Source organism: Peromyscus eremicus, chromosome 1, assembly GCF_949786415.1.
Source record: "Peromyscus eremicus chromosome 1, PerEre_H2_v1, whole genome shotgun sequence".
NCBI lineage: Eukaryota > Metazoa > Chordata > Mammalia > Rodentia > Cricetidae > Peromyscus > Peromyscus eremicus.
Genome location: NC_081416.1, coordinates 60,182,983 through 60,322,192, shown reverse-complemented (window position 1 = coordinate 60,322,192; position 139,210 = coordinate 60,182,983). Strand labels below are relative to the sequence as shown.

General features: G+C 51.9%; 6 protein-coding genes across 10 annotated transcripts; 5 read left to right on the top strand and 1 right to left on the bottom strand.

Annotated features, from left to right (window-relative positions):
- The first annotated feature begins 13,337 nt into the window (after positions 1 to 13,337).
- Positions 13,338 to 17,339, top strand: Syt8 (synaptotagmin 8). Its single transcript, XM_059249760.1, has 8 exons — positions 13,338 to 13,555; positions 13,670 to 13,845; positions 14,218 to 14,316; positions 14,457 to 14,615; positions 14,689 to 14,856; positions 14,999 to 15,104; positions 15,205 to 15,338; positions 15,421 to 17,339. The coding sequence occupies exons 1-8, from the start codon at positions 13,462 to 13,464 to the stop codon at positions 15,652 to 15,654; spliced, it is 1,170 nt and encodes a 389-aa protein (XP_059105743.1). The 5' UTR covers positions 13,338 to 13,461; the 3' UTR covers positions 15,655 to 17,339.
- Positions 17,340 to 17,546: 207 nt separating this feature from the next.
- Tnni2 (troponin I2, fast skeletal type) lies at positions 17,547 to 19,682 on the top strand. Its single transcript, XM_059249749.1, has 5 exons — positions 17,547 to 18,518; positions 18,608 to 18,736; positions 18,877 to 18,966; positions 19,200 to 19,376; positions 19,493 to 19,682. The coding sequence occupies exons 2-5, from the start codon at positions 18,614 to 18,616 to the stop codon at positions 19,586 to 19,588; spliced, it is 486 nt and encodes a 161-aa protein (XP_059105732.1). The 5' UTR covers positions 17,547 to 18,518; positions 18,608 to 18,613; the 3' UTR covers positions 19,589 to 19,682.
- A 23,557-nt stretch (positions 19,683 to 43,239) lies between these two features.
- Positions 43,240 to 78,865, top strand: Lsp1 (lymphocyte specific protein 1). Of its 2 annotated transcripts, none has more exons than XM_059264279.1 (11): positions 43,240 to 43,368; positions 67,943 to 68,086; positions 70,290 to 70,448; positions 72,364 to 72,460; positions 72,797 to 72,889; positions 73,079 to 73,122; positions 73,263 to 73,344; positions 74,130 to 74,264; positions 74,565 to 74,642; positions 74,784 to 74,890; positions 78,494 to 78,865. In XM_059264279.1, exons 1-10 carry the CDS (start codon positions 43,301 to 43,303, stop codon positions 74,871 to 74,873), a joined length of 990 nt encoding a protein of 329 aa, XP_059120262.1. In that variant the 5' UTR covers positions 43,240 to 43,300; the 3' UTR covers positions 74,874 to 74,890; positions 78,494 to 78,865. The 2 variants fall into 2 exon arrangements, with proteins under 2 accessions (XP_059120262.1, XP_059120266.1); XM_059264283.1 differs by lacking the exon at positions 43,240 to 43,368 and adding an exon at positions 55,155 to 55,670.
- Positions 75,781 to 77,359, bottom strand: Prr33 (proline rich 33). Its single transcript, XM_059264268.1, has one exon. It carries the CDS (start codon positions 77,352 to 77,354, stop codon positions 76,035 to 76,037), a length of 1,320 nt encoding a protein of 439 aa, XP_059120251.1. The 5' UTR covers positions 77,355 to 77,359; the 3' UTR covers positions 75,781 to 76,034.
- Positions 78,866 to 85,831: 6,966 nt separating the features above from the next.
- Positions 85,832 to 99,899, top strand: Tnnt3 (troponin T3, fast skeletal type). 4 transcript variants are annotated; one of them, XM_059264257.1, is made up of 15 exons: positions 85,839 to 85,870; positions 86,016 to 86,029; positions 86,901 to 86,918; positions 88,219 to 88,236; positions 89,672 to 89,686; positions 91,964 to 92,002; positions 92,564 to 92,582; positions 94,964 to 95,009; positions 95,575 to 95,691; positions 95,784 to 95,861; positions 96,116 to 96,229; positions 96,334 to 96,443; positions 96,591 to 96,681; positions 98,362 to 98,402; positions 99,660 to 99,843. In XM_059264257.1, the coding sequence occupies exons 1-15, from the start codon at positions 85,854 to 85,856 to the stop codon at positions 99,712 to 99,714; spliced, it is 792 nt and encodes a 263-aa protein (XP_059120240.1). In that variant the 5' UTR covers positions 85,839 to 85,853; the 3' UTR covers positions 99,715 to 99,843. The 4 variants fall into 4 exon arrangements, with proteins under 4 accessions (XP_059120217.1, XP_059120240.1, XP_059120226.1 ...); XM_059264234.1 differs by lacking the exons at positions 89,672 to 89,686; positions 91,964 to 92,002 and having other exon boundaries at positions 85,832 to 85,870; positions 99,660 to 99,899; XM_059264243.1 differs by lacking the exons at positions 86,901 to 86,918; positions 89,672 to 89,686; positions 91,964 to 92,002 and having other exon boundaries at positions 99,660 to 99,899.
- A 17,864-nt stretch (positions 99,900 to 117,763) lies between these two features.
- Positions 117,764 to 125,341, top strand: Mrpl23 (mitochondrial ribosomal protein L23). Its single transcript, XM_059249740.1, has 5 exons — positions 117,764 to 117,842; positions 120,272 to 120,394; positions 121,322 to 121,404; positions 121,949 to 122,022; positions 125,120 to 125,341. The coding sequence occupies exons 1-5, from the start codon at positions 117,826 to 117,828 to the stop codon at positions 125,255 to 125,257; spliced, it is 435 nt and encodes a 144-aa protein (XP_059105723.1). The 5' UTR covers positions 117,764 to 117,825; the 3' UTR covers positions 125,258 to 125,341.
- Positions 125,342 to 139,210: the final 13,869 nt, after the last annotated feature.

Here is a 139,210-nt window from a genome sequence, read left to right as displayed (position 1 = left end):
TGCACACACCAGCCCACATACACACATGTAGACAAACACACATGTACCCACATACACATAAGTACTGGAACACACATACACCACAAATACATCTCCTCCCCCTTGGATCTAGACACACACAGGTACACACATGTGCCCATATACACATGAAACCCAAGTGTGTACAAACACACATATATATATACCTGCATTTGCAAATGCATCTGCACAAATGCACCCCTCACACTAACACACATATGCACCCACATTTGCACACACTCTAATATACACCCATATCTACCCTGTCTCAAAAATAAAAGGGCAGATGGTACCTGAAGAAATGTCATCTGTGATCGTCTGGCCTTCACACATGCATGTCCTCGTGTGGGCACATCCTTCAGACACGCCAAATAAATAAATAAATAAATAAATAAATAAATAAATAAATAAATAAATAAATAATAAGTAAAAAGAAATGACTGCCTAACAGGCAGGAGAAGAGCAGGGGGCAGGGACTTTCCTGGGCTTTTGTCATTTAGACTTCAAAGTTCTAGAAATAGTTTACGTGAGTGTGGCGCAGTGAGACCACACTGAAGAACAGCCATGGCAGGCTTAACCACCCAGGGAATCTATTTCAAATAACTTACAGCACAGCCATCTGAAGATACTCTTGGCTGCATGGAGGAGAGGGGTCCCAAGACTCCTGGTGCAGTCCTCCACCTTCTGAGGGGATCACAGGAGAGCTTCTGGCCTCTGGGGTAACTCCTTGGTGGGGGCTTGGAGGGCTCACATCATTCCCCCTAACCAGAACCCAAATGGCATGTGAGGTCAGATTATGTTCAGACCTCCCATGGAGACTTTCACACCATCTTGAGGCAGGGAGCTCATTGTGGACAGCCATTTCAATAGCAGGTTCAGGGTCTGTAACCCCACAGCTTGCTCTGCCCCATGCGGCTGATCTCCAAGGCTAATTCCATAGGTGATGACTCCTCAGACCAGCAGGCCCTGTGCAGAAGATTCCATGCTCCTAACAAACTGGCCTCAACCAAACCCCCCTGGTTGGTCTTTGGGGCCTAATGACTCCAGCAACTTCTCTGATCAGGGATATGGGCCAGTGAACCAGGCTGACATGGAGTCAAATACAGGAAGGAGAAAAGGAAGGAGGAAAGAAAATGGGAAGGAAAAAGGGGAAAAAGGTGGTGGATGGGTAGTGAGATGAATGAAGGAATGGGTAAATGGAGAGATGGATGGACAGGTGGATGGATGTACAATGTGCATCTGTATACATAGATGTGTGAGTGAGTATGTAGGTAGATGGATGCTTGAATGGATGAATGAGTGAATGCATAGGTGGATGGATGGATGGTGGGTAAATAGGTGGGTGAGTGGATATGTGGATGGATAGATAGACAATGGGTGGGTGTATGGATGGGAGGGGAGGGAATGAGGGAGTGAGTTTCAGCAGGTAAAGCCTGGGGAAGAAATGGCAGGCCATGCAGACACTACAGCAGCCTGCAGAGAGAAGTGTTCTCATGGGCAGTGGGAGCAATGCTAATGTTCCGCTGCCATTCCCACTATGTGCCGCTCATTGAGCGGTCACAGCAGCCCTCAGAGACAGGGCCTGATACTGCTCCTGTCTACAGAGGAGAAAAGTCAGTAGTCCCTAGCCTTGTTCAGAGCTACATGGCTGGCTCTTAGGTGGGGACCATACCAAGTGGTTCCTGACACTGTGCTGAGGCTCACAAGGATGCAGGATCACATGGGTGCACAAACATACTCTGGGTCTGGGATGACCCAGAAACCCAGATTCAACCACAGGTACAAGGAGGTTGACCAGGTGTCTACAGACACTCAGAGGCTAGCAAGCAAAGCCAAGGAGAGGAGGCCCCTAGTAATAAATCCCCAGGACCAGACACCGGCCTAAATACTTCTATGACCCAGATACCAGCTCACTGGAGATAAAAAGGACCCTGAGGCCCTGCCTAGTTAGGAGTCTCAGGCCCAAGGCTGACCTCACTGATTGCCATACACATCCCTGAGTACTCTCCTGAGGATGGACTGGAGCATCAGGTAGACCTGTTCAACCCTTGAGGCTATTTCCAAAGCTTGAGGACCTCAGCAGGGCTTCCAGGGAAGGCACATGAGGAGAGGGAAGCTGACAGAGGCCCAGCTCAGGCAGACAGGATAAATAGGAGAGGCAGCATACTTCAGGCTCTCTATTCCTCCATCCATGCAGACCCTGCACCTGCAGAGGCATCAGGGGTAGAGACATAGGGCACTTTGGTCCCAGAAGAGGTGGGCACGGAAAGCTCTTACCCTCCACACATGGTTTGGACACATTATGATGGGCAGGGGCAAGAAAGGGAGAAGAGGGCATCTAGAGTGTGCTAGAGGAGAGTGGGCCTCTTCCCCATCCTACCCAAGGCTGTGTCTGGTTCTGGACCAGGTTCTGGCCACTGTCAGACCCATGTATCTTGTATGAAGTAGGGGCTATGGCTATGGTTAGGAGTGAAGCAGGATTGGGGAAAGCATGGACTCCGGTCAAGCACGACTTGAGGAGGCTGGCAGTCTAGCCTGTGCAAGGGCACAATCTTCATCTGCCAGGGTCTGCTCGCCCTGCCCAGGGCCAGGGCCTCGAGGATGCATATGCCAGTTAAGAATCCCGCCAGGTGAGGCTAGTTACATGGAAGCTGGTGTGCTGTGAAAAAAAGATATGGTTCTTGCTGTGGCGGGCCAATGGCCTTGACAAACCACTGCCGAGGTTAGAGTCAAATATCCTCACTACTGCTTGGTCACCTGGAGGTCAAGACAGCCTCTTACCTTTCAGACAGAGAGTGTGTTTTCGTGCATGTGTGCCCTTGTGCATTTGCATATCCTTGCAACGTTTGCATGCGCACGCATCCTCGAATGTGACTGTGTGAATACTCCACGCAGGGTGTGGGAGCAGGCTGCACTTCCTGGAGGTGCCAGAGAGTAGGTGCCCCGTCATGTGATCAAGGCTGCCCCCTTGCCTGGATCCCTGGGAGCCTAGTGCCTGTGCTCTTTACCTTCCTTGATCTGGGTCAGTGAAGTCTCTTCGCCTCAGCCAGTACCTGCCTGGCCACCTCTCCTCATGAGCCCTGAGCCACACGTTTCCAGTTGTTTCTGACAACTTCCTCTACTGCTCTGTGAGCCTCCGGCCCTCCAACAGCAGGCAGGACCGTACTACTTTCCTTGATGGCAGGGTTGCCACTGCAGAGGGTCTCATCTCCCTACACCTGAGGGGTTGACGCCCTCTTCATTCATGATACTAGGTGGTCCTCCCTTCTGATCCAACACACCTGCTTTTCTGCTCTGGAATATGTAATGGCATCTTGCTCTGGGATGTTTCTCATTCCTTCTCAGCAGTGGTCTCTGATACCTAAACACTGAGGTCTTGGCCTTGGCCTGACCCTGGGTTGAAGACTGGGGAAGATTCAACTGGGATGCTAAATTCTCTTGAAAAAGAGCGGAAGTCCTGGGGTCCTAGCAATTTCCCTGCTTACTTGGAGTTTGTTTGGGAGGGTCTGGGGGAAAGCATAGCTTAAACTCCCCCCTCCCACAGATTTTTGCTCAGAAAGCTGGAGATCTGAACTGCCAGGGGCTTAGGACAGCCCCTCTGTGAGGAGGAGGGTCAGATTTCCGCCCTTGCTGGGACCCTGCAAGAGGCATGTGTACGGAAGGGGGCGCCCAAACGCCTGCCAGCCTTCTGGTCTGGGCAGCGCAGCCAAAGAGGAGCTAGGCTGAGAGGCCCAGGAGAGAGCAGGGGTCGGGTAGGAGCAGGAGGTCAGGCTGAGCTGTCTGCAGACAGCAGGGGGAGCTGGGAGCCCAGCTGGTACAGGCTTGCCTGGCGCCTGTGTCTGCCTGGCGCCTGCCATACCTGACCTCTGGGTGCAGATTGGATCATTGTTCCTTCTAGGACCAGTAATTGACCTTGGGTTGATTCCAGAGGGCTGAGATGAGCCCTGAAGGTCAGATTCTGAACCATCCTCACACCAGCTCAAGGACCAGCACTCACTCATCTGTAGACTCTACACCAACAGTGAGGATTTCCAACTAACCTCCAGGCTCCAACATCAGTGAGCCAGGCACCCCTGGGTTTAGGGAGATCTTCTATGTTCACAATGAAAGGCTGTGGGCTATGATTACTTGGGTCCTTTTCTTTTTCTGAACTTGGAGTTCACTGCCTTGGGTCCTAGGAAATCACTGTAACTCTCTCCAGGAGTCTCTATACTGTAGTACCCTGCAAAGCAGGATCTGCACACACAAGGGTCCCCTTAGAGAAGAGTCCCTGCACAGAAGGATTCCCTAGAGCAGGATACCCACACAACAGGGTCCCCACACAGCAGGCATCCTACACACCGGGTCTCCTTAAAGCAGGGGGCCTATATAACATGGTTTTACCAGAATAAGGACCTACACAGGACCCCCCGCAGAGCAGGGTCTCTGCACTCCAGGATCCCCCAGACAGGGTACCCACACACAGCAGGGTCCTCCTGAAGCAAGGTCCCTATACAAAGCCTGCCCCCGCCAGAACAGAATCCCTGAACAGCAGAGTACCCACACAGCAGAGTCTCTGCACAGCAGGGCCCCCACACAGCAGAGTCCCCCAGAACAGGGTCTCTGTACAACAGGGACCCCACAGAGTAGGGATCCCACATAGCCGAAGCAGTTCTCACGATACTTCATCTGTCAAAACCCTGTCAGACAAGTTTAGGAAAACCTTAGCCACCATTAAAAGAATGTGGCTTGTTTGAAGGCACTTCATGTCTATCTTGACAAAAACCAGGTAGGCTCAGGGGCCAGATCTCTGTGATGAGTGAGTGCCTTGGGACAATGGAACAGCAGTGGACAGGGGGGAGCCAAGATCCTGAATAACTGGCAGAATAGGAAAGAGGGTACCCTATACCAGGGCCGGAACACAGGCTGTCCAGAGCTGCAGAGAGCCAGCCAGGCCAGTGAGGCAGAGCAGGAAGGCAAGATGCTCTGGACTGAGGGCCTGAAAGAAGGAGCCCAAAGCTCTAACCCTAACAGCCTCCCTAACTCAGAGACACCAACCAGTTAGTTATCCAGATAGCCAGACACATGCTTTCACCTTCAGAGAACATGAATGGTCATTTATACCCAGCAAACACAGGCGGCCCACAGTACTCGGAGAACGTGGATGACTTACACATACTTGGGGGGCTGTGACCAGTTTGTCTATCAGGGACCCTAGAAAGTAGGCCAGGTCTTCACTCACACAGGCTTCTAGACCACCAGGTAACTTGCATGCGACCCCAAGAAATCACTTCTTCTCTGACTTCCACTGGCCTGGAGACAAGATGAGCCAGTGGCCATCTTGTAGAGAGCCTGAGTGGGCTCAGAAGCCAGATATCCACTTTCCAGTGGCCCTCTCAGCACAGAGGGTCCCCATTAGTGTTGGTGAGGGGCTAGGGTCCACAGCAACGGAGATGAGACCCCATGTTCACCTCTGCACATCTCCCCAACCCCCCAGCCTGGGACCTCGCCCAGGCTGATGCTGATGAGTCTGCCAGTGGGATGTCTGTGGGTGGGCAGCTGAGGGGGCCTGGTCAGGAAATAGCGGCTGCGGTGGAGGGCTCTTCCTCCCACACTGTGCATACAGCTGCTCCTGCTGGCAGCCAGTTCAGGACAGGCCTCTGTCCTAGGCTGGCTTTGGCTTCCCAATGTTCCCTTGGGTGGAGGACAGTGTGTGTCTAGGGAAGCCTTTGATCACATGCCCCCAAACTGAGGGTCTCAATTCTCCCTCCATGCCTGCCCTCCTCTCCTTGGTTAGCCCGCGCCCCACTTGCTGCTAGCGCCAGCAAAGCTAGGGTTTGCATTGGCTTCAGGCCAAACCCCGGAATGTGCCTGCTGGCTGCCCGGCAGCTGTTCCTGGAAGAGGGGCGACAATGCACAGACTGTCTGTGAGATGGGGGTGGACGGGGTGCAGGCTGCCCAGAGCTGTGCATGAATAGAGCACAGAGGCCCTGAGACAGGGATGAATGGGTTCACTGGGCCCAGACACCCCTGAATGGGTTAGGACATCCAAAGATGCACTGGAGCTTGGAACTGGCCACCCGGGAGCCCCAACCTGGGATATGGGCCTATGTGAGGTCTAGGAAGAGGTAGTTGTGAACACATGCCACCCAGAGACCCTAGTGGAATAGGGAACAGTGGACCTCAGCACTGAGCTCCACAGGTATACTCGATCCAGGCACTAAGATCAGGGTTACAAGGGACAGTGCCCCAATTCCAGACACAACGACATTTCACCTACACACTGGTATGTGTCAGGCACAGCCCTGTGGACACCCAGATTCTTACATCAGTGGGGTTCATATCTCCCACATGCTGCTAGATTGTGGGGGGTCTTCAGATATCCACAGCAGGAACTCTGATGCTCAGAAAGTGAAGCCGTCAGCCTGGCGCCATGCATGAATAGAGACTGGGACCAGAAGGGATATGGGCTCACATGGGCCGTGACGCCTGCTAGTGATGAATGGGCAGTGGACATCCAAAGACGCAGTGGATCTTGGAACGGCTGCTGGGGGCCCTTGCCTTGGGATGTGGGCCTACGTGAGAGACAGGCAGTGGGGTGTTAGGCTGCCAAAGACCCTGGTGAAGGAGGACAAGCTGTCCAAACCTCAGGCGATGATGAAGAGGAAGACTGGGGCCTCAGAGTGGGGTGCGTGTCAGCATCAGCCAGCACTCTTGGGTTGGCGGAGACTCTGGAAACTGGGGCGGGGGAGCTGTGGTGTGATTCCTGAAGTTTTTTCTACCTAGCAGTTTAGAGGAATGAGAGGCAGACTGCCAGACACCCAGAAAAGCCAGGGTTCCCAGGAAGAGGTTGCAGGGTGCAGCTAGTTGGGAACATGAGCATAAGCTCTCTGTTCAGCCCAAGAGACACTACCCATCACCATGTCTCTAGCTATGTAGGTAAAGGGACAGGGCTGTGCCCAGCCTTAGATGACCAGGTATACTTGTGGAGAGGTATGAAAGGTCCTCAGATCTCTGAGAACCTGTACACAGCACACAGTCCCCTGGAGGTGGGTGCCAGCTGTACCTTACCTCTGCAGAGAAGACCAGGGTGGGACATGAAGGCCCTCAGACAGAAGGATACAGGACAGTGAACCTCTTAAAGTGGGGCTTTTGGAACCTAGTCACTGTGATGCTCAAAGTAAAAGGTACCCAGACACCCAGACAAGTGAGCTATTAGTTCTCCAGGGTCTGATCACCCTAGTACTCAGGTGAGCAGAGTACCCACATAAGAATTCCAACAAAGGGTGACCTCGAATCTACCAGGGAAGGCTGGGAAGGAAGCTAACAGGCAGAGCGCCTGCCTGTACACAGGTACAGTTGACCCACAGCACTGTAAGCTGGGCTTGGTAGCCTGCAATCCCAGCACTCAGGAGGTGGAGGCAGGGGGATCAGAACTTCAAGGTCATCTTGAAGGTCAGCTACATAGGGAGTTCCAGGCTAGCCTGGGCTACATGAGATCCTGTCTCAAAAACGTGAAGAAGCTGCTTCTATACCTTTCAAGGCAAGGAATCGGGTAAAGGCCGTAAAGGCCAACTGTTCACAAAAGTTCACTCTGATGACATGCAGTGGCCAGGATGGAAATGCTAAAGAGACTGTGAATGGGGAAACTCAGGTCCACGGTACAGCAGATTGTGTGGACTCTACGTTTAGCTAATGGGGTATAGGTACAGACCCATAGGGTACAGAGATCATGGGGTACACTCAGACCCCTGGGCTACAGAGATCAGAACTCAGCAGTCAGCTCTTGAGCAGGCTCAGCTCATGGGGCACAGGTACAGGGTGCAGACACCTGGGCGGCTGGGGGTGGGCAGGCAGCCCAGAGCTCAATGAATGGCACACAGAGAGCTGAGACAAGGGTGAATGGGACGCACACAGCAGTGTGATGCCCAGGAACGGCGTGTCCAAAACCACAGGAACGCGGCGCCGGCCCTAGGCCTCCAGCTTGACATACAGGCCTATGTACCTTGTGTCAATAGGCAATTCAGTAGGCCCAACAAATGGGGTACAGGCTGTCCAAGACCCTCATGACCACAGAATGGAGCTCCTGTTCCCAAATGAACAGGGAACAGGTCACCCAGCTGCACAGACACTTGGGTATTTGGAGCATGTAACCCAGGTATTCACAAATGTAGATTAAAGACACCATTCTACAGTTTCCTTGGACAAACAGAGACCTCAAATCAATTTGTATGAGGCCTTCATGAAGCTGTATGATGGATGGGGCCCTGGACTCCAGCTCTCTGAAGGCTTTGGGAGATACATCCAGCCATTCAATGAGTTCCACCATGATAGGGCCTGTGTCCCCATACGTATAGGGGATGGAAGGCTCACCCGGGCACTGGGGAGATCAGGGTTCACATCCCATCCCTGGAGTCTCTGATAGAATCTCAAAACTCAGTGTGTCATGTTCAAGGAAATTGCAGCATAACATCATGCTCAAGTAGGTCCTGATGTAGCAGTAATGTGCACAACCTATGCCAAAGCACAGGCAGGAGGCCCTTCCCTAGAGACCCCAATAATGGTGCCATTTCTCTAGATTCAGGGATGATGAGGTGTAGCCTCCCTGGATGGGTAAGAGATGGGGACTGTGCTCCTTGGCTGCCTAGGTGGTGGTGAATCAGTGTGTGTTCTCCAGTGCTCAAGAGATAGGATGCAGCCTTACCGGATGTTCAAGAAATGAGGTACAGGCTCCCCAGATGTTTAAAAGTTGGGGTTCAGCTCCCCAAAGTGTGTAGATAATGAGGCTCAGACTTGTTCTGATGCTGGAATGTTAGGGACGCTCTGCCTAACATGTGTCCCTCCGTGCAAAAGACATAGATAACCCGAGTGGACATACAAGCTACTTAGAGAGGTCTGAGACAAGTTGAGCACCCATCTTTGGCTGTCCCAGACCCCAGGTAAAAGGGGTGCCCAGAAGGATAGGGCCTTTAGCGGGGTCAGTACAGGCAGGGAGCACGTGTCCCATCCCAGCACGTCTCCTGCTTCTTTGCCAGAGGCTCCGGGCTCTCCCGCCAGCGGCTGCCGTGTGTTCTGACCTCAAACATTCCCCAGGCATCCTCAAAGGAAGCATACGAGTCCAGGAGCCCCGCCAGGGTCTCCACGGGGCTTCTGGCTGCCAAGCCGCTGTCTGGGGGCCGCGGGCCTGGCCGTGGGCTGCCAGCTCTGTTTGGTTTTCTCCTTCCTGCCTCAGAACCTCAGACGCCGTCTCGCCACGGAGGCGCCCTCATTCTGGAAAGGCACAAAGCCCCTACACAGCCGGGTTGTGGGAGCTACTTGTGGGGCCTGAAGCTCTGCTCTACAGGGGCCTGGTAGGTCCCAAAATGCAGGTGCTCGCTACCAGGGTGCCTTGGTATCCCTGCAGGCACACCTCTGGCCCCTGTGATCTTATTTACAAGCCTCTGTCACATCACCTGAGTCACAGCAGAGGACGAACCCATCACCTCATGCCGGTGCCCATGTACCCAGAGACACTTGTGAGCAGCATGCGTGTGCCCCACATGCGGTGGTCCCAGAGCATTCTCCAGCTGGAGTTTCCTCAAAGAGGCCTGTCTGGTCAGCCCAGAGACTTGGAGACTTTGGGGCTAGTGAGATAGATAGGTTGTGTTAACCATTAACCATTCCGATGTCTGACTGGCATCCACAGATAAGTGGCTGTGGAGTGACTGGACCAGACTAACTGGTCAGAGCACAGTGAGGAGGAACTCAGATGCCAGCTCTGGCGGGACTCAAACTGATGGAACAGACCCTGAGGTTAGATTACTGCAAGCACCTCAGACACCAGGATGAGGGCTTGCTCACTGGGAAGCTAAAAACTCAAAGGAGTGGGTCAGAATGTCCTCTGAGGGTAGCAACAAAGCCAACCAGTCCCCCATGGTCCCAGGACAGCACCATAGCACCAGGCAGCTCCCCTGCAGGGCTCCACCGTCTTTGTTCTTGGTTCCCCAGACCTGCACTGCCAGAAGGCACATTCTTCAACCAAGCTGTTGTGACTCAGGCCTTCTGGGTGTGTGAGCCTGCACAGAGGTCAGCCCAGTGGGCCTATCACCCCCGTTTGCTAAGTCTGAAGTGGGTGGGGTAACCCCCAGCCTTGAGGAACCCCTAGAGATAGCCCAGAGTCCAGACACCAACTCTAGGACTGCAGAGAAGGGGAGGCCTTCTCTCTCAAGGGAGTTTCCTGGCTTCGGAGGGCCAGCAGTTCCGGCCATGAGGTGGGGCTCCCCAAAGCCCTGCCTCCACACCCCTTCCTCCCCCCCAAGATTCTTTGGATCACTAGCAACAGGTGCTGATTCTGCTGTGGGCTCCAGGTGCTGCCTAAGAGTGAACCAACCAGCCTCCCGGTGGCTAGGGTCTGAGCAAGAAGGCCAGAACCCGCCAGCCACAGGCAGCAGTAGGCATCAGGTGAGGAGGAGATCACCGCTGTATGCACTTGGGGGCAGGAGTCTTGCTTTTCTGGGGAAAGGGAACACAGAACCTGCTCCCCGTGAAATATTACAAGGTCTGGTTAGACTGAGGGTGGATAGCAGGTCTAACCCAGAAGTAATGAATACTCAATCCTGGGCTGCCAGGGAATTTGGAGGAGAGGCCCAGCGCAACTGTGCGTGGCTCCTGTCTTAAAGGGGGCACTGGGTGGCATCTAGCCCAAGACTGAGTAATTTTGAGGGACCTGGAAGGGATACCTGGAGAAAGTGGGGCCCAAGCAAGCCTTGGAGGGTGAATAGAGTGAGAGAGGCTGGGCAGTGGAAGCAGGCCTCAGACCCAGCTGTGAGGCAGATGCCCTGCCTGGAAGGGATTACAGAACTGGATGCACAGAGCCACTGGGAGGGAGCCTGGAGATGTAGCAGTGGCTCCCAGCTCCCTATCCTGGGTCAAACAGGGCTGGGTCCTTGAGAGAGTCTTCCCCAGCCGTCATAGACAGACTACTGAAGTCAGCAGGAAAGCATGCCTGCTGCTCACGGGTGGGTGCTGCCCCAGGCCATACAAACAGGGATAGACCAATCCCTGGGTTGGGGCTGGAGAACCATAGAGCCTCTTTTCTGTTGTCCTGCTCAGGCTCCCCTTCCCTGAAGTCCATTATCTGCAGGCTGGAAGCTCCTGGTATACCGGTGGGGAGAGTGGGGAGAGCGGCTCCACCTGGTGGCTGTATTTTTACTTGCACCTTTACCACCATGGAGACCTGGGGATCCTAAGGGACCTTCTTCTCTCCAGGCCTTGAAAATCTTTCTAGTACCAGGAGCTGGTGTTCCTGAGGCCCCAACACCCTCCAAAGCTAGCTTCCAGACAGCCTGAAGTCCCCTGTGGACATCCAGGATGCCTTCCTGATCTACATGCAGTGAGAAATCACAGCTTATGGGCCTCTGTGCTCCCTGCTACTTGTTCTCACCATAAGGGAGGGAGGACTTCTGCCGAGAAGGGCACAGAAAGGAGCTCACATGTGCAGAGAGAGAGACAGAGAGAGACAGAGAGAGACAGAGAGAGACAGAGAGACAGAGACAGAGACAGAGACAGAGACAGAGAGAGACAGATAGACAGAGGTCTCCACCATCACCAAATGGCCAATGTGGCTTTGCTCACTCAGGGAGCCAGACTTGTTTGAGTCTAGCTTCAGCCCTCTTATGTTAGGGACTCTTGAGGAACAACACCCCAGCTCCAGCTCCCACCAGCCTATCTCACCAAGTGTCGCTGGAAGCACTCCAGACATCCCCTGAGGACTTGTGCCCAGCAGAAGCCTTCAAAAGGCTAGACAAGAGTGAAGTTAGTGGACAGGGAGGCCATTGAGGCCCCAGATCACCTCCTCCCTCTTCAGGGGACTCACCAAGCTTCCACTTCCACCAAATTACAGACTGGGGTCTGAAACCAAGTTAGGGACTAGCTGTATGATTCATGGGGCCTGGGGATGAATTAAAATATGGTACCTGTGCTAAATACTGAGGGATTTCAAGAGATGAGGAGGGCATTCAGCCTAACACTGTGGCCCTCTCAGGTCCCCACCAGCCCACTCTCCATTGTCATTTATGGCTTCTTGTAATAACCCTCTGCAGCTCTGCTCCAGGGCCATGCCAACTTTGGGCTCCAACCTCAGGCCATCCTTGGAAAGCTCATGGGTCCACGGTTGCAGGATCCCTAAAGAGAGACCTGGGAGGCAGAACCTGGTCTCCTCCTGATCTGCAGCCACCCACGATCACTGAGGGGTGGATGCTTCTGGGCTCTCGGAGCTGTGGCTGTCTCTCTCCAGCCTACCAGGCAGTGAGGCATTGATGTTGCAGGAGGGGGTGTCCCTTAGAATCATGTTGGGGATTCCAGGCTGAGGGTACAGGACAGAGAGGATCTGACCCCACAATTAGTTACTTCTGGAGGGGTAGGCTGATCTAGTAACCTGTATGCAGTCTGGGCTTAGATACGGTAGGAGGGTGGCAGGCTCTTGAAGCACAGTGGGGTAGACTCAAGTTTTAGAAACCAAGTCCTGGCCAGCAGCTGCCATCTAGGGAAGCTGGTTGGGGGGATCTGAGTTCAGGGAGTCACAGTGGCTCTCAGCCCCTAGCTGGGGATCCCACCCTTCTTGCTCATGGTGGAAGAAGCCAGCCTGTCAGATGTGTACCCTCCTCAGGCCCCAGGAAGTTGGGGTACAGAGGCCAAGGCAGCTTCATGGCCTCCTCCTTCCCACTCCCATGCCAAGGGTGGCCAAGCCGGCAGGTAGGCAAGTTTAGGCCGGCATTGATTCAGCATGGAGGAATGTTCAGGCTCTCTCAGCTATGCCTTGCCCCTGCCTGCCCCCGCCTCGCCCTCATCCCCAGGCACTACTGGCCTGGTGCCTATGCCAGCAAAGCTCCTTCAGCCTAGGCTTGCTGGAGCGCATGCCCACTTGCTGGTGGCCCTATGCCCTGTACCCCCAGCTCCCTCCCACATGACCTCATGGCCCAAGCTGCTCTTGGCCCGGAGGCTACAGTGAACTGGACTACCTTGTAGAACATGGTAGGTCTTCGGAATGCAGGGGGCTATGATGGGTCCTCCTTCCTCATGAAATGAGACACCCCTGAAATCAGAAAAGGCCTCCGAGTCCATGAAAAAAGGGCAAAGTTCTTTATGCAATGTGTGTTGGAGGGTTCCAGTGGGCAAAGGCCAGCAAAAGCAGGTACCAGGCTGCCCAGGCCTGGCCTACTTGGCTAGGGTTGGGGCCTGGGGAAGGTGGCAAGAGGCTGGGCTTGTGGCAGCTAAGTCAATGCTTTGGCCAAGGCCCAGAGCTTCTCTCTGCCTAGCTTCCTGACTTAACAACCTTGCCCCTGGCCACCTAGGCTGCCTTCTAATCTAGGGTGGACTCAGTACTTGCTGCTGCCAGTTGAAGAGGCAGTACACAAAGGTCAGAGGGCTACCCCTCAAAGTGACCTGGATTCCAGTTATCTCCTCCAAGCCAACAGGGGCAGGAAGATGGGGCGTGTCCCAGACCCCTGCAGTGCCTCAGCTCCAGTCCACATCACTGCTGAGCCCAGTCTCATTCCAGACGTCATTACCAGGATCCCCTGTGAGTGGTTGGAACCCCAAGAGTGGTGTGAGCCTGGTCCAGTCTAGTAGACTGGTCCAGTCTAGGTCCCGATGGTCTAGGAAGGCATTTCAGCAGCCTGTGCCCCTGGCCCAGGGCCCCGTTGGGCACTCTTTATCATCATTCTTGCTGCTGGAGTCCTCCTGGTCTCTTGTCTGCTCTGCATCATCTACTGCTGTTGCCGCCGCTGCCAACGCCGGAAGAGGAAGCAGCCCAAAGACAAAGAAGCTGTGGGCCTGGGCAGTGCTCACAGCAGCACCACTACTCACCTGGTGAGGAGCAGAAACCTGCACCTACCTGTGCCCCGTCCTGTCCTGGCTCACTCCAGGGAGGGGAATGCAAGGTCCAGACCAGGAAGCTCAGGGCAGCCCTGGCAGGCCTTCCTGGCAGAGGAAGATGATCAGAGGGGATGGGGAGGAGGAATTCAAGAAGCAGGCAGATGCTGGTCCATGGGCCACTGGAAGCTACAGTAGTAGTACCATATGAGTCATGTTGAAGGCAGATATGGCTGGTCTCAGAGAGCTGTGAGCCATTTTGTGAGCTGGCCGGCTGGTGGTGGTTTGACCTCTATTATGAGAGCCCAGGCCTCTGGTTGGAGATTGGTCTCAACCATACTTACCTGAACACCCTCCCATCCGTCCCAGGTTCAACCAGATGTGGACTGCCTGGAGCCCTGCTCTGGGGGTCCCCAACAGTGGGGGCAACTGCTGCTCTCACTGGAGTATGACTTTGGAAGCCAGGAGGTAAGTCCCGCTCCCCACTCGGTCGGTCCAGAGGCTCCGTAGTTGATGGACGGTGTGATGGGTGAAGTGCCAGGTGGAGGGGAACATGGGAAGAGGATCCCCCCAACACACACAGGTTGAGCCAGCCCACTGGCCCCCAGATTAGGGTGGGCCTGAGGCAGGCTGAAAACCTGAAAGCTGAGGGCACAGCAGACCCCTACGCCCGCATCAGTGTTTCCAGCCAGCCTGGGAGAAGACACGAGACAAAGGTGCACCGTGGGACTCTCTGTCCCATGTTTGAAGAGACGTGCTGCTTCCTAGTAAGACTAACCTGGGTAAGGAGAGTGGGCTGGGGCCAGAGCAGCAGGACTCAGCTCACAGCCCTGCCTGCAGGTCCCACTAGCAGAGCTGTCCAGGGCTACCCTAAAGGTGCAACTGTTGGACTTCAAGCGGTTCTCAGAACACGAGCCACTGGGGGAGCTCCAGCTATCACTGGGTACCGTAGACCCTCAGCATGTCCTGGAGAGCTGGTACCAGCTGGACGCTCCAGGTACCACTGAGGTGAGCCTGGCTGACAGGGACCCAGACCCTGCCTGTGCCATGGGGAGTGGGTAACCAAGGTCTGGGTGCTCCACCTGCTACGCCCCAAACCCCAAGGGCAAAAATGACCCTCCCAGCTGCAGCCCTGTCTTGTTGCCCATAGCTGGAGCCGATGGGGGAGCTGTGCTTCTCGCTGCGCTATGTGCCCAGCTCAGGCCGCCTGACTGTGGTTGTGCTGGAGGCTCGGGGCTTGAATCCAGGGCTTGCCGGTAAGAGCTATACTGGGGTGGACAGAGGGCTGGGCCTTTGTGCTCCACCTTCCCATGTGCATGTATGGGACACCCTTCTTGAGCTCTCTTGCCCATGCAGGGCCCTATGTGAAGGTCCAGCTCATGTTAAACCAGAGAAAATGGAAGAAGAGAAAAACTTCCTGTAAGAAAGGCACAACTACCCCCTACTTCAACGAGGCTTTCACCTTCCTGGTTCCCTTTGGCCAGCTCCAGGTGGGGATCAGAAAGGAAGGGCAGAGTGGCCTGAACATCGTGCTAGGCCAAACTGAAAACCTTTTCCCTTCCACGTCTGCAGAGTGTGGACCTGGTGCTGGCTGTCTGGGCTCATGGACTGCAGCTCCGGGCTGAGCCTGTGGGCAAAGTGTTGCTGGGTCCCCGGGCTTCAGGTCAACCCCTACAGCACTGGGCAGATATGCTGGCCCATGCCAGGCGGCCCATTGCCCAGTGGCACCACCTGCAGTCCCCCAGGGAAGTGGACCAAGCTCTAGCCCTGAAGCCTCGCCTGCCCCTGCCCAGGCCTCGCTCCTAAAAGAACCCTAGGCTTCAGTTTCCCCAAATGGAGCTGTGGCATTTGTCCAGGCTCTTGAGAGCTTTCTGTAATAAAAGCCTTCTCTTTCCCACTCATGTGCCCTGATGGAACCCTGTGAGGAGGACCAGAGACACAAGGTGGGCTACATCTTGGCAACACCGTCCTCTCAAGGATGGGGTAGCATGCTCTGAACAGATCTGCCAGTCCTGAGCCTCTGCTCAAGGCCTGATTACGAGGTCTTCCCTAGGAAGATGGCACCATCCTCTCTGCCATCCAGGGTTGGCAGAGGATCGGGGGACTAGAGCTGGCCCTGTGGGGACAAAAGTGGGCAACTGGGGTGAATTGTGGGGAGGGACAGTGTGGGGAAGAGACCCCAACACCATGAGGGATGGTGGGATAGAGTGTCCTCTGTACTATCAGCAGGGGGCAGTGTGTGCCTTTTGAAGCTGCTCTGAGGCCTTTGGGGGCTCGCAGTCCTGGCCTGTGATATACCTCTTAATCCCAGCACATCTGGCGGGCTTTAGCAGCTCCAACCCTCCTCTGATCCTCTGGGGCCCCAGAGCAGCAGGGATGGGGCCAAGCCATGATCTCGGTGTCTCTGGGTGGGGTTCAGGAGTGGGAAAGGGGTGAGGGCCTGGCCCCAGCGAGCCAGGCAATGCAGGGCCTGCCTAGGCAGCTAAGGGCCCTGAGCCCCCACGGGTCAGAGAGAGGTTCCTGGGGCGGTGGCACCACTCTCTGGGATTGAAGGACATGTTCCAAGTTGCCTGTGCAGAGAGACACCCATGGGCAGGGCGTGTGGAAGGCTGGGAGAGGCCCGGCTGCTGGTCCAGGGGCCCGTTTGCTCTTCTCCCTAGGCAGAAGGGCAAGTTCACTACAAGAGGTGGGCATCACTCTCCTGAGCCCTGACTACCACACAGGGCCAGGGAGACTTGTTTTGTTGTTTTGCTTTTGTTTGTTTTTGGGGGGGTGGGTGTCCAGTTTTTCAAGAGAACTGATGTGGTGAACAGTCAGCCCAGGGGCCCAAGTAGGGAGAGAGCACCCAGCAGGCAGTGAGTGGCTGAGTGTAGCTCAGTCTGATGGGTGTTGAGCCACAAGGCCATTTGACAGTGACTCCAGTTCAGCCCACTTGCGAGGTCAGGTTTCCCTTGGATGAAGACTTTAGTGGATGCTTGAGCTGGGTACCTTGGAGACCCACATGCAACTCAACTCTTGCCGTCCTGAGGGCTCTTGCAGGAACAAGGGTGGCATCTTGAACTCGTCACTGAGACATAAATAGAGTAAACCAACCCCTCCACCCCAAGACTTCTTGGACAGGCCAGCACTTGGGCTGACTGGCCAGGAGGCTGGGCAGGTGGGGAGGCTCTCCTCCTCTCTGTGCCCCCATTGGTCTGAGGAGACTCCATGCCCTTTCTGAGCAGGGGCCCGGCCCAGGGAAAGCCATTTATACCCCTCCCCCTGGCCCACCAGCCCAGCTCACTGCTGCCTGCCTGACCTCGCTCCCAGTCCTGCTGCACAGACGCTAGGTGAGGCCTGGTCCATCTTCTTGAGGCTGGAGAATAGGGCACTACTCAGGCTAGCTCACAGGAGGACTTCCCTGGGCAGGGACTCGGGGGTCTGGGGTCTGCTGCCAACAGCTCTCTCTGGGGGCTCCCGCAGATCTGGGATCGAAAAGCAACAGGTGCTGGCAGGATGGGGCAGGGGTCTTCAGCAGGCCTCTGACTCTGGGGACACACAAGCAAGAGAATGTTCAGGTCAAGCAAGCGGGGACCTGAGCCCCCAGGCCACACAGAAGAGCCCTTTCTTCCATGTATTGACTTCTCCAGCCAAAGCAGCAAGAGTTAAAAATAACAGGCTGGCTCTGGCAGCCACCTGTGCTGGCCAGCCCCACCCCTCCCTCGGGGACAGCTGCAGCTCCTCAGGCCCCGCCTGGGACATTTTGGGAACACTTTCTCCTCTTACTTCTCACCCTCAGGGTGGGGGTAGGGGGGGTGTCCTCTAAATCCTTGCCCTCTGAGAAGGTCTGAGTTGGGGTAGGGCAGAAGTGGACTAGTGAGCACAGGTCTCCATGCCTGGCCTCATGCAAGACGAACACTGACATTTCTACCTCTCTCTCCCCACAGGCTCAGAGCTCGAGACCTCAGGATGGGGGAGTAAGTGGCACCCAGTGTGATCCCCCCCCCCACTGCAGTCCCCTCACCAGGGCTCGGGTCCCATAACTCCCTGCCCTCTGTGGCTACCACCCACCCCTTCAACCCCATCTACCAAAAGATTCCATGGCTACCCCCATGAGCCACAGCCTAACGTCTCTTTTCTCTCCCCCTCCCACCTCCCTCTTCCTCCTGGGACAGTGAGGAGGTGAGTATCATTCAAGGCTATAATGGTTTCCTGAGACTAAGTCAGAAGACACACCTGTCCAAGTCCCCAAGTGCCCCGCCCCCTGAGCTACCCCAGAGAGAGAGGAAGTGCCTGCCTGGTGCCTAGTGAGAGGGAAGTGAGATTTGGGCCTAATCACAAGGGAATCACTTCTCCTTTCTGATTTCTGTTCACCACTCACCTCCCAGGCCTCCCCTTGCCCACAGCCTCTGAGCCCTGGCCACACACCTTCCCCATTCTCAAATCCCATCACCCCCTTCAACCCTATGTGCCACCTAAGCAAAGTGTCAGGACCACAAGCATGTGTTCCCGAAGCAGGCTCTGGACTGGAAAAAAACAGGGCCCTGGGCAGTGGCCCTGTGGCCTCCTTGGGAGCCTGGGTAGATGGCTCCAAGGAGGCCAGAGCTCTAGCCAAGGCCTGACTCTGCCCTCTCTGTCCGATTCTGCAGAAGCGCAACAGGGCCATCACGGCCCGGAGACAGCACCTGAAGGTAGGGATGGGCTGCTGCCGAGGGCTGGGGGTACAGAGGTGGGGGTGGGACTTACTGCAGACCCTCACTCCCACCCTTCTGCTTCTCAGAGTGTGATGCTCCAGATTGCGGCCACGGAGCTGGAGAAAGAGGAAAGCCGCCGTGAATCTGAGAAGCAAAACTACCTGTCAGAGCACTGCCCACCTCTGCATATCCCAGGCTCCATGTCTGAAGTGCAGGTAGTCCCTTCCTGCCACATACCACCCAAGGCCCTGCTACCCCTATTCCTCAGCAGGTCAGGCCTGGTGGGACAGGCCTGGGAGGGGACTGTGGTCCTCAAGTATCAGGGTGGCCACCCACCCGCTGCTTGCCCACCCAGGAACTCTGCAAACAACTGCATGCTAAGATCGATGTGGCTGAGGAGGAGAAATATGACATGGAGGTGAAGGTGCAGAAGAGCAGCAAGGAGGTAAGAGGAAGGAGCCAGTGGCATGGGGGTGGGACAGATGGCATGGGGTGGAGTCAGTGACTTCAGGGGTCATGAGAGGGGCAGGAGGGACAGCTCGGTGACAAGGGGTGAAGCCAAACGGTATGGCGGTGAGGCCAACTGATATGGGATGAAACCAGTTGATGTGAAAGTAAGGCCAAGGTCAGGGACATGGGGGCTGCCAGGTCCCTAAACCTCCTGCTCCTTCCTCTCAGCTGGAAGACATGAACCAGAAGCTGTTTGACCTGAGGGGCAAGTTCAAGAGGCCCCCACTTCGGAGGGTGCGTATGTCGGCCGATGCCATGCTGAAGGCGTTGCTGGGCTCTAAGCACAAGGTGTGCATGGACCTGAGGGCCAACCTAAAGCAGGTCAAGAAGGAGGACACCGAGAAGGTAGGCCACTTCCCGGGGAGTTCGCTCACTGTCCCATTCATGGAGAGTGAACTGAGGCCCAGGGTAGTCTGGAGAAGACTGGGGTGGATCTGAAGGCTCTCTGGTCCGACCCTCAGGAGCGGGACCTGCGTGATGTGGGTGACTGGAGGAAGAATATTGAGGAGAAGTCTGGCATGGAGGGCCGGAAGAAGATGTTTGAGTCCGAGTCCTAACTGCCCTGCCCCACCCCACCCCACCACCAGGGGAGCACCCAACAGCCAAGCTGGGAGTACCTGGCCTCACTCCAATAAAGGATTCACATCCCTACCATTGGTCTGGTCTAGTTCTGTCTCTGCCCATTCTGGAGTCCATCAGCAGTGTGGCAGTGTGAAGGCCACACAGCTCGGGTACAGTTCCAGGACCCTGGGCTGCATGCACCCTGTAACTGGTGGGTATGGTCCATGTCTGGACTTGTCTGCCATGACAGGGCCTGGAGAAAGATGACCATGGGACTCCAACAATATCTGAGCAGGAGTTTCTAGGATTATCTCCTTTGTCCCTTGGTACGGTCACCCACTCGGAATGGCTTTGGCAGGCACACCCCAGGACAGGCTCAGTCTCCATTCCTCCAGCACTGCCCCTTCTCAGGGCCTCATCTTTGGCCAGAAGCCAGAAGTCACCCTGAAAGGCTGACCCTCTGTGCTCATCCTCAGACTCAGCCTACATCAATCCTGCCTCTTCCTACACACTCTATCTAGTGCCTGGCCCTCTTTGGACACTGAGGGATGAGGGTAAGGCTGAGCCTGCACAATTTGCCTGGATACCTCAATCCCTGAATCCTATTGGCCTAACAAGGTCAATAATACACTCACTCTGAGGAACATGGGGCCTGGGATGGTTCAGCCCTTGACTTCATAGCTGGGCCACAGGCCTTCCCAGAGGTGCACAGGGCTATTCTGAGTCATAAGCTTCCCACTTCCTCAGAGGCTTGTATGAGCTGGTAAGGTCCTTTTCCTGGGTAGAACTGTGGCAGGCCCAACCTTGGCCCAGAAGGGAACTTGTTTTTGTTAAGTCCCAGGCCCTGGCCTAGCTAGGACAATATTCCCAACAGGTCAGAGAAGAGCCATCTTGGTATGACTGTGGCCCCACTCTTGCTTTGTGTGAGATGCTCTCAGGGTACTAGGGCTTCAGTGGAGATCCCCAAAGAGGTTGCCTTCACTTGCTGGAGCTGTGAGGGACTCTGGAGGGTGTTCATCGATGCTCAGAATGCGCTTCATTCTCCCTGGCCCTCCCTCCAGCATCAGAAGTCCTGGACCCACCATGCTCCTCTCACCAGCTCCCAAAGCCCATTCGAGGAAGAGCCTCAGCCCTGAACCTTCTCCCCAACATCTAGATTGACTGCTACAACAGTAGGCCAGACCTCTGGGGACAGTTCTGCCTCACTATGGGGCTGGGCAGGGCAAGTCAGAGCAGGTGGGCTCAGATACAGAGGAGCAGCGTGACTTGGCATGTGCCCAGGGGCCAGGGATTATAAGACAATTCAGTGGGAAGCTGTGCATAGTGATGTCAGAGGCAAATGGGTGCTGCAGGAACCTGTGTTTAAGGGACACAGGAGTTCCAAGCTCAAGTTTGTACCTGGCAGAGCTGAGCAGATACATAGACAGTGACTTCAGAGGAAAGACTGGCTTGAGCATGATGCTCTGGAGATAAATAGTGAACCTGAGTCTCTCCTGGCTTTGTGCTTACCAGGAACAATGTGGCTGCATCCAACACACCAGGCATCTGAGGTCTGGGAGAGGGGAGGCAGGGCTACTGTGGGCCCTGCTCTGGGCAAGTATGGCTCAATGCCATGGGGACACTTTGGGAGTGTGTGTTAGCTACTTCTCTCATTGTTGTGACAAAATACTGATGAAGCAACTTCAGGAAGGAAGGAAGGAAGAGTTGGTTTGAACTCACGGTTTGAGAGTCCAGTTCATCATGCTGGGGAGCGACGGTGGCAGAAGTGTGCCTGGTCATGTGGCATCTGCAGCCAGAAGCAGAGTGATACAAGCTGGTTCTCAGCTCATTGTCTCCTTTTCTTCTCTCTGGTTTAGCCTGTAGGACAGTCTTCCCACCTCAGTGACTCCACCAGAAACCCCCCTCAGACATGCCAAGGTGTTACTGCTCTTCTGGTGCTGTGATAAAGTGCCATGACCAGAGACAGCCTAGGGAAGAAAGGTGGGTGAGAGCCCATCATGGTGGGGGAAGCACAGCCCAAGCAGTAGATAGGGTGGCCAGAGCAGGAAAAGAGCTCCCATCTCAACTGCAAGCATGAAGCTGCGGGAACACACTGGAAGGGATGCTAGGCTTTTCATCTCAAAGCTCATCCCCAGTGACTCACTTCCTCTAGCAAGGTTGTACCACCTAAACCTCCCCAAACAGGGCTGCCAGGGTAACAAAGTGTTCAAGAGAAGGGAAGAGTTCTCATCTAAACCACCCATAGGTTTGTCTCCTAGTGGAGTCTAGATCCTGTCAAGTTGACAATCAATATTATTATTATTATTATTATTATTATTTAAAAAAGAAGATACTTTTTTTTTCTTGAAACAAGGAAATATCAAATACAAAATGCTAGATGATGTTTATCTGGGGGCAGTGGGCACAGAGCAGGGGGCATATGGGAGCAGAGCTCTTCACAAATACAAGCTTGGGAGATATAATTCTTGGGTGGGGTGGCAGATTTATGGGCACTTACTACATTTTCCAGTGAACGATTGAAATACGAGAGACCTCTACAAATCAAACCAGACCGACTGACCCAAGGGCGATGTGCAGAGCCCTGCCTCTGTGCTTAATGCTGTCTGTGGCCCCATGGAGCGACCCTGGCTGCCTCAGCTGGCAGGTCATACATCCACAAAGCAGCAAAGCTGAGTGGGGCAGTGTATGGCTATCCTCGACAGCTTTGTATCTAAAAAAATCTCAATAGGTGAAGAGTCCCTGTAAGGAGGTAAGGGGTGTGTGTGTAGGGTATGGGAGCCAACACTATCTCCTGGGAGGAAGAAGTTAACAGAGACACTGAACAAGTAGGGAACCAGGACTTAGTAGCCAAGGGAGCAAGGGATCTGGGTCATGCTCCAGAGTTCGAGGGCAGCTAAGAAGCTGTCTGTGGACCATGGGGTCTGGAAGGCTGTGGGAATTCCCTGGGTAATGACAAGAAATGGGATCTGGGCTGAGATGCAAATCACAGTCTCTTTAGATATGAAAAGGGCTGAAGACAGGAGAAGAGGAAGAGATGGGGGTGTGAAATGTCTACAGGGGACTCAGCAAGGTCAAAAGTCGAGGAGCCCCTGACATCCCAAGCAATGTGTGCTGAACAGTGGCCAAAAAGGGAATAGAAGGCTTTACTTTTATTTATTTATTTATTTTTTGGAGACAGGGTTTCTCTGTGTAGCTTTGCGCCTTTTCTGGAACTCACTTGGTAGTCCAGGCTGGCCTCGAACTCACAGAGATCCGCCTGGTTCTGCCTCCTGAGTGCTGGGATTAAAGGTGTGCGCCACCACCGCCCAGCAAGGCTTTACTTTTAAAACTGACTGCTGAGCGGGGCGTCGGTGTCGGCGGCGTCGGCGGCGTCGCATGCCTTTAATCCCAGCACTCGGGAGGCAGAGGCAGGCGGATCTCTGTGAGTTCAAGGCCAGCCTGGTCTACAGAGCGAGTTCCAGGACAGGCTCCAAAACAACACAGAGAAACCCTATCTCGGAAAACCAAAAAATAAAAATGAAAAGAAAACTGGCTGCTGAAGACCAAGGAAGTAGGGCTTAGTTGGCTAGGTGTGAGTATGGACAGGTATTGGAGGGGGGCGGTGTTACATGCATGGCCAGGTACAAAGGTGGGCAGGTGGAAGGGTAGCCAGGTTTGAGGGAGGGCAAGTGCCAGGCTGTGAATCTGGTGTGCAGGCTCCTTCTTGGGACATCCCAGGAATGAGGTCTGAAGACTGGATTCTAATAAGATTCTCTTCTGCAAGCAGGAGGTGGTTGTGGGTGTTGAATATCTTATCAGCCAGAAAATCTACAAATAGCCAAAACAAAATTAAAAACTAAAAGGAAGGAAGAGTAGAAGCCAGTCACAGGACAAAAACTGGCAGATCACAGACTGGTTACTTTGGTAACTGCCCTGTGGCTAGCAGAAGACTGCTGTCTTGTTAGAAACGTGGTTATAAAGTTGTGAAATTTCTAGGAATAAGGGAGGGAGGGAAAAAGAAGGCTGACAGAGAAAGTTGTAAGCATGTTACAGGAGCTCTTAGTCCTGAGTCCATGCAGCCCTAACAGCCGTGTCAACCACAGTCCTCAAATAGGTAACAGGGAAAGGCAGACAGGAGCATCATTCAGTGCAATCACATTGGGAAGAGGGACAAAGAGGTCCACAGACTCCCAAGTCTGTCCTCAGGGTCCAGACATGAGGTTCAGGCTTAAACAGAGGGCAGGAGGTGTGCATTCCTTAAGCAGTCCTGGTCAAGGTGTGGTCCTGCCCGTCACTGACCCATCACTGTCAGCTCCAGTCTCTCCTGCAAGGTGGTCTGACGAGCTCTCAGAACTCTGTGAGATCTCTCTGGGAGACAAGCCTCCCCCTCTGGCTGGCACCTGGCTTCAGCCTTTCTCTTCTCCAGCACGAGACTCCTGGGAAAATTCCAGTGCCTTGGGTATCTATTGTTTTAATAATCTGATGGCCTAAGAGAGAAGCACGCCTATCTCTTTAGAGTTTCTTTACCTGGGTGGTTACAAGGAGACAGTGAAGGTGAAGGGCACTTGATGGGTCCCCAAGCCACTCTGATTCTAGACACTTCTGAAAGCGTGAGATACTTTTCTAAAGAGTTAAACTTTTCTCAAATGCATCAACAATAAAATTCTTTGTGTGTGCTGGCAGTGCGTGTATGGAGGCCCAAAGCTGACAACAATGTCTTCCTTCATCACTCACCACCTTATTTGGGGGAGACAGGGTCTCTTATTGAACCTGTAGCTCCCAAGATTCGGCTAGACTGGCCATCCAGTGAGCCCAGGAATCCTCCTGTCTCTGTCTTCCTAGTGTTGCCATGATTTTTTTTTTTAAACATGAGTACTAGGGAACTAACTCAGGTCCTCACACTTGCACAGAAGGCACTTTACCAGCTGAGCCATCCTCCAGACCCAACGATAAAATTCTTAAACAGAAACGCATGAAGCAAAAGGCTGGAATAAGCAATGGCAAGTAGGACTTCAAGATTGAGCTGCTGCGGGCAGTAGGGAGCTGAGGGGGCGCAAGTGGAGGGAGGGGTACCACACCCACTCCAAGGGAGCTCTACAGGGTGGGGCAGAGGCCATTCTTCAGAGTGGACCAGGGGTGCTGACAAAGCACTTTCCACCTCCAGGGACAGCAGGAGCAGAGGCCAGATGCTGGACAGTGAGGCACAGCAGTGTCCTTTAAAGACTTGGTGGGACTGTGAGGGAGTGTGGCCATGGTCTTCCCTCTGAGGGGGCAGACTGGACTCCACACCTGGCCTAGAGGTACCCAGATTCCCTCTGAGATACCTTCTAGCACCTGAACTGCCCTGAGCTTCCAATGGACACTCCGCAGTGCTGCACACTATGGGATGCTAGGACCTGAGTGGCTTCATCCAGGACCTGTCCGGCTCTGCGTAAGTTTGTTCCTCATCCAAGTCTGTCTAGGACACGCCCACTAGCTCTAGCTCTCTCCCTGTGGTCCTGGAGCCTGGAATCTGGGGGGTTAGAGTTGACCTCGGTGGCCCAGCCTCATTTCAACTCAACATTAGTCTTCAATTTACCGAGCCACAAACTAGGCATTGATAAGGGAACACCTCCTTCACTAAATGGACACTAAATGCTTCCCATCTGCCTTTCTCCTCAGTACAAGCCCTCTGGCCACCAGTCTGTGGGAAGTCAGCCCCAGAACAGCCAGCTTGCCTCTTCTCAGGCCTAGAGAATTCCCCTGTGGCCTTCTTATAAATCTTAGAAGTCACCTCCTCCAAGCAGCCTCCCTGGAGCACGCTTCAGGCCCTTTTTATCCTTAGCCCTACAGTGTACCATTTCTCCTAGTTACTTTCCAAAATGACCAAAATGTTTTATATTTGTTTAATTCTGTAAGCACATGAGCTTAGGGACCTAAGCTGTCCCAGGGGAAGGCACAGTCCCTTCCCCAGAACAACCCTCATCCAGGATTGGATTTTCATAACTTGTCTTCATAAACTGATGGGATCTTCACAAGCATCAACAGACCAATGTGTGAGGTCCTCAGGGTACAGAGGACAGAGTGCATGTCCACTGTGCCTGTGGTCTGCCAGGGTCCTACACCGTGCTCACTCAGCACACTGTGGCTCCTATTAGCAGAGCTGGACACAACCACACACAACCACACATCTCAAGCTCCTGCCTCTGTGGTTTTGCCATCATGATGGACTGTAACCTGGGACCATACACGCTAAAATACCCTTTCTCTGTTACAGTTACTTTTGCCCGAGTGTTTTATCACAGCAACAGGGGTGAAACTGGAATGCCTGTCCTCCAGTAAGTGTCCTCCAGCCTCTACACAGCCCTGTCTGGTACATGGCTCCTTCCTGGCCTTGTTCCTGTCATAGCTACCTCCCAATCACCCACTCTTATTGCAGTCTCTGTCCTGGCTCATGACCTTCTTGAAATGGGTATTTAACCCTGCCACTGTCTTGAGAGGGAGCCTAGCCCAAGAGAGACAGCTTCTCCCACTGGGCCTCCACATCCTGGGACTCACAGTCAAGGTCAGCCTAAGGGCCCTCCTGCCACCCCCGCCCCCTGCCTTGCACTTCTGTCCTCTCCTTACTTCTTTGGGTGTGTCCTTCACACTGCCAGCAACCAACTCTGAAGACTGTGGGGTTGACAGAAGCCGGGGAGGGACCAGCCGGAGCCCAGCTTGGGCCCCACTGTAGCATCCTCTACTTCCCCCTAGCTCCCCAAGTCTCTCTTCTCACACCAGATCGTTTGGCTGCCCAACTTTAATTAGAGGCCTGTAAAGACCTCTCCTCACAAAGGTGGCCCACATCTTGGGAGAATAACTGTCCTGTAGGCACAATGCAAATGCCATGTGCAGCTCTGGCTCTCCTCTGCCCCCAGAACCCCAGGAACTTCTCCTTGCCTGGTCACTCTGCTGCTCCAAGTAAGAAAAACACATGCCAGACTCCCCTGTCCCCAGGCTGCTGAGTGCCTCAGTCCATCTCCATCTTGGCACCTGTTGTCAACTACCTGGAGACACATTGTTGTCTCTGCTTAGCTGCCGACCTTCTCCCTCCCATATCTGCCCCCAGAGTAGCTGGCACTGACCCCTACATCCGCACTTCCCCTCCGTTCTCATCTTACTGACCTTTGGGCCTGGGCACTCTGAGACTTCTTTCCAATGTCTGTCTTCTAACGCCCTTCATTTCGGCCATGCTGCCCCTGCCCTTTGCAGACTTTCCCGGAGTACTTGGTGGTTTTGTGTGTCAACTTGACGCAAGCTGGAGTCATCAGAGTAAGAAGCCTCAGCTGAGGAAATACCTCCTTGAGATCCAGCTGTAAGGCATTTTCTCATTTAGTGGTCAATGGGGGAGGACCCAGTCCAGGGTGGGTGGTACCATCCCTAGGCTGCTGGTCCTGGGTTCTATAAGAAGGTGGGCTGAGCAAACCAGGGGAAGCAAGCCAGTAAGCAGCATCCCTCCATGGTCTTTGCATCCGCTCCTGCCTCCAGGATCCTGCCCTGTTTGAGTTCCTGTTCTGACTTCCTTTGGTGATGAACAGCAATGCTGAAGTGTAAGCCTAATAAACCCTTTCCTCCCCAACTTGCTTTTGGTCACGGTGTTTCATCAAAGCAATAGAAACCCTAAGACACCCAGGATGCCCTCTCTTCTCCCATCCCTGGTCCTCTCTTTACTAATGGGAACAGAGTCCAAATGCTTTCTTAGCTCACCCCTGGCTGGCTTGGGGTGAGGGTTCCACCCCAGCTTCTGTGTAGAGAATGGGCATCACTGCTCAGCCTTGCTCCCCATGACAAGACCCAGCAACACCCATGCTGGTTGTTGATTGGAGTGCTTCTACAGGTAGGAGCTGTGGTAGAGCTACCACCATGTTCTGCTCATAAGCGACTCAGCCCACAGCACATATGTCCCAAGTACATTGTCAATATCCTGTCTTCCTTCCTCAGCCCCCATGTCTAATGGCCAAGGTTCCGGAAGCTATGTCTGCCTATGGACTCCCTTTGTTCTTAGCATACCTGGTGCAAACAAGGGCCTTCTCAATGACACATATCCTGGCCTGGCCCCTTTCTCAGTGTTCCCTGCCAGAGGACCAGCCCTCGGTGAAGGTCCTCAAGGAGGAACCTAGGGTTCCAGAATAGCTGTGGTAGATCTGGCTTGAGAATGGGATGCAGTGGGAAGCCCAGCCTCTAAAACGGAAGAGTGTTCGTTATAGCAACTGGCCTTTCCTACCTGACTGAGACCACCCTGGTACAGCTTTGCCAAGGCCACCACAGAAAAGTCCATAGGCCACGGGCTTCGACAGCAGCTTTTCATCATCTCATATTCTGAGACCTGAGGTCAGAGATGGTGGCTGGAGGTCAGAGATGGCAGTGTCACCACGCTGGCTCCCCCAGAGGCCTCTCCCTGGTTTCATTCTTCTTATAAGAACCCCAGTCAGATTGGATCAGAACCACCCTGGTGACCTCATTTACCATTATCATTTTTTTAAAGGTCTGTGCTTCAAATATAGCCATGTTCTGAGAAGCATATGAGGGGCCAGGGCTCCAGCGTGTGTGTTTTCAGGGGATACAGCTGTCCAGTACAGTCTCCAGAGCCATCACTTTTCCATACCCCTGAACCTTAGGTGCCACTCAGCTTCTTGCCTGGCCTCCAGCCCCTTGCCTTTGTCTTTCTGCTTCTCTGTCTAACTCCCATCTTCAAAGACATCCATCAGCAACTGAATCACCCCCAGACCATCTCCAGGGCTTTGCTCTGCCATGTGCATGGCCCATGGTGTGGTTCCCCCACCTCCAGGTGGGGTCCTCCCACCTCTTGTCATAGCCTGTCATGCTCCTGGAGAGTCAAGATGTACTTTTGATACCCGATGACTTGGCCCGGGGGTGGGGGGACCTTGCCTCCTTGCTGCTGTCTGGGGCTCTGTATAGACCCAGATGGCAATCTCCATGTCCCCTGGTTCTGCCTGTGCTTTCTACCAAAGCTGCCAAGGAAGCCATCATCAAAGCCGACTTGCTTCTTGCTTTCCTGTCTTGGCCTGTCCATATCCTTGACCTCATACTTCAGATTGTTCCTAGTTCATCTTATGCCCCATCTCCCATCTGTCACCAAGCCTGTGCTCCTGACCTAGTCTTCTCCCAGAAACTCCTTTTATGGACCCAACTGTCCATGTCCCCCAGGTAATGTGTTCTGAGGCCTCCAGAGAAGGCCTGAATCCCATCTTTCTTACGTTTTCAATACTTGAGATTCAACCTAGGGTCTCACATATGCTAGACAAGTACTTCTACCATTGAGCTCTTTGTGATTATTTGAGACAGTTTCACTAAATTGCCTAGGCTGGCCTTGAACTTATACTCTCACCCAGGCTGGCCTTGGATTTTTGATCCTCCTGCCTCAAACCTCCCAAGTAGCTAGAATTGCAGGCTTGAAGCCCCAGGTTCAGCCTGACTCCCCATCTTAGCCTTATAAGAAAATATCTCTTTCTGGGCACTGGATTTTTCCCTTCTTTCCCTCTCTACCCAGTTCCCTCCGAGAACCTGGGAAACTTTACAGCAGGTCTGGCGCAAGGACCAAAAGCAATTTCCTGGTGTGCTTAAGTCTGACCGCTTTAGATGATGCCATCCGGCAGCTGATTTTTCTAACTGGGTAAAAGAGCCACACAAGGCTACTAAGGTTTTAAATTAGGATTAACTATTTTAACTAGTTGGTTTCCTGAGGTTTTAAATTCCAGCCAACATGGAGAGTAACAGATCCATCTGATCTCAGCCCACACCATGCTTGAGTGGGATAAAATGGCGCCAAGCAAAATCTTGTGCCTAGGGGCTGAGGGGATGTTTAAACAAGATCCAGATGGCAGTACTTGGCGTCCACAGTTACAATTTGCGTGGTAAGATATATAGACTCAACTTTCTTGGTTAAGACCACAGAATTCCTTCCTCTGTTTCTTTGCTATTTGGCAGCCATAAGAACCATCTCCTATAGCATGCTAACCTAAGGGTTTTTTTGTTTTGAGAAATGGGTAAAATTGTTCACATTTAATCTGTGTTATGTGTAGATCCCATGGGGACTTGTGCCCTGATGGAGAAGGGCTCACTTTATCATGGGGCTGAGCCCACGAGCAGAAAGTAACCATGTGTTTTGCCACCATCTTGGCTAATGACATCATAAAGAAGGTGAATGCCATGTGACGACCAATAAATCACGATGGTGGCACTTCAGGGGATTACCCCTTTCACATTATACTGAGGAAGTAACACCCGATCTCCATGGTGTTTGTTTGTTCTAGGTTTTTATTTTGTTTTGTTTTAATTTTGAGTCACTGCTTTAGAGGGAACTTAAGAGTTTTCTCAGCGCAGGGGCAGCGGTGGTGCACACTTACTCCTAGAACTTGGGAGGCAGAGGAAGGCAGATCTCTGTGAGTTTGAGGCCAGTCTGGTCTACAGAGTGAGTTGCAGGACAGCCAGGCCTACACAGAGAAGTCCTATGTCTCGAAAAGAGCTGTCTCAGCCATGTGCCTCCAGCACTAGCCAGGTATCAAAAGAAGCTGACACTTTGAAGTGGTTTAGATTTGCAAGGCTCATGTGAATTCACATCTTCCCACAGTGAAGTCTTGAAAGCACGGATCCCAGGGTGTGCTGGCTGGTTTTGTGTCAACTTGACATAAGCTATTGTCATCTGGGAGGAGGGAGCCTTGATTGAGAAAATGCTTCCATAAGATCTGGCTTCGAGGCATTTTCTTAATTAGTGGTTGATAGGTGAGGACCCAGCCCATTGTGGGAAGGGCCATCCCTGATCTGGTGGTCCTGGGCTCTAGAAGAAAGCAGGCTGAGAAAGCCAGGAGGAGCAAACCAGCATCACTTCATGACCTCTGCATCAGCTCCTGCCCCCGGGTTTCTGCCACTTGAGTTCCTGTCCCGTCTTCCTTCAGTGATGGACTACGGTATGGAAGCACAAGCCAAGTAAACCCTTTCCTCATAAACTTGCTTTGATCATGATATTTTATCATAGCAATAGTAACCAACCCTAACTAAGACACAGGGGGAACCAAAAGAATACATTTGCCATGTGCTAGACAAGCTGCTGCCAGTGGGCAGCTAGGAGAGCTGGAAGCAAAGAAGAATCCATCTGCTCAGGCAGGAGGCTGGGAATAAAAGCTATGATGGATCTTAATGGCTGCTTTTGGTGCTTCGAATCTCCAAGATTATTTGTCTCTAAGCTGTTCAATACTCCTTTGCCCCATGCTTGCTTGCTGTGGGATGTTCTGTATGTCAAATGTGCTGCTCTGATTGGTTAATAAATAAAACACTGATTGGCCAGTAGCCAGGCAGGAAGTATAGGTGGGACAAGCAGAGAAGAGAATTCTGGGAAGTGAAAGGCTGAGGCAGAGAGACACTGCCAGCTGCCGCCGCCATAAAAAGATGTTAAGATACTGGTAAGCCACGAACCACGTGGCAACTTATAGATTAATAGAAATGGGTTAATTTAAGATATAAGAACTAGATAACAAGAAGCCTGCCACGGCCATACAGTTTATAAATAATATAAGCGTCTGTATGTTTATTTTATAAGTGGGCTGTCAGACTGCCGGGGCTTGGTGGGACCTGGAGAGAAAACTCTCTGGCTCACTTGCTGTCCATTTACTTTGCCCCATCGTGCCCTGGCACCCTATACATTTGTTTTCACTTTCAAGTTGTTTTGACATAAGCAGGCTAAGTAAAAAGAATATTCTGATGCTGTCTCTTTCTAAGTTATTGTAGATGTTTTCTGTGTACTGTATTCTCTGAATTGTGGATACTTATTTCAAGATTGTGTGTGGTAAGTTGTACCAGGCCTTTTTTAACCCAGGCAGCCTGACTGATAGAAAGTCATCTTTTAAAGGAGGAAATCACCCTGAGTGCTGTATGCTTGCTGCCTATGTAGGTTGAGAAATGTAATAAGGATTGATAGTTTATAAATGTGAAGGGTCAAAGATAGTGTTTGAAGGAAACGTTGGAAGTTTAATCCACAAGGGAGCCAAAATCCTCCCTAATTTGTACAATCATTAGAAGCTGACTGATTTCTTTTTTAGAGCCACATCTGTAGGTGTGGGTAATCTGGAGATACTGTCTTCTTCATGGTGGCTAATGAGGAAAGGGGAGGCTATAGGTATCCAGGCCCATATCGACGAAGTGACTAGTGTGATAGGTATCTCCTTTCTTCATGGTCACTCATGAGGAGAGGAATAAGAGCTAGGAACTCTCCAGCAGGAGAGAAAGAAGATCTGGAAGACATTCCAATGTATCTTCATTTGCCTCACAGATGGGTAATTGTCAGTAAAGACATCCCTCACTGTATTCCTACCCATTGAGATCTCTTCTATCCATGGGCCTTAAGAAAAAAAATATCTAATATTTTTCTGTACATAGACCTGTACCGAATATAAACTAGAGGAGAAAAAGTGGCGTTTATAGAAAAAAAAAGTGTATTATATTGTCTTACAACTTGATCTCTTTATAGGAAGGCGAGCACTTACTAACTTTTTCAGGTTGTCTGCCTCCAGCCATTTCAGATGCATCTAAACTGTCAGTATTGGTCACTCTAAGTCTATCCAAGGATGGTCCCAGGTACTTCTGTCTGCTTGATCCTCCTCAGTCATGGATGCTGACTGCCACTCAATCATGAGAAAGACGGTAAACCTTCAAATTTAAGTGTTCTGTCTAGTATAGTACTCTAACTCATATATATTCTGTATCTTGTTAATCCCTCTTCCCAACATATGACCCAACAGATGATGACACTCATCTAGACAAATCTATTCAGGTTATAAGGAAATAAGGAAGACAGGTACTTTTGGTCCAACTAGTTGCCACTGGCTTCAACAGCAAGTCTCTTTTCCAGTGTAAACCAATGGGTTCAGTTTATGAAGGAACAATATCTTTTGTGTACACTGATGTTTATCTCACAAGATAAAGATGTCTGTGGTAAAAACAGCTAATGGGATGCTCATCTGTGGAGAGGATAAAGGGACCCTGTCTTAGTGAGTGTTTTTATTGTTGGGAAGAGACACCATAACCATGACAACTCTTAGAAAGGAAACATTTAATTGAGGTGGCGGCTTACAGTTTCAAAGGTTCAGTCTATTATCATCATGGCAAGGAGCATGGTATCAGGCAGACAGATGTAGTACTGGAGAATTAGCTGAGAGTTCTACATCTTGCAAGCAACAGGAAGTTGACTGATGCACTGGGTGATATCCTGAGCATAGGAAACCTCAAAACCCCCTACAGTGACACACTTCCTCCAACAAGGCCATATCCACACCAACAAAGCCATACCTCCTAATTGTGCCACTCCCTATGAGATTATGGGGGCCAATTATATTCAAACCACCACAGACCCTCTGTCTAAAGATCTCTCAATAGTAACTCCAGCATCACAGTTTTAACAGAGATTTTTTTGGTTGAGTTTTGCTGGATGCTGTAAACATAATGTGATGATGTTCTGCTGTGTATCGCTGCTTCTCTGAACCTGCTACACACACTCATTCAAAACCAAAAGTGTGGCTATGGCAGTGACACTAGGCAGCATATAAAGACTGTCTATGAGGTTTACCTGGGAACTCTGAAAGCCTAACAATTAATTGCTGATATACAAAGACAGTCTTTATATGCTGACCACACCCTAGCTTTATGCTGCACAGCAGCCTCGAATGCTTGGGACAGAATTGAAGAAGTAGGAAAGAAAATTGAGTTATTTACTAAAGTTATACAGGGCCCAAAAGAAACCACTGATTTCTTACAAAGACTGACTTCAGCAGTAAATGGAATAATACCAAATTCAGAAGCTAGACAAATAATAATTGAATCTCTGGCTTTTGAAAATGCTAATGCACAATGCAAATGGGTAATTAGCCCGTTAAAGGCAAGATCAGCAGCACCCTTGGAGGAATGGATCTGAGATACAATCAATATTGAATCTCATGACCATGATGATGCTTGGATAGGAGAAGTGATTTCCAGAGATTTGAAGAAAAATAGTAATGTAAAATGTTTCAGTTGCAGTAAACAAGGTCACCTAAAAGGGGACTGTAAGTAGGGCATTCCTACAAACAATGTTTTTTTCAAGGAATAATTCCAACAGAACACCCTTCCCTTCTGGATTATGCAGAAGATGTGGCAAAAGCAGACATTGGACTAATGAATGTAGATCAATAAGGGACAGACAAGGTAATCCCTTGTCTTTGCTATGGGAAACGTCCTGAGGGGCCTTTCAAAGGCCCCCATATCAAACTCCATTCAGTCCTTTCCTGTTATTGTGGAAGAAACTCCTTCCCAGAGCAATTAAAGAACCCAATACCTATTGTAAGAAACCATACTGCTCTGAATGATAGAACAGTTATAAACAATAAAACAAAAAAATTTCAGGAGAAACCATAAATCAAAATGGATAAAGATTAGATTTGGAAACTCCCCAAAGTTAGGGTTAGGGGAGGGTTTTGTTTTTGTCATTTCAGGAAAATAAAAACAACCATATTGAGGAATTTAAAGACCTTTGGACAAATAAGCATCCAAAGAAGAAGAAAGAACTACCCAGAAAAAATTACCAAGAAAAGGAATGATCTGATCTAATTCGATCTCTGAAGTCTCCAAAAGGATGATGGGATCCCACAACAACAATTCCACATGAACTGTGATAATGCTACTAAGCTGAAAAACACCACAGAGCATTCAGTCTGAGGATTTGTGGAGACAGGATCGGCTGAGGGGTTGGCGAGGTGAGAAGTGGCTGTAGCTTGTTTCCTCTGATCTTCAGGCAAGCTTTATTTCCTAGATTACAAATATGACCACAATTAATAGTATGACAATTAATAAATGATTATCATATATATTTCACTGCTCTCCAGCCTTTTTTTATTCAGGTGGTGTTGCACAGCTCTATGCTAAGCCAAACCATTGCTGCCCTCATAAGATCGTCTGTGCCTGCTCACAAGAGGGCTAATGCTGGGTCTGTTGCCTGTTGATGTTCTTTCATAGAAGGGGGTAAGTAATGAGAGTCACTGGACCATTATTCTGAGTATCTAGTCTCTCTCCTGGACAGTTGTGTGCAGTTCTGCCCTGATCACATTGCTCTCATGATTTGGGAGAGGATTTAGAATATGTATGCTGGGTTTTTTGTTGTTGTTGTTTGTTTTGGTTTTGTTTGTTTGTTTGTTTTTTGAGACAGGGTTTATCTGTGTAGCTTTGCACCTTTCCTGGAACTCACTTGGTAGCCCAGCCTGGCCTCAAACTCACAGAGATCCACCTGGCTCTGCCTCCCGAGTGCTGGGATTAAAGGCGTGAGCCACCACCGCCTGGCCAAGAATATGTATGCTGAAAAAGATGGCGGGAGGGGGGCAGGGGAGGGCTCCTTTTGTGCAGCTAGGGGAAAGCCATTATACATACTGGGTGAAGACTTTCCAGTGTGGCTGCTTTGGGAAACCCACATTCCTGTCAGTAACCCCTCACCCATGGTCAATAAGTAAGCCCAATAAACTCATTGATTTCCCCAGAGTGAACTGTGATGAAATTTAGTTTGTTATTGGAACTTTATGAAGAGGGGATAGCTCTTGCTTAATAACCGCCCCCTCCCAAGGGAGAAATTTGTCACAACAGATAGTAAATTTATTTATTAGTGCTATTATGTCTCATGGTATTTAGAAAGAAAAGCAATAAGTAAAAGAAAATTTTAGAAGGATGCAAACATGGAAGTTGTTTTAGTAAAGAGGGATTATATATATATATATTATATATAATATATAATATATATATGAATGGCTATATGTTTCCAGAATGGAAAAGACTAGAAAGCTTACAGAAATTATAAAGATTTGAGCAAATTATTTAAGATATATAATAGATGAGACTTTGAGATGATGTATATGATATTAAAGTTTCTAAGGTCAAAGATCATCAATTATAAGGACTAGCTATAATGTACTTCTTGTCAAAGTTTATTTAGAAATGTCTGGCTTTTTAAGTATTATACAGTAGTTAAAAGTACCAGTTTGGTGTAACTGATCTTGTGGATGTTCAATAACCAGGCTGGGAGACTACACTAATGTGGGTAGAAGGATTAACAGGGAGAATATTTTCCCCTTGTCCTGCAAGATCAAATCCTCCCAGTGGACTGTGGGCCATCTCAAAATGTTCTGTAAGTGTGGACAGTCACCTGTTCTCTTTTCAGGGAGGCCATGGAGATCCCATTCAGTGAATTCTAACCAGCATCCAGACTATGAAGGAGAAGGTCAACACTGCGGAAGGATTTCCTCAGGACTTGCAGGGGAAGCCACAGTCAGGTCAAGCAAGGCCTTTGACTTATCCTACACAGATGGATAACTGGTAAAGGAAAGCTTGAGGAGTCAGATTCCTTTGAAGCCCAAGTGACCCCCAAAAACCATATCCTCATCTGGCCTTGACGGTACAGAAACAGGAATTAATACTGGCCATCTCCATGTAGTGGCCAAAATTTCCAACATTCAGTAGAAAAATATAACCAAAGACCAAGAGGATTGGTAACAGTCCAATGGATCACACTCCCCAGATGTTAGACACCCCCCCCCTGCCCCCTACCTTAAACTTCTCCAGCTCGTGGGCTTCCCTTCCCTCAGCTTCTCTTTCCTGTATAACCCTGCCATTTCAACCATGAACTCTTTTTGCTCCCTCTCCTCAGCCCCCTCCCTCTTGGCCGTCTCCCCTCTTTGTTCTCTTTCTCTTCTCTTTCTCTCCTGCTCTCCCCCTTTCTATTTCCTCTCACGGCCCACTTCAGTCTGCTGTTTAGTTTAGTTTAGTCATGTTTAGTCTACTACTGTCCTCCCTGCTATGGATTCTTCCAGATGTCTCTGGCTGTACTCCCTTTCATATCTACAATAAAAACCTTCTCTTCAATCATACCTTGGAGCGGTCATGTCCTCACTTTATACATGTGGTGACAAAACCTTGTACCCCAGTTTCTTTTGGACCTGACAAGCTGGAAGATGCCAGACTGGTCATCAACCCAATTTCATAATGGCAGTTAGGGTTACTGCTTCAGAGAGAGGAGGGATAAGATCAGGAGGTAGAAATTGACTAGGCAGTATAGGGTAAAAAGACCCCAAAGAAAAGTAACCAGTTTCTTTCTTGACTAGAAGCTATAAATGTCCTTAGAACCCTTGGCAGCTTCCTCTTTGCCAGAGACCAAAGATACCAAAAGTGTTTTGGGATCTCTGATCTTGTTTCTAAGTACTTCTAGTGTCTTTAGAGGGTAGAATAATAAAGTAGCAATGAAGCCCTGTTAAGAGAAAACCCTGCCTCCTCAAAAGAATAGGATCTCTGACCTAGACACAGACTTAACATTCCAACAGGGCCTGGTCAGTCTCCTGGTCAAAGAAGCACCCTAGGAAGATGGGTTTACCTTAAGCTGTGCTAGTGAAATAGATGTAACAGTTAATGCTTTTGAGGGCCTAACTATGGCTTGAGTCATCTATTACTAGACAGGTACACCGGCCCCATTTCAGTATCTTTTTATAAGATAGGACAGAAAAAGAGGGGCAACATTATAATGAGTTTGAAGAACAGAATGGTTAAAAATAAGGAAGGATTTGTAAGCAATATCAAATTAGTCTTTTCTATCAAACACTATAAAACTTGTGTTTAGGACAAGGAATGCAAAACTTTTTATCTCCCCCACCTTGTATAACTTATGCAAATTGCTTAATTCCCTGACTCAGTAAAACTTTTGTTTACACAAAGGCTCCCCTGCTGCATTCCAAGAATTTGATGGCCTGGAGCAGTGACCCTTTTTCCCTGCCTCCTCCATTCCCTGTGTGCCAATTCTTTTCAGACCAGCCAACTAAATTAAGACATGGGCCCAGCCAATGGGGGGAAGACCCATCGTCACCTGAGTCAGAACAAAAGCTAAACTCACTTCCTGTTCTCTGTGTTCAACTTGGAGCACACCCTCTTGATCAGTAGTGAAGTTCACCCTGCCCCGGCATTACAGTGGGAGTGATAGTCTCTTTCTTTGTGACCCTGACCATATTTTTAACAGTACCCAGCCGTCCTTTCCTTTAAACCCCACAAAAAGAAGTCCCAGACTATAACATGGGGCCCTCATGTTATATAAACCTCCACCCTCCAAGCCTGCCTTTCACAAGCCCGCTGGTGAACGCTGCACATGGGCTCACCATCCAGGACCTGGGTGTCATACTGTCTCTGTGGCCCCTTATTCAAGCGGGACCATTCAGTCTCCAAAATATCACTCTCCTTATCCCCCTCATTCTGGCCACATCTCTGCCCTCCTGGGGCCACCTCCACCGCCTGCCTGCAGTTGTATCTTCCACTGGGAACAAACCAGAAGTGGACTTTGCCCAGCTCTTCTTCCTGCGGTAGCCTTTGGGAGGTATTTCCAGCTCTAAAAGCTCTAGGTGATCTGCCTGGCCTGCTTCACAGACACTCTCCTCAGCTATGCCTGCTCTCCCTGTCTTTTCAGGCAGAGCACATGCATCCTAGCATGAGTTCGAGCTTCCCTTATTTTATTAGTCTTTTGACCCCGGACACTGTATCAGGTAGAGACACAGGAGCATGTCCTGGTCCTGTGCTGCCCTTGGAGCTTGAGAAGTCAATGACTCCAAGTGAATGAATGATGTGTGTAATCTGGGGTGATGCTCAGGGGGAAGGGCTGTGTCTGTGAGCTTTTGCCAACAGGGAGCTCATACAGCATACACACACACACACACACACACACACACACACACACACACACATACACACAAACCATAGATAGCCAAATGGCCAGCACTTCCTACTAGGGGACTCTGTCTCAGCACTCTTGCTGGTCCTGATGGAATAGAGGTGATAGTAGAGAATAGTAGAAAATGGAGCCCTGGAAGGGATGGGGAGGACTGTGGAAGACTGTGCAATAGGGTGGTCCTGGAACATGGGAGGGTTAGAATCCAGGGCTCAGGAGTGCTGAAGTCAATGAGAGCCTATCTGTTCTAGCAGTTGGAAGGGACCCACATGAGGACACCTGGAGTCCTGGTTCTGAGAAGCAAAAGGAGGAACAAATGCTCTATTGAGAATGGGGAAGGGAGTGGGGGCAAGAGGGAAGAGTGGGTGTGCATGACTCTAAGGCACCCTGTAGGGCCCTCTAGGCCCCAGAGCATCATCATGTAGCCTGTGGATATAACCCTTTCAGGTCCTGGAAGATAGGGAGGCTTCCTGCCCTGTAGATCTGGGAGGGGCTGGACCTGTTTGACTGACACACAGAGGTCAGCATTAGGTGTTCTGTAGATGGGGACGAAACTATCATACATATAAATGTGATCAAATACCTGACAGAAACAATGAAATGAATAAACCATTTATTTTGGTGCTTGGTTTTAGGAACATTTCAGCTCATCACGGCAGGGAGGGCAGGGTAGAGGGTCTCCTTTCTGGACAGTAAGAACTTGGGCTAGAGATCTCTCACATGGAGGTTGTCATGAGCACACTATATAAGAAACAAAATTGGTGCCTTAAACTGGCTGGAACAAATACAGGTTCTTATTTTCCGATCTCAATTGCTAATACTAACTCTCAGATAACCCCACAGAGCACATGAGAAATGCATCCATATCTATGATTGCATATGCAGTTTATAGATTGAATGCAAGTCCCAGGCTCCAGCAGAGTTCAAGAGGCTTCAGAAGTAGGCTGCGAGAGGGTTTGTATTGATAAGATAACAAACCAAACCAATGCTGGAGAGAGCAGCTGCTGCAGCCCAGGTATAAGAGTAAAGCTGTAGAGTCCAGGTGTGAGGTGAAAGACCCAAAGGGGTCTGGAGCAGGGAACTGGTGGTTCGGGTCCAAATGTCAAGGACATGTCAAGAGCAGGGGACCAAGCTGACTGAAGCTCCTGGGACAGTCCGGGATTCCTCTGCCTGTCAGTCCTTGACATACACACTAGGTATCAGATGATAGGTTGGTGGGGGCCATACCATCACAGTGTTAAGTGTCCATCAGTTTGTGGGGTCCAGGTGAGGAAGTCACACCCTTTCCTTGGTGTGGCGTGTCTGATAAGTTCTTGGGCCTGGTTTTCCTGACACCATTTTAATGCACTCATGTGCCACTATGGCTTCAAAGCACCCTCAATATACTTATAGTGTGGCTGGCTCCCTTTCTGTTCCCAGGGATAAGTCATTTGTCCGTCTGTACTGGGTAGGTTGTACCTGACAGATGGTGCAGATTCTGAGTCCACCCAGGGGCTACAGTTTTTGTTCTCCATCAAAATGGAGTCAAAAGCAAAGTTACTTGTGAAATGGTGTCTCCCAGAGCAATGCACAGCCACCACTGTTTTATACAATATGGAGTCACTTAGAGTAAGGGCACAACCTGACCTCAACAGAGGCTGATTAGAAAGTAGAGAAAACCCAGAGACAAAAGCAGAGGGGACCTGGAAAGTTCCGCCCTTACTGACCTACTTCTGTCAGAGACTGGCCCCACCTCCCAAAGGCTTCATAGTATGTGTACAGCAGCCTGCACAAACCCCCTTTAAAATTAGCACCACAAAGGGCTGGGGATATAGCTCAGAGGTACATCATTTGCCTAGTTTGTGTAAGGCCCTGAGTTTTATCCCAACAACAACACCACACACACACACACACACACACACACACACACACACACAATGTCACAAGTTAGGGACCTAGCATTCAAAACATGAGCTTGTGAGAGACACTTCGATCTAAACCCTAAGAGTGATGGACACATTTCTCTCATTCTGGAGGCAGCAGGCTAGACAAGAAGAACAGGCACTGCTGGGCTAAGTGGGGGGAGTGTTCCCGCGGGCATCTAGGCTTCTGGGGGGGTGGTGACCCCTGTCTTGTAGAAACATCACCAACTTCTGTCTTTTTGACTGTTTCTCTCTCTCTCTCTCTCTCTCTCTCTCTCTCTCTCTCTCTCTCTCTCTCTCTCTCTCTCCCTCCCTCCCTCCCCCCTCTCCCTTTGTGTGTGTGTGTGTGTGTGTGTGTGTGTGCCCAAATTTCCTCTTTTTGTAAGGACACCAATCATACTGGAGCAGGCCCTTCCCCTCAATGACCTCATCCTAACTGGTTACATCTGCAACCAGCCGATTTCCAAATAAGGTCACATTCTGAAGTCCTGGGGTTTAAGACTTCAACATATGCATCTTGGAGTATGCAATTCAATCCTTAATGGGAGGGCTCAGCCTCTGCATCCGCCTGGGAAGATGGAGACAAGCCAAACAGGCAGGGGCACCCTCTTTGATGGCTGGGGTCTGGATGAAACTCAGAGAAGGCAAAATCTCCCGATTCAGATGAAACTAAAATAATGGATGAGGCAGCTCACATAGCACCCATATGTCCCAGGCATGCTACACAGTACCCCTGAGGCAGGGTGACTTACAAAGAACAAAGATCTGCTTAGCTCACAGCTCTGAAGGCTAGACATACAGGAGCATTGGGCTGGCTCATGGTGAGGACTTCCTGATGCCCACCAAGTGACAAGACAATAGCCCTCTTAGGGAGGACTCATATAAAACTGTGTGCATGTGCGCGTGTGCATGCCTGTGCGCGTGTGTTTATATGAGGGTTTGTGCTGGTAGGGCCTGAATTTCCCTTTGGAAGATGTTAGCTGATGGATCAGAAGTCTGAAAATTAGGAAGCCAGCCCAACCTACAGGCAGCCCTAAGGCGCAGCAGGCCAGAGGAAGGTTATACAGAGTAGTGGCTGGAATCCACAGAAAAGGTGTGCGTATGTGCCAGGGCATGTATGTGGAGATCAGAGAACAATCTGTAGGAATTGGTTCTCTCCTTTTACTATGTGGGTCTCAGGGACTGAACTCAGGTCATCAGGTTTGGTCTCAAGAGTACCTTTGCCCATTAAGCCATCTTGCCAGCCCATGATTAACTTTTACAGCAAAGAGATCTGACTTGGGTATAGGACCCATCCCCTTGCAGGAGTCCTGCCCTCCACACTGCTACTCTTGGTGCAGACTTAACAACACTTCAGCTTTGGGAAAGCCAGACTGGGACTTCCCCTCAGGCAGGAGCTGGCTCTGCAGGCCTGAAGGGTCTGTGCTAGTAGGGTCTGAAGTTCCCTCTGGAAGATGTTAGCTGCTAGATCAGAGGCCCTGAAAATTAGGAAGTCAGCCCAGCCTATAGACAACCAATGGCCTCCACCTGCCCATCCCCCAGCCTTAAGGCCCAGCAAGCCAGAGAAAGGTCATACAGAGTAGTGGCTGGAATCCACAGGAAAGGTGCCTGGATGGAGGAGTCCTGTGGCAGACATAAGAGCCTGTGGGAACCTCTTAAGAGGTGTCATGTCTGAAGTGTCATAGCTCTGCCACATGCCACATGCACTCCCAGCCACTCACCAACAGGGCCCTTGGGAGGGTCCCAAGGAAGCAAAGTGCAGAAAGGGACAGGAGGCTAAAGAGGAAGCAGTCAGGGCTCTGGCCCAGCCTGCTGGACACTGCTCTTCTGGGTCTCCTTTGTGTCTCTTCCTCGGGATTGGGATAGAGTGAGTCAGGCTTTGCCTGCCTTTGAGCCACGTGGGGCCACGTGGGTGAGAAAGGGCTCATTGCCTTCAGGCAGGCTTGTAAGCACTGCTCTGCTTCTGGATGTCACTCTAGGGGTTCCACTGAGTTTCCCAACACCCCCAGGATCTCTCCTGCCCTTCTGCCCCTCTTCCCCTAAAAGACCTCGTAGTTGGATTCCTGAGGCCACTCACTGGCTAACGCTGACCCAGATGGCACTGGCTCCTTTCTTTCTGTCTCTTGGGCCAGCAGACCTCAAGGAGGGAGTCTCTACCATACTGTGACTGTCCCAACTCGGCCCAATGACACCTCAGCTCAAGTCCTGGAGCTTTGGAATCTGGTCCTCAAACTCTGCAACATTTCTTGATGACCCAGAATCCTTTTGGTTTCCTCTCAAAAGCCTTGGTCCCTCCCCTGGTCTTGCTACTATCTTGCCTCTCAAGAGAATCCATGACCCACTCTGTCTTATCTGGGAACATCAACCAACTCTGATATTGGTTCCAAATGCTCAGAGCACAGAGACAGGATTAAAGAGAACTGAGCTGACAGAGCAAGAAGGAGACACAGGTGTCTCTTAGCTGGGAATGGGGACAGATTGAGACAAGCTCTAGACCTACAGACTGGGAGCACCATGTGCAGGACCCTGGACATGGGTGGAAAGCAAAGACTACTCAAGAGTGCCCAAGGCTTGAAGTATCAAGAACTGGCTCCACCATGTTCTGTGAGTGCACATGGAGGCACAGAGGACTTCCATGTAAAACAGTTGAAAGCAGTCCACAGGGGAGCACAGTCTGCTGAAGGGATCATGAATTCTGGACACTGGGAGAACTAGCTACTCACAGGACTCTGGTAGGCACCCTAGAGATACACAGGGTGTCCCAGCCACATGGGCTAGACCTGTGAGGAGCATCCTCACCCACCTCTGCCCTCGGTCCTTTTCTGTCACCCCCGGCGGCTGCAGCTTGCTCAACACTTCCTGATGAGTGGTTTGGGTTTAGCTTTTTTCTTCTTCTCTTGCAGCAACATAGTCAAAAACAACACCCCAACCCAAGTCCCAATAGGTTCCAAACCTCAACCTGCTGCCTGCCGGAAGGAGGAAGTGAAACCTGCCCCGGGTGGGGGCTCTAGGCCACGGCCCATCTACAGAGAAGGACTAGGAGCCACAAAGAGCTCACCCACACCAAAGACATCAGGCCCATGGCGGAGGCTGCCAGCGATCCCAGCTGTGAGGAGCAGGAAGAGCTGCATGCAGAAGACAGCAAAGAGTGAGTGAGCACCACAGCAGGCAGCTTGCTTTGTGCTAAGTCCTGCGGGTCAGAGTCTTGGATAGTGCTTACTCACTGGGGACTTAGAGGTCCTTCAGAAACCCCCTCTTAACCATAGAGGTGCGTGTCTCTTCTATTTGCCTCTGCAGCTTGGCCTAACTGGGCAACGATAGATCTCCCTGGCTAGGGTCCACAGCCAGGACAAAGACAGTAGATGCTTGGTGTGGAAGGAACTGGGCATGCTTGAATGTGGCCTGATCAGTGGGAGAAAGCAACAGCTGTGTTGGGAGAAACTGGGGCTGTGAATCCTGGCCAGGCTGCTGACCTGTAGACTCATCTGAGGGGTCTGGCCTGCCTTGAGATACTCAGAGGTGGCCAGGTCTCAGGGGTTCCCAAAGTTGCTATGTGGGGATACAGAAGGCCAATGGCATCTCACGGACCAGGCACTGCTGTTGGGTACAGAGGGTATGGGAGGGGAATGTTGGAGGAGGTAAAGGCGCCACTCCTCTGCCACAGACAGAGCTGAGCAGAGGCCTGTAGGCTGCCAGCTGCTTAAGGGCATCTGTGATTTGAGGAACTGCTGAGGTTCCTCCCTGTGTTGGGTCAAACTGGGGGTCATGGAAAGGGATGCTGTCTGTGGGCAGACATGGAGACTAAGCCAGGCCATGGGTGCCTGCTCTGACCGGTCCCAGGAACAGGTTTCAGAAGAGAGTGTCAGGTCTTAGGGACAGGCTGGGTCTTCAAGGGGCAGAGGGGGACATTCTGTAGCCAGGGACTAGAGGCCTCATGGGAGCCGGATGTGGGCATTGTGGTCCAGGTGTATAAGAGGAAGGGGAAGAAGGAGGTAAGGCCTCAGGGGCCTGAAAACTGCTGCCAGAACTGTCAGGGAAGGCGTGGCCCTCAGGGCACAGCCACAGGCTCAAGGAGGGAAGGGCCACCTCAGCAGGTGTTGCAGTCTCTGTAGTCCCCAAGGCTGCCTTGTAAAAATGGAGCCAGGCTCCAGATCTTGGGCAGGGACAATAATGCCTCAGTCCTCCCAGATAATGGGAAAGAGGCCTCACCGTGAGGGGAGCATGTTGGGGGCAGGGGGCCAACCTCAGGCTCCCCACTGCTGCTTTCCATTTGGACCCTGGTTCGAGAACTGTTCAGGGAACCCTTCAGTCAAGAAGAGAGTCTGCGGCTCAACAGAGACTGGCCTGGCCTGGGTCAGCATCCATGTGCCAACCCGGGGGTTCCAGGGCCACATTGTCCCCAGCAAGGCTCTATGAGAGCTGTCTCCTGGGAGGGGGGACGTGTGTCATGAGGGCCGAAGAAGGACTCTAAGGACACTTGCCCAGGCTGAATGAGGACACAAGCTGTGGGGTGTGTGGAACAGGGTGATCGGGCAACAGCTGTGACCCTGTCCAGAAATGCCCTCATGCTAGGCCCCTGCCACCTTGTGCCCATAGAAGGGCAGGTGCAAACAGCCAAGCTTGCCCCACCCTCCTCCTAGGCCCTTCCTCGGCCCCCTCTCTCAGCTGTCTCAAATGCCATGCCGAGGTCTAAGCAACACAGTCAAGGGTGCCCACAGCTCTGGCAGGCACAGCAGATCCCTGGGCATCTTGCTGTGGGACTGGAACTGGGCTGCACCTGTGCCCGTCTGTCAGGAACTCCTGTTCCACAGTCCTAAGACCTCAGTGGGCCTGGGAGTCCCCTAAAGATGTCCTCCCCAAAATGGTGGAAGAAAGAGAACCAAGTATACCGCTGACCTTTCAGAGTGAAACCGAGACCCAGGGCGAGGTGGAGCTGTCCTTTCACAGAGTGACTCAGGGACCAGGGGATTCTCCTGTTTAATGTGGTAAGAAGTCCCTGATGCCCAGACGGGAATATTTGACCAAAGAGTACCCACTCAGGAAACCCTAGAAGGCCAGAGCTGAGCAGGAGCTCAGGGGAGTCCCCACCCCATGCTGCCCATAGAGGACTGGGTACACCAGACAGAGGCCAGGTGCTTCCCTCATACCTGCCCTGAAATACCAGGGTGAGCATACCAGGCCCAAGGCAGGCCAAGCCTCTCTCACAGAGCCCTCAGATGGCTGGAATGCTACTGTGTACCACTCCAGTGTCCCCACACCACTGATACAGGACTTCCACTCTTCCTCTGGTAGGGTGCTGTCTCCTTGCCTGCCTCCCCAACACAGGGTTGTTGGCTTGTTCCTGTCCTTTGGGAACAGGGTGTGGCATCTCCACAAGCTGCACATGTCTCTGTTGGGACTGCTGGGTGACACTGAGGGAATGTTTTGCCCCAAGACCAAGCCTCAACTCCGCTACATCTCCACTGTGCAGAGCCTCGGGAGCTACAGGGCAGTCGCGTAGCTCACGGAGAGTGCCTCAGCATGCCTTTAAGGGCCTCAGAGTCAACCACTATCCATGTCCTGGAACCCCAACTCTGCATGAAGCCATGCCTCCCCTCACTGGGGGCAGGCTCAGGTGGGCAGGTCTCTCTGCACAGGCCTGGCCCTCTCTACCTGGCTACCTGTCCCCTCAGTTGTACCTCATCTGGCCCCTGAGGTGTCTGCACCCTGATTTCCTCAGCATATGATGATGATGCTTTGCTCAGGGCCCTGCTCTGGGTCCCCATCTACCCTGGAAGCCTTGCTGACCTAATCCCACACCTGCTGACCAGGACAATCTGAGGGTCACCTAGGCAAGGTTCCTTCCTGAACCACCTGTCCCTCTGACCCTCAGAGGTCCTCAGGCAGTATTGAGAGCCTTGATCTCAGAGGCAGGAGCCCAGTGGAGGGACTCCTCCAACCTTGCCCTCCTGGGGTGTGCACTAAAGGTGGGATGATTAGGGGCTGGAGCTCTCTCCACAGATGGCTGAGCTGAGCCAGGCCAGGCCAGACTAAGTCAGGGGTTCCTCAAGACAGAGTGGAGGCTGAGCTTCACCCAGATGATGGGCTTCCTCCTGGTAGAGCCTAGGTTTTCTCCCACCTTCCATCTGGCTCCTTCAGATCCCCATCTTGGGTTGAGGAGGGGAAACCAGATGCCTGGCACATTTGAGGCATCACAGGCCTACCTTTGCTGATTTCAGAAGCTCCCATATTGCCCGGTCTGCTTGAGGTAGGCAGTGCTGAGAGAGGCCTGGGACAGATGGTCCAGGGAAGGATGGCCCTGGAAGGGTGACATTACTATTGTACTAGTGGTTGCCTCTGCCTCAGTTTCCCTGAGAGGATTATCACAGTGCTTAGTGAGTCATGAGGAAGTAGGGGCTTGCTAGGGGATGAGACCCAGGGGAGGTGGACCAGACCTTTCCCTCTGAGAACTTGAGCTATTGGGATAGGAGGAGAAAAGGGTCACCATCTAGTGCCTCAGTTTCTTTATCTGCACAATCAGAATGCAGCTGCTCAGGCCTAGCATTCATGGCCTGAGTGTCCTTGCCAAGTCTTTAAAGCTCCAGCATGCCAAGATCTCGTGCACCATCCCCCCAAGAGTGGCCCTTTTAGAGATGGTTTACTGTGACTAGACAAGCCCTCTGTGGGCTTAGGGTGAGGGGCTAGGGCCTGGGTTAGGTTGTGCCAAGCTGCTTCTTAGGGTGCTGTGATGAGAATCTGCAAAGGAGGTTGGCAGGGAACTAGCGGTCTTTGTGAGAGTAGCCCAGGGTGGGCTGCAGGTGCTCTGTTGGGAGATCCCAGGCTGGGGTACGAGTGTTCTCTCAGGCACTGTCTAGGCCAGTGTAGCCATGGGTCTCGGCATCTGCTCTGGTAGCACTGGACCACAGGGCTGTGGTGAGTTCTTCTGGCTCTTGGAAGGCCCAGTCCTGCTGTATCAGGTCACAAGGTAACTCTCGGGTGGGTTCCCACTGGCCTTGAGGCATCAGGGCCTCTCTTTGGATGGCAGTCCTTTGATATCTACAGAGGACAGGTTTGGATGAAGGGGCTGCCTGGTGACAGGCCAGCCCATTTCCCAGGATTAGGATTAGGTTTTCACTAGCCAGTCTCTCTCTCTTAGTTTCCCAAGACAGAGTTTCTCTCTGTAACTGCCATGGCTATCCTGGAATTCACTTATGTAGACCAGGCTGGCCTCGAACTCATGAAGACCCACCTGTCTCTGCCTCCCAAGACCTGGGATTAAAGGTGTGTGCCACCATTGCCCAGTTAGCCAGCCACTCTTACCTAGCACCAAGGAGCTAGCAGAGAGGGGAGGGGCTGTGGGTTTAGAGTATAGGAATTTGAGAGTGAACAGTTGGTGGGTCAGGAAAGGCCCTGGTCCTTTCTTGTGGCCAGGTCAGTCTTGCCAAGTTTCATTTGCTGACCACTTCCAAGTTAGTTGCCAGGGAATGAAGACAGTCCACCTCCATCGGTTGGCAGATAATCGATGGGTAAAATTATCTGCAAAATCAAGATTCTTCGGTCCCCTGTGAGCTTCCTCCTCACATCAGGGCTCCTCAGGGGTGGAACAAGGTAGGCTGTTGGCAGTGTATATGCGGTCAACACAAACCCCAGCCCAATGTGACCAGGTGCTATTGGAAAGCTGTCTAGAATATCCAGGAGACCTGTTTGTCATGGGTGAGATGGGTCCTACATCCAACTCTCCTTCCAGAGCCTTGATTTTACCAGCTGCCGCCTGGATGAGTACATAAGGATGGGGTCCCCTCAATAGCAGATTCACACCCTTCTCCCTACAAGGAGCAGACCCACCTCCCACCCCAAGGTGGCTGCACACTCTTTCCTCAAGGCAGCCTACTGTATGTGGTTAGCTTCTGAGGAAAGTCAACACTGTCTCCCCTTGCCTCTCTCCTCTCCTCTCCTTTCTTTCCCCCATTTCTTTTTCTCCTCTTCCCCCTCTCTTCTCTTCCACTTCTCTCATTCTTTCCTCTCCATGTCCCTTCTCCCCACTCTCCCCTTCCTCTTTCCCCTCCTCCTTTCTCTCCTATTTTCTCTCCTCCTTTCTCCATTCTCATCCCCCCCCTCTTCTATCTCTCCCTCCTCTCCCAGGAACCTCTCCTCAAAAGAGCAATAGAATTCAAGCCAGATGGATCTAGCTAGTTTATTCCAAAGAAATCTGGAAAGACTCCATTGCCCTTTCTCCTAGTCCCAGCTCCAACCATGCTTGGCTTCCTCGCCACGCCCAGCTCCCTGGTTCCGCCCTTAGCTCTGGCCCACCAGACCTTGCTTGGAAAGGGGAACACATGGAGCTGATGAGTGCAGGAAGCATTTGGAGGCTTCCCACTATGTAAATCAGAGCCACATTACTATTAAACGCCACCATCCTGGGCCCCTCCACCAGTAGGCTCCCACTGCTTACTGTGTCTTTCCCCATGTAGTACACTGGTCTGTGAGCATGTTTGCTAGGAGTTCTAAAGATGTATGGACAAGAGAATATATCTGAACCAAGGTGGTGATGCACACCTTTAATCCCAGCACTTGGGAGGCAGAGGCAGGCAGATCTTTATGAGTTCAAGACCAGCCTGATCTACAGAGTGAGTTCCAGGACAGCCAGAGCTATATAGAAAAACCCTGTCTGGAAAAATCCAAGCGAGAGAGAGAGAGAGAGAGAGAGAGAGAGAGAGAGAGAGAGAGAGAGAATGAATATCTGTGCTTCCCAAGCTCTGTTTATGGTCTATTATAGGAGGGACCTGACCTCCTGGGACCTTATTCTTGAGCCATGAGCTTTGGCTACGTCTTAGTCATAGAAGAAAGGAAATAAGAAAAAAAAGAAGTAATAAGTGGTGGAGAAATAAATAAATAAAGGGAAAGGTGAATGGAGAAGGAAATATGGAAAGAGCTAGGTGGGTAAATGAATGAATGTATGAATGGGTGGGTGGATAGATGGGTATGGTGATATTGTGTCCCCCAATATATTGTGCACCCTAATAAACTTATCTGGGGTCAGAGAACAGAACAGCCACTAGACAGACATAGAGACCAGAAAATGGTGGCACACACACCTTTAATCCTATCACTTGGGAGGCAGAGATCCATTCGGATCTCTGTGAGTTCAAGGCCACAGGGGCAACTGCCAGGCATGGTGACACACACCTTTAATCTCAGGAAGTGATGGCAGGAAGCAGAAAGGTATATAAGGTATGAGGCCTAGGAACTAAGTTTGTTAAGCTTTTTGGCTTTTAGCAGCAGTTCAGCTGAGATCCATTTGGATGAGGACACAGAGGCTTCCAGTCTGAGGAAACAAGATCAGTTGAGAAATTGGTGAAGTGAGGTTAGCTGTCACTTGTTCTGCTTCTCTGATCTTTCAGCATTCACCCCAATACCTGGCTCCAGGTTTGTTTTTATTAATAAGACCTTCTAAGATTCGTGTTACAGATGGGTGTGTGGATAGATATGTGGGCAGATCAATAAATGTGCAGGTGAATTGATATATAAATGGGTAGATGGATGGATGGGATAGATGGACTGATTGATGAGTGGGTGGGTAAGTGGATATATGGATTGGTAAGTAGGTGGATAAATGAATGAATGGGTAGGTGGATGAATAAGAAGTGAATGAATAGATGAATGGATGGACATATAGGTAGGTGGATGAATGGATGGATGGATGGGTGGGTGGGTGGAAGAATGGGGGTGAATGGATGACTGAATGGGTGGATATATAGATGGGCAGATGAATTGGGGGTGGGTGGGTTGGTGGATAAATGAATGAGTGGGTGAGCAGGTAGATGAATGAATGTGTGTATGGGTGGATGGGTGAGTGGAGTTGGATCAATGAGTGGATGGGTTGATAAATAAATGGGTGAGTGGATGAATGGGGGATGATTGGATGACTGAATGTTGGTAGCTATATGGGTAGGTGGATGGGCGAATGAATGACTGGGTAGCTAGATGAATGAGTAGGTGGATAAATAGTGGGTGATGGCTGTAAGTATAGATGGATTGATAAAGGGGTGGATAAATGGATAGATATGTGGATGAGTAGATTAATGGATGGGTGGATGGATGGATGAATGGAGTATGTGGATGGATGAATAGGTGAATGTATGGGTGGGTGTATGAATAGAAGGTGGATAGATGGATGTGAGGTGAATGAATGTATTGATGAGTGAGTGGGTGGGTTGGTGGGTGGGTAGATATATGGGTGGATGGATGGGTGAGTGGGTGGTTGGATGGATGGATGGATGGATAGATGGTTGAATGAGTGGATGGATGGATGGAGGAATGAGTGAGTGGATCACTGAATATTGGTGAATATATGGGTGGGAAGATGGGTGGCTGGATGGGTAGATGGGTGAGTGGGTGGATGAATAAGTATGTGATATGAATAAACAGAAGGTAATGGGTGGATGGATGGATAGATGGGTAGATATGTGAGTGGGTAGTTGGATGGAAGGGTGAATATGTGGATAGGTGGATGAATGGATGAGGGGTAGATGGATGGATGACCAGGTATATGGATGAATGGAGGGTGAGTGGATGACTGAATGGGTGGATATTGGTGAGTGGATGACTAGGGAGTATATAAATTGATGTATGGGTGGGTGAATGAGTGGATGGGTAGATGGATAAATGAGTGGATATATGAGTGAATGTATGGATGGATAGATGGATGGATGAGTAGCTAGGTAGATGAATAAATGGACTTACAGGTAGATGAATGGGGGATGAATAGATGACTGAATGTTGATGGATATATGGATGGGTAGATGGGGTTGTATTGATGAATTGAAGAGTGGGTGGATATATGGGTAGGTAAATGGGTGAGTGGATGAGGGGTAGATGGATGACTTGATGGGTGGATATATGGGTGGGTAGATGAATAGGAGTGGATGGATGGAAGGGTGGATGGGTGGATATATGAGTGAGTGGATGAATGAATAGTTGGATGGGTGGGTGGGTGGGTAGGTGGGTAGATATGTGGATGGATAATATATGGGTGAGTGGGTTGATGGATGGATGAGTAGGTGGGTGGGTGGGTAGGTGAGTGGATAGATGGGTAGGTGGGTGGATATATGGGTGACTGGATAGATGTGGGGTGGATGGGTGTGATGAGTGGTTGGTAGATGGGTAGATTTATGAGTGGGTGGAGGGGTGAGTGATTGGATGAATGAATGAATGAATGAATGAATGAATGGGTGTGAGTAGATAGATGAGTGAGTGGGTGGGTAAGTAGATGGATGGATGGATACATGGATGGATGGGGACTGGATAGATAGGTGCACGAGTGAATGGCGGATGGATGAATGGGTGGGTGGATGGATGGATGCATGGGATGGATAAATGGATGTATTGGAGGATGGCACATAGGATGAAAGAATAGGTCGATGAAAGAGGAGGTAGATAGGACATAGATAAATGACTGGACAGATATAATATGAAGAGAGGCAGACATATGACTATAAATAAATAATGGATAAATAGATACAACAATAGATGTATGGTGGCAAGATAAACATATGACAAATCAATAAAATGGGTAAATTAGTATGGGATGAACTATTGGAGACACTGATTGGTGAAAAGACACCTCTCCATCATAAATTTTGTACTACCTTTCTGGAATACTTTCTCCAAGTGCTTATTCCTTCCCACCAAGCTTTTCTTCTTCATTAACTATCATACAAAACATCTCTGGTGCTCCCTGTTTCCTTTCAGCAGCATTAACCATCATCTGCAATGTGTTGGTACATACTTATTTGTTCCCACTAAAATGTTAGCTTCATGAGCATTGGAGAGTGGTGCTGAATTCCCAGCACATTAAAAATTATTGGAATTCGCCGGGCGGTGGTGGCGCACGCCTTTAATCCCAGCATTTGGGAGGCAGAGCCAGGTGGATCTCTGTGAGTTCGAGGCCAGCCTGGACTACAGAGTGAGTTCCAGGAAAGGCGCAAAGCTACACAGAGAAATCCTGTCTTGAAAAAAAAAAAAAAAAAACAAAACAAAAAACAAAAAACAAAAAAAAAACATTGGAATTCAATTTGTGTTTCTTGAATAAACATGTGGATTGATGGACAAATGTGTGGCTAATTAAGTGTATATGTGAGTGGAAGGATGACAGGGAGGAAGAGTAGGTGATGATGATTGGGCTGGAGGATGATTTCTCATACAAAATGTACTGACTTGCTTGGATGACAGTGCATACAGTATCACACAAACAGATGTATGCAGCTGGATGTTCAGCTTCCTAGGTAAGAAGATGTCTAGAAAGATGGATTTATGAATGAATATGGAAAAGGTATAAAGAAAATGTAGAAATCTGTACAAATGAGTGAAAACAAGAGCAGAAGAATATTTGGAGATGAAAGCATGGATTGAAGACACTTTCCTGGTGGAACAAATGAACACAAAAATTGAAGGGTGAACATGTAGATAGTATTCATTATTATGTAATAGGAGGTTAGTAGGCACCAGATGGATGGATGGCTCACTGAACACTTCTTCTAGGTGTGCTGATGAAATAACTCAGTGTGGTAAAATGGTTATTGCCAAGCAAGCTTGGTAAGCTGAGTTTGATCCCCAGAAACAATGTAAAGAAGGATGGAGGGAACCAGCTTCACAAAGCTGTCTTCTGACCTCCGCATGCTCACTGTGGTACATGCAGCCTCCCTTAATAATGATAAGCTTCAAAAAATTTTCAAGATAGTTAAGTAAGTAGGTAAGTGGATAGATAGATGGATGGATGGATGGATGGACACATGAATGGATGGGTCAATTGATAGATTCTTTTTTATTGGAGAAATTATGTAATGAAAGATGAATAGACATAGGCATAGTTGTGTGAATAGTTGCTTGAAATGACTGAATAGTAGGATGTGTTGTATTCACATAGGAAAATGGGTAAGCATGATGAAGAGTTGATGGGTTGATAAGTGATACATCAAAATACAAGCACCATAAAGACTGGATGGATGGATGGATGGATGGATGGATGGATGGGTAGGTAGGTGAGTGAGAATGAGTATATGAGTGAGTAGATGTAAGAGTAGTGTACACATCCCTGTAAGTATGAGTGGGTAGGTAGACAAATAATAGACAGTAATGTCAGTATCAAATGTTCTGTTCACTTGTCCATACATGTCATGGCTTCAAAGCCTTAAATCATTCTACATTTCTTCATAAGAACTCCCCCCGCCAATTAAGGCAGCCCTCCCCTGTCTGGAAACATTCTTCCTTCTTTTGAACCCAAATTGCCCTGACCACGTGTCTTTCCTGGCTGTCTAGTGGGAAATAGGAATAGGGGCAAGGAGGTAGTGGGGTGAATTGTGGTGCAGACGCAGCACAAGCTGGTTCCACTGGGTGATCTTCTCAGCATGGGCTCACCAGAGGGAGGTTCACCCCAGCCCCATCCTTATTACTTCAGAATGTGCTGTGTATTATGTCTCTACACTGTGGGAGTGGGCAGTGGACTCTGCTGTCTCGGCTATGCACCCTGGCTCCATCTCCTCCTGGGAGATGCCGGGGGAGGGAGATGCTGTAACCGCTATGTTCAGAACAGCTGGATCTCATCCTGTAGCAAGTGTTGCAGAAAAGGTGGGTAGTCATCTTTTTGCTGCAGATTAGAGCTGTGGATCCATGTGACACTGTATCTGTGTCATCACCTTAAGGCATACCTCCTTCCCACCAGTGATCCATTCCCACGGGAGACTCCAACTCCCTCCTCTGTCCTCAGTAGTCCTGAGGTTTCCTGTAATCTGACTTCCTGACCTACCTAGAGGTCATAGCAACTCATGTGTGTCCATCCTCCCAGTATGAAGGTGGAGGACAACTGGGGGCCAGCTGCGTACAGGGAGACACAGTAGGCAGTGGTTGGCAGCCAACAGCCCCAACTATGGTCTTGGGCCTGCCAGACTCTGTCTCTGTGACCTGGCACAGTGCTGCTGGCCAGCCTTGGTTTTCCCATCTGGCTCATGGGTCTAGCAGTACCGCTTGTCGGCAGCTATGAGTGTGAGTGATCTGAGAAGCCACCAGATGTAAGCCTATTTGCCCAGAACTGGCCCATGGCAACTTCCTCCCAGCCCAGCCACTAGCCTCCAGTGTTCTCCAGTGAGTCACAGTGACTAAGCCCAACCAGAAAAACAATGGGCTGGGCTGCTTGTCCCTGGGTCTGAGCCAGAGGATAGGGTAGGGGGCTGGCTGGTGAGGGCACCGACCACCCGGGTACCCTCCACCACTCTGGGGACTTTGGCTCCCTACACCAAGGAAGATGCTCTCTGTGGTGTCTATACATCCCTGCTCTGAATACAGCCTGAGGTTCTGGGGAGGGCAGTAGCCTCCCAACGAGGCGACCTGGGAAGATTCCTGGGGTGCCCAGCCTCCCCTGGAGGTTATACAAGAGCAGAGAGCTGGGAATAAACAGAGGGAAAAAGAAGACCCAGAGGGGGGAGAAGAGGGAGGGGGAGGAGGGAGAAAAAGAAGGGAGGGAAAGGAATGGGGGAGGGAAGGTAGGAGGGAGACTGAGATAGGGATGAAAACGCCAGAAGAGAAGAAAAGGGCAAGGAGGGGCAGTGAGCCAGGTCAGGGGCAGCCGAGGCCCAGACCTGGGAGGAGCGAGCCAGGGGTCAGGGAGAGCAGGACTCAGAGCAGGCACCAGCAGGCAGGCAGAGATGGGCAAGAGGCTCTGCAGATGGGGAGATGACCTGTAGGCCAGGCACCCAGAGTGGAGTAGTGGGCAGAGAGGTGGGAAGTGGCAGAAGCTGCCAAGATGGTCTGAGGGGGGCATACCACCATGCTGCCCACAAGCGGGCGTGGAGGTCCAGCCAGGCCCCCACACTGCGGGGCTGGGAGGGTTTCTCTCTGACATTTTTACTAGTCTTGGAAGGAGGAGGAGGTGGTGGAGGTGGAGGAGACCGAGGGGGCGGAGAAGGGGGCTGGGGGACAAAAGGAAAGCAGCTGCTGTACGTCCTGAGAAAGGAGAGGGGAGAGAGACCCACAGAGACAGGGTCCAGGGACAGTGGAAGGGCCTGGAGCTGCCATCTGGGAGCCAGCCCCAGACCCCTGCCCCCAGGGGCTGGAGGGGCTGAGACAGACAGACATCCTTCAGACAGACAGGCAGAGCAGACAAGGAAGGGGTGTCAGAGCCAGAGAGACCAGACAAACTGACAGGGAAGGGGGCAGGGACAAGAGAGGGACAAGGACACAAAGAGAGGGACGAGGAGAAGAGAGAAGGCAGAGCAGGAGAGAGAAAAGGACAAGAAGGGAGAGGAGAGCAGAGTTTGGGGGCCACAGCACCAGGAGCCTTTGAAGCTGCAGGCGGTGTCCCCAGGGCCAGGGGTCAGGACAGGTCACCAGCATCGTCCGCGGGCAGGCCCGCAGCATGAATGGCCCCGCACTCCTGAGGAGAAATGCTAGCAAACGGGGCCTGGAGAAGCTGCTGAGGTAGGTCCCTCCCAGCCCAGGCATGGTGCCCGCGGCGCCCTTGCCGACAGTGGTACCCCCCTGCACCCAGACTGGCAGATATGTGGTCCACAGGCTGCGCCGGGCTGCCTATGCACGTGTTACGGGAGGATACTGAAGCCCAGCACGAAGCCATCATCTTGGCCAGCCAGGCAGCTTCACCTCTTCCTCCCATAGCTCCCTGTGCGTCCTCAGGACCTACAGAGAAGGTATCCTCAGAGTAGCTGCCCAGGCCCCCTCCCCATGTCTTCTTGCTGCCCCTGGGAACTAACGAGTGACACCCCCCCTCCCACTTTACAAATGAGATTGGACTCACAGCCATAGGCCCCAGAAACCACTGGCCTGACAGTCCTGGGAGCGGGAGGCACTGGAACCATCGGGAATCCTGACTCTGTGGCCATGGGACCTCAGGCCTCAGTCCTCACTCAGCCTGTTTTCTCCTACGTAAAGTGTGTGTGAGAGAACAGACAACGGTAGGCCCAGGCCCTGCAAACCTCAGGCGCTTCCAATTAACTGCTCATTGCTGCCCTCTGAGCCGCCTGCTGTGCCCTCCCTCTTCTTCCCTCTTCCAGCTTTAAAGCTCTGCGGCAGTGCCACCTCCTCCAGGAAGCCTGTCATGGTCTCCCTAGCCAGGAAGGCTCGGCTCCTCTGCTCATGTGGTGGCCTGTTCCCTGGCCCGCTTCCATGGCTGCTTAAACCCTATGTTCCTAGAGGGTGGGTCTGGCATTGTTTCATGTGTCTATGTGTTTTGGTCCTGGCTCTCAGGGGTGAGACAGGGCACAGATGTGGTGGGCAGATGCCAGGAGATGGCTACTTCCAAGTCCTGGCCCTATCACGGTCCCAGCTGGCAACCAAGGTCAACAGACTAGCAGCAGGGTCTAAGTTAGCCTCCTGGCCTCTCTCTGCCCCAGCTCCCAGCCAATACCATATCCACGCCCCATGCCAGTCTTTCAGGATCAGCCCAGCCTGCTCAGGGTCCTTATGCATGGCCACCTCGCTCAGGCTAGACATCCCTCCTGTCCTGTCCAGGCTGGGATGTACTCTCCATTGTCACCATCCCTCCTGGTGCCCCGTGTCCTGAGAATTTAGGCGCACCTTTGATCGATCTTATCAACTCACCAGTATTATGTACCAAGGAGGAAACTGATCCCAGCACCATGGTGGCTGTGGGGTGACAGGAAGAGCTGCAAGACCCGGCACCAGGCTGACCTTCTGCTAATCCAGAGGCAGGGCAACGGGGCCACGAAAGCTATAGACCAGGCAAGACCTTGGGCAGGGGTTAGCTTTGGCACCGTTCAAAGTCTTGAGCTGAAGAAAGGTGGGAGGAGACCCAGAGACCAAGGCCTACAAGGTTAACCAGTGGGCAAGACAGGAGGGCAGGTCCCTAGGAGGTCTTAGGGAACCCTGATGAAGTGGGAGAGTGGGCCCAGGGTATTGTCCCTGGTGGGTGATGATGGAGAACTGCTTGTCCATGTGCAGAGTGGGTCCACAATGGATGACATGGAGTGATGCCCAGGGTAGATATATGCTAAATTGTACGTCTTTGGGAACCTGGCCCTGTGATGGAACACACCTCTCATGTGCACTGAGTACATACACATGTGCAGACATGTACATGCTACCACCTAGTACTATGACACCTTCCACCCCTGCTCCCATCATGCCCTCCGTCCACATGTCTATAGCATCCAACACTGTCCACTTTGCCCAGCCCTGAAGAATAGGTCTCTACCTTGTCTCTGTTGGACAGATGAGGAAAGTAGGCTCAGAGAGGTCAAGTGACTTGCTCAAGGTCACCCAGCAGGTGACCTACCTCCTATCATTCACTGCCTTTGCTCAGATCCTTTCCCAAGACCCCAAAGCTTTCTCATCACACCTAGTAGCAGAGCCCTGCCAGTCTCCATCTGTGACGAGCTCTGGAGAGGTTTCTGTGTGCCAGCAGAGGCCATGATGCAAACTGAATCCAGTTTAAATTCATAAAAAGCAACTTTATGGACTAGTTGGAAAATTAACGGCATGTCCCCCAACTCTCTTAGTCTGAGTCTGAGTGTGAATTGGGGGCTTAACCTATCACTGGCCAGCCCCCAGGCTTACTTCTACTCCCTTGTGCTAGGGATTTAGGTACCCACTTCCTGCCTCAGAGGAGTCAGGGTCCTTCCAGGTCTACCATAAGTCAGGCCACGGTTAAGGATGGTCACCGGGACTCTCAGCTGGCTACCTGGTTCTGCAGCCCTTAGGGGCCTAGATTTAAGAGCAACTGGGCTAGTCAGGAGTACCTTGAGTTGATGCTGGCCTAAGAGACTGAGCTAGGAGTCACCTTAGCAGGCATCATGAACCAAGCCTCCCTTGGGTGGTGTGAGCCTCTGTCTCATTAGTCCCAGCACCCATCAGACTGCAGATAGCATGGCATCAATCTATAGCTCCCCTGAGGTATAGGACTCTTCAGGCAGGTTCTCACCCCACATGTGGCCCACTGGACCTCTGGGGATCCCAGTGTGGCAGAGGGTAGCAGATGGGACTGGCAGTCTGCTGGGTGGCCCAGTGGGGGGAGGGGAAGCCAGGCCTCCAACCACAGTGTCCAGGGAGGCGTGGCTCCACGGACCCATTGGAGGCCGAGATCCCGAGGGTGGGGTGGCCCCACCCTGGCAGGCCGGGTGGCCGGTGGGCGGCACCCCCGCGGGCCGGGTGGTCTGTCTGCCAGAGCCTGTCCTGCCTGGAGCCTAGCCGAGCCAGCAGCAGGGGGTACAGGGACCAAGTGGCCCAGCCCCCTGGGCAGGGTGTCAGGGCCAGAGCCCAGAGGACTGAGGTTCCGGTTCCAGTCCCAGCCGGTGCGTCAGAGCTGGGTAGATCGGGCGGCAAGCAGCAGCCAGGGCGCCAAGGCACCCAGAGACTCACCCACCCCATGCTTCTGCTGGAGTCAGGAGGGGACACCCTGGGGTTCTTGGGACCCTTGGGACAGCTGCAGGGGTACAGCCCCGAAATACACTGCTACAGGCCCAGAGCATCTCTCCAGAGAACAATGCCAGAATGGACCACCAAGGTCTCCAGAGCACAGGTGGGCACATGGGCTGAAGAAGGGCAAAGGGCTTAAGGTGGGCACAGGGGCTGAAGTGGGCACGTGGCTGCAGGTAGGATAGGCGCTTCAGGTAGTAGCCGGGGTTAGAACCTGCTAGGTGGTTCTAAGGGCAGAGAAAGGTTCTTAGGCTCTGGTACCCAGTGAGACCAGACCTGGCCCTCAGCCCGTAGATCTGGCTGTGCAGGTTGTTGTCCCAAGGAGCGGGAATGTGGCTATGAGGGTCCGCTACTATCTATCCAGGGCAGGGGACAAGCTAAGGCCAGCTAGTAATGGCACTTCAGGGAGATGGAGGGCCTGACCTGGAGATGCCGGTGCCAGGGGAGTAACACATTGGATGCTCCTGGGGGCTTTGAAAGTCCCCTGAGAGAATGTGTCCTACCAGGTAGGACAGGAGAAAAGGAAGAAAAAAGAGCAAAGAGGTAAGAAGAGAACAGATACACGGGGAGGGGGGAGGGGGGAGGGGGAGGGGTCCTAGCCAGCATTGGAGGGAGGGTACCTTCTCTGCTTGTCCCCACTTAGCTGACCTGGGCATCGGGTGGTTGGTATGGAAAGGGAAGGATAAAGGTGTTGGGAAGAGGCTTGTAAACCAGTGAGAGAAGGGTAAAGAACAGATGGGAAGAGCTGTGGGAAGGGGGGGACTGGTGTCCCCCTGACCTGGGTCCTGCCCCTCAACTCCTGTTGCTGTCTCTTCTCCTTACATTTAGTTCACAGAGGGTGAGGGGGTCACCCTGTCATGCAGTGACCATACAGGTTCCCCCAGGTCTAGGATGCTGTTCTTCTCTTAGCATATGTGGTGGGAATACTGTGAGAACCAAATATGGCTGCTGAGTTTAGCTCTAGGTGTTGGCCAAGAAATGGGCTCAGGGACCAGTGCAGGTCCCACTGGCCTCAGCTGATGGGACACCCATAGGGATGTGTGAGTCTCTCTCAGGCCGTGGAGACTTGCCCTTTCCTGCTTAATGCAGCTTAGAGCACTGAGTCTGGCTTCTGCTTCAACAACCTGAGGGCTATCTCAGGCTGAAGGTTGAAACAGGCCAACCTGGGATAGACCCCTTCCTCCCCCAGAACCCCAGGAATGATCAGTCCCTGGGGGCTGGGTAGCACTGAGAGCTCAGATGTGGCTGCAGGGCCAGGCAGGGTGTTCCTGGATCAAGGAGCAGATAAAATATTGAAATTAATCAATAGGTACCCATCTCCTTGCCTGACTGCTCAGGGAGCAGGAAAACTGAGGCACATCAGGGACTCAGAGCCAGGCATAGGACCATGGGTTTGGGGAGTGACTTGGTTACACACTGTCACCTGCCATGTATCTGTCCAGGTGGGCAGACAAGTTAGACAATGTGCAAACCTGTGACCGGATGAAGGATGAGGCATTTGAGCAGCGTTCATTAAGAGAGCTGTAGCCAGGCCTTCGGGGTGAGGTGGATCTGGGTACAGTCAGCCAGGGAGGAACAAGGAGGGGATGGCAGAGTCTCAAGCCAGTGCCAGCCACCATCGCGTGTCAGGGACTGTGCCAGAGCCTTGCCTCGTGAGTCCTGTGAGCATTCTGCCAGGGCTCTCCGCTGCTGCAAGCCATGGTCTCTCTGAGCCCAGTCCCCACTGGGAGCTTGATGATGAGTGGGCCAGCAAGAAGACGTCTCTGAGCAGCAGAGTTCAGGCACCAGGGAGGTCTCATGGCTGCTGTGCGGTTGGCCCTAGCCCCTGTGGCAATTCTGGTCAGTGACACGGAGGACACAGTGTGCAGAGCCCGTGAAGGGAGAAAGCGAACTCAGGTCAGCACAAGCTGCCAGTCATGACAAGATGTAACAGACGCGAGGTCTAGGCCCTGGTGTCCACCCCTAGGCCATGAGGGTCAGGTGGGCCAGAGATGTTTGAGTTAGGAGTCCCAAATGAGGAAGCTGCCAGCAATGGGCTGACCAGGAAGCATATCATGGGAGGTAGGGTTCCCAGACCCAGGAGGGACTTATCAGCGGGACAACCAGGTTGCTTCTAGACCCCACTTGGACGGCAGAACCCTAACCCAGTCTCTGAGGGAGGTGTGGGATAGAGAGGCCTGTAGCATTCCCATTTTCCAGTCCCAAGGTCTTAAAGAAAGGCTCTGTAGAACGCAGCTGTAGGCTCTTCTGAGAAAGCCATGCCTTCAGGTTGAGGCTCTGTCTGACACCTTTTCCAAATGCAGACTTGGGGTCTGCTTGGGAAGCTTGGGTGGTGTGATGGACAGGTGTGGACCACATCTGACTTGCTAGGCTCTTCCGAGGGGTTTTGTGGTCCCTAGATGGATTGCCATACCATTTCCCTGATGTATGGCTCCAAGACTCATCCCTTCTTTACCCCAGAGGAGAGATGGTGCCTGCCTCTCTGGAAGGAGTGTGAAAGTGGCAAGATACTAAGTGCGTAGCCCCAGCTTGTGGGGTAAGGATGGATGGAATACAGATACAGGAACCCCCTTCCCATGTAAAGCTCTCAGAGGCCACAACAAGATGATTTAGGATGTGCCTAGATCCAGGGACATGGGGACAGGCGTACATGCTGATGTACTAAGGAAAGGAAGATAGGAGCCCCCTGGAGAGGAACAAGCTTTGCCACTGGACACCTTCCCCTAGATCCCCCAAACCATGGCACTATCTAGAGATGTCTCCCAGATGTCTATGCATTTGTTTGATCCCCTGACCGCTCTGCAGCAGCCCTTCCCACCACCATGCCACCAGGGCAGCATGGGCAGTGATGACACCTTGCCTTAAGTACACTATGTCAATTACATGTCCCCACTCACTGCCCTTCCTGTGTGCTTGAGAGAGCCTGTGATTGCTTTGTGGCCCTTGATCTACACCAAAGGGTCAGAGCTGGCCTCTCAGCCCCACTAAGATGCACTGGGGCAGTTGAGAGCTTACCATAGTTGGCACTGGTGGGCAGGGGGATGCTTTAGAAAGAGGGGAGAAGTGGTCTGTGGGAGGAAAAGGGGATACCACGGTCTTAGGAACATAAATGCAGTTAATGTGTGGGCAGTAGAGTGGATAATAGATATTGGGGTGTTATTGGCTGGAACAGATTACTAGGCCTTTGGAACCAGGGATGGTGACAGAGGAAGCCTGGGTCTCTCTGACTCGACTTGCCAGTGGTAAGCTCCAGATGCAACCTCAGCTTTCCCAACTCCTCATCTGCAAATAAAAAAATAAATAAATAAATAGAGGTGCAGCCCTGTTGTGTTCCACAGAACCGAAGAGATGCTGGCTGGGTGGGGTTTGGATCCAGCCATCAAGAGAGATCAGGTAGGACAAAAGGCAGAGGAGGAAGCCAGGAAGACTCCCGGGGAGCACAGCCTGACGCTGTGTTCTGACAGGCCTGACAAGCGGGGATGGCCTTCTCTAAGAGGCCTTGGCACGGAACTCCAGGCAGAGGCCATCTGGGAAAACTGCAGGTTTGGGAGTCCTGGGTAGAGGCAACTAGATGTCTTCCAATGCAATGTGCTGCCCCATGAGAAAAGGTAGAATCAGGGGTGGAGTATGGCCTATGGGGGACAGCACAGGTTATGACGGAGGCACATGGCTTTAGCTGTCACAGGGGGAAGTGGGAAGTTCTAGGTCAGTTCATGAAGATGGTCCCCCATGAGTCCTGCCCACCCCAGAGCCTTTTACATTCAAAGGGTACCAAGAGTGATAACCACCTAGCCCACCTTGGACGGACAGCGCCTCCATCTGGTGGGAAGGAGAGAGCTGGAGTCCATAGCCGCCTTTGAAGCCCTCTGTAGGATGTCTTAAATCCTAGAACCCCAGGCTGGCCCTGGAGTCCTAGGAGGCCGTGTGTATGTGTGTGTGTGTGGGGGGGGAATCCCTTCATTCCTCCCTCTCTTCCAGAACTGGGGCCCCACCTAACCCTTATCCTTGCTCCCCTGAGACGAACACCGTAGGCTTCCCCCAACTTGCCTCCCCAATGCCTTCCCACTTGCTAGCTTGCTCCCTTCTTTTCCTGAGGGCAGGAGACAGGTTTGCCCATCCTGATTCTGTAGCTTCCTCCATGTGACATCCCCACCCCAGGGTCCTTATGATGGGCTGCCCCAGTGACAGCAACTAACTCCCCACTTATTGTTGTCTCCCCCTCATTTGCCTTTTACTCTTGAGGCAGCCAGAGCTTCCTGGCTCTGAACATCTTCACTCCCGGCCCAGAACCTTCGGTGATTCCCATAGCCCCAGCCAACCAATCTGCACTTTTTAATCTTCCCAAGGCCCGCCCCTAGGCTTGGCTACCATGACCCTTCAGAACTATCCCTTGCACGGATAACACTAACCAAGTCCCCAGAACATGGGCTGCTTGTGTGTTCTGAGAGTAGGGCAGACCAAGTACTCAGCACAGAATAGAGGGTTCGATTCTTAAACATGGAAGCACAGATCCCAGAGGCATGCTTGGCTGTTCAAGTTACCTGTGCCCAAGGGCAGCAGCCTGGGAAGTTGAGCCACTGAGGCTGAGCCTCCCGTATTAACTTGGGTATTTTCTCCTCATCTTCTGAATGCATATGCAGCCCACAGTGGACAGAGCATTGACCTGGGCGGTGCCCTGGGGACCAGGCAGCCAGGGGTATGGCAACCCAGCCTTCCCTGTGCCATCCATCCCCCCCCCCAAACCTTCCCGACCTACTTAGGCTGCTTCTGTGAGACCCCTTAAAGATCTCCACCCTGGAATGGAGTTTCCTATAGCCATGACCTAGTACTGTCTATCTCCAGGGACCCTCTCACCCCATGCTGCATATCTAGGTCCCATTCAATGTCTCTCCCAACTGAGGGAGGCCTGGGTCTTGCTGTACATGTCATGGACACTGGGCTGTTCTGAAGGTCACTTCCTGTCCCCCATTCCCAGCTAGGCCCAGGCTTGGCTTCTCCCTCTCACTTCCTTCTATCCTGCATCCCACTCTGCCCATCCTTCTCCATTAGCTCCCCGAACAGAACCAGGGCTTCCTTGGTGTGGGATCAACTCACACCTCAAGAGGCCGCCCTGTGGGCCATTGAGTCCCTCTGGTCTACAGGCTTCTTTGCCATTTGACTTTGTGGCATTCTCCTTCTCTCTGGCCTAAAGGTCCCAATCATCCTTCACAGCAGTGGCCAAAATCATGCTCCTCCCTTCAACCAACCAATTGCAGTGCTTTTCTGGGCAGTGGAAACATGGTCTTGCCCAGTGAACTATCCCCTTCCTACATTGGCCCTGACAATAAGAAAGAGTAACCCCACCATGCCCGTGCTCTGCTAGGAAGATGAAGGGAGGGTTGGACCAGACCCAGCTGTCCAGGGATAGGGAACAGCTTCCTTTATCCTCACCTTAGCCTCAGGGAGCGAACTTGGACTCTCCTGCCTGTCCCACCTAGAACTCACCTACCACTGACCAGGGAGGGGCTCTCCACTCTGAGCTCACTCCACACACCCACCTCCATGCTTCTTTCCAGGGTGGGTGGCAATTGAGCATTTGTCCCCCCCACACCGTTCCGTAGATTGTCCGCAGGGAATGGGACCCCTGCATCCAACAATCCATGGGTCCAGCTAATAGCAGCTACAGGGACTGGCTCTCAGAAGTATGGGCCGTGGGTGGTGGCCTACAGCGATCCCTGAAGACTGATCCTGAGTTCCACGCTCAGAGATCTCCACCTATCTTTAAGAGCCTGCTCCAGGAGGGCTTTCCTTGCTCTGTCCCTTTTCCCAAGGGCTATGCAGCTACTTCCAGGTGAAGTGAACCCCTGGTGGGCAGTGTTGTGACCCTGGGGAAGCTACTCCCCTGGAGGCAAGAGACCCTGGTGGTCTCAGAGAGTCAAATCAACCCCCCTGGTGGCTGCCCCCAGACTCCTCACTACTTCCATTCCTCTGGTACCCAGGAGACAATGGTGGGAGGGGCCCTGTAATCTGAAGGAGAAGGTCACCTGGGATATCCTTGCATAATCCCACTCACACACACACCCTCGTCCTCTCTAGTGTCCCCCTGAAGAGTGTAGAAACAGTATAGGTACTGGCCTTCGGGCTCAAGCTGGCTGGAAGGGGCAGTCACATGGGCAGCCTGCAGGGGGCAGAATTGCAACAGGGACTGAAGCCTGTCGACCTTTTAGAACTATCCTTGGGAGAACAAAGAGAGTGGGGGTAGCTGGGAGGACTGGACCCAGGGTGGGCACTGCTGGGCTCTCAGCAGGGTCTAGGCAGCAGGAGAGGGGGCACGGGTGCAGAGGATGAAGAGGGACAAGACACTGAGTAGGGGGGCAGACGACAGGAGCAACTGCCTTGAGTTTAAAAGAGCCCCATTCAGAGTGGGAACTGTGGGGGTCTGTACACCCTTGTGCACCTGGGTGGGGCCTCAGCACCAGGCCCAGCTCCCACCCCAGCCCCAGCCTGTGGTAAGCCCTGTAACAGTGTGGGCAGGATGTGGGGGGACAGGGCCCCATTCCCCAGCCCCTAGGCTGAGCTCTGGGCCCCTCGAGCCAGAACAGACTCAGGAAATGGCCTGATTGCGTTTGTACGGGAACGCCAAATCCCTTGCAGCTGCGCGGGGCCAGGGCCACGGGCGGGGCGGCCATCGCCAGAGTCTTGACAGCTCCGAAGAACGTGCCAAGGGGTCTGGGCCGCTGGCCGGGGGGCGCCTTTCCCAGGCCAGAGGCCCCCACCCCACCCCACCCCAGGAGAGCCACCCCCTTCCAGTTCCCAGAACGGAGCCCAGCTGTGGAATAGTGACGGGGTGAGGTCATGGGGAGGGGGCGCATTACTCATTGCTTGAGGCAGGCGGGAGGGAAGAAGCAGGGGAAAGGGGCCCCAGGCCTGCTCAGCCTCAGAGCAGGGTCAGGAGCTAGGACAAGCTTTTTTCCAGCAAGGGGCTGGGAGGGGGGTGATGCTAGTAGACCCCTACCCTGCACCCCACTGTCCCCAAGACTTTGTACAGGGAGGGCTAAGTTAGGGTAACTTTGGAGGGGTGGGTCTCATAAAGGATGTTCCCAGAAAATACACATTGGCCTCCTGCCAGTCCCAGGCTCAGGCCGGCACCACGTTGTCGGGGTGATGGTTAGGAAAACAGTAAATAGTGAGGCAGGGGCGGCCCCCTGAGAGAGCTTGGGAGGGGATGGGACCTGCTGTTTGTGATCCCTGTTCCCTACCCTTGCCTGCACATGTTTGAGGGTGACCCTGTGTACTCATGTGTGAGCACGTGCGTGGGAGGGCCTGTGTGTGAGTGCCTATGTGGCCACATGAGATGTGTACGTGTCCTGCTCAGAAGAAAGCTGTGATGGAATCCCTGTACTTGTTCCTATACTTGTTGCAAGCCGAACCCCGATACCCCTTTCCTTGGGCTTTGTGTGTTGGTGGCATGCTGTGGTAGCTTGGATTCTCTGCTCTGAAAGTGAAGTACCCCAAGGGGTCCTGCGCACAAATGTGCTTGCAGGGAGGTTGCCCTCGGTAGAACAGGCGAAGCTCTGGTCCCGCTCTGGTCCCATTCAGAGTGAAACCCCCTATTCAAGATATCCATACTCACAAAGCTGAGCTAAGTGAGTCCTGTGCCCCAGTCTCAGGCTTACACAACCACACAAGTGTTTGAGTGCTTGTACACACACAAGAACTTTGCACATATGCTCAAACACATGTGCACCCTACCCTGCACGTACATAGATTCAGAAAGTAAGTACAAACCCACCCCAGGGGGTATCTCTTTATGGTCTGCCTCAGAAACAGACAGAGTAGGGAGCCCTCTTCTCTCCATACACTCCGCCCTGACTTTTTTTTTTGGGGGGGGGGCTGGTAAACGTGTGTGTGAGGAGCAACCCACAGCCCCCAGAGCACAGAACTGTACTTCACCAGGTGGAGAAGGGCCAAAAGCGGCCCCCACATTGGCTGAGGCCACGGAGAGAACCAGGAGACCCTCGGCATCTGCCTGTGATGGGAGCCAGGTGTAGGGAATTAAGGGGCTTTCTCAGGCTGGAAAATGAAGGCCCTTCTGAGGCTGAGGCAGGCAGCTCGGCTTGGGGGTGCAAGGTAGGAGCGGGCAGGCAGCTTGCTTGCGTGGCTGGAATCCCATGTGGCTGGCGGGCGGGAGGTGGGGGGAAGGAGGGAGGAGTGAACTTCATCCTGGAGCCTGTGGAGAGGCCTGGCTTTCGTCTGAGAGGCTTAGGGGAGACCTGGAGAGATTAGATCATGTGCTGGCAGGGCTTCCTGGCCAGGGGACTGAGGCCTGGAGGGGAGCGGGCTGTGGGGTCATTCGGCGGACACTGCTAGGAAGCACAGAGACCCCAGAAGGGAGCCGCAACTCTGAGAAGCTCAGGAACCGTGGGCCCGGGGCAGTGAAAACTGTAGAACAGAGACCCCCAGCCCCTCTCAACTCCAGGCAAACTGGAGGGGCTGTTGGGGGGAACAGTGGCCAAGGCCTGAGGTATCTACTAGACACCAGCAACACAGATTTGCTGTGTAGGGTCTCCAGACCTCCTGGGCCCAGGCTAGCCTGATTCCTCTGACTGTGCCTTGGCTTAGGGAAAAGGATTCTAAGGAGCCTGAGTGTCAGCATATTCTGAGGGCTGCAGATATTGCTTGCCTCAGTTTCCCCAACTTTGAAACAACCCAGAGAGACCTCTGTGGAGAGGATCCTGGGGTGAGGATAGGGTGCTCTAAGGTCCCCAAGTGCAAGGTAGAGTGAGGAAGGGGCTGGTGGGATGATAAAGAAGGCCTGACCTGGTAACTACTAGCTGCAGTCTCACACTTGGACCTGTGTGGTGGCTACTGTCTCCCAACATGCCATTATTAGGAGGCAGGCAGGAAGGTTCCAGATGGAGACTGTGCTAGTGGCCATATCTGAGACTCTCTCTGGACTCCCTATCACCTTTCCCAAAGTCCTTCTTGGTCCCCACATGGAACAAGGTGACTATGTTCTAACGTAAGAGGCGGCCAGCGGGACGGGACAGTTGATCACCAACTCCAACACTGGTTGCCTGAAGCCTATGTGAACACAGATGTCTCTTCCCTTCCTGGAGGGTCACCTCTGTGTTCAGAGCCCTGGGATTACCCCCTTGGCCAGAGGCACTTCCACAGCTGCTTTGCATAGCCTTCCTCTTAGAGTAAACTGAGGCCCATAGACTGGTCTGGGGACTTGTGGTTGCCTGCCAGCAGCAGGGGCTTGTCCATTACCCTCACCACCTCACGGCATGACGACTGTCTCTCTGCATCTGCCTCTCCAGGCTCACAACTCAGTGGAGAGAAGAAGACAAAGAAGAGGCTGCCCGTGAGCAACGCCAGCGGGAGCGAGAGAGGCAGCTGCAGGACCAGGACAAAGATGAAGAAGGCGGCGGCCATTCCCTGGAACAGCCAGCAGAGCAGGCACTGTAGGCTGCTGGGTCCTGGACCCCTATTTACTGCCACATAGGACCTAGGCAGAAGCACATGCTGGGGGTCAGGCCTTGGACTTAGAGCCACAGTGGAGGAATTAGAGGAAGGGCCCAGCTCTTAGGACAGAGGTCATTGCAGTTTCCAGTAAACACCATCTGCGGGATGAAGACTAGCCAGAGGGTCTACAGAGTTATGTGAGGCCCTCCCCTCCCAACAGCCTCCAGGGGCCCTGACTCAGGTTCTGGACACCCTGAATGTCTCCAGCCCTGGCTTGGACTGGTGCTGACCCCAGCCATGAGGCCCTGGCCCCCGAGCCCCCCGCCCAAACTCCTGGCTGCCAGTGACTCACAGAGACCACGTCCAAGTTGGCGGCCACGGGCCGGCTCGTTTCCTCCTCGGGCCCAGGAGGCCTCCGCGGCTGGGCTGGGCTGTTTTTCCAATAACTCTCCCCTTCCTCCTGGCCCTGTTTTGTTCCATTTTCTCGGAGTCAGCAGCTTCGGGCGGGGTGGGGTGCTGCAGGGGTCATGGCCTCTCACTCAGGTCTTCAGTTACTGGGTCCTTGCTAGCCCCCCAACCCCTTCTTGCCCAGTAGCTCACCCTGATGCGTAAGAAAGGCTGTGAGGATCAGCTTGAGGACCACAGCAGCCTCAAGGATGGATGGGGGGAGGCACAGCCCTCTCTGCAGTCCTAGACTAAAGAAGGAAGCAGAGCTCTACTTTGGGGGAGCCCTGGATTGATGAAGGAAGCACAGTCCTGCCCTCAGGGAGCCCTAGACTGTTGAAGAAGGCATAGCCTTGTCCTCGAGGAGCTCTAGCTTGAAAGGAGGGGTAACACTGTGCTCTTGGAGAGACCTAGACCGATCGGGGAGGAATATCTCTGCTTTCAGGGAGCCCTAAAATCTGCTTTCAGTGAGCAGAACAGCCTGGCTGTCAAGGAGCCCTAGACTGAGGGAGAGGCACAGCCCTACTCCCAGAGAACCTTCTATTGAAGGAGGAGGCATAGCTCTGCTCTTGAGGAGTCGTAGACTAATGAGGAAGGCATAGCCTGGCTCTCAAGGAGTCCTAGACTGATGGTGCAGCCATAGCTCTGCCCCAGGGAGGGCCTAGACTGATGGTGGAGGGATAGTCCTACTCTCTGGGAGGCCATAGACTAAAGGAAAAGGCACATCTCTGCTCTCAGGGAGCTTCAACTAATGAGGGAGGTATAGTCTGGCCCTTAAGGAACACTAGACTGATAGTGGAACCATAACTCTGTCCTCAGGGAGCCCTAGACTGATGGTGGAACCATAACTCTGTCCTCAGGGAGCCCTAGACTGATGGTGGAACCATAACTCTGTCCTCAGGGAGCCCTAGACTGATGGTGGAGCCATAGCTCTGTCCTCAGGAAGTCCTAGACTGATGGTGGAGCCACAGCTCTGTCCTCAGGGAGCCCTAGACTGATGGTGGAGCCATAGCTCTGTCCTCAGGAAGTCCTAGACTGATGGTGGAGCCACAGCTCTGTCCTCAGGAAGTACTAGACTGATGGTGGAGACATAGCTTTGTACTCAGGGAGTCCTAGACTGATGGTGGAGCCACAGCTCTGTCCTCAGGAAGTCCTAGATTGATGGTAGAGACATAGTTCTGTCCTCAGGAAGTACTAGACTGATGGTGGAGACATAGCTTTGCACTCAGGGAGTCCTAGATTGGTGGTAGAGCCATAGTTTTGTACTCAGCAAGTCCTAGAATGTTGGTAGAGCCATAGCTTTGTACTCAGGAAGTCCTAGATTGATGGTAGAGACATAGCTTTACACTCAGGGAGTCCTAGACTGATGGTGGAGACATAGCTTTGCACTCAGGGAGTCCTAGATTGGTGGTAGAGCCATAGCTTTGCATTCAGGGAGTCCTAGACTGATGGTGGAGACATAGCTTTGTACTCAGGGAGTTCTAGATTGGTGGTAGAGCCATAGCTTTGTACTCAGGGAGTCCTAGACTGACAGGGAAAGCACAACTCTGTTCTCAGGAAGCTGTAGGCTGCTGGAGAAGGCACAGCTCTACCCTGTGTGAATCTCTGACCACAAGGAGACAGAACCTAGCCATGGAGAGCCACCTCAGAAGCAGATGATAGCTCACTCTGGAAGTCAGGGTCTAAGGGAAGAGACAAGGAAAGGAACATAGGTTGTAGCATGTCTTTTCCTAATCCCCTTTTCCTCTGTTCTTTCAGCCTCAGCCTAAAGTCCTCTGAACTGGATGAAGATGAGGGTTTTGGTGACTGGTCCCAAAAGACGGAGCAGCGGCAGCAAATCTGGGAGAACGAGGGGACTGCAGAGGGTAGTGAGCCCTCGCAAAGTGAGAGTCCAGAGGAGAAGCAAGCAGAGGACAGGCAAGTCAAGTGTGGACCAGGCTGGGCAGAGTGCTGGCTCTCTCTGACCCCAGCCTGGGCCTGGACAATTCCTTTCTGTCTGCACTTCCCCAAAAGCCCCCCGAAATGTGAAGCGGGTAGGGAGGCAGAAGGAAAGGGAGATAAACGGCAGGATGGCCAGGGAGGGGGCTACAGGGATAGAGCAATGAAGACATTGCATTCCTGGGTTCCCCAGGGCTGGGGGCCTCATCCTGACCAGCTGTGGCCTACTGGGGTGGGGGGCTGCCACATCAGCACACAGCTGCGGCCCACTTACGTAATGTAGGCGCTGCAGCCCACGCCCGCCCGCTCTCCCCGGGCTGGCTGAGCTCCATTCCCACGAAGGGGAGCAGGTACTTCCAGATGTGTGCCTGTGAGACGGCCCAGGGGACACGCTTTCCAGATGTGTGGACGTGTCTGCCTGTCTAAATCAGGATGAATGGGGGCCCACAGCCCCCTTGGGTCTGGAGATGAAGGATTGCTGATGAAGTCTCACCTTGCCTTCCCCCCAGTTCAGGGCCAGGTGTGGGGATAAGTCTGCCTCTCCCATCAGGCCTGGGTAGTGAGGGTCTCTGGCCCTGCTAAGGAGCTCCAAAATTGGAGGCCAGGGCCCCATTGCCTTGAGTGGGCCAGAGCCAAGGCTAAGCTGTCTTCTCAAGTGATCCGGCCCCCTTCCTGGCCCCTCCAAGGCCCCAGGCCAGCAAGAGCAACTGCTCAGCTCAGCTCTTTCTTATTTAATGTACTCCAGTTTCAACCATCCTCTGCATTCCAAAAACCCTGTTTTTCTGGGGCCCTGGTTCTGAGCCTGTCCACTGACAGCTATCCTGGGTCTGCCCATCACCAGCCTCGATTTCCCCCAATGTGCCTGGGTGCTTTGTGCACATTCTGGGTTTCTAGGCAGGCAGCTACAGCCCTGCTTGAGAGGGCTGCTCTCAGCTCACTCCCTTCTCCTCCTCAACAGCAGGGGGCACTTTTGATCTTCCAGCATTGCTCCGTGCTGCAGCCTCCACCCTACCCTCAAACCCGCCTGGCTGCCTAGCCCTCGCGCCGCCGCCAGCTCTTGAATGGCCCCTCTGTGTGGCTGCTGCTGGCTCCAGCCCCAGCCCACCTTGGGCGGTGGGTTTGGGTTTTGGCTGGCGCATACACCAAGGGGCCTGACATAATGGAAAATACAAGAATTTACTATCTTCTCCTCCAGGTTCAGAACCACTCACTCAAATGCAGAGTCACGCCCGGCTGCCCACTGGCTAGCTGCCCCTCCCAAGGCCCCTCGCCTCAGAAATGCAGTCCCTTCCCTAGTTTCTTCCACCCGCTGACCCAGCACCCCCAAACACTCTGGGCCTGGGCCCCCAATATCCTCTCCTCAATGTTATGTTCTGCTGACCCATTTGCCCATACATGGGCAGGGCAAAAGCTCCCAGAAGCTGGGCTTGTCCAGATAGAGGAACTACGGGAGGCATCGAGCTTCAGTACTTGGGTGGCCCTATACAATGAGGAGTGGGCAATAGCTAATGTCTTCAAAGGGACCTTCTAGAGCCTCTCGGCACAGAGGCCCTAGGACAGGGCTTTTCAACAAAGCCCTACATATCCTTCTAGAAAAGTGCTCTGGCTGGACCTGAGCCTAAAACCCTGAGTTAGCAGCCCAGGACCCACATGGAGGAGGGAGAACTCTGACCCCCTCAAGTTGTCCTCTGAACCAACCCTGTCTCTTTAAATAAATAAATGTAAAAAAAAAAAATGTTTTTTAGTCGCTGGGTTCTTAAGAGCCCTGTGCACCAACTCATTGGACTTCCCCCATTTTACAGATGACACACCTGAGGCTCGGAACTGGAAGTAGTCTAGAACCAAGCAACAAATGGTCCTCTACAATTGACTTTGTCTCCCTCTTCTCCCACAGGGCTTACGAAACCAAAGTCCACCTGGAGGAGTTAAACCTGAGCCAGGGGGAGCCCAATCCAGAGGATGCTGTTGGAAGTTCTGGGGAGGCAGAAGAGGTAAGAGGTGAGGGCTTCCCCAGGGGCTGGGGCTGTGATATTCCATGAGTGTTGTGGTCTCAAAGACTGGCCTAGAAGACATCACTCCCAACACTGTACTTGAGTCCTTCCAGGACACATTCTTGGAGGGAGGTGAAGCTGGTGACCCTCTGGGCAAGTTCCTCTTCCATGACCAAGAGACTCTTCCCTGCAGTCGGGGATTCTAGAGTTGGAGCATGTCAGGGCCAGACCAGGCCTGAGGCCCCAGAGGGGAAGACCGCTGCTCCGACAGGCCCTGGGTGGGGCAGGAAGGTGCAGGGAGGGGTCATCTAAGCTGCCTGTGTTTCTTATCCCTAGCACCTAACAAGTCATCAGGCCAGGACCCCCAGCCCTTTGGCCTTGGAAGGGACTGTTGAACTGAGTTCACCTCCTCTAAGCCCCACAACCAAAGTAGGTGAAGCCTGAGCATCCCCTTTCTCCCTGCTTGTGTCTACTGCTCATGTTCTCCTCATCCCCTGCTACCCTGGCAACCCCCTGTGATACAGAAGTGTGGTTGGGTCAGTGGGTAGACCCACTAGGGGATAGAACATGGGTTTTGGGTGGCTTTCCATGACCCACACCTCTGTGCACCCTCCACAGCTGGCTGATAGGACGGAGTCCCTGAATCGCTCCATAAAGAAGAGGTATGTCTGCTTGCTTTCTAGCATTCTCAGAGACACGGTGGGATAGCGGCTGTGGGTCAAGATCAGGGGAGGTGGTGCTCTGGATGGGCTTGGAGGACACTGGAAAGGAACATAAGGCTTATCCTTTCTTCTACTCCCAGCAACAGTGTGAAGAAGTCCCAACCAGCCTTGCCCATTTCCACAATTGATGAGCGCCTGCAACAGTATACCCAGGCCACTGAGGTGAAGTATGCTCAGTTCTGAGGCCAAGCCTCCTCTTGAATAAGCCACCATCCATTCCTCTGATGCCCATCCACCTAAGCTACTCTCTCCATCCCATCATACCCCTCTCTACTCAAGCAGTGTCCTTTTATTAACTCCCATTGTATCTTCCATCAACCCTAGGTCTCTCACATTACAGTAAACAGGCATGCCTCTGTCCTGTCACACACCCCATTCAACCAGTACCCCTCCCACCATACAACAGCACTCCCTCAGTCTAACAAAGCCCACTTACTTAACCAACATCCCTCCATCTAACCTATACCCCCTCCATCAGCACTGTTCTTCATTTTATACCCCTCTACCTAACCAACACCCCCTCCATCCAATCAGTATCTCTCTAACTAGTACCCCTCCAACCAATCAGTGTCTCTCTATTCAGGCAACATTCCTCTATATACTCTTCCTCTATTCCATTGTGAGTCCTCCTCCATCAAACCCACATCCTTCTAATCAACCAACACCCTTTCTTCAGGTATTCCTCCATCACACCAAAAATCTTCTCCATCTAACCCATATTCTCCATCAAATTAATGCTCTTCCAGCCCCAAGATGTGTAGCATGAGGCAGAACCCGCATGACACTGTGCCTCCCGTGTTCTTCAGAACTGGGGGTGGTAGCTCATGGGGCACCAAATGAAGGATAGTGCATCTGTTTAGAATCGCTACCTCCAGCAAACGCAAAGGTGAACAAGGGCTGCCCATGCCCACCATGATGACTCTCTGGGGGCTCTGTCTCCTCTGCAGTCTGCTGGCCGAACTCCCAAGCTATCCCGACAGCCTTCCATAGAGCTGCCCAGTATGGCTGTAGCCAGTACCAAGACTCGTTGGGAGACAGGAGAGGTACAGACTCAGTCTGCTTCCAAGACACCCTCCTGCCAGGTAGGATTCCTCCCCAAGCAGGCCAAACTGGGAAGGCTGAGCATGGGAAATTAGCCATCATTGGGGGTGCGTCCCTTGGAAAAGCAAATCTGGGATAGCCAAGGTGAAGTGTGGATGGGATAAGATTTGGGACTCAAGAAAAAAATCCATGTTGTCCTGATAAATGGGCAGTATGACTCTCCTTTCCTCCCTGCCAAAAGTGATGTGGGTAGGTCCTCCACCTTCCAGCACCAGGCAGAAGAGAAGGCTCCTTGGCCAGTATCTGTCCTATGACAGACCCTGCCCTGTGTCTGCCCCTAGGATATTGTAGCTGGAGACATGAGCAAGAAAAGCCTGTGGGAGCAGAAAGGAGGCTCCAAGATCTCATCCACCATCAAGGTAGGAAGGTCTCTATGTGCTGGGCGCAGGCTAGTAGTGAACAAAGATGGCTGCTACTGCATCCCATCCTCAAAGACTTCCTGGAGGCAGCAGCATCCCCTTCCTATAGCTATCTCCTTGACACTTAGTCTCACCTAACAGAGCACCCCATCTGGAAAGAGATACAAGTTCGTGGCCACTGGACATGGGAAATATGAGAAAGTGCTTGTGGATGAAGGCTCGGCACCATAGATCGTGTGTGTATCTTGGTGAGTCAAAGGACCAGAGCATGACAAAATGGGTCCTCCTGGGAATATACTGGCATGGATGGGCCATATCTCAGGGCTTGAGGCCTGAAGACCTGGCCTTAGAGTTGCCATGTCTTCTGTCTGGCTACCAGCTGTCTTCCTGGCTCTCTGAAACCTGGAATTCTATCCCCTTAAGCAGGATCAGTATTGTCCATAGGAGACTCAAAACTCCATTTAGGAACTCCTACCATATCCAGTGGGGCTCATCATAGTGTGGCCTGGCCCTGGGGAATGAATGTGGCATAGCTTCCACATACATCCATTAAAGGAGGTAGGAGCTTGGCTTGCGCTCAGCTGAAGGCCCCTGGGGACTCTGCTGCTCTCCCCATCCCATGGAGAACACAGAGGTGATACCTGTGTGAGTATACATACATTTATTGGTGGCTCTATCCACAGCCATAGTACCCATCCTATCCGAGGTAGGACTGCTAGCCCAGCCCCTGCTGAATCCTGTTATGGTAGCTGTGGCGGGAAGCCTCTTCTGATTCCTTTGGGTCCCTCTTCTCACAGCTGATGTAGGCAGATCTTGGGTGGGGTCCTTCTAGTGCCTGGCCCCTGCCTCTTCATAGCCCTCTGGCTTGACCTGTCCTTCCCCAACTGCTGAAACTTGGTTGTGATTTGCACTAAGCCCTGCCCTCAGTGCAATTCTACCCAGTAAGCCCTTACTGGCAGGAAATCAGAAGAGACCCACGTGAGATCACAGAACATCCTTTCTCCACTGCCCAGTCCTATGTACCTCTGAATACCCCTCATCCAAACCAGCTTGCACTGGACCTAGAGCCCTCCATGAACTCTGGTCCTGAGGTCAGGCTCCCACCATCCATGAACATTCTCCAACTTGCATTCTCCTCCACACTTTCAAATGGCCTCCACCCACATGCTCCTGGCTTCATCCACCTCTCTCACTTGTCATTTCTGCTCCCACCAACTCATCTGTGTCTATCCAATAGGCTCCTTTTAGCGGCCAGTAGCCAGCTGCCATGGCCACGTACCATCCGGACCCATTGTGTTCCCTTGTGAGGACTGAGGCCCTCTCTCTGCATCCTCAGCCTCAGTCAGTCTCTGTCCACCCCAGTCCAGAGTCCCAGAGACCACTCTGGCTATATCACTGGAGCCTCCAACCTGCTGCTGTCCGGTTGAAGTTCTTGGGCTGGGAATGCAGCTCCAGGATGGGATGCAGGGTCGGAGGGGGCCGGACAGCCTCCTGTAGCTTCCGGGCATTGAAGCGAGGTCGGCACAGAAAAGGCAGGCGGCTGAGGCAGGCCAGGGGGTGTCCCCCATCTCCAGGCCCCACAGGGTGGCCTCTACGGGACTCAGCCAGTGACATGCGATACAGCACTGCATCCCACATCCTAGAGGCCCTGGAGGCAGGGGGCTGTGGGCACACAGGGGCTGGCGCCTCTGGCTGCGTGGGCTCCAAGCTCAGCTCTGGCTCTGGAAATGCAGGCTCCTCGGCCTCCTCCATCAGCTGCTTCTTTAGGCGTGTCCAGCCGCTAAGGCAGGGCTTGGGTGCAACTTTGGGAACAGGGCATGGGTGGAGGCCTGAGGGGCCCAAGGCTTCTGGGAGGTTGGAGGCAGGCTTAGGCCCCATAGCAAGCCTTGCTGTGGGCAGCTCCTCTAGGTGTGCTTCTTCAGGAGCTGCAGGAGCTGGGCTATGAGGTGAGGGTCCAGATGAGCGGTAGGTAGGGGCTATGGGCACCACCACCCTAGCGCCAGCCTCTCTAGACATTGAGGCCTGAAAGCTGGGTGGTGGTTTTGTTACAGGGGGCTCCTCAGGCCCAGGACTGACTGCTTGCACCCCAGTGGGCAGTGGGCGAATATGTGCTACTGGGATGAGAGGCTGGGTGCTGGAAGTACACGGGCTTTTATCCCCATCCAGGCCCATCCTGGGGGACTCAGAAGTCCCGGTATGCAAGGACGATGACAGCCGGATATGAACTTGGGTGATGTGGGTACCACCCGCTATAGGGGCAGATACATGGGCAAAGCCACTGCGGGGCCAGGCAGTTTCTGGGGCTGGGGGTTCAAGCCTAGGAGGTGCCTTGAAATGAGTTGCCAGAGACCTTTGCTGAGGAAGGCTGAAAGAGAAAGTGGACTTCTGCAGGGGTGAGGCCACGTGGTGAATAATGGGGGTATGTGGGGAGCGGGGTAGGGGGACCACCACGTGAGGGGCTTCAGCAGGACGTTGGACTGTGGTCTCCAGGTCATGACTGGCCTCACTCACAGGGGACAGGGAGGTACGGAAGGCCCCAGGTGAGGTGGCGGTCGTTCCCAGCATCTTCTTCCGAGCAGCTTTTCTTAGTAGCTTCTGAAGTCTCTGGTTGTCTTTTCCGGGTTTGGGCAGCAGGGGTGGTGGGGCCCCAGGGGGGGCCTCGGGTCTCGGGCTACCTGCTGCCGGGGGCATCGACACGACTGAAATAAGCATCCCTGGTCTGGGGTAGAGGGGAGAAGCAGTGGTCACGCTGGGCCCCCTCCCCTGCCCACAGGAGGGGCTGGGTGTTTTCCTAGTTGTATTGAGGAAGTGGGAAAATGTGCAGACTCAGCTACTAGAAGCCTACTTCCCAGGCTCCCCAAAACTGCAAAGTACCTTCTAACCTTATGCGTCAGTCACTGTGGGTGGCTTCATCACACTCTGCTGTGGAGGTGAACTTACAGTGGCTCCAGGTCACTTGGTGGGTGACAAGGGCTAGAACCTGCCTGCCTTCAGGGCTCTGTCCTCTATGATAGCCCAGCACAAAGCTGGCCTTACCTACAAGTACCCAGCTTGGGCCCAGTCCTAGAGCAGTGCAGGATGGGAACAGAGACCCACTGATGAACTACAAGCAAACTGTCTGTGCCTGGCCAGCTGCCGGACCGTGGTGGAGGGCAGGGTGCCTGTAGACACGTGAGGGGCGCCATTCCGTCGCTAGCCTGACCACAGGCGCGTCCGTGTGCTTTGAGACAGTGGTGAGGGGTGGCACCCAAAAGGCTCAGGCAAGCTGAGGCTGTAGCCTTAGAGGTAGATTGGCCGGAAGATGGGAGCAGTTTTCGCTGAGCTCCGCTGAATGAGATATCCCCACAGCCCTCCTGCCAAGGGTGGTCCTGGCCAAGCTGCCTGTCTTGGTTTCTGGGCGCCACGTGTTTGCAAGGACATTGACAAATGGCATCTGGGCTGCACTGGAGGCCATCTGGTTTGGGGCGAAGGAGGCCTATGGTTGCTGCAGTCAGAGCTGGCTTTGCTGAAGCAGGAGCAAACACTGGCAAGGGGGCTGGAGGGCTCTTCCCATACTTGCTCCCAGCTTCTGGGTAACCTTTGGAAAACTGGGATTTGAGAACTGGGCAACTTTGGGTTTGGTTCAAGGGGGCTGCCTCAGTGGGTGGTCAGTATTCCCTTCTGAACCAGCCTAGGCCCAGAATAGAGTTTATCCTGAGAGCAGGTCTCCCAGGTGACTGACCACAGTAAGCAGGAGCTTCCCCAGATAAGAAGGGGTATGGTGAGGTCTGATGGCCACTAGGAGAGGGGCAGGCCATGCCTCTCCTTCAACCCCAGCCTAATGCATCCTGTACCCTTGCCTGTGTTCCCAGGAGAGACTCCAGTCAGATGCCACTCCCAGCCCTGACCAAGAAGTTGCTTCCCGTTGCCAGTCTGGCCTGCTCTCGTGCCTCCAACAACCCAGCTGCCACTTCCCTCTCCTGCTCCTGGACCCTCCATCTTCTATGCCTCTCATCATTTGACCAGACCCCGCCCCCACCAATGCTGCCTCTCACCATCAGCAAAAGGGACCACTCCCTAGAGGAGCCAAGAGCTCCCAAGGAAGGATGGAGGAGAGAAGGCCAGCATCCCAACCAGATCCAAGGGGTACCTGTCTCCATGCTAAATGCTCAGGACTCTGAGTCTTGCCCTTCCCTATTTGCAGACCCCTTGTTTTGTGTAATAAAGTACTTTGAGTGTTCCCATGCACTGGCTCTCCTGTACTTACTAACAGGGAACAAGGTCAGAACAGAACGTGCCACATCTGTTGGCCACCTCACACTGCATAGCATATACCAGCTCTGTGGGTGACCACTCTGTCTTGTCCTATGGCCTTGCAGTATGTTATGCTCCAGGATCTTAGGTATGGGGTGACCCAAGTTGGGGTATCAACAATAGATTTGGCTTACTCCTCTTCCAGAACATTGGTGACACTCCTTGCCTGGATAAAAATAAACTTCCTAGTACCTGAATGAGAGAATTTCAGTCTGTTCCTAGTAGTGTGCACTAAGGACAAGTACTGCCACCAGGCAGTCCCCATCTTAGTACCGAGAGGGTACTTTTTGATGGTGTAATGGGTGAACAGATGGATGGAAGGATTGTTGAATGGATAGGCAGTTAGGTTGTTGGGTAGCTAATGGATGGATGGATGGGTGGATGGATGGATGGACAGATAGATAGGTATATAGGTGATAAATAAATGGATAAGTAGGAGTGGAAGGATGAATGATTGATGGATTATTAGGTAGGTGAATGGGTGGGTAATAGATGAATAGACAGGTGGGTGATAGGTGACAGAAGAATGAGTGGGTGGGCTTATGGGTAAGTGGATGGATTGATGGACAGAACATAAGTAGATAGATAAATGGATGGATAGGTGAGTGTGTAGGTGGAAGGATAGATCATTGATGGGTAGATAGAGAAATAGATACGTGAGTGGCTAGCTGGTTGGCTGGGTAAATGGATGGATAGATGGAAAAGTGAATGGATAATGGGTGGGTAGATGAATAGTGACAGGTGGATGGGTAAATAGTGGATATGTTGATGGGTAAGTAGTTGAATGGATGGATGGACGGATGGGTGGATGAGTAAATAGTAGGTGGGTGAGTAGAAAATGGTGATAAAGAAAGGAAGGAAGTAGCAAATGTGAGAGCTGATTGTGAGGATGAGTGAATGTATAGTGGCTGAACAAGTATGTGAATGGCAGTTGAGCTATGAGACATTGTCCTCGGGGCTCCTTCCCCTCACAGGCCCGCCCCTTGGCCTGATGCTGAGCCCTGTTGCTTCTAGAATCTGTAGATCTTTGACTGGTGATGGTCTAAGCTTGACTGACATCCACCTAGACATTCAGGATCGTGACTTTCTGAAAGCTTCAAATTCCACTGGTGGGAACACATAGCTCTGGACTATTAAAGCTCAGCAGACAGAGCTGCTGAAGCGTACAGGTGGATGACCCCATTCCTGCTCACAGCCTCACCGTCATAGAGCCCTACTTTGCTCAACCAGGAGCTTCTCCCGGAACACAGGATACTCCCTGCCCTTCCTACTCAAATGAGGTGGTAGCCAAGGGCAGCAAGCAGAAGCTGTTTCAAGGTCCTTAAGGGGACAGGGAGCAAGACACTAGCATAGGACCGGAATGGGCATGTCAAGTGGCTGAGGGAAAAGTGTTTATTGCACCCCGTTCCCCTGTCTTGCCCAGCCTCGCTCTTGGGCCTCAAGAGGAGAGTGCAAGTTGTGCCCTCTAAGTACAACTCCACTAAATCTTGCTTGGGTCTCAGGTATGGAGTCTATCTCCTGCTATAACACTGGCCACTTTGCCAATGACACTAGGACACTGCCCTTCCCTCTCTCTGCCTGACTCCTGAGGGGCCCAAAAGCTGCTGCTTCTTCCTCCAGGCCCTGCTCAGAGTGAAGTCCCATGGACACAGGAAGTGTCCTAATACCTGTAGAGCCAATCTGAGCTTTTAGAACCAGGAGAAACTGTCATGCGTGGAGGCAGCTGCTGCCCAGATCATAACGGCCGAGTCCCAAGTGCCGCGTCAGCCAATCCTATCTTGAGCTTGGCAGAGCTAGTCACAGTGGGTCAACTAGGGGAGCTGGGTAAGGCTCAGGGTCCAGGGGTTCTTCCAATCCCAGACTGCTTAGCACCCAGACTGAATGGCCTCTGAGCACCCCACTATCCTAGGAGTCACTCATATTGGCTAATGGAGCCAAGACACAGGCCCTTCTCAGCCTCCTCTGTCCTCTGGGCTCGGTTCTGCATACATCAACTTTGAGGGGTCCTCCACAACCACTCTGCAAAGCCTCCAACTCCACTGCTTCTCAGTCTCCTGGGTAGAAGTCCAGCCCCCATCCAACAGACTTTGTCCCCCACCTCCACCAGGGTCTCCAATCCTCTCCCAGATCCCCACAGAGCCTTTTGCTCTGTCTTCTCTCCCCGCCAAGCCAAGTAGGACCTGTTGTATATTACCTGGCATGTGTTACCTGCTCAAATCTTTAGTGGCCGGCCGCAGCTGGTCCAGCAATGCCCACTCTGTGCTGTCCTGCTGTACCTTGGGCCTGATCCCCTGAGGAGATGACTGTTACCCAAAATAAGACCTGCCCTGTCTCTCTGACCTCACTGAGAGTGCTTGCCAAAGGCTTCTGAAGTGGCTGCCACCCTCCTCTGCTGGCCATAAGGAGCCATTACAGAGATAGTAGCATACCCACCTATAGACCTCTAAGGACCCCCATTCCTCTCAGACAAGAGCCTCTGGATGCAGGGGTTCAATAACTACACAGATCACTCATGCCTGCTCTCTGTGTCAATCAGCTGAGAGATGTGCTTGGTCTCAGTAAAGCCAGATGAAAGGGAGGCTGGCCTTAGCACAGAAGAGATTTAGAGTCCCCTTGGCACCAGTGTGGGGCTTCATAAACTCTACATGACTCCCAAGGCTAGAGTGAGCTGGGTATCCATGATTTGGAGCTCACTGAACCCTGTCTATCCAAGGACATGGATAGATGTGGAGGGAAGCATAGGCTCTGGCCAGGAAGGTTGGGGTAGCCCAACAACTCCAGCTTTGAGGGGTCTCTAAGGGACAGGTGCTTGGAGGAGAGGAGAGCAGGAGAGAAGCCTGTTTTATGAGCCAGCAAGCTAGAAGACTGACTCCACCCTGCTTTTGACCAAACGTGGGTCTTGTGTGTTTCTGCCACTTTATGGCAAGTAGGAAGTGGTTGGTGGGTCAGTCGCAACCTTCCAGAAATTTTAAGATCCAGCTGAGACTGGGATATTTACTGTGAGCCTCCTGCTGGTCATCCTGACGTCTCTAACCCTAGAAGACCAAAGGACAGGAGCCCTGTCTCTGTCCCCCAGGGTTCATCTACCATTTATACTTCACATTGGCTTTTTCCCTGAACTGGACAGATCTATGGGCTCTAGCAGCCATGTCCAACCCGTAGGGTCTGCGAGGGTTGAGGGAGTGAGTGGGAAGTGCTAGGTTGGTCTCTTGCTAATTGGTACTTTGATTTCCCTAGAGGCAGGGCTATGCAGGCACACAAGGCCCAGGAGAGGTGTCCATGGTTGGATGGTGCCCCCTGGAGTCTTGAGGAAAGAAAGGCCAGGCACATGGCCAGGCCTGCTCAGAGCCCAGCAGGGCCCAGGTCTCCAGAACTTAGTAGGGAACTCTGAGACCAATAACAGGCCTAAACATGACCCAGCCTTCCCCAGTCATTGGGGAAGATGGACAACCACCACAGGGTTTAGGTCATCATTTCTCTTGTTTTTCTCATGCTATGTGTTCCAATGATATCCACTTGAAAAAGTAAGCCTGGCCTGTAAAGGGTTTCGTGCGATACAGGTCAAGGATCCAAGGTCCTTCATTCTATGAGTGTCTTCAGCTGTCTCTATGACAGAGATGTAGGGCAGAGCTACAGGGGTGCCACAAGGAGTTAGACCCCTATCTTGAGCAAAATACCTACTCCTACAAGCCACCTTGGGCAGAGGAACAGGGAGCCAAGGAGTTTGAAACCCAGGATCTGATGACCACTCCCCAATACCAGCCTGGCTCAAGACCAGCCTTTGGCTCCACCTAATCCATTCCTCCTCCCTCCTTCAGCCCATCAAACATGTGCCCGTGGCTGGGGGGGGGGGGGTAGGTAAAAATAGCAACTGACACCTTTCTAGGACAGTTGGGGACTTTGCCTCCTCCTCCTCCAGGCATGTCTCCTCCATCCTGGCCTCCTTGGGCCTCCCCCTCTGGGGCATTCCTATACTTGGTCAGGGGGCCTGCTTGGGCACACCCTCCCCCTCCCCATGCCCCATGCCCCAGCCACCCATCTGCTGGCCAATGGGCTGCCAGGGAAGATCAGATGTCACTATAACACGAAGGGGTGAGGCTGTAGGACCGTGCCTGCTGCTGGTCCTGTCCACAGAGAGCCCTCAGCCTTTCTCAGGGTCCCCTGCAGGTGGGTACGGATGTGAGCAGCCTGCCTAGGGGGTGACTGTGCTAGGGTTTGGGTACCCAATATCTAAGGGCCACTCAAACGGGTCCTGGGCCTCATGTTGTGTTAGTTATTGATGACTAGAGGCATGGTGGCTGAGCCTTGGAATGGCAGAGACGAACTGGTGACAAACCAGATAAATAAAAAAAAAGCGGGGGCATGGGAGGAGAGAGGAGGAGGGGATTCTGGGGGCCTCAGGAATAAGGAGCCCTCCTAAGGTAGGATCTAGGGAGAAGTGCAGAGGTGAGATAAAGATCCACCCAGGGACATTAACCAGAGCTCCAGGACCGCCTGCTGTGCTGCAGCTGGGTGGAAGCCCCTCTGGGGCTGTGTAAGAGTGATCTTAGGGAAGGAATGGAATTTCAACTCATCTCATTGGAGCCTAGGGCTCTGGGAGAAGCTACTTTTCTCATTTTGTAGATATGGTCTTATCTCAGGTCACCCTAGGAACGTGCTCAAAGGGAGAGGTATCTGGGGGCCCCTGGGGCAGATCCTTTAGGTTCAGATCAAGGATAGACAGGCGCCAAGCTGAAGCAGGACAGAGGGAATGGGAGGGACTGGTCCTAAGCAGGAAGGTCATATCTGATCTTGCTTAAGGCTGGGAAAATAGGTGGTCCCAAGAGACCCTAGTCCTCCAGGCGCCAGCCTTTCTGAAATCTCCAGGTTGAGAACTCTAACTTCCTGAGTGTGAGCTTTCTAGAAGTCCTTGGGAATCTTTGGAGGAGATGGAACCAGACAAGGTTGGTCAGAGGGTACTGAGTCCAAGACCGGAAGTGATCAGGGTCCCATAGCAAGTGAGTGGCAGGGCCTCCTGCCCTTTTCTAGCTTTGTTACCTTTGAAGGAGCGGAGGTTGGCATGTGCCCCCAAGGAACCTGACCTCACAGGCTATTTTCATAAACCCCTTTTAAGGCCAGAGCTTTCCACAGGACAACTGCTTTCTCTCTCAGTTGTTGATTGGCCATCCCTGTCCCATCCCTGCTACCCCACCTCTGCCTCTCCCCAACTTACAGGGATGTTGAAACAAGGGTAGAGAGACCCAGATCTGCTCAAGTGGGCCTTAGGGAGCTCTACAGAGGACCAGGAGCCTCGGTTTCCCAACCTGGAATGAGGACCATTGCTACCTCACTTTGGAAGGATGCAAGGCAGCTCTTGCTGGATGCCTGCAGGAGCCAGGAGGGGAGCCAAGATGGCTGGGTTGCTCTCAGAACCCTACCCCCTGCCTTCTTGGGTTTCAGGACAGAGGAGTCTTGCTAATTTTGATGCCTATTTTTGGACACTTCAGCTGCCACTGGCTCCTTATAAATGCACACCCCCCACTACCCCCTCCCTCTGCTGCTGACAGGTGTGTGAGTCCAATGGAAACCAGAGGTGGGCAAAAGGAGGGTATGGTCACAACGCCACTGCTCCACCCCACTGACCTTCCCACCCCACAGAGTGTCCCTGGGTGGGGGGTACAGAGGGCAGTAAAGGAGGAGTTAGAAGGACTGGTAGGGTTCAGAGCAGAATGAGCAGGTTGGGCAGCTCTGGCTGAGTAGCTTATTTATGGTTGATGGACTCTCACACAGAGGCTTAGGGATGAGGCAGGGCTGAACCTGGTGCTTGGCCTAGCCTCCCCGGTATCTGTGGGTTAATTTTGCAGGAAGTTTTAGTAGTTCTGGGAAAGCTAATGTTATCAACAGGGCTTAGAAAGAGCTCCCACCTTAGCATCAAGCTGCTGGTGCATTTTTAGCCCCCCGAACAACCGTTTTCTTGTATTTGCTCCCTGGGGACACCAGAGCTATTGTCTTCAAGTCAGCTGTGCTGTGTTGTTATGAACTTTGTTGGTCAGCCCTTGAGTCAACATTCTGATACAGTTCTCTGAAGGTTCCCAGGCCCCGGGCACTGCAGGCATGTACAGTGGCCAGTTCACAGGAACCATCAACTTCTCTGTCCTGGTAGCCACCGTACCTGAGCATGTACATCCAGTCCCAGATGGAGTGCTAGGAGATCCGAGGCGCTCAGTTTGCTCAGCACGTGTGTACCAAACTCAGGCTTCCCACAGAGAAGTTTCTCAGACCCACCCTGGCGAGTTCAGTCTCCATGTATTTCAGGAGCAAGGAGACAAAGAGACCGAATGCTTATGGGCTCCGTGATTTGAAGGGGTTACCTTAGAGGGTTTCAGAGAACACGAAAGAGGACCTGGGGTATCCCAAAAGGAATCTGGACATGAGGCACAGTGTGAGGTTTGGGCTCATTCAAGGAAGAAGAGCCGGCAGACAGAGAACGTCTGTACGTTTGGAGCTGGACTCAGCCATCTTGGGGTGATTCCCTAGCCAGAGGCCATCTATTCAGACCAGGAGGGTGTCCCCAGGTCCAGAGGGTCCTGTAGCTCTTACCCCTGACCTGAGAAAGTCTCTGCATTTTGGATGGCTTTCCATGAAAGTACTGTAGAGGGGACATCTGTCCAGGGTGGGATGTACACAATAACCTTTCAACAGCCAGTCAGTTATGGAGTCAAAGCTCCAGGCTGGAGCCAGAGAAGGAAGAAAGGGGATCAGAGTCAGGGAGAGAAGGGCCAATCAGGGGGACCAAGACGTAGCCCTCAACTGCAGTCCATATACATCCCCTCTAGGCCCCAGTCTCTGAGAGCCTGCCCCCTGGTGAGGCTTCTAATCGAAGGCAATTGCTAACTGTCCTCGTTGTCATTCCCTCTCCAGACACAACCCACCGCCACTATGTCTGACGAGGAAACGTGAGTACCCTGCTGTATGGTCGCCTCTCTTCCTGGTGGGATGGTAGCCTACAGATGTCTGTCCCAGGTCAGCAGCTCGAGCTCACCTCACTTTTCCCCTCTCTCTCTCCCCCTACCCCCACCACCACCACCACCACCGTGACAGTGAACAAGTCGAGGGTAAGTGTCTTCTCTATTTTCTCTCTCTTTACTTCCATCTCTAGACAGAAGAGTCACCCTCGGTGGGGGAGGGGCTTTGACTATTGACAGCACTCATCTCGTGGGGACCCCTTGCCCAAGAGTCCCAGACCAGCTAGATCAGTCACTGGGCTTCAGAGATATCCCTCTCCCAAATTGTCTTGAACCTCTGGCATACACCTTTTTCTGTGGTGTTCACACCTTGACCTACCCCAACCTGTATACCTGCATGTCTGGGATGCCCTGAGGACTCAAGAGGCAGCCTCTCTGTCCTTGTCACCTTTGGTTACCCACATGGCCATACTGAACATGACATCTAATGACGTCCTATGTCACCCTTGTGGCTGAGACATTTTCCCTTATAAGGCCACAAAGTCTGTGTGTGTGTATGTGTACACAGGTGTGCTACACATGTGTCTGTAGGTGCAGGCCAGAGGTCAACCTTGGATGTCATTTTTCAGAAGCTGTCCACCTTGTTTTTTGAGACAGGGATTGGGGGGCTGAACCTGGAGCTTGATGATTAGCCTAAACTGGCTGCCCATCAAGCCTTGGGGATCCTCCTGTCTCTGCCTCCTCAGCACTGAGATTACAGGAGTGTGTAACCATACTTGGCTTTTTATTTGAACCCAGGGATCCTACTCAAGTCCTCATGCTCGTATGGCAAGCACTTTGACTGGCCATCTCCCTAAGCTACCACTCAGCCACTTTGGGCTGAAGATCTCCGACCTGATCCCTAGCCAGTAGAAGCACCCAACTATGCAGGGGCAGAACAGGCTGGTCCTTCAATGGCCTCACCATCGCCAGTCCCATCTCTGCTAACTGGGCTCCTTTCTTTTGTTCTATTCTAATGCAGAACAATACGAAGAGGAAGGTAACTCAGGAAGCCACAGGCCTCTCAATGCCCATCCTTGGGAAGGCCTTTGGGGATCCTCCCTGAGCTGACAATTAACTGTCTACTTCCCTCATCATTAATGCAACATTAACCATCATCACTCATCATTAGCTCTATTAATGATTAATAATGTCATTATTTAATTAATGGTCAATGGTTTGATCATTAATTAAACTATTAATCCTCTATCCCTTCAACTGATTAATAGACACTCATTAACCCCTCACACATGTTCTTTGGTCACTGTGTCCATGGTATGCGAAGTGGGATGTGTTCTGGCCATTAAAACTCTCATTCCTTAATAACAAGGGTCTTGGCCCATGCACTGTAACCCCTCAGAGTCACTGTAGTTTCTCATCTAGTCTCCCTATCTGTCTCTCTGTCTCCTTCTCTGTCTCTGTATCTCTGTCTCTATCCCTGCCTTTCTCTGTCCTTGTCTCTCTATCTCTGTCTCTGTCTCTTCATCTTTCTCCACTTCTCTGTTTCTGTCCTTATCCCTTTGTCTCTGTCTCTCTTAGCATCTCTTCTTCACTGTACCTTTGGGCTGCCGGAGACCCCTCCCTGGCTCTGTCGTGCCTGGGCAGGTGTGGGCGGGCAAAGCGCTGAGTCCCGGTGCACCTGGGAGCAGCCCGGCACAGCGGTTCCCAGGCCTGACGAGCTGTCTGCCCCTGGCACCTGCTCAGCTTAGGGAGGCTTCACGCAGCTCACCAGACAGGCCGTCCTGCAAGGGCTGCTGGCTGCCTGTTTTCAAAATATTTTGAAAATATCTGCTACCTTAACAACCTGAGCAAACATTTTGCTGCCAGAAGATAAAAAGGCTGGTTTCTGAGTGAGATGTGGCCCCAGGGGCTGCCCTTTCCTAGGGTTGGCCAGAGGGTCTTATTTCCTCAAAGCCCCTTGACACCAACCTTTAATCCTGATAGCTAGATGGGATCTCCTGGGTCAGAAACGGTCTGAGCACATGGAGTTTCCCCCAAAATGCCTGGACGTTGTCCCCGGTCCTCGCTTCCATATCCTGTAGAGCAGCATCACAAACACCTGGACATGGGATGTAGGGTTCAGAGGAAGGTAGAGGCTCAGGGCCCCGGCTGGGACAACAGTGGCTGATGCTCGAGGGCCCCTGCTCACTGTGGTTAGCTGCTGTAGGCCAAGCATGGGAATCTGGCCTGCTCATCATGCTGAGCCCAAGAGAGCACAAGGAAGGCCCTGTTCCTAATGTCTGTCCTTGTTCGTTCTCTCTCCTACATGCCATCTCTCTGTCATCTTTTCTCACTCTCAGAGGAGGCCCAGGAAGAAGGTAAGTTGGCTTAGGATTTGACCCCCATTTGCCCTTGTCCTGTGCCCTAATGATGAACTTGGTGTGACCTTCCCTCTTATAGAGTTGTGACGTCAGCCCCTGTTTCTAAGGGCCTGCTATGTGCTCCTTTCTAATCCTCTCCTCTCTCCTCCCTGCCACCCTGCACTCCCTGGCATTCATTCCTCGGCCGCAGAAGTCCAGGAGGAAGGTATGAGGATACAGGACTTCTGGTCCCCATGTGGAGCCCAGGGTCTGGCTGGAGGCATGTGGTGTGGGGAAGAGGGCAGGGAAGCAAGGAGGCGCCAGCCAACCAAGGAGCCCCCCATGTGGCCCCACATAACCCACTAACTATGGCCAACGCTTGACCAAAGAGAATGAGGACTCCAAAAATCCCCCAAAACAACATAGCTGCCCCAACCTCTGTCAGATGCTTCCAACACTAGAGAAGGCAGCCTAGGACCAAAGTGGTTGAGCTAGGCTGAGTCCCCCTTCCCCAGAGAAGCCTGTGAAAGGCCATGGTGGTGACTAAGACCTTTGCTAGATCCACTAGTCCAAATGTCCGAAGAGTTCAGGTCACTAGGGAGAGATGCAGGAGTAGCCAGAGGCCCTGCTTCAGGACCTGATGGGAAGACAGGCCTCCTCCCGAGTTAATCTCCCTAGCCTGTATCCCCCATCAACCCAATCACAGGCCCCACCCCAACCCTCTTTAGGGGCTACAAGGCAGAGGCCCAAGGAAAGGTCTTTTGCACCCAGCTGTGGGATGGCAAGAAAAGAGGTGTTTGGAGCAGGCCTCGGTTCTGCTCCCCTTGGGTACCAGAGCCTCCAAGTGGGCTGCAGCTCTAGGCTGGTCCTGGCTGAGGGCAGACAGGAGGTGGGTAGACGAGGAAGGCACCAACTGAGACGCTGCAACAAAAGCCAGAGGCAGACTCCCAACTCTTATCTCAGGGTCCCCACTTGTGAGGAAGGACATGTTGGGGGTGAGTCTGGTTCTCCTCAGCCCCCCCTCTCCCCCAGTTCTGAGAGGGCCCCAGAATCTGGGTTGTGGGCTCAAGGGTGGCAGGACTGCAGCTAACTCTGACAGTATCTTGCTCGCTTCCTGCACGTATCCCACCCCTCGGTGACCGGCTGTTTCCTTTTAACCTGGATCCCTTCTCTGACCTCTGACCTCTGACCCGCGGTTTTGCCTCTTGTTCCGTGGCCCTCCTTAGCCCCTGAACCAGGTATGTGACATGACTTCAATGCCACATGACATATGTGGCCATGTGGGTATGTGTGCAGGAGCTAGCCAAGAAGGAACAAGAGGGTGCCGTGTAACTCACCCCACCTCTCACCTGTCATATCCCCCCCCCCCCCCCCGCACTGTCTCCCACACTGCCTTCCACTCACTCATTCTCTCTCCTCCCTCCCTCTCTTCTCCCCTGGTGCTGTTTCACAGAGGAAGTCCAAGAAGGTAGGTCCAGGTCCACCTCACAGCCACCAAGAGCCTTCCTCTCCTTCCCCTCCCATCTCTGCCTGCCTGCCTCCCACCCCCTTTCCAATGTACCCACTGCCAACGAGGCCCTGCTGGCCTCTGGACCGAGGACAGTACAGAATAGGAACGCTAGCCCGGTCTGCTGGCCTAGGTGGCTGACAGTGACAGTCCCTAGTCACAGTGTTCAAGGGCAATGAGTCAAAGGCTCTGCTCGGACCTCCATCTGCAAGATGGAATGGAACATATGGGCTATCCTGGGACTACAGAGCAAGCCTTAAGAAAATGGTGCTAGAGATCCCCTGGGGCCCTCTGGGGCCTCATTAGGACAGGTAGAACAAAGCAGAGAGGCTGGATAGGTAGCGTCCAACCTACCCCAGATATCAAGCCAAAGGGAGAAAAGTAAGGAGGGGTGAGGGCTGAAGGGAGGGTGGAGGGGCAAGTGGGGTGAAGCGGAAAGTCAGGCTGAGGCCCAAGGTGGGGATGTCAGAGACCTGGAACAGCCGGGGGCCATGCATGCGAACAGGCAATCAGTCAGATCCCAGCATCCCACCCAGCGCCTGGGCCTGAGCCAGACACACCCATCAAGCAGAAATGACAGAGGTTGTGTTGGGGGGGAGGGCAACTGTCAGCCTAGCAGCAAGGCGGGTTACACTGGGGCAGGGAGGAGGGGCTGAACTCGGGGAGCCCATTTCTGCCCCTCCATTTACACGCTTGCAGGCTCCTGGTGGCTGGGCCTGGGAGGAAGCACCTGGATAATGTTAGGAGAAGGACCCAGGATGTCCTCAGGCCACACATCTTAGGTCACCAGGCCTCCCTGGGACCAGAACTGAGATTGACTGGCAGACAAATGGACGGACAGGAGGGTGGGGAGACAGCGCACAGGGGAAACCTCGCCTTACCACTACGCAGCTGCCTCTTATGCAACTCCAGGGAGCACCCCATCCTCCCCGATCCCCAGAATCTCATAAGGGGAGGGTGAGACCCTTAACTTCATTCCCCAGGCCACTCCCCTGGACCTCATGCAAGAACAGCTCTGCAGCACCCCATAGCTCCCCGGACAGCCACTCCTAAGATCTTAGGCAAGAGTGGCATCAGGCTTACCAGCAGATCTAAGCCGCCTATTCAGGCAGTGATGGCACATGCTTTGGTGGTTAAGTCACCATGTGTCTTTTGGAGGGGTGAGAAATAGGTGTCGCAGAAGGGCACTACAGGTCAGAACCTGCAGGCAAGACCCCCACCCAAACTTTGGATGGGGCCTGTTGGCTACAGCCCAAGTGCAAAGGTGCTGGGAGTCCCAGATGCTTCCCCTACCGGGTCTGACTGGGTTCCAGGCAGCGTGCACACATGTCAGTGGCTTTGCTCCCGCCTAAAGCTAGAGCAGGGCTAAAGGATGGTGCAAGGGAGGGTAATGCTGAGCAGCTGCAGGCCCCGACTGCGGTCAGTACCAGCCCCACCCTCTGCGAGAGTGGGTCACACTCAGAAGAAGCAGCCCTTCCTCATGGCAACCAGCTTAGGCAAGGTTCCAAAGAAGGGAAGGAAGAGAGGCCCCTCCAAGACTCATGGGAAAAAGCCTCTCAGGGGTCAGAGGGCAGGTTCTCAGGATCAGGAGTCCCCTGTCCTAAGGGCTGAACCTGTCAAAACTCACAGATATGGATGAGCCAAAAATATTTCTGGATTTCAAGCAGGCTCTATGAACACAGACTTTTGCAAAGAGTTTGAAATAAAGTGACTGTAAAAACCACAGTACGTGCCCAAGTATAAGACTATGTAGTAGAGGGTAATGGAAGGTTCCATGACAGCTGGAAGGTAGAGTAGCCTCAGGATCTTCCCAGTGCCAAACCTAGATCCAGTCGCCATGTGCATTTTGGGCAAGGCAGGTCCCCATGCTCTCTACTCACAGCCAAGCCTTCTTGCCTAGCATGCATAAATCCCTAGGTTCAATTCCCAGCACTGCATAAACCAGCCATGGCAGAGCGTATCTGTCATCACAGCACTTGGGAAGTAGAGGCAGGAGGATGAAGAGTCCAAAGTCACCCTTAGCTATATTGAGAGTTAGAGGCCAGCCTGGACAGCAAGGGTCCACGAAGGGGGCCAAGCCTTTGGGAAGGTGTAGGAGCTGCCCTGCTACCCTCAGGCACGGGGCCCTGTGCGTGCCTGCCTCTGCTGTTCATGTGGCCACCGCTGCTGTGTGGCCTCTGCACTTCTGCAGCTGCGCGGCTTTTTTCTTGCATGTGCGCTTGCGCCCACACCATGAAGATGCTGTCGCGGAAGAGGAGCAGGAGGAGGAGGAGGAAGGTAAGGCCTGCCAGCCGCTGTTGCAGCCCCTTGCTCCACCTGCACAGGGCTCTGGCTCTGCCTGTGTGAGGCAAGAGGAGCCAATGGCCCAGTGTCTATGTCGCTGACTCTCCAGCCCTTTCCCTCTATCTGTCCATGTGTCTGTCTGTCTTCCTTTTCTCCCTGGCATGGGATCTCTAGATGCTGAGGCTTTATGTGCATCCGCCAAGCGTCTGCCCTCTCAGAGGCAGGTGGTTGGTCAGTGGAGATAAGCCAGCACCCCAGATGTGTCTCAGACTTTCCAGAAATCTGTCCTCTAGGCCTCTGTCTTCCTACCTTTCCCTCCCTCCCAGCCCTCCAGGGACACATATATCTTGCTATGGTTTCTCCCTTCATCCCCGCACCCTAAGTTCTTCTTAGAGCCCCTGGGGAATTTCACAGGCTTCGTGCTTCTGAATAGATGAGTGGGTCTGGGTGGGCTGAGTAGAAGTCCCCAGCCTGGTGGTTCCGGTGGCAGGAAAGACCATCCTATCTTATTTGATCTCTCTTTCTTCCTCTCCCCATGCTGACTGTCATGACTAGAGGAGAAACCAAGACCCAAGTAAGTGTGGGATCCAGGCAGTGCTATGGGGTGTGTGTGTGTGTGTGTGTGTGTGTGTGTGTGTGTACCAGAACTGGGCAGGGTGAGAGACCCAGAGCTGTTCTAAAAGAAAAGCCCAAATGGCAGACGATGATAGGGACCAGCATTGCCGGTAGAAATGGATAAAAGACAGTAGGTTGTGGTTCTTCCCCATCAGCCAGTACAGTCAAGGAGGTCGCTGGCAATGGACTAAGGCTCAGAAGTGGGACTGAAGGCGTCACATATTTGTCATGCCTGGTTATGCTGGGAGACTGTCCAGGTCTCCAGATATTTAAAAAAAAAAAAAAAAAAAAAAGTGGGCTTGAGGGACGAGAATCTCCTACTTGAGATGAGAACCCACTCTGGATTGACCTGATCCAAAAAGGGGCTGAGCTCCCCCAACCCCCCACCCCACCCCGCCCCGTGAGCCACTCAGCAGAGATTCTGCCCTGGCCTTCCTTACTCATTGTGAGTGCACCAGGGGGCAGTTGAACCCAGAATCTTGCACTTGGAAGTCCACAACCCTCCATATACAAGCCCCCTTTTGTCCCTTTAAGCCTTTCTGCCTGTTCCACACTCTGAGCCAGGCTGAGCTTTTGACACTTTCGCCTCGTTTCCTGCCCCATCCCTGAGAGAAGAGGAGAGCTAGGTGAAGAGTGCAGCTGGCCCATATTCCTCCCTTGAATGCTGTTTTAAATCAAGTTCACATAAAGAGATGCAGGACTGTGAGATAGTTTCTCATCTTAGGAAAATTATTTATGTTCTCAATATGAAAATAAAACACCTCATTAAGAAAATTTGGAAAATACATAAAAGTCAAATGAAGAGGGAAAAATATCCATCCATAATTCTCCCACCCACCCACCAGTCAGACTGTGGCAAGCAGAGAGGGGGGAAAAGGTCTTTATTTCTTCCTGCTCTTTTTCTACACAAAGTTCTTGGAAAAGAAAGATCTTGACTATGTTTTTTCAAGCACGGGACTGTCTATACAGCCTTGAATTCTGCTTTTAAAATAATTTAGCACTATTCATAAGTATTTTTCCATGTTTTTACATAGTCTTCTTAAATATTTTGAATGGCCACATAATATTCCATCAATTGGACAAACCATAATTTTCCTAACCATTCCCCGATCACAGGCTTCCCCCAATATTTTACAATCATAAATAATGCTGGTCAGAACGCATTTTCCATCTTGAGGGCTGTTTGCCTAGGCCACATTCCCAGAACTGGAATTACTGGGTCAAAGAGGACCAACGCTCTGAAGGCTTTGACAGTCACTGCCAAGTTGCTTTCCACCAGGGCTCAGCCAAGGCGGTCTCCTACGTGGGCTGTGAGCAGTCTTGTGTCCCACACCCTCCGCGCCCAAAGGCGGGAACGGGCATCTGCCCCTCACCCGTTGATGAACAGCCAACCACATCTCATGGTGGCTTTAGCATTCCTCTGATGGTACCACCACAAACTGTCCGTGTTTGCTAACTGCTCGTCTTTCTTTGCGAGTCAGTGGCTTGTGCCCCTTGCTCGTTTATCTCATGGCCGACACGTCTCCGTGTTTGCTTAATCGTCCGTTTACTCAGGGATATAAATCTTCTCTCTATTTGCTGAAAAGTTTCTTTTTTTTTTCAATCTGGTTTTTCCCCCCCTCTGCATTTCGATTTTTGCCTTTTTTTTTTCCCCCTCCACATACATAAGTTTTTCATTTGCACAGCATCATCTGTACAGCTTTCCCTTGGAGGGAACTTTGGGGCTTCAGAGCTTACAAAAATCCCTTCCCTCTCCAGGTTTTGATCGCTATTCAGCTCCCCTTTCCTCTGTGGCCTGCTTCTCAAAGCCGCGGTTGTCTGGGCTCCCTGCTCCATCTGGAATGTGTTGGCAGGAGGAGGGGGTCGTACAGCCAGCAGGCTGGGGGCTCCTTTTCCCCTTACAGGCTTTCCTTCACTTGGGCGCCCAGAAAGAAAGATTAAAAGAGTGTCCAGAGCCACAGGACAGGTCTCACCCCAGAAGCTGATGCCAGTCACTGCCCCGGAGGGCTCATGGTGGCCACCCTGCCCTCTGCCAGGGCTTGATTGCATTTGTTTATGTGTCTGAGAAAGGTGGCATGAAGCAGTGAGCAAAACAGAGGTGACACCTTCTAGGAAGGAACAAACCATTCCTGGGACACGGGTTAGAAACCCCAAAACAAAGAGCCAGGCAAACTGCTTTAGTGAAGGCATGCTCTGTTGGGTGCCAGGGTGCAAGGAAAAGGAGGAGGCCAGCCTAGATTCGAGGAGGAGGCCAGCCTAGATTCGAGGCTGGCTGGCCTCCACTGTGGGAAGGTTCCAGTTGTCCCTGCTTATGAAATAATCTTTGTGTCTCTTTCCCAGACTCACTGCTCCTAAGATCCCAGAAGGGGAAAAAGTAGACTTCGATGTAAGTTTATGGGGACCAGATCACCCTCACTCCAAGCTCCAACCTTTGAACTCTAGGCTAGGCTTCAGGTCATATCTTCCCAAACAGCCAGAAGCAAGGTAGTCCATCTCTAGGCCACACTCCCATAATTCACTCACAGACCCAAGGAAATGGAGATCCCTTCCCTTCTCCTCCACCCATCCATCCACTCATCCACCTATCCTTTCACTCAACTGTCTATCATTTTATCCACCCATTCATCTATCCATTTATCTGTTCAAACACCCATTCATGTACACAGCAAGTCAATCTCACGGTCTCCTCTCTGTTTGGCCCAAGAGGACATCTCTGAGGATGACAGAGCCAAGTCTGAGACAGGTCACCTCAAGGATAGTGCTGGCTTCATGATTAGTCAGGGCCTGGATTCCTCCATAGGAAGGGCATTTTCTTGATCATGGCATGTCCAGACTAGGTCACTCTGGGCCTCAGGAAGGCAGCAGCTGTAGGGACCTGGTAGAAGGTGCCCCTTGCTGCAAGTGGGTCTCAGGCTGGCCAGGAGGGGTAGAAACTTCTCTCTTGCCCCCAGGATATTCAGAAAAAGCGTCAGAACAAGGACCTCATGGAGCTCCAGGCTCTCATCGACAGTCACTTTGAAGCTAGAAAGAAGGAGGAGGAGGAACTGATTGCACTCAAGGAGAGAATTGTGAGTACTGCTGCCCTGGGAGGGTGCTAGGTGCTCCTGCAGGGACTGAGCAGGACAGGGCAAGGCTGACCATTTTTCCCTCTCGGCTGCAGGAGAAGCGCCGTGCGGAAAGAGCTGAGCAGCAACGAATCCGTGCTGAGAAGGAGCGGGAACGCCAGAACAGACTGGCAGTAAGGACAATGTCATGCTGCTGCCTCTAGCCTGTGCAGCGGAGAAGCACAGGATCATGGGTCTTCCTTTCATGGTGGCCCTCTGTTGGGCCAACAACAGAGCCACTGGGTTAATGCCTCTTGCTCTACAGAACTCCCCCCACCCCACCCCGCCCAAGAACAACCTCCTTCTAGAAGTTTCTAAGTCCAGAGCTAGTCTTTGAAGCCTGCTCAAAGGGCAGCCCCTGAGGATCTTGGGGGTGGGGTCTCCACAGGAGGAGAAGGCCAGAAGAGAGGAAGAAGATGCCAAGAGGAGAGCTGAGGACGACATGAAGAAGAAAAAGGCCCTATCCTCCATGGGTGCCAACTACAGCAGCTACCTGGCCAAGGTGAGGAACACGCTCAGAGCCCTGAAGGTGGCCTTCAAGTGGGGCTGGTGTTTGTGCCATGTACCTCCTGAGACTGGGCCCCTGATCACCTCTCCCCTCTGCAGGCTGACCAGAAGAGAGGCAAGAAGCAGACAGCCAGGGAGATGAAGAAGAAGATTCTTGCAGAGAGACGCAAGCCTCTGAACATCGACCATCTTAGTGATGACAAGCTGAGGTGGGTTGGCCCTCCCAAATGGTGCCCGGCCCTTCCCCCAGAAGAACCGAGCCCCAGCTCTCTGTGGTGGTTTGGAAACGGAAACAGGGTCTTGGGCCCTGCCTTTCTGGCTTCATCCTATCAAAGTTCCTCTTTTCCATCTTCCAGGGACAAGGCCAAGGAACTCTGGGATACCCTGTACCAACTGGAGACTGACAAATTTGAGTTTGGGGAGAAGCTGAAACGCCAGAAATACGATGTGAGTCTAGCCATCTCTGGTTCTTGAGCCTGCGGGGTCTCCCTCTCCAGGGAGGTCAACTGTCTCCCCACAGCCCAGTTATACTCTAGTCTTGCCTTCACCTTGAGACCTGGCTCCATTTGAGCCCCAGATAGGGGCCACTTCTGGAGACTGTCCTTCAGGGGAAGTGCCTGAGCTATCAGCCCGACCTGCATCTGAACTGGCCAGTGCTGTAGCTGGAACTGTTATGGGTTCTCAAAGTGCTGAGGTCCCCATGACATCTGCCTCTTCAGAGCAGGCAAGCAGGCTGGTAGGGTAACTCACACCTTCACCTGAAACTGGAAAAGGGAGTTTAGTACTGTGTTTCCTCTGGGGAGCAGGGAATCTGAGATGGAGTTACAACCTTCATAGGTATGAGGGCAAGCTAAGGTAAGGGGCTGTAGAGATGGGGCAGGGCCTTGGGGGATGAGTTAGAAGCCAAGCTTGTTCCTACCCACCATGGATGCAAGGAAAGGCTCCTGTCCTGGTGTCTGCTGTGCTTACTGCAAATGCAAACACCCTGAGTTCACTAGCAAAGCTGTACTCATGTCTCCCCCTCATGTCCCTCAAGTGCCAGGTGAAGGGAGAGGTGGAAACTCGTGCAGGGGCATCTCCCACAACCATCAAGATAGACAATCTACAAGTTCTTGGCTCCTTCTTGCAACCTCTGGGTAAATGAGATGGGTCTTAGTTGCTCAACTTTGGAGAGCCTTGGTTCCATACCTCCATTGTTTGCCATCTCTAGAAAGACTCATCCCTCAGCCTTAAGGCTATCCTGGGAGCTAGCTCAGAGATGCCACCAAGCAAAGGCCAGGCCACTCCTAGCAACGATAGCTGAGTCAGGAACCCATAGCCTCCAGATACACTCTGCCCACGTCTGGTCTCTGGGGTTCACAGAGCCTGGCTGATCATCAGGAGACTTGCCCCGTACTTATCAGGGCCTTGAAGCCTCAGCTGCTCACCCAACCTGGTAACCATCTCGATTTTTCTAGATCATGACTGTCCGGGCCAGAGTGGAGATGCTGGCCAAGTTGTGAGTAGGCAGAGCCAGGCTTGTGGGTGTGTAATGCTCAGCCAGCCTCTCGCATGGCAAAGATCTGGGTTGTTGAGGACACTGGTGGCATAGGGCCTTTTCCTTATGCCACAACTCCTCCCTCCTGACCTCAGCTGGTGGCTATGAGGCCGGCCTGATGCCCTTGTTGGCAGATGAGAAAGCAAGGTTCTTGCCTTCCCAGAGCTCCACTTGGGGCCAGGGCCTCTAGGCCACCAAATCAGGAGCAGGCACTATGGGCCAAGGAGCAGGAAGGTCGGGATCAGGAGTCAGAGGTGGAACTTTGGGAGGTCTGGAGGCCTCACCTCCACCCTGTCCCTTACCCTGCCTGCATCCTGCCACAGCCACAAGGTAAGTGGCCAGTTGGGAGCTGCTGTGTGTGGTAGCTAGAGAGCAAGTCAAGACGCAGCCCGAGGAGAAAGCAGCAGTGGCCTCTCACAAAGGAGCCAGGAGACAGTAAGGAAACTGGACAGGAGTCTGTGTCGCTGCAATGAGGATACAGTGGAGATGCCACAGTTGGCCAGCCCTGTGGTAAAGACACGTGTCCCCTGGCCAGTGCCCAGCTGGGCTTCCCAGGTCTCTGTCACAGTAAGTCACCTGTGTTGTTACAGATCACCACCCTCAGGAGCCGCATTGACCAAGCCCAGAAGCAGTAAGTAGCCCAGCCCATTCTCGCTCTGTGCTGGGCCCAGAGTCCCCAGAGCCAGCTACCTGAAACCCTACCCAGGGCCTAGACATTTTAACTGGTCCCTGAACAAGGGCTCTTGGTGGCTGGCCCTTAACAGAGCAATAACAAGACTAACTGGGTCCCAGGACCCCCTGGCTCCTTCCTCTCCTGCATGCAGGAAGTGTCAGATGGAGTTTGTTAGTAATACCTTCCCCCTCTATGATGTGCTGGCCAGCAGGAAGCCTGTAACAGGGTGTGGTAAATGAATATCTACAATCCCAATACCTCTCCAGAGTTGGGAGCAGGATCAGGAGTTCAAGACCAGCTGGGTTACGTGAAACCCTATCTCAGTTAAGGAAAGAAAGGAATGAGGAGTAAGAGTATAGTTCACTTGATAGAGTGCTTGCCCAGCATGCACAAGGCCCTTCCTTTGATCCCAGTGCTTTAGCTGGAGGGACCTGTTGCTACAGTGACCCCTCACCAGGTTCTGAGTTTGATATAATGCTGGGAGTCTGATACTGAGCCTGGACATGGGGTTGTCACACTCCAAGGACAGAATCAAGTGGAGCTGCTTAGATTTCCCGTTTCTTGGGACTTTTCTCCCTCCCTTCCACACTTCCATGATGCTCAGGGGAGATTGGCTTGCATCTCTATTGGGTGGGTTGGAGGGTCATGACGGGCTCATTTGATGAGATGCCAGGTGCATGTGAACATGGGTGTGTGCATATGTTAGGATTCTCAGGAAGGTCTGTGAGGACACAGCGTCACCACCCCAAGGTCCCACTGGGCTGGCTTCAGAGCTCATGTACTTTTATCCTCGTGCCAGCCTGGACCCTCATACAGCACTCATCCTGCTTCCAGCTTGGTGGGGTATAGAGGGCCTCAGATAATAAGGTCCCTGGTCCTGGGGACAGGTACCCTTAGCTGCCATCAGAAAGGCCCAGACTTCAAAAACAATAGTGTTTAAAGCTAGCGTGGCATGGGCCTGTCTGCAGTATTCCCCCTGGCCAAAGCAGGAGATCAGAAGGTGAGCCCAGGTAACCAGCTAACCCTGTCCTAACCCACTAGTGCCCGGGCCCTGTCAGGCCCACTGCAGGTGAGTCAGCTCCTACTGCACAGGCTGGAACGAGGTGTGTGCACTGGAAGTGGGGGGCAACAGCTTGGGGGAAACCGGAGCTGAAAGTCTCCACTAGCTCGCTGGACACTTCTGAACCTTAAGCACAACTTGCTTCCCATTTGCAGCAGCAAGAAGGCTGGTGCCACAGCCAAGGGCAAAGTCGGTGGGCGCTGGAAGTAAAGGAGCCGAGCAGTGCGCTGCTGCAGCAGCAGAGACCGTCCCCCCTGACTCCAGCCAGGGCCGGTTATTCCAGCTCTGCACCCTCCAACCCTCACACCCAGGCTTTTTCTGGAGCTCAGGGCCCATCCTGCCTCAATGCCCTCACCTTCTGGGGTCTGGGAATAAAGTTCTCAGACTCCCCTCTACTGTGTATGTGCTGTCTTGCATAAGGGGCCAGAGGGAGGTCGAGAGATGGTGCTGCCACACAGGAGCACCATGCGAGCACACCTCAGAACAGCCCTGGAAGACTCAGGGTGTTCTACTGCTGTTAGCAACTGCGGCTCAACTGCACATGGTGCTGTGCCCTAATGCACCAGAACTTGCCCTGTAACTGTTCTTATCAGAGGCTTTTTATTCCTAGGGCACCAGAGCCCTCCATGTTAGAAGGCTGCCTGGGCAGCCCAAAGCACTGTTTAAAGAAGAAACAGCCCAACCTTGGGAGGGTTAGGGAGGAAGGCTGGCTGCCTGGAGACGTTGCAGACACCCCGAAGGGGGGGAGGCGAGGGGGAGCTCCAGCTAGCACATCAAGGGGGGAGAGGAATGCAGGAAGGCACGTTTCCCACGAGGGAGCAAGCTCGGCAAACAGCGTTCTCCTATATTACAGGGAACACAGAACACAACTGTGCAATAAATTTGAAAGTCCTGACCAAATAGAATTATGGAAAATATAAATCACAGAAATTGGATCAAGACGCGGAGCCCTGCACAGCGAGGTATTCATAGAGGAAGGGGCTTATGCACAAACACCTCCGGGAAGACTGGGGAGGCAGGGCAGCCACAGCCAGTGCTCTGAATGAAAAACAGGGAGTGCAGTCAGCCCTCACCAGGCCCCCGAAGGCAACTTACAACCCCCAGAGAGCACATGTAGCCCATCTGTAATGCACCCCAAGAGAGAGCAGTGTGGCCTCATCTGTGCATGCACCCCAACACACAGTGGTACAGACTCCATCTCTGTGTGCACCTCAACAGAGAGTGGTGTAGACCCCATGTGTGTGCACTCCAATCCACATTGCTGTGGTTCTTCTGGGAAACACACACACACAACAACACAACACACACACACACACACACACACACACGCACACACGCACACACGCACACACGCACACACGCACACACTTGCACTAAAAGGACTGTAAATACACTGTGTGGTGATGTATCTAGATGCTCTGTGCCCAGCATGTTGTTCAGTGGCCCTGACTGTGATCCAGTGGAGAAGGTTCTGTGAGCACCATAGAACACGGGGACAGCAGCACACCTTGCAGTGGAAAGAATGGGATCAGCCAGTTTGGAAGGGGCAGGGGAACCAAAGGGCAGGGGTGGACAGTGATTGAGACATCAGGGGAGAGGACTTTGGCTAAGTAAACGTCACATGATGCTGTTGAAACTAGACTAGGGGATTAGACATTGCTCGGGTGGTGTCTTCAATATGCTAAGAGCAAACATGTTTGTGTCTTTCCACAATGTCAGAATGTATTGATTAACAGCAGTACATTTGCAAGGTAAGGCTGTTTTCAATGGCAGCATTTGCCAGATAATCCCGCTTTCTTTGATAGCCTGATCGAGGCAAACACAAGCTCTTTCACTCCAATCTCAGATACTAATATTGACTCTCAGATCACACACCACACAGTAAATATATCTATCTCTATCCATATATGAATCTTACATAATGGCTACAAAGGTTTAAAGGGGCAGGAAGTTTCAAAGAGTCCTGAGAAGTCAAAGCTGGGAAATCAATAGGGCCCTCAGAGTCTCTGTATTGATAAGATAAAGAGCAGACTGGAGCTGGAGCAGAGGCTGGCGACACCGCACAGTGGGTTCTGTGGAGTCAGTCCTGCTGTGCGGTCAGAGCTGAGCTGCAGGAGTGAAGTGAACAGCAGGGTGGGTCCAGATGAACCAATGTGTAAACAGATGAATGGCAGCTCCAAACAAGGGAACAGGAGGATGGCAGTTGAAGCCACATCAACAGTGAGCACCAAACTGAGCAGAAACCCTGGGACAGTTAGACGTTCTCAGACTGTCAGTTCTTCACAACACACATACACACTGTTCGGGGCAGGGAGCAGACATTACCATCCATCCCTGTACTAGGCCTCTACCTCTTTATGAAGTCTAGATGAGGGATTTCTACCTTTTTCTTGGTCTGGTATATCTGGTGAGTTCTTGGGTCTGGTTTCTTTAGTAAATTTAGTATGTCCATGTGCCCCTACAGTCTCAATTCACTCTGATAAAATTTTAGGATAGCACCCTTTCTACTCCCAGAAATAAGGTATTTATTAATCTGTACTTCCTGTGTGGTGCTGGACAGATAGTATCATTCCTGTGTCCCTAGACACATAGTCACCCTCCATCTTTAAAATGGAGTCAAAAGCTGCTTATAAAATGGAGTCTCTCAGGACAACACACAGCCTGAAAAAAAAAAAAAAGCTGGGTGTGATGGCTCACACTTTTAATCCCAGCACTCTGGAGGAAGAGGCAAGCAGATCTCTGTGAGTTCAAGACTAGCTAGGACTCTGTTACACAGAGAAACCTTGTCTCGAAAAATAAAAAAAAAAAAAAAAAAAAGTAAACAACAACAAAACCAAAAACCAGTTTTGAACAATACAGAGTCACTTATGGCAGGACACAACTTGATCTCAACAGATAGGGAGCACCCTAAAAACACATGGAATGCTCGAGTGTCAGGATAGGGGCTTGCTGACCTGACTTAGCAAGGTTCCTTCTTTTGTATGAGAAGTTCAGGGGCAGGGTGGGGGACAGGAGCCTGGGTGAAGTGTGGCCAAGCAGAGGATCTTTGTCCATACCCCATGTACACATACGTCAACATAGTTCAAAACTCCACACACGCACATACCAATGGCCCTCACAGATAGAGCCTCCCATTGTGTGTGGGTACACCTCAACAGACACCCTGGCCCACAAGTCCTCATCCCTTCCTACACACCCCTACACAGCCACTCTCCTATATGTGTAGGTTTAAATACATCTAGTGTGACCAGGTACTTTGTTAACATTTTTTTTCCCAGAAATGCATAGTTGGAAAAATTAATACAAAGAGTGTTGGGCCCGATGGGTTCAGAAACCAATCTCATCTCCTTGCCTTGTTCTGAAAGGCAGCTGAAACAGCCCAGAACTGCCTGAACAGAATGGCTAAGCTGGGGACAGAATGGGCCACTACCCTGGGCAGAACGGCCCCATGTACCAGAAGCTGGCTGAGGTTCAGAGGTTCAGAACTGAACGGGGAACTCGGAGCCTCAGTAAGTCCTGGTTCTGAGCATGCCATTCACAGTAGCGGTAGACGAAGGATCAAAGAAGCGGGTTGGGAGAAGGTGTGTGAGATGGGGAACAAGAGGCTGCTGAGCTGTTTCCACTGGCCAGGAATGCACATGAATCTCACAAAGGCTGACTGACCTCAGCCTGGGACCCAAAGCACACTCCAGCAGAGGCAGAACAGAGACACTCTAGTTCAGCAAGGAGAGGACTCTTTCAGCGTGTCTTGGAAAGGAACTGAATAGCTCTGAACCCAAGATGAAGTCTTAGAGGACAGCAGGAAGCACTTTGGGCTGAAGGATAATGGATCATGGTGCTGGGGGACAGGAGGGACACCAGGGGAAACCATGGGACCCTTTGCTTAGAAAAGGGAACACAGCCTCCATGTCGGTTAGGTGCATGAGTTACACGTAGAACTTGAGAAATTGACAGAGCAGCCAAGAACTAAATGAAAAACAGAGAAGCCAGGACACCATGATAAACAGAAGTTAATAAGTAGGTACTTGTATGGAGAGGGTCACAGAGGCAAAAACCTGGTCTGTGAGACACACAGGTGAGTTGCGTCAACTGCTGCTATCAGATGAAAAGTTCAGTGGCCAGAGGGGACAGATACAGATAATGAGAAGCGGGAAGATAATGAGAAGGGGGCTGTAACTGCAGAGATGGCCCGGACGTGATTGCCCTTCAAGAATGTCACAAACACATTGCAGCAATCTGTCTGAAAACCGGAGAAAACAGCCCAGTCCCCAGGGGAAATACGACATGCAAACAGAGCTAAGGTAAAGAGCAAACGTTGAATAAACAACTCTTTCGAAAGGTGCTGACACCATGGCTAAACCATGTCCCCCAACATCGACCTGCCCTTTTAAAAAACAATGATGGCTTCACATCAGAAACCAGAACAGTGGGATTTGAATTTACAACACATAAAAAGGGTGTAAAAGCACCAACAATACGTTGAGGACTGGCATGCAGCATGGAGGCAGAGCATTTGCTTAGCATGCAAGAGGCCCCTGGTGCTACAAAAGTCAAAAGCTTTTTTAAAAAAGCACAGAACACACCATGGTTCTGGAAAGCTGGGTGGGCATGGTGGCACTTGCCTTTAATCTCAGCACTTGGGAGGCAGAGGCAGGCAAATCTCAGGGAATTTGAAGCCAGCCTGGTCTACATATACAGTTCCAGGCTAGTCAGGGCTACACCATGAAAGCCTGGCTCACAACAATAAAACCAAAAATAATGATGGTTCCAGTAGTCAAGTTAAGGAGGCCATCTTCCAAAAACCTATAGAGAAGCTTCACTCTGGCAAGTAAATGGCTGAAACATTCTCTTTATGATAAAGAACCAAGCAAGAGCCTAGCATGGTGACACACATCTGTGATCCCAGCACTTGGGAGAGTGGGGAGGAGGACTGTGGAGAGTTTGAGGCCAATGATTCTGGGTTACAGAGAGACCATGTCTCAAAAATACAAAAAAAAAAAAAAAAAAAAAAAAAGGTAAGATTTGGGCATGGTGACTCATATTTGCAGCCCCAGCTGCAACAGGCTGAAACAGGAGGATTTTGTGAGTTCAAGACAAACCTAGACTACATATGTAGTGAGTTCCAGTCCGACCTTGGCTAGAAAGTAAGAGGCTATCTCAAAAACTGAAAAAAGGAAAGCAAGGCTGGGCTGTGGGTAGGTTGGCAGAATGCTTGCCCAGCACACATGAAATCCTGGGTTCCATCCCAACACTTGAGGGGTAGGGGCAGGAGGATCAGAAGCTCAAGGTTATCTTCGTTTAATTAAGAGTTTGAGATCAGCCTAGACTACATGAGACTCTGTCTCAAAAAACAAACAAATAATAATATAAAAAAAAATTAAGGCAAAAGAGCAAGAACGCCAGCTTGTACTTCAAACAGACCAGATGTCCTAGCCGGAGCTTGAGACAAGATAAAGGAATGTTTTGAAGAGGGATTTGTCGGCAAAGAGAAACTCTGTTATCATTATGAACAGCTGAACCAAGGGTTCTGAGCTGTCAGAAGTGAGCAAGATGGAGTACTGGAGACTCCCCTAGGATCAGAGCAGAGCTGAGATCTGATGGCTTGAAGATGCTGTCTGGAGCCAGCTGTGGCGGGATGCTCTGAGAATCCCAGCAACTGAGGAGGCTGAGGCAGGAGGATCACGTGGTCAGATTGAACTGCATAGTGAGCCTTGTCTCTTTCTTCCCTCCCCAAAGAAAAGTATACCATTCAAAATGAAAAATTTTTTTAAATTAATTTTTTTTATTATTATTTGTGCACGTAGTGTGTGCATGTGAGCCTGCCATGCTACGCATGTAAAGGTCAGAGAACAATTTTTGGGAGTTGGTTCTCTCTTTCTTCCATGGAATTTGGAGATCTTGGGTTGTTGGGCTCACATGGCAAGCATTTCTGCCCAGTGAGACATCTTGTCAACCTATAAATTGAAAAAATTTCAAGCATAGGATAAGAATAAATCCAACAAAAGACACACAGCACCGTTCTGGAGAAAGCATAAAAATAAAACCTACCATTGAAAGACATTCAAGGGACTAGGGCCACTTACTGGTCCTGTGTTCCAGTCCTCAGTTAAAGAGGAAGTCTGGGACACTGGCAGCAGGGAAGTACACCACAAAGAGTATACTGGTAGCCACAGGAACCCATTGGGTCCATACAGTGGGTATAGACAGGCTTAGCCCCATGGGGTGTGGGCAGGGGACACGCAGAGCCTTGGGGCAAAGTGAATTGTGACTAAAGAAAGGTACAAGAGGAGGTACCTGGAATGAGAAGCACCCTGATCAGACACCAGGGGGTGCTCAGGTGTCAGGATGGAGAGCTTGCAGACTTGACTAACAGGATTCTTTGTTAATGTCTAGGGATGGGCTCAGGGAGAAGATCAGGCACCTGGCTGAAGCGTGGCTAAACAGAGAACCTTGCCAAAATAAGTAGAATTTATTATCCACAGAAAACTCAGAGCAGTGCTAAGAAAAAGTGGCAATTGTACCAAATCAGAAGTCTGGGTTGAGTGTGGCAGCAGGTAGGACACGCATGCAGTCCTAGCACTTGGGAGGGAGAGTCTAGAGAATCCCAAATTTGAGACTAGCTTGAGTAACACTGTAAATTCAAGACCAGCCTGGGCTACACAGCAAGACCCTCAAAAAACCAAAGGTTGGGCGGGGTGGGCACGGGGAGAAGAAAGAAAGAATTCTGAACACCCACCCATCAAGGGCCAAATGCAAAAGGGGAATACAGCAAGACATTAAAATCATTTTTTATTTAAGAGGTAGATTGGGCTGGGTGTGGGTCAGTGAGAGTGCCCTTGATTCATTATGCACAAGGCTTTGGGTTTGAGTCCCAGAAACTCAAAAAACAAAACTTAAACTAAACTAAAAAATGTATCATATGTGCTTGGACTTGCAGAGCACGGTGGAATTCAGATGAAGGGTCCCTGGAGCCCTGCAGGGAGGGGACATGCGTGCTAAGGGGCCACACAGAGCCTAGGGGTACATTCCTCACGTTCCTTGTCTTGCGCCTGCACTGGACAGGCGGGTGGAGGCTTTTCCTGTTTTAATTATGCCTTCTGTACATCTCAACGGTTAAACAGTTCAATAACTACTTTCTATGGAGGGAAGGACATCGCAAAAACTCTATCTTTATGTTCACAAGCAAACAGAACAAAACCTGCAGTAACTAGGGAAAGCCATAAATAAACCCTATCTTTGTCTGTCCAGCCAGTGAAGCCCCAAGCCCCCAGCTTAGGCAGGAACCATGCACGGATGCCTGCTTTTGCCATTACTGCTCTACCCGGGTCTGAAAACCCAAGACAATGCGAAAAGATGTTCAACGGAAATAAGATGTATAACTTCTGGAAAGGAGGAGACCAAAATACCACATTCTTGCGGCCCCCAGAGAGTCGGCGGAAGAGTTCTCAGGATGAATGAGGGGTTCAGGGAGCAGTCAGATGCAAAGTGTGTATTGTAAATCAATATATTTTATTATTTTCCACCAGAAACCAGCCAGAAGATACAGAAGGGGGGGGGGAGTTTCCATTTAAAAAAAAAATCATAAAAACAACAGCCGAAACCAAAGGCATAAAAGTATTTAGACACTGTCCTCCTGAGAACTGTCCTGGTCTACAGAAAGAAGATTTCAAACTACTAAAACGTATTAAAAATTAAACTTGAGGAAAAGAGAAAAAACAGAAAAAACAAAATAAAACAAAACATGCTTTTGCACAGAAAGCTTGGCTCTTAAAATAATCTTTTTTTTTTTTCAAAATTAGTGCATACTGTATGGTTTATCAGATTTTTTAACCAAAATTATTTTCTATTTGCTTGTCTGTTGAGACAGCTCATGTAGTCTAAGCTGGCCTTGAACTCAGCATTATGTAGCCAAACCTGCCTCCACTTTCTAAGTGCTGGGATGGCTGGTTAGTGCTCTAGCGTTTAGGACCAACCAAAATTCGAATAAGGTTTTCTTGAGAGTAAAGGCTGAAGCAGGGATAAGAGAGCCTTTGGAGTAACACGTCTCAGATTCAGTACAGAAGAAAGATGCAGACACAGCGAAGAAAGCACAGGGTCCAGGCTCCTAAGGTGTATGCCCTGCCTGCGGCGACTGCACAAAGCATCCTCGGTCTTTGTCTCCCGTGACCCTCACAGCAAAGGAAGTGGACCCTACCATCATTTGGATTCCCAGGGTAACACACAGAAGCTCAGGCCAGTCCCCACAAAGCCCCCAGACCACCCAGCTGCCAAGTGACAGGCTCAGCAGGGCCCCCTGACCATGCCTTCCGTGCCCTCTGCCTTCCTAAACTGTAGTGTTCATCCTTTTCCCACAGTGTTTATCAGCATAAAACTGTGAGCACAGGAGTTTGGGGAGGGGGTGTATCTAACAGAGAAGGTGGGGGGAAATAAAATAGGAATTTAGGAAGAAAAAAAGAGAACGAGGTTTTTGCTCTACACCAATAACTAAAGGGAATTAGGAAGTTCATCAGAAGAAAGATTGTTAAAAATAAAATCAGGGTGGATGTGATCAAGATACATTGAATATATGTGTGAAATGTTCAAAGAATAAATAAAGTAGTATTTAAGAACAAAACAAAAATTCAGAAGGACAGTAAAATCTGGTTGTGTGTGTGTGTGTGTGTTGTTTTGTTTTGTTGAGGCTGAGAAACATTTTCCCCAGCTTATAAAAAAAAAAAAAAAAACAGAATTGTGGAGGAAAAGGAGGTTAGTAAATTCTACCTCTTTCCTTAATGTTTTTGAAACAGAGTCTCATGTAGCCCAGGCTGGCCTTGAACTCACTATGTAGCCTAGGCTGGCCTTAAACTCATGTTGCTCAACATGACCTTGAACCTCTGATCCTTGTGCCTCCACTGCCCAAGTGCTGGGAAACTTTAAATTGCTATATGTCAAAACATTATCCATCAAAATGAAAAGGCATATTTCCACTCCTGGCTAAAATGGAGTAATAGAGACCGGATTTACCCCGCTGCCTGCAGCAGCCAACAAAACAACAGAACAAAACAAAACAGACACAAAGCCATGGAACAATGGTGTCTAGGGCGCCGCACATCAGCTGGCAAAGACAATGACCCCCGTGCAACGGAAACGTCTAGGGGCCTCTCACTGCCCAGCTCTCTTCCCTGAGAGAATTCCCAGGCCTCAGGCAGGAAGGGAGCAAGGTGGAGCCTCAGGATACTTGAGTGAAAGAGCTGAGCAGAGGGTCCGAGGGACTGAGGTAACTGGAGTTCAAGAGACAGGCTGTGGGGGAGTGGGGGCAGGGCCGGGCTGCACAGTGGGAAAACCTGGGGTCCTGCAGGCACTCGTCAGTTACACAGCGAGCATGGCTGGGGCCAACATGAGCCTGGGAAACAATCCTCTGAGCACTGCCGCTTCCCAGGCCCAGGAATGGAGGCTGTTCCCACCAGCCAGGCCAGAGGGCTGCAGGCTCACAGGTCTTGGGTCTGGGAAACCTTGCCCAAGTCTTAGGGACCTTTGGCCTGGAGCTGAACATTCTTCCAGACCTGCCTGTGAGAAATCATAAAAACAAGACCTGAAGGATCCAACTCCCAAGCCGCCCCCAACCATCCCCCGCCTCTGTGTGTATGTTTTGAGATAGGGTTACAGCCTGCTTATTCAGTTTCTACAGTGCTAGAGATCAAACCCAGGGCTTTGTGTGTGCTGGGCATGCAGTCCATCAACTACAAAGCTCAAAAATATTTATAGAAATGTAAAGATATTAGGCACTTGCTGAGGCAAAACTCAGGATGTCCGGGGTCCCATAAAACCCATCAAGCAGAAACAAAGCAGGAAAGGGGCAGGGGTCACCAGGCCAAAGCAAATGGGGTGAAGCTGAATGAGACCCCAAGGTACCCACTAAGACTGACTGCAGGGAGCACAGCTGTAAGATCCCGATGAAAAAAAACGGGAGGAAGAGATGAATATAAGTTCAAGTCAATGCAAAGTGGTGTTGGGGGTTGGTTGGTAGGGAACTGTGGGATAAAACAAGCAGCTATGAAGGCAGCGGGCTGAAAATGGTCCCGAGCAAATGGCCGGGGAGGGTCGCTCACATAGAAAGTGTGCTCATCATGCACAAGGCCCTGACTTCCATCTCCAGCATCCAAAACACAAAGCCATGCAAAGCTAAGCGACTGGTCTAAAGATCCCAGGTAAGAAGCAGACTGCAGACTGAGGCTGGGAATGTAGCTCCAACTGCAGAGCATTTGCCTGGCGAGCATGAAGCCCTGGGGTCAGTCCCCAGATCACATAAATTCTGGTATGGTGCACAGCTGCCATCCCTGGACTACATGTGACAAACAAAACAGTTACTTTGTCTTAGAACAGCCCATACTCATACTCCTGGGTGCGTTTTCCTTTCTTCTTTTTTTCTTTACTTTAATCCTTGTGCTTAAGATCATTGCTAAGAGTGCCTTTTCAGAAACTAGAGAGACGGCTCCGTGGTTAAAAGTACTTGCTGCTTTTTCAGAAGATCTACATTTGATTCCCAGCAGCCACATGGCAGCAACAACCATCAGCAACTCCAGTCCCAGAGGAGCCAATGCCTTCTTCAGCCTTCTGGGGACACTGTGCTCCCCTGGTGAACAAACATATGTCCAGGATCACACTCACACATGCAAAATAAAAATAAATTTAAAAGAAAATAAAAAAATTTTTTTGATAGATCCAAATCTGTTTCATACTGGCAAAAAAAGGAAGGAAGGGAGAAAAATCAAGCTTGTTAAACTGGATTAAAAAAAACACCCTCCCACCCCCTCACTCCCTCACCCTCCACCCCCTCACCCCCTCACTCCCCACCCCCTACCCCTGTGCCCCCAATGCTTTAAATGTAGACACAAATGGTTTAAAAGAAATAACAAAGTTTCAAATGATGCCAGCAGAAACTCAGAGAATTGAAAGGAAGAATAAAGGAATCCCCAGCTGAGCCAGGCTGCAATGTGCCCAGTGTGCCATGACCATCCCAGCACTGGAGAGGCTGAGGCAGGAGGATTGGGAGTGTGAGGCCAACTTGGATTATATAGTGAGACATTGTTTCAGAGAAAGACAGCGGTGAGAAACACCGGCTGGTGGTCTAACACTTTAGCGGCTGTCTCCCAATAATTAACAGCACAAGTAAGCAGAAAATCAGCAAGCCTGGGGTGGACCTGACCATACAATCACCTAAGGTGGCTTGATTGACAGTGGCAGGGCATCCCCTCTGAGGCATGCTCTTCCCAGTGTGTAGAAAATACTCACCCACACCGGCCTGAATTCTGGGCCTTTACATCAGCCTTAATAGGTTGAGAAGGATTCAAGCCCTATAAAGTATGTGCTTTGACCATAATGGAATTAAATTATAAATCAATAACAGAAAGATCCTTGGAAAATCCCCAAGTATTTGGAAACTCAATAACATACTTTTAAACAAGAAAAAACTCAACAAGGAAATTGGGGAGTGTTCTCAACAGGATGAAAATGAACACCCAGCGCTGAGGGCTAAGAAACGCCACTCAGGAGGCACTCAGGGGAAACGCTTGTCGCCCCAAGGCCTGTGTGAGAAACTGAGAAAGGGCTTGACCCGGGGATCTCAGCGCTCACATCTCAGAACACAGAAAAAGAAAAACAGCCAGACCAAAGGAAGCGGGAGGAGGGAAATGGTCCAGCCGGGAAGTAGAAGCTGGGGGGGAGGGGGTGTCAAAAACAAAAAAGCAATGAGAAAAATCAAGAAACCCCAAACGTGGTTCTTAGAGAATCAGTACAAACTGATCAACCTCTGGCCAATGTGATGGAGAGGGGGGTGAGGGACCTAGAAATCGTCACCATCAGGAAAGAGGGAGGTGGCACCATTACAGCCTCTAAGGAAATATTTTAAACAAGTTTGTATTAATAAAACTGACAAGTTAACTAAATGGACACATTTCTTGAAAAACTCAAAATGCTAGAGCTATCAAAAAGAAGGGCCCTGGGAGTATGCTCACAGTCCAGAAAACAACTCAAGCCTTGTCACCCAAACCCCCCAGGCACATGGCTTCACCAGAAGATCTGACCAAATATTTAAAGAAGCGATAATAGCCATTATAGACATAATTAAAAGAATAAAGAGGTGAGAGAACCTCCCAACTGCACGAGGTCAGATTGTCCTATACCAAATCAATGTCATTATAAGAAACCAAGTGTGGACCACCCCCAACACACACACACACACACACACACACACACACACACACACACAAGTAAAACTAAAAAAAAAAAATTTGGAGCACAGAATCCAGCTCTCCATAAAAAGGATAATGCATGGTAACCAACTGTGGTTCATTTCAGGAACTAATGAACAGTTACTGTAACACTGGAAAATCAAAGTGACCCATTGTATGAGGAACTCAACAAGGAAAAACACGGAGATGATCTTTTCTGTCCTTTGGTTGTTTGAGACAGAATCTCTTGTAGCTCAGCACTACATGCCAGCACTAACCAGGTAGCCTAGGTTAGCTTCAAATGTCTGACCCTCCTGCCTCCACCTCTTGAGTGTTGGGATTACAAACCACCGCCAGGCCCAGCTGACATGATCATCTCATTAAGTACAGGAACGGCGTTAGCAAGCATTCATTCCTGACTTAAGGGGGAACACCGCAGCCCTCAGCAGTGGTGTGGAGAACTCCCTCAGCTCCTCCAGAAGGTCCAAGCAAGCCCTCTGCCCTGCTGAGAACCAGAAGGGGCTTGGGATAGTGCTGTCTCCAGGCCCCTGCTGTGCCCTCTTGCATTTCTCCAGTGGGGTTGCTCACTTGGGCAATCTAGGAGAAGCAGCTGCAGATATGAAAGGAAAGTTGAAAGCGGTTTTGCTTACAGATAACATAGGCATCTTATTTGATAAAATCTACCCCCAAAATTGCAAATATGGGATTGGTAAAGTTGCAAGAGACAAGATGGATACACAAGGTCAAGTTTATTTCCACGGAATGGTGTGGCATTGACATCTTCAAGATGCCACTTTCCAGTGATATAAAAATATGCCATGCTTAGTGACAGTTCTGACAGTGTGAGATACCAATACATTGAAAAGCAAAAAACAGAAGTGAAGGACATCCTTGGATAAAGGGGGCTGCTGAGGGCTAATGTTGATAAGCAGCCCAGTTCTCCCTGAATTTGTAAAAATTTACTGGCAATTGTAAAATTTAAACTGATGGTAAAAGCTGCTGAGACTGAGATAAAATTGTTCTTGTCAGCCCCAAACAACTTGAGAGCCGGGAAGCAATAAAGACCTCCTGCCTGACGGGCTGAGATAACTACTTTCTCAGGCACATTCTGAAGGCCCACCAGAGATTCCTTCTCATTCCACACTCCCATCGACTCTGCACGTATACACAGATTTCTGCAACAAAGTTTATCTTTAACATTCTTTAAGCCTGCGGCAATGCCTACAAGACACTCTAGATAGAACACATAAGCCCCCAGAGGTACCTCCACCAAGGAGCTGGCGCCAAAGCTGCCCCTGGCTCTTCAAGATTGACCGGTGAACTTTGTTCCCAGGCAGCTTACGTAAATGTCTCCCTTTTCTGCTCTTAAAAACTTCCCGTTGGCCCAATCTTTGAATGCACGCATACTTTACAGTGGCACCAGGGTTTCCTTACAATGTTCTGCAGATCAGATCCCCTGTAAACATCATCACTGGTGATGTTTTTGTGGACAGAATCTAGCAAATGGCCCCAAACAGTCCAAACATCCTTGAACAAGAACAATAAAATCAAAGAGCCCATAATCTGAGAACAAAAACTCTAATCAGGGTGGCATGGGTATAAAACACCGAAATAGATCAAAGGAACAAGATGGTCCAGAGATGAGCACGCAAGACTTGAACAAAATATTTTTTATGACATGTACTTATTTATTTTATGTGGAGGGTATGCACGACACAGTGCTTAGGTGGAGGTCAGAGGCCAACTCTTGGGAGTTGGGTCTCTCCACGTAGGTTCTGGGAATCCAATTCAGGTGGCCAGCTCTGATAGCAAGCGCCACTACGCACTGAGCTGTGGCTGATTTTCCAGCACAAGGTGCAAAGGCATCTGGGTGCAAAACTGCTTCTTCAAGAAAACTGGCTAAAACAGCTGAATATCCAAATACAAATGAATAAATAATAAATAAATAAATGAAAGAAAAATAACAGAGTTCACACCCCATATGGATGTAAAGTCTATTCAAAAAGGAATAGTAAGAACACAGAACACAAGAGAAAAATCTTTGTTGTTGGGGGTCATTCAAAGTTGTTTAGGCACAACATTAAAAGCACATGCTCTAGAACAAACGGACAAATTGGAATTCATTGTTATTATTATTATTAACCTTAATTTGGTTCTTCAAATGGTAACTACAGGGAGGCTGAGAAGACAAGCTAGGGACCAAGAGAGAGAATCTCTGCATGGCATAAGATTCCTTAGGTCTGATCCAGGATTCCTAAGGAACTCTCAAAAATCACTGACTGGAAAGCAAATACAACAAATGCAAAACATTGGGCCAGGCTCTGAACAACAAGACAGAAAGAGGTACATGGACGAAGCTGGTCAGCAAAACGTGCTGCTGGAGAGACGTGAAGTGGTGACTGGGCTCAGTAACACTAGGCACCACAGGGTAGGCTGAAATGAAAAGGTCAGAAGACCAGCCTGACATGATAGCTCACGCCTGTAATCTCAGTACTGTCGAAGCAGGGCAGGATGACTTTGGAGAGTTTGAGGCTATCTGGTCTACCTAATGAGATCCTGCCTCAAAAAGCCAAAAGAGCCGATGGAGTGGTCCCTGGCATGATTTTAATTTGAAGCACTCTACTAGGAAGGCAGAAGTGGGTGCATCTTTGTGAGTTCCAGGTCATCCAGGGGTACATTCTGTCTCAAAAACAAATAAATAAACAAGCCAAAAGAAGGACTAGAGATGTAGCTCAGCTGGTAGAATATTTGCCTAGCATGCTCAACATGTTCAATGCCCAGCACTGCTTAAACCAGTATCATATATATATATATATATATATATATATATATATATATATATATATGAGTTGGCAGAGGCTGGGGAGGATAGACCACAAGGGTAAATACTAACTGACTATATATACAGCATAGCAACCTGGGAACCTGGGAGATGAATCTCAGCAGAAACATACTGTGAAAGCCGTCAGACAGGAGAGTCCACACCTCACAAATTCATTTCCATGACATGTCAAAAATGGCAGGGAACAAGGGTCCAAGGAGGTGTGGGAAGAACCACAAAGCCATAGGGATGCTTCGTTGGCATCTCAGATGGCAATGTCTGCTAACACAAACCCAAATGCCCACTGTAAATATGGCCTGTTATGAATGCCTCCTTCAAATTAAAAGGCTAATGACAACTTGGAAAAGAGGTGTGTGTGTGTGTGTGTGTGTGTGTGTGTGTGTGTGTGTGAAGCTTTCTTATACAGTTCAGGCTGGCTTCTAACTCACCATGTAGCTGAGGATGACTTCTGACTTCTGATCCTCTTGCCTCTACCTCCCAAGTGGTGAGATCATAGGCATGCCCCCACCACGTCTGGGCGTCTGGGTTATCCAATGCTGAGATGTGGCTTGCTCAGAGGCCACAACCACGACATATGAGCCAGAATGGAACTGGGGTTGATGTTGGGAGGATCTGGTATATTCCCTGAAGTCCTCCCCTACACTGTCTATCTTTCAGTCCCAGAATCACCTGACATTCAACCTGAAAATTCCAACCAGAAGAGAATTGTGGAACCTTGGTGGGACAGGCTCGGGGTAGGCAGTTGAAGTGGCAATAATGTTCCCTTCTACAATGTGTCCCAAGATCAATTGCTCATCACTCTCCAAAGGCCTTTTCTTCTCTCTTTCTTTTCCAAGCCATGAGGACCCCAGCTCCCAGGTCAGCACCTTCTTCATTCCTGATCCTTTTTACTCCTGCCCTTTAGGGTGTCTTTTCTCCATGAGTTATACACCATATATTACATACATGATTGCCTCATACTTGAATACTTTCTTCCCAAGGGATGTCTCAGAATCACCTCATTTTAGATCAAGCCAGCAATATAGTTCAGTTTGAGTAAAGGTGCTTGCTTCCAAGCCTGATGAACCTAAATTCAATCTCCGAGACTCATATGGTCTATCAAGTCTCTTTCCCAGCAGATATGGCCAGCTTTGAACTCAACTTTGGACTACAACCCTGAGCTAATTAACTGGCAGCTTAAAATATGGCTACCAACAATGCTTATTAAGGAAACATCAAGGTTGAACTTTTCTGGTCCTCATGTCCCCTCTCTAGCCAATGGCCTCTTAGAAGAGGTGTGGAGTTGGGGAGTGTACAGGGCTGTGGTAGGCCAGTCAGACTGAGCAACAAGAGAAGGGAGAGGAAGGGGAGAAAAATCTGACCTGGAGTCGTAGGGAGAGAGGCCTCAGAACTCAGGCTAGGCTAAGACCATCTGCTGCTGGGCAACAACCTGTCTACCCAGTAGTCTCGTGGGCCATAACCACAATCAGTATGTATCATAACACAGGAGGCCTACGTATGGGCATATGGTCAGGGACCTGTGCTCATGACCTCATTACTTACCTTCAATTCCTTCATCCTAGGTAACCCCAATGGTCATTTTCATCACTAAATAGATGGGGCAGAGGAAGGAATTCCAGATGCTCCTACAACAATGGTTCTCAACCTGTGGGTCACAACTTCTTTCTCAGGGCTCTCCTAGGATCATGGAAAACAGATATTTACATTATGATTTATAACAGTAGCAAATGTGCAGTTATAAAGTAGCAATGAAGATAATTTTATAGTTGGAGAGTCACCACAATTTAAGGAGTTGCATTAAAGGGTCATAGCCTTAGGAAGGTTGAGAACCACTGTCCTGGAGTCACCATTATTCTACCCAGCTAGACCTAGAAACACAGAACACTGCCCATCTTGGGAACCAGAACCTCCCGGAGGTCCACTGTGGTCCCTTATAGTGTGCCTGATATTTCCACCCAGGCCTCCTCTTCCCTGAGGCCTCTTCTTCCCCTACACCCCAAGGGCAGCTATGTTACCATGGGGTGCAGACAGAAAGCTACAAGGACCGAGGGAGCTGGAAACCAGCGTACAGAACTTGTAGGGGAAGTGGAGTCCACAAGCAGGAAAGAGCTGCAATACCTCCCAAGTCAGGGACAGGAACTATGGACAGGGGTCCCTTAGTAAGGGCCAGGCTAGAGGGTCCCTGGTCTGCAGGGTGGAGGGCCAGTGGACAGAATGGCCTAAGAAAGCTAGTGGCCTCTTGAAGGAGGTGTGGCCAAGGGCTCCTGGGACAGGGAGTATGCAGGGCTGCTGGGCTGCGAATGTGCCTGGGCAGCCAAGAAAGGGAGGGAAGGAGAAAGGAGGGGGTCCTGGGAGCCTGGAAGGGAAAACAACCCACTCCGGGTTGGGAGAGGGGCCTTAGACCTCAGACAGGAGGTCCAGCCCACCCCGCCCTTCCCCATCTCTGCTGCCCCCGGGATTGTTGGCTAGGCTGTGACTGAATTGTTGAGGAGGGCTAGGGTCCTGCGTGGAATGGGGGATGGGAGTAGCCTCTTGATGTGCTTGAGGGAGGGAAAGAGACAAAGAGCTGGGCATAGAGGCAGGCAGTGTGGATGTTTGTACAGCTAGGCTGTGGGACACAGGGTGGGGACTGGGCGATCAGGCCTTGGTGAGCCTTATGGTACGGATTGATCCAGTTGAGAAAAAGGGGGTTGGGGACAAAGGTAGTGCTAGACTACCTACAGCAAGGGCACAGAGTAGATTTGGGGGTGCAGGGTGTATAACAGTGCTTGGTAGGACCATGCAACGTTGGGATGGGGAAGCAGGACAGTAGGTGCCCTTTGTAGAATCCACCAGCAGTGCAGAAGTGCGGGGTGGCTCATGGCAAAGCGCTGTGCCCCTGTGGGTGGGGAAGCATGTGGGGTGTAGGGTGCTTACATGTTGAAAAGCAGGGAGGTATATTGTACACCGAGTTGTGCGCGGGACTCTGTGCTGTGTAGGGGTCTGGGTGAGAAAAATGGGTACAGTGTGCACGCAGGTTTTTTGCGGGTCCGGATGAAGAGCGGGGCTGTGCACTGTGTGCCAGGCGGAGAGGCGGGGTACACTGTGCCAGGGGCGGTGCCCGGGCAGCTTGCGGTGTACGGGTGGGGGTGGGGATTTGCGGGACACCGAACATGCGGGGCCCTGCGGTGCAGGGAGAGGGTAGCGCGGCCTCCGGAAGCGAGGGGGCGCTGTGCCAGCGCGGGCACAGTGCGGGGCGTCGCTCCTTCCGGCCTGGTAGGTGCGGCTGCCATGGCGCGGAATGTGCTGTGAGTAACGTGGTCGGCAGGCTGAGCGGGCAGCGCAGCCCAGGTCGGGTGGGCGCGGGGCCGGGGCGGTCCCGAGGACCGGAAGCAGGAGGCCCCCGCACTCAGCCGGTTTCCCGCACTCAGCCGGTTTCCCGCAGGGGTCCACGCGGCGGGCCCACCGCGGCGTAGTGTACTGGCTGTCAATCACAGCTAACCGCGCGGGCCTCCTCTGGCAAATAGCCAGAGCTGGGCCGAGATCGGCCAGTGCTCGCAGCACCCCTGGCCCAAGCCCCCAAAAGCTGCTGCATTCACAGATCTCCACGTGGCCAGCAGGGCTGGCCTCCCACAGTCTAAGCAGGAAACACGTGTTCAGTGAACACGTGACCCACTGGATGGGTGGCCCGTGAGCGTTAATGTGGGTTTGGGGGGTTCTCATGAAGACGGGATTTGGGGAACACTGCACACAGCTGGGGAGAGCGCTGCAGGAATTGCCTGGTGGGCACCCGTATAATTTCTTTCAAACTGGCTAGGATGGACCAGGGTCCTCAGAAGGAGGCTGTCTGGTTCAGCTCTCATGCTCACGCCCTAATTTTGCAGGGAGCTAGTGGGGGACCCATGTGTGAATGGACGATGGGTGGGTGGGGACAGGGTGAGATCAAGGATGAGACCTGAGCTACCTAGGGCAAGTCACAGCTTAGTTACCAGTGGGGAGCCAGGTGCCCAGATTGTGAAGGGAGGAGAGCCAACAAGAGTTCCACTTGAAATACGCTGTTTGGGGTGCTTGTGAAAAATAGTAGGAAAGAAGTTAAGTTAGGGAAACCGTGAAAAGCCAGGCTTCAGAAGAGCAGCAAGGCTGGGAGAGCAGGGAGGGTCCTGGGACCAAGAGGAGGCTGCAGGGTTTCCTGGGGGAGTCACCAGGCTTGGGATGCGCCTGGCAGTCTGTGGGGAGAGTTTGTGGGCAAGGGCAGATCTAGGGAGAACAGAAATCTGCAAATAGTTTACATGACTCCAGTGTGGTCTTAGGGGCTCTGCTCTCAGGTCCTATTCCTGAAGATTCAGAGACTAGGGGAGTTTAGTGCGCACTGTACCCCCGTTTCCACTGTTAAGGAAGGTCTTCCCAATTTTGTCCTCATGTTGTGCCACAGTTGGGCCCCAGTCATATCCCCCTTCAGAACCTGCCCTTCTTTCAGGGTCTTCTCACTGCCCCCCTTGCTGCCTGATCCTGTAGGCACAGAGTTCAAGGTTCTCTCAGGGAGGCTCAGCCATGGCATTGGCAGCAACCTCTAGGCAACTAGTCTGGCAACAGTGTATGGATTTGATCACTGGGTTGGCTCTTGAGCCATTGAGTTTGGCAAACTTTGGGCTATAGGTCCTGCCTCTGAGGCTCCCACCAGGCTACCTTCAGAGTCATCTGCAACCCAGGTACCTGCTACTTGGCCCTGAAACCCCCTGGTGCTCTCAGCCTGGTCCTTCCAGTGTGGTGCCTCCTTGAGTCGGAGAGCCAGTATATACTTCTCCAAAGCTGGATCAGCATGGAACTCAGTCTCTCACAGGCCTAGGTGCACCCAGGTTTGACCCACATGCCACACCTCTGGTTATCAGTGCGACCCTAGGTGGGTTCTGTGTACCCACCCTCCACCTGGGCATCCTGGACTTGAGTTTCTCCACTTCCATGTCTGTTCATTGACCATGTCTATTCATGGAAACAGACCTTGAGTTTCTCCACTTCCATTGTCTGTTCAGTGGGCTGGGAGGTATACAAGCCCACCAGGCAGAGATTCTGCTTTGTCTGAAGGTCTGATAATGGTGAGAAACAGTGGCTACCCCAGGTCCTTAGCAGCTTCTGCCTGTTTGGGTAGTTTTAGGAGTCCAGTGAGGTATTGCCAGCTCGGAGCACCGTGTTAGAAACACTATCTTCACCAGCCCCCAGCCTGTTCGTCTCCCTCTCAAGGGCTCTTCTGTGCTCAGGGGGAGAGTAAAGGAGTCCTTCTCCCTGGCCATGGGAACACCCAGAAGTAGGAGTGATGTCTTCAAGTGGAGTACTGCTGTCGCTCTGCTCATGAGGTCCTCCCTCCCTTACTCTCTTACATTTTTACAAGCTGAGATGACAGCCATTATTCTGACACCATGCCACACCATCAGCCTCAGCTCCTGTTTTTGTTTTTTTTAAGCTGCCCTTTTGCCCTTTCCTTAGGCAAGCTGTAGTGTCCATAACCCTGGCACCCCAGAAGGGAGGCTAAAGACTGGGAAGTTTCCTGTCCTCTCCCCCCTATACTGATCAGACCATGCAGTAGGGACAGGCCCTGTGACCTCCATGTCCCTTGTACAGGTCCTATGTATAACTGCCCCTGACCTGCCTTGACCCTACTGGTGTGAGTGGACACATGGGCCTGTAGCACTCTGTGTGTGCATGAGCATGTAACCGTAATCCCGTAATCTCTTCTGAGCAGGTACCCCCTCTACCAGCTGGGTGGCCCCCAGCTCCGTGTATTCCGAACCAACTTCTTCATCCAGCTGGTGCGGCCTGGTACTGCCCAGCCTGAAGATACTGTGCAGTTCCGGATCCCCATGGAGTAAGTGAGTCCCAGAGGAATTTGGGGGCTGGGGAGCGGCCTCCAGGATGTGGGGCCCGTCCTGTTTTCTAGCTCAGCTCCCCAGGGCCAGGCTTTTCCTGTGGTGGAAAGACCTGGGGCCACTTTGCTTGCTCAGCGGATGGTGGAGGGGCCTGGTGTTTGCAGAGCTTCAGGCAGCCAGAGAGCAAGCATGCTCTTGGCTGGCTTCCTGGCTCGCCCTCCACCTGGGGAAAGCTTAACAGAAAGCCTGAGATTTGTTGAATTCTTGCCTCCATCCTTTTCCCAGGAACGGAGTCCCCGGAGGCTGGGTTGGAGCATGCTGAGATTTGCAGAGCTTCTGAGTTGTTAGCCCTGAGTTCCTCATCTCCTTCTGCTCAGTTCAGTGTGCCACTTTTTTAGGGCGGTGGAGTACAATCTGAACTGCTGGTGCTGCTCTGAGTCCTAAAAGCCTCAGCTGGGGAAGAAGGAGCAGGGGGCAGAGAGAGATACCTATATAAGCTGGGGTAGGGTCTCTTCAGCCTTACAGACATGTGCAGGAGCTTATGGTGGCCAGAGTTGTGCTGAAAGCCTATGTGGGCTTCATCCACCCTGTCCTAGAGGCCACTTTCTAGCACATAGCAAGTCTTTAGTCACAGATCGGAACCCAGCCCGGGGACAGGCCTGATACTGTACATTTTGCCAGGCCACCCAGCTGGCTCCGGTGATGATCAAGGACCCAGGTAGAGAGGAAGAAGTAAACCAGGCTGAGGAAACTAAGCTGTCATTGCCTTAACTTATCCTGGTGTCTGGAGAGAGGACAGTACTGGCACCTAGCCTCATCTGGCTACAGCTGCTTCTGAACTCAACCCTTATCCCTGGGTAGGATATCTTTCTCTGTATCTTTTATCTAGGCTTAGCTCCGACCTGTTTTCCTTCTGTCTCTTCCAGGATGACCAGGGTGGACCTCCGGAATTACCTGGAGCAAATTTACAACATTCCTGTGGCTGCAGTGCGCACGCGGGTGCAGCATGGTGGGTACCTATGTTGGTGGCTTGCCTACCGCATGGTGTCTCCATACTTCCCATGAGGGGAAACTGAGGCATGAGGGGCTTGGTAGAAGTCTGCTCCCAGCCCCTTTCCTTATAGGCCGTTGAAGGTCCTCAGCACTTTCAGCTGTGACCCTGAAATGTCGGTCTCCACAGTAGTCTCCTCCTATAGTAGACCCTGATGATCAGTGACAGAGCCAGTGCCCAGGGCTGGCTGGCAGTGCTACCTCCTGAGAAATGCCCTCCCTAGAGAAGCTACATTTCACCAAAGAGAAAAGAGGCCCCCTTTATTCTTTTAAACTCTTTTGTCGTCATTTCTATTTTCAAAGGCTATTTTTTATTTAAACATAGAAACTGGTTTCAGTGGCACTGATGGGAGATCTGTCTGAGACCCCTCCTGGTTCACAGTGTACCCTCTGAAACCCCCATCTCCAGATGATATCCTGTGCCTTGCTGGAAAATGGTTCCTAGACTGTGGGGCCTGATCAGGGGCCAGGAGCTAAGGCAGGGTCTGCTGTCCCCCCCACAGGCTCCAACAGGAAGAGAAACGACAAGAATGTAAGGATCAAGAAGCCAGACTACAAAGTGGCCTACGTGCAGCTGGTGAGTGAGAGCAGCCCCGTTTCTGCTCCTTGTCACGGCTGCTGCGTCCTGGGGCTGTTTGTGCAATGCACTCCACCTTTGTGGAGCCTCGACCTGGAGACCTGGGAAGGGAGAAGCCCAGGTCCTAGTGCACCTCGGCCGGCCGAGCTCGCTGAGTCCATTCCTTACGCTGTGTTAAAGGCCAATGGCTTGGCTTTGTGTCTGATGAAAACAAATTAGAAGGTGAATGTGGAAAGCCCCAGCTCTGGAGGACCTGGCCTTGGGCAGATCCTGGGCCTGATGCACAGTTGATGTTCCCCTAGGAGCCCAATGCAGGGAAGAGGTCGAGATGTCTGGGGCACAAGGGCCCTGCACATTCTGCTGTTAGTCAGTCTAATCATGGCAGGCACCAAAGCCACTTCACCCCATCCTTGCCGGGGGTCTTTATTCTCTGAGATGTAGACTTGCCTGGAAGTACGCATTTTCAAGCCTGCTTTTGCTGGCCTCTCTCCTAGACCCATGGTGGTCTTTGAGGTCAGATTTTAAACCACCACCCTTCGGTCTGAGTGTCCAAGCAGAATCCCCTTTGACCTCTGGGAATCTTGCCGGGAAAAGTCCACTCGGCAGGGTCCATTAACTAGCCCCCCACTGCTTGAACCCCACAGGGGGGTTTCCTCCAATTTCTCCAGTTTCTGTGTAAACAGCCCTCCAGGGAGCCCAGCTGCCACAGCTGGCCACTAGATGGCAGTCATGCTATTGAGAATGGGCTCCTCCTACCCCACCCCGGGCTGGACGGTTGTTTGTTCAAAGACCCTGTGAGGAAGGCAGCTTTGCTGAAAAAAGACCCACAGTTGTTCTAAACAGGCTCTAATATTTGCTGTGCACAAAATCAGCCACGCAGGTGGGGAAAGAAGGCCCAGGCTGTCTGAAGGCCTGTGTGTGTGTGCATTTGTGCACTGGTGTTGAATCCCCCCATCTGTCTTTGTCATGGCCTGTGGGGCCACATCCATATGCTGGCATTTGCCACAAGTCACTTCAGAGACAGCTATGGTTACAAGTGGCTTCTGAGACATCTGAGCCCCTACATTTGCCCCCCTCAGCCCCACCACGCTCATGAAAGCTGGACGGTAGTTCTTAGATCTGGCGTCTGCAGCTGCCACCAGGCATGCCTCCTTCCTCTGTGAAATCGTGATAAATGGGGACCCATCGTGTCCCCACTGGGCAAGGCTTCTCGACCAGAATTAAAATTTGTAGTGCACCCCCCTTCCCAGCTCCAGTCTAGAAATGGTTAGTGCTTGGGACTTCCTGGCTGTATCTGCAAAGACTGTCTTTGTCTTCTAGCGTGTCCTTTGGGGGTGGGGGGCTTCTGGTAACTGTATTGTGAGACTCAGGAAGGGGCAACCAGAGAGAGACAGTTCATTGTGAGTGTGGAAGGGGAAAGGCGGGTCCCACGTGGTGGGCGTCCACATTTTTCTTCTGACAACCTGATAAACATCTTTTTGGTCGGGTGGGGAGGGAGCCTTAGCAAGCTCTCAGTCCCCACATAACAAAAAGAGCATTGACCATGTTTACACAGAATGGTGTTTGACTGAGTGGTGCATACAGGCCCTGAGCCCTAGGCTCCAGAATAAATGCTACAGGCAGGCACAGTCCAGCCCAACAATGGCGTTTGGGGCCCTGGGATTACTGGAGTCAGGGCTGGCTTCTCCACTTTTCACTTTGGCCTTTTTTCCTTTCCTGCCTTGGGCCCCTCAAAACCGGCTCTCCCTCCTTGGAGGGTGGGTGGCTACATTTTTTTAAAAGTATGAAGTCATTATCTCTAGAGATAGCCCTCAGAGAAGTCATCCAGGCGCCCATAGATGGTGAAATGGGTCCCTTTCTGGTTGTCTCTGTTCTTTCCCAATAACTCCCGCATAGGCTGTCTTATCTCTGTCTCTGGACCTCAGGCTATCATTTTGGGTTTCAGCTGCCACCAAACACAGCTGTCAACTCTAGATGGGCCATCAGCTCTGCTTACAAGATACTGCCTCCCCTTTTTTTATTTTTGAAATAGGGTCTCATATAGTCCAGTCTGTCCTTGGTCTCCTTGTGTAGCCAAGGATGACCTTAAATTTCTGATTCTCTTGCCTCGACCTCCCCAGTGCTGATTACAGCACCAGGCATGAACCACCCAAAGTTTTTGTGGTACTGGAGATCAAACCTAGGGCCTCAGTCATGCTAGGCAGGAACTCTACCAAGTAAACTACGTGCCCAGTCCCAAAGCAAGTCTTTGGAGGCCAAGTGCACCCCTCTGACTGAATTTACTGAGGTGCCCCAGATTCAGAATTCCCTATTTGTCTACACGTGAGACAAGGGGGGTCTCTCTGCCTCTAGTTGGCCCTTTTGTGCCCCTTTCCTCTTACACCTCTTATCTTGGAGATGTTGGCAGGCTGCAAGTGAGCCTCCCAGCCCTGTATCTGCTTAGAGCCTTGCAGAACTGGCTCATTCCCCGTCCCAAGGCCTTCACTGGTGCTGGCCCACGTGCTTGGGGCCCCAGGCTGGGACGTGGCCATGCTGACACACTCTGAACTTCTAGTGAAAGACGTAAAAGCAGTTAATTTGCAAAGCCAGACTTGATTTATAGACTGCTGCGTATGTAGGTTTCTCTGTACGTTTTATTTGCCAAGTTCGGAGCCTGGAGGAGGGCGGCCTTTAATGTGGCTGAAGGCCTTTAGATATTTTGGATGGAAAAAGTTTTAGCATGGCACCAGACGTCATTTGTGTCCTGTTTTTCTGCTCCTAGTTCCTGCCCCCAGTTCCATGGGCTGCCACCTGGTGAATGGGCCTTTGCTGGACTGTTTTTAATGAGCCTTGGGCTGGTGCAGACCCCTGTAAAGAGATAATGTCCATGAAAAGGGCCATTGTCCCCATAATAGCCTGCCGCTGATAGATAAAGGTTGAAGGGCTGGCCTGCAAGGTGTTTGTTTTCCCAGCAGGAACCCTGCCTAGAGACACTGGTGGCTCATCATCCTGTTTGTCATCCAGGGTCCAGGACTGTTAGCCTCTAGGCATTAAATTCCTCTGCATGATAGGAAGGCCGGCCTCAGTCTCTCTACTAAGCCCCTGCTTTTCTCTCCAGGCCCATGGGCAGACATTCACCTTTCCAGATCTTTTTCCTGAGAAAGAGCCCAGTTCTGCAGAGGAAGAGGAGCCTCAGCGGCAGAGGCAGAGCAGCGACCCCCGGCGCCCTGGTATCCCTGCTTGGTTTGGCCTGTGACCTGTGATAACAGGGGCTGGGCCACAGACCTAGTGAGCACAGTGGTTCTGACAAACCCAAATAAAAATTCTTTGTGGAAAAAGAGCTGGACACTTTGCTTTCTGTCTTGGATGGCACCTCTGGGTCTCTGACACATGTGGTGCAGGAGGCCTGGCAGTGGGTAGAGCCCGAGGCAGGTCAGCATTCTGGGGGCACAGACAGCAGTGTGAACATTCATAGCTGATAGGACAACTCAGGGGGGCTCTGTGGGAGCAGAAGCCCACTACCAGGCAAGTGTGTGAGCCCCAGGAAACAGTCCCACATTGCAGTCCTCATTGTGGGGAGGAGGGAATCGCCTGTCCAGGCAGGTTTTGGTGGGATACAATGGCAGGAAGGACCAGAGAGGGATGGTGAGCAGGAAGGATGTGGAAGGGCATAAGGGACATCAGAGGCAGATCTGCAGGCTCCAGGCCTGTGTCATTGCAAGGAGACAACCAGGCCACCGTGACCAGAGGCTATGGGTGATGAGACATGAAAGAGGAGCGGAGCCAGTAGGAGTACAGGGACGGAGATTACAAGGCACAGAGGACCAGCAGAATTGATTGCTAGATAAAGATACTTCCCTTTAAGCCTGGAGGCCTGAGTTTGATCCCCAGAACCCAGGTGAATAGACAAAGTAGGCGCCACAAAATTGTCCTCTGATTTCCACACAAGCAGGTAGCACACCTGCCTCCACACACCCATCACACCTACACAGGCAGTAATTTTCAAGATTTTTAAGAGCAAAGTCATGCACCTTTAGCTGTACTGACTGGAATCTTGAGAGTGTGTGTCTATTGATTATTTTTCAGCATTGATGCCTGAGTTTGTGTGTTTGTTTGTTATTTGGGTTTTGGTTTTTCAAGACAGGGTTTCTCTGTGTATCCCTGGCTGTCCTGGAACTTGCTTTGTAGACCAAGCTGGCCTCAAACTCAGTACCCCTGCTTCCTGAGTACTGAGATTAAAGGAGTGTGCCACTAAGCCCCAGTTTGTATTTTTGACTATGTCTGTGTGTGATTGTGTCTAGGTGTCAGCGTGTCTGTCATTTCATTGACTAGTTGTACAGTCTGGAAATGAAGTATCTCTGTCAGTGTCCAGGATTATGTGTGTTACTGTATCTGAGAGTATGACTGTGTCTCAGAGCATGTGTGTCCGATTCTGTGACTTTGTGTCGGTGTGTGTTTGAGTGTGACTATGTGTCATTGTGTTCGTGAGACTGACTGTGTGTGTTGGTATGTCTGTGACTGTGTCATTGTGTGTGTCTGAGTATGTGACTGTGTCAGTGTGTGTCTGTAACTCTGTCAAACTGTCAGTGTGTGTGTGTGTGTCTGTGTGTCAAACTGTGTCATTGTGTATCAGTGTGTATGTGACTGCCTCTGTCTCTGGGTGTGTGATTGTGTCTCAGTGTGTGTATGTCTTTTAAGTGTGTGTGATTGTGATTATGACTGTCTCAGTGATTCTGATTATGAGTGTGTCTTGGTGTGAAATTTAGTTCTAAGGAGGAAATTTGCTTAGAGATTTGGGGAGCAGTCATGGTATCACCAGATGCCGGGGACAGCCCAGTCTCAACACTCATGTGCTCATGTGCCATCTTGCCTCTGTCTCTGGGCGCCTGTCTGCCTGGATTGGAATCTGCTCTGCAACGTGGCTCGGCTGTGGGCTGTGGGTTCTGAGCAGGGCTTGGGGCCCCCTGAGATGGAGTCAGTGCTCAGCCCCACCCCCACTGGAGTGCAGAGCTGGGGGGATGGTGGTGGAGAGCATGCTGGTGAAGCCTGAAGGCCAGCAAAAGCACCCTTCAAGTGTTGATTTAGAGGATGGGGAAGGTCAGGAAGTGGGCAGGAGAACTGTATTTTCCTTAGAGAAATAATTCATGGGGCCCCGGGCACGGAGGACCCTCACTGTTGGGGGAGGAGGAATCCCATCTTTCACGCTGCATGCACAAGGAACTGTTCACAGTCTCCACAGGGGCACAGACAGCCCTGGGGGCCAAGGTCACTCTTCATCATGTCCTGCTGGCTGCCTCAGTCCCCCACCAGCTTTGCCCCAGTCTCCTTTCTCTCTCTCTCTCTCTCTCTCTCTCTCTCTCTCTCTCTCTCTCTCTCTCTCTGTCACTCTCTCTGTCTCTCTCTCTGTCTCTCTCTGTCTCTCTCTGTCTCTCTGTCTCTGTCTCTCTGTCTCTCTGTCTCACACACACACACACACACACACACACACACACACACACATACACACACGCCACCCCCCCACCCCCCCACAGGCCCAGGCTACAGCCCACTCTTCTAGCCAGGGGAGGAGGCAGGGGCCTCCAGTTGCTGGTGCCTGCTTCCCCCAAGCCCAGGAGGCTCCCTGGGTAGGGCAGCTGGGGTGCCAAGTCCCCTAGGGTAAGACAGCCTAGGTAGGCAAGTGACCAGGGACATGAAGACAGGGTCACCTCCTCCTTGTTGCCAGACTCCTTTGCCACCTCTCCTTGTGCATACAAGCCTACTCATTCTAGAGGGGCTGCATACGGGCAGAGCCTCACGGGGGGTGGGTGGGGGGTGTCGGGGGCGGGGGGACCTCCAAACTCCTGTAACCTCACAGACTCAGCCCCAAAGGGGATGCTCAGGACAGGGTGACAGAAGGCTGGGGTGAGCTGCTACAGCAGGCTGTGTGCAAGTGTACATGCGCACATACACGCACACCTCATGAACCGCAGAGAGTAAGCCTGTCTGGTCGAGCTTGAGGAGATGGCCTGCCCCAGTCACTCAAGGAGTCCTAAAGCTTCTGTATCCCCCTCTGGTGTCCGTGTGCCCTGCTGGCCCCTCTGGGCCTGTGAGGCTCATCTTCCCAGAGTGCTTCTCGTCTGGCTAACCAGAACTGGCAGAAAAGCCCAGCCTTGCTTACCACACCATGGATGTGGCCTGAGGAGAAGTCCACAGGTTGTGGCCTGGGATGGGTTGCTCTGGAAGGCAGGACAAGGGCCCTGTCTGAGGCTACCTACAACCCCAGGCACACACTGTTCTCCAAGAGGAACAGGCTGGGTGTCTCCTCTTCGATCCCTTGGTCCCTCTCTCCATCTGAAGGATCAGGAGGGGAAGACCAGCCAGTGCCTTAGCAAGTTCATCTCTGTCCCTGGGTAAGGGCTCCAGGGATTGGCTTCCCTGTGACTCAGTGTCCCTTTCTCTGTCCCTGGGTAAGGGCTCCAGGAACTGGCTTCCCTGTGACTCAGTGTCCCTTTCTCTGTCCCTGGGTAAGGGCTCCAGGAACTGGCTTCCCTGTGACTCAGTGTCCCTTTCTCTATACCTGGGTAAGGGCTCCAGGAACTGGCTTCCCTGTGACTCATTGTCCCTTCTCTGTCCCTGGGTAAGGGCTCCAGGAACTGGCTTCCCTGTGACTCAGTGTCCCTTTCTCTTAAATAACCCTCAAAGAAAGTGCACACACCCCACCCTGGTGATTCTAATAACATCAGCTGAATGTGAGGGCAGGAGAGAGGGGCTGCAGAGACAACTAAGAACCCCAGAAAGTGGGCGGCATGCCAGCAGGTTAGTACAGAGGATGAGGGCAGGGTGCTCTTGGGTCTGGTGAGAGGGCTGTCCCCTCGTTTTGTTACCCTGGGCAGGAGAGAGCTGGCCTTGGGACATCAATGTTTGCCTTTTATTTTAAATTACGTTGATTGGACTGGAGAAATGGCTCAGCAGTTAGGAGCATACACTGCTCTTGTAGAGGACCTGGGTTTGGTTCCTAGCACTCATATCAGGCTGCTCACACCAGCAGACAGCTCCAGCTCCAGGGGGATCCAGAGCCTCGGAGCTGTACAGGGGTTCTCTCGTGGGCACCACACACATGCCCACATAGACACAAAATTAAAACTCTTGAAAACACAGTAAAATTCTGTTTACTCATTTATTATGTGTGAAGGGATGTGGAGATCAGAGGACAGGTTTCAGGGGTCCATTCTCTGCTTCCAGGGGATCACACTGAGCTCATCAGGTTTGGTGGCAGGTGGCTTTACCTGCTGAACATTGTCCCCCAGCCCCATTGTTTCTGCCTTTAAACAGCTTTCCAGAGTTGTGCTTTGCACTGCACAGACTGAATGTCAGTATGTGATTCAGTGGCTTTGAGTGTGTTGCCAGAGTTATGCACATTTTCACAAACTCTCACCCCTTAGCTGTGACCCCCCCCATTACCCTCCTCAGCCACTGGCCCTGCATCTTACCTGCTCCTGTCCGTGTGGATGTGGTAATTCTAGGAACATCACATGAATAGTAATACAGAGGATCTGTCTTTCCTATTGCTGGTTCCTATCTTCAAACAGTACCTTCAAGGTCCATCTAGTCTGTGGCAGAGGACAGGATTTCCTTCCTTTTTTGGGACTGGGTGATATTTTGTGGTATGGGTGGACTACATTTTGTTTGTGACTTAGTGGACTCACAAGTTTTTTCAACCATCTGACCCTTGTGACTGATGCTGCTATTCGAATTTGTGTGTGGACGTGTGTTTTTATTCCTTGGTCCCAGTGGACAGTCCAGGATGCTGGCTGTCCTGTGAACATGGTCCCTTCCCTGACCCCCACCCTTGTGCTCACCAGGCTTGTGCTCACCGTCCCAGAGGCTGCTCCCGTTGTGGGCCTCCTCAGGCATCACTCTGAGCTCAAGCCTCAGGAGATAGCAGGATTTCTGGACAAGGTTGAAGAGGCAGCTGATGGACACACAGGTCTTTGCCCCTGCTCTGTAACCAGCTGTGAAGTATTATCCTCCTGGGCCTGGGGAGATGGCTCAGTGGGTATAAAGTACTTGCTGTAGAACATGAGGATCTGCGTTAGCTCCCTTGGAACCCTGTGAAAAGTTAGGCACGGTAGAACATGCTTGTATTCCTAGTGCTGAGGAAGTAGGATACCTGGGGACTGGCTAAATTAATCGGAGAGCCCCAAGTCCCAATGAAAGAGCCTCCCGGAAAAAAAAGGGGGGGGGCTTGACATCTCTCTCCACACACATATACAGACAAAGAATTACCTGTACTGTGCCTCTACCCAGTTTTCGGGACTCTTGGCAAGGCCTGTGCTGCCTTTCTTTTGTGGTGGTGGTGGTGGTGGGGTGGGGTAGGGGGTGGGGGGGTGCTACAGTTTCCCCTCTAGCACTTTCTGCCCCTGCTCCACCCTTAGGCATAGAGTTTCCAGAGACCTCACTTGACTCCCACCAGCTCAGCCTTGCAGCAGTGAGGCCACTAAGGGACCGACAGACCCCCATTTCACCCGGGCCTTGGAGCAGCACCACCTCTAGTCCTGCCCACGAGGAACCTGCTTAGTGTCTGCATTGGTCACCCCCTGTCTGAGCTCACCCCCCCACCCCCAGCACCAATCCCCCAAATGGCTTCATTATTTCTTTGTAAATCAGGTTTTTCTGTTGCTGCCACATCTGGCTTTGATTGGCTCCAGCCTCTGAGGGTGCTGGAGTTCTGCTGTTATGGCTGACGAAGGAAGCTGCCCTGGTCCCTGCACTCCTCCCCACTCCAGACCAGTCCCTGCCCTGTGCTTTCACCCTCTATCTGCCGCCTCCTACTTCATCAGGTGGTCAGCCTTCATAGGGTTGGGGCCCTGAAGGTTCACCCTGAACTAAATTGTCCCCCTCCTCACCCTGCCATGTCTTCAGAAGTGCCTTAGAACTAAGCCACCATACCACCTTCCCTTTCAGAGAGGACTAAGACGTTGAAGTGTTCACAGCTCCTACATACAAGTCGTGGTGTGAGGCGAGATGGCGCCTCTGTCTGCCTGTCCTGGAGTTGTGTGTGTTCACCACCGCAGCATGTTCTGTAAGGACGAGGGTTCTGGGGCAGAGGCTGCCTCTGTGAAGCTCGGCTGGGAAGGTGGTGAGCCTGCTGAATCTAACTGTAACATCCACTCTGGGCCACCACTTCCCAGCTGGCTCCCTGCATCACACAGAGCCACAGAGGTACCAGGAACTCACCAGCTCTCCTGAGGCCAGGCCTGGTTCAGGGCCTGGGATAGGCAGAATTGTTCCCTCCTTTCTCTGGCTATATTTAAGGCAGCGGATAGTCGTCCTTCTCGTGGGAGAGCCCCCGGCCCTGGTCCCCTGGCATCTTAGAGCCCACCCTTTCCTTCCCTGCCATGGGGTCAGGGGAGGAGGAGGAGCACAGGGTCTGCTGTGAAAGGAGCAGTGCCATGTGCCCAGCATCACTGGGACAAGTTGCTCTGTGTGTGTGTGTGGGTGGGGGGTGCAGTTTGGACACTAGAACAGAAACTGCTGTGTGATAGGGGAGTCTTTGTGTCTATTTCTCTCTGCTCATGCTTCCTTGTGCAAGGCCAGCAGTTCTCCCAGGGTATGTGCTTGGATACCTAGGGCTATCCACCCTCCCATCCCTCTACTAACCGCTGGATCTTTAACTAGCCTTTCAGGGCTGCTCTTAACTAGTTCAATTCATCAGTCAAACATTGTATCACACTTAGTGCAGTGGTTCTCCACCTCCCTAATGCTGTGACTCTTTAATAAAGTTCCTCATGTCGTGATGGCCCCAACAGTAAAAGTACTTCATTGTTACTTCATAACGGTAATTTTGCTACTGAACAGGGTCTCAGTTCCTAAGATCATCGGAAATTGGTGTTTTCTGATGATGGTTGTGACCCACAGGTTAAGAACTGCTGAATTGCCGGGCGGTGGTGGCGCACGCCTTTAATCCCAGCACTCGGGAGGCAGAGCCAGGCGGATCTCTGTGAGTTTGAGGCCAGCCTGGGCTACCAAGTGAGTTCCAGGAAAGGCGCAAAGCTACACAGAGAAACCCTGTCTCGAAAAACCAAAAAAAAAAAAAAAAAAAAAAAAAAAGAACTGCTGAATTATTAGATCAAGCCTGCAAAAACTGGGGTGTACCATTGAGTCCCCAGCACAGACTAGACCTGCAGAAGTTTGCCCATTGAACCTAGGAGGTACTGGCTAGATAGTGGGAATGTGAAAGGTCACTAGCAGGGGTCTGACTTCTGTCCCCAGAACTCAAAGAATATCCTGGGGATGGGATACTTCGGGGTGTTGTTGGGGGGCTAATGGGGCAAATTCTCAAACTCCATGGCTCTCACTTTCCTGCTATAGCTCAGAACCAGGGCCTTCCAGGCTGGCCCTTAGGATTGAGAATATGAGCTTGGCCCTTGCAGTTTTGGGGAACCCCCTTTTTCACTTTCTACCTTTACTTTATGAAGTGTTTGGAATTCCATGGGCCAAACAGCTGGACGTTCCCTACCCCAGTTCTCCCTGGGACCTCAGTGGCGGCTAGGGCCTTAAATAATTCTTATAAAAACCATGTCAGCCCCAAACTGTGTGACACCTGATTTGTGGCACTCATAAAACTCCAAGCCTGCTGCCAGAAAGGGGGAGGGCCAAGACCAGTGCACAGAGGCCTCGTTTCCCGCCAGTGTGTGTCTAAGTGTGTTCACAAGTGACTGAGGGATGCCCTGGGGGGAGGGTCACCTCAAACAGGGAGACCCTTCAGCTCAGGTCTCACTCCATGTTTATCACCCCCATCAGGGACAGCTGGTCCTACTCAGTCCCCATGAGTTCCAAAGGCTTACTTTGCCCAGCCTGGGGTGGCTCACTGCTTCTTGAGGCACAGCCATGGCCAGAGGAGATCAAGATGGCTGCAAAGATCAAAGGAGCCAACCAGAGTGACAGTCTGCCTAGGAAGAGGCATGATGAAGGGGGAAGCTTCTGCCCGATGGACGGACAGTCTTGGGAAGTGGACAGGAGGCTGCTGACCCAGCAGTTACTCTGAATAAGCTCCAGGGGAGAACAAGGGGCTGGTCTGCAGGATACTGGGGATCGAACCTCTAGCCCCCAAGCTCCAATGGAGTGCACTGTTCAAGTGAGTGAAGAGCCCTCAGACCTGGGCTACATTGTATGTGTCTGTGAAAGTTCCCAGCAGGCCCTAAATGATGAGAAGTAAAGAGGACCTTGGTCAGAGAATCCAACCTCAGGCATAAAGATGCCCAGGTGACTCTGGGGACAATCTATCCTCACAGTCCATTCCCTGGACCCAAAAGGAACATCCTCCCCCACAAGGGAACAAGAGCCCTTAGTGTCCACCCCAGGTGGCAGCCAGGCTGGTCCCAGGCCGGTCAGGTCATCGGGTCTGGATAATAAGCCTTGTGCAGGCTGCAGGCAGGATGAGAGGCTCCTGGGTAGGGGGTGTCGTTAAAGCCCCAGATCAAAGAGCCTGGAAACAGCTCATTAGGAAAGCCGGCCAGGCGGCAGGCACAGACAGGGTCTGCTGTTTCTGTGCTTTGCCTTTGCTGGATGAGAAAGTCCAGCCCCTCCCCCACTCCCCACTGGACCATTCACTAGGGCCACAGATTACCTCCTGAAGCTTTGAGCATTTCAGGGTGGCCCTCTGGGCTCCCATCTTGCCGCCCCTCAGCTTGTCCTCTCTCAGTTTCTGAGGATACCTGGGGGATCTGGCCTAAAGGCTCTTATGAAAGTTTATGGAACACCTTAGGTGCCTACAAGGGTGGGAATGACACCCCTTATTCCCCCACCCCTGACCTTGCTTCTAGTGTCTAGTAGACAGCAGTCACAAACTGAGCATTTCACACAACTATGAGCCCCACACTTAGGAAGTTCAAGGCCAGCCTAGGGCTACATAGTGGGACTGCCACCTCAAAAAAACTAAAGAAAATAGCCGGGCGGTGGTGGCGCACGCCTTTAATCCCAGCATTTGGGAGGCAGAGCCAGGCGGATCTCTGTGAGTTCGAGGCCAGCCTGGGCTACCAAGTGAGTTCCAGGAAAGGCGCAAAGCTACACAGAGAAACCCTGTCTCGAAAAAACCAAAAAAAAAAAAAACAAAAAAAACAAAAAAACAAAAACTAAAGAAAATAAAACAGACAACAGCCAAAATCTAGTCATGGAACACTCATTACTTCAGGGAACATTTGGCCTTTGGGGGTCAAGAGTAGACGGGGGGTGGGGGTGGGGGTGGGGGTTCTAGAAGGGAAACGTGGCCTAAGTCAAGAGTCCAGTTTCCACTCTAAGCTGCTGGCCTTATGACTGTGAGGTTCTTCTTTGTATAAAATGTGTCATGAAGGCCAGACATGGTGAAATAGGCCAGTAATTCCAGCACCTGGGAGATGGACACAAGGATCAAGAGTTCGAGGCCAGCCTCACCTTCATAGTGATTTCAAAGCCAGCTTAGAAGACATGAGGTCCTGTCTTAAAACAAAACAATAAACAACAGTAATTACAAAAGAGCATGTTATAAACCGGGCATGTAGCTCAGTTAGTAGATCACTTGCCTGGCATATGACAGACCCTAGGTTCAATCCCCAGTATTATTGAAACCAAAATAAAACAAAACATGTGGTGGTGTAATGCCAGCCACATGGGGTCCTGGCTGGCAGAAGAAAAATAATAGGGTGATCTATTCCCAGGATTCCCATTCCCTTAATGCCTAGCCCCTGTCCTCTGTCCCAGTGGATCCAGGAGTTAGGCAAAGCCTCAATGCCTCCCTGCCAAGCCTGGTCCCTGTCCCTTCCTCCCAATGGCCACGGTGTGGCAGAATGTGGCCAGGCATGGGCATCTCATGGACAAACTGCTCCTCAGAGCTGGCACTGCTCCTGCTGGCATGGAAAGGGAGCCTCCCTTTGTGCCGGCCCAGACCCCGACCACGAGGTGGCGTGGCCAGCCTGCCCAGTCACCAAGACCAACTGACATGCCAGTTGGAGTGATTCTATTCTCAGGATGGTGGACTTTGGAAGAGGTGTAAAGTCCAATCCTTAAGGCCTATTCAGACCCCTGGGACATCCTGCTTCCTGAAGGAGGGTCCCAGGTCCTAAGGCATTCCACAACACTACGCCTGGCCCCCAAAGCAAACTCTCATTGAACTGGAGGTAACTAGAAGGGCCCCATGTTGAAGCAATATCATTATTCTGAAGCTGGCAGGGACCCTATGGAGGTCTCAGGGTTCTGCTGGGTCTCTTGTGTGGCTTTAGGGCTTCACCCTGATGTTCTCCATACTTCTGTCACTTGACTCTCTCCTAGAAGGTGTCCCCTTCCTTAGCCTCCAGAGGTCCTATTGTTGGGACACAGGTACCCTGACTGCAAGACTCTGACTTTCCCATACTACATACTCAGCTGAGCAGACTTAAATGAATGGCTTATGTACATCTCAAGGGAAGAAGCAACTGGCCTGGGTCTGGGGGTTCAGGGGACATTGGGGCTCATGCTAAGGTATGGTTGTGAATGAATGTACCACTGTAAACTATACCCAAAGGACTGGCCCACTTGTCCCAGAGACTAGAGCCAGACAACCCACTAGGCACTCTTGGATTTGAGGGGCTGTTCAGATACTGGGGTACCCTAGTGTGTGAACATTCTGAGTTTGTCTCTGTGTCCTTGGGTTTGAGGCAGCCTACATTCTGGAAGGGGGGCCTCCTAAAAATAAATCCCAGGCTCGAGGTTCAGCAGGCCCTCTGGGGTTAGGAGCAGCTGTTCTCCCCATTTTGGCCTGTCTTCACCTCCCAGAACATCCCCTGCCTGCTGGGCCTCACCCGAGCTAAATCCTCCTTGGCCCCTCGACCGGTACATAACGGGAAAAGTATGTGTTCCGAGCCTCCTTTGGGGTTTGAGGAGGACATGGCCACTTGTGCTGGGATAAAAGGAGCCAACAGCTGCCCAAGGAGTGTGATGAAGGATGCCAGGAATGTCCTTTATCCGAAAATATCGGATGGCCCTCGAGATGGTGGGAAGCCCGCCCCAGCCGCCCTCTGCTGAAATAGAAGTGTCCCTTGGAGTGTTCACAGTTGTTCCCATCCATCAGCATGGCCCCAGTCAGAATGATGCTTCTCATTGCCAGACACTGGGAAATTTCAGGGACTATTTCTTGGGACCCCCATGCTCTAAAACCTGCAAGGCCCCCAGAAAGGGACTGAGAGGGTCACCTAGTTCTCCAGGTATGCTATCTCACTCATGACCTGGATATAAAACAGGGCAATGTTCCTTACATGTTCCTGCTTCCTCACAAGCTCTTCTTCCCACCCTAGGGTTCCTACCCACTGACTGCAATGAACAACTGTGGGGACTAAAGACTGGGAAGACCCCAGGATATAGAGAAGCATTGTAGATAGGGGTGCCAGATACAAACACCCTTCTTTGTGGAGTTGTGGGGATATAGAGGAAAAGGTCAGGGTGCTCCCATTTGGGAAACCGGACCTGAGAGTTAAGTGGCCAGAGGTTCCAAAGAAGGACAGGGTGACCAGGTGGGGACATGGGGCTTAAGAGCTGGCGCCAGTCTGGCGGACTTAGTCTGGCATACTGAGCCTCCACGTGCTTGCCTATGGAGCTCATGGAATATTCTTGGTGGGTCTGGAAGGGCTGGGGCCAGGGTATGAGAGTCCTAAGAGGGTACAGGGCACCTGACGTTGGCACTGGGCTGCCAGCACCATTCGGTCACCTCTGAGATATGACTCCTTCTTGGGTCTCTGTATCGTTGTCCTGGTAACCCTGAGAGGGACAGGCAAACAGTAGCCTCAGGCCTATGATGTTTTCTCGGTGGGGTGGATGACAAGAGAGACAGAGCCAAGTTTGGGAGAAGTGGGTACTGGGTTTGTGGAAGTCCTGCTTGGCCATGTGTGCCCTGCCTTTTCCTGCCCAACCCGCCCAAGTTAGTATGTCATGTGGGGCTATGGGGGAGTCTGTGTGGGGCTTGGGTGAGTGTGACCCTATCCCCAAGGTAGAGATTAGGGCTCCCGAGATCTTGGGGTCATATAGAGGGCTATATGGTATTTTTCCCCACCCCAAGTTCTTTGGTTTTTGTTGTTTTATTTTTGAGACAGACTTTGAACTTGTTATATAGCTGAAGATGGCCTTGAACATCACATTCTCTTGCTTCCACCTCTCCAGTTCTGAGATTCCAGGCATGTGCCACCATGTCCAGTTTATGCAGATCAAACCTAGGGTTTCATGTATACTAGGCAATCACTCTCCCTACGGAGCTGTATCCCCAGCCCCTACCCATTGGATTCTGGAGGGTCTGGGACTATTAATTCAAAGGACAGCACCCCACTGCCCCAGAGGTTTCTGTGTCCTGGTTCCTTCTATTAGACATAGGATCCCATTTGTTGGGGTGCCTGAGTCTCCATCAAGAGTACTCAGCGGGGTCTCTAGAGGAGCTGGTCCTGAGCCTTGGGCCACCTGAAGGGGGCAGTAGAGGCATGCCCAGCTGGGCTCACTGCTTGGGGGGCCTCCTGCCCCCAAGCCTGGCCAGTTGGTTCCACATGGCGCCTTCCTCCGCCCCCACCCATGGAATGCTGCCGCAGAACTGCAGGTCTGGCGCAAACACACCCAGGGCCCCGCCGGGGCAGCCCACCCCCACCCCATACCTTCCTGGCAGGGAGGTCTCAGGCTCTGTGCTCTCCTAGCCTGTTTTCTGATATTTTTTTTCTGGGTGGGGAACAACCTAGACGAGTTGGGTCTGCTCACAGGAGATAGGGGCTGACACAAGAGCCAGGAGTTTTAGGTTCTTTGTCTTTGGAGGCTCAACGCCTAGGGATAAGGCAGTTCTTCGTCTACACCCAAGCCTTGGTGGGTCGGAGGACTATGTGCACCCAGGGCCATGTGGTGGGTAGGGGGAGTGGGAGCGTGGTGTCCACAAGTCTTTACTAATGGTGGCGCTGCTGACCAGAAGGCAACAGGACGTTGGCATGCGAGGTCATACACCCTGCTGGCCTGGCTGCCCTTCACAGCTTAGCTGTTCCCAACCTGAGCCTTTCAGGACCCCAAATTAGTCTCTGAGGCTGCTGGTCAAGAGGCCATGGCGTCATTTCGAAACTTGAGCTCCCTGGGGCAGAAGGGTCCTGCCCAAAGAAGGAGCGACTGTGTACACAGAAGGCCAATAGCCTTCTAGAAGGCTCAAGTGTCCCTATTGTGGATGTGCCCCCAAAGCGGCCTTCTTGCTGTTGCCTACCCCCCACCCCCACTCCCAACCCCGCAGCCTGTGCCTCACCGCCTCAGGCCCTGCCTCCCTGACTGCTTTCTGTGTTACAGGGATCGGGTTCCCCTCCTGGCCGTGTCTTATCTCTGGAAAAGCGATTACAGGGTTTCTACATTAAATTTTCAGCGTGAAGCTTTTTTGTATGAAGTTTGAAGTGTTTTTTTTTTTTTTTTTCAAATAACACCTGGAGAGGAAGGACACAAAAGAAGAATGTTGGCTCACAAAACTCTGGGCTGGGGGTGGCTGTCCTGCAACCCTGCCTCACTCAGCCCTTGGTGTCCCCTGCCCTGAGCTATTGTAAGTTAACCCCTTCCTGGCCTCCATTCTGCCCCAAACTCATATGTGCTATGGCCTACAGGTGGGTGCCACAGTCTACAGAATCATGGGCGCTGGACCCCCCAATCATGCACCCCTCTACTGGTCTCTTGCTTGGCGTGTGCCGTTTCTAGGCAGCCTGGTTCCCCTTTGCTTAAAGCTGGGCATGCCTGCTTGGGACTTCTCTGGGCCTGAGTTATCCCGTCTGCAAAGACTGGTAATGGCTGGGGCCTGCTGTTTTCCTCTCTTGGTAATTGAAGGGGCCACTTGGGAAATCTACTCTCAAGCTTGTCTGTTGGGTCATTTTGATTTGGGGATTTCCAAACATTGGGGCCATGAAAGGTCACCCTGCTGACCCCAGCCTGCCTCATTATGTCACAGCCAGATTGCTGTGGTACCTGATGGAATCCAGAAGGCCCAAGCGGGAGGGAGGGCAGGCAGGCAGGAGGCTGAGGCGTGGGGGCAGGGCACTGTTAGGGCTGTGCACCCGGTCCAGCTCACCCCAGTTCTAAGCAAAGCTGCCTCCCAGTCTCCCTATTGTCAGAAACCTCAGCCTTGGCACCTCAAGTCCGTATGGGTCCTGCCCACTTTGCCCCTGGACCTCAGGCACCTGCACTTGTCCTGATTTTCTAGGCCCTTGAGTGGCCCTTGTCCCTGTCC

Excerpts from the sequence above, each read along its gene's own strand:
- Syt8 (XM_059249760.1), top strand. The coding sequence starts at position 13,462 with ATGGGGCGTGTCCCAGACCCCTGCAGTGCCTCAGCTCCAGTCCACATC. Across the intron at positions 13,556-13,669 it reads CGTCATTACCAGGATCCCCT|GGCCCCGTTGGGCACTCTTT; the intron begins GTGAGTGGTTGG and ends CCCCTGGCCCAG. Across the intron at positions 14,317-14,456 it reads ATGACTTTGGAAGCCAGGAG|ATTAGGGTGGGCCTGAGGCA; the intron begins GTAAGTCCCGCT and ends ACTGGCCCCCAG.
- Tnni2 (XM_059249749.1), top strand. The coding sequence starts at position 18,614 with ATGCTCCAGATTGCGGCCACGGAGCTGGAGAAAGAGGAAAGCCGCCGT. Across the intron at positions 18,737-18,876 it reads GCTCCATGTCTGAAGTGCAG|GAACTCTGCAAACAACTGCA; the intron begins GTAGTCCCTTCC and ends TTGCCCACCCAG. Across the intron at positions 18,967-19,199 it reads TGCAGAAGAGCAGCAAGGAG|CTGGAAGACATGAACCAGAA; the intron begins GTAAGAGGAAGG and ends CCTTCCTCTCAG.
- Lsp1 (XM_059264279.1), top strand. The coding sequence starts at position 43,301 with ATGGCGGAGGCTGCCAGCGATCCCAGCTGTGAGGAGCAGGAAGAGCTG. Across the intron at positions 70,449-72,363 it reads GAGAAGCAAGCAGAGGACAG|GGCTTACGAAACCAAAGTCC; the intron begins GCAAGTCAAGTG and ends CTTCTCCCACAG. Across the intron at positions 73,345-74,129 it reads AGTATACCCAGGCCACTGAG|TCTGCTGGCCGAACTCCCAA; the intron begins GTGAAGTATGCT and ends TCTCCTCTGCAG.
- Prr33 (XM_059264268.1), bottom strand. The coding sequence starts at position 77,354 with ATGCTTATTTCAGTCGTGTCGATGCCCCCGGCAGCAGGTAGCCCGAGA.
- Tnnt3 (XM_059264257.1), top strand. Across the intron at positions 96,444-96,590 it reads CTTAGTGATGACAAGCTGAG|GGACAAGGCCAAGGAACTCT; the intron begins GTGGGTTGGCCC and ends TCCATCTTCCAG. Across the intron at positions 96,682-98,361 it reads TGAAACGCCAGAAATACGAT|ATCACCACCCTCAGGAGCCG; the intron begins GTGAGTCTAGCC and ends GTGTTGTTACAG.
- Mrpl23 (XM_059249740.1), top strand. Across the intron at positions 120,395-121,321 it reads CAGTTCCGGATCCCCATGGA|GATGACCAGGGTGGACCTCC; the intron begins GTAAGTGAGTCC and ends TGTCTCTTCCAG. Across the intron at positions 122,023-125,119 it reads AAGTGGCCTACGTGCAGCTG|GCCCATGGGCAGACATTCAC; the intron begins GTGAGTGAGAGC and ends TTTTCTCTCCAG.